Source organism: Nyctereutes procyonoides, unplaced genomic scaffold (assembly GCF_905146905.1).
Source record: "Nyctereutes procyonoides isolate TBG_1078 unplaced genomic scaffold, NYPRO_anot_genome, whole genome shotgun sequence".
NCBI lineage: Eukaryota > Metazoa > Chordata > Mammalia > Carnivora > Canidae > Nyctereutes > Nyctereutes procyonoides.
This window is the reverse complement of record NW_026575159.1, coordinates 20,001,483-20,145,661: the sequence shown is the minus strand read 5'-3', so window position 1 is coordinate 20,145,661 and position 144,179 is coordinate 20,001,483.

Below are 144,179 nucleotides of genomic sequence, written 5' to 3'. Positions count from 1 at the left end.
TGGCTTGAAGTCACAAACCTATCAAGCCAGCCTTGGACCACCCAGCTCCAAGCATCTTGCTAAATACATAATCTCTTTCCATTAGGCTTAAATCATTGGTCTAATTTCTCTTACTGCCAGCATTTTCTTCCTCAGAAGCATCCTTATCTTCCATGTGAGGCTTACATAGAACAGCTTTGAACCTGCATGTTTCTGCTGGAAACTGGCACAGGTTAAGGCTTAGAAGCTCTCCAGATTGTGAAAACCGAGTGGCCAGGAATCAACTTCCCAAAAGCCAAAGATAGGAAAGCACTGTGAATTTCCCTTCCTTCTCAGACCCAAGCTCAAACAAGGTTAGGGAGCATTGCAATTGGCCACCTGCTGGGCTTAATAAAATCTGCCAGACTGTGAAAATATTTGTGGGCAGGGACTGTGCTTTAATCATCTGTATACCCATAGGCCCCAGAGCATTATTATGCACTCAGTACATACTTGCTAAGAGGCACTGGGCTGGGTACTGGAAGTCTTGAGTTCTAGTCTTAACTTTATCATTAACTTAGTCTTTGACCTTGGGCAAGACACTTGACTCTTCTGGGCTTTACTTAGCTTCAGAGTAAAAGGAGAGCTTTGGGTTAGTTGATCCCTGTAATTTCATGTCTACTACTAATGGGGAATGGGGGTAGGATTCAGAGCTTCAGCTCTAGAGGCAGATAGCCATCTACTTTAGACAAGTCACCATACTTTATTCTCTAAACCATGTGGAATAGGCAATTAGAGATCAAATTCAGCAAAAGATGAGCCAATACATTATAAGACATAAAAATGAGGAGCTGAGTGTATAGTGAATCTTCTTGAGATTGTGACTTTTGCTCAAGAGACTTACAGGGTAAAATGAGACAAATGACAAATTTGGCAAATGAGGAAATTGAGGCATGATGAATTAACTTGCCCAGAGTCACATAGCTAGCAAGTAGAAGAGCCAAGTTTCAACTGCGGGCAATTTGACTTGGGTGCCCACACACTTCGCTGCAATTAAAACGGCATGGCCTGGCTTATTCCTATTTTCTTTGGTTCAGAAGTTGCTGGAAATTTCTTCAACTATTTGTTTTGGCCAAAGTCCTGTGTGTGCTTGTGTGCATGTATGTGTGCACATGTGGTGTGCATGTATAATGGGTATGTGCTGGGTATGCATATGTGTGTGTGGTAGTTATGTTGGGTGGACTGCTTAAACTTCATGTAAGCAGAAAAAGAAAAGAGTCCTGATAGCTCTTTTAAAGTATTAGCAATGAAAACAAACTTGTTATCAATTTTTTGATAAGTTCTAGCTTTTATGACAATAAGCACAGTGGAATTACCAATGAAATTACCAAATTGGTAATTTGGTAATTACCAATTACCAAATCAAACATATGGTACAGAATGCATAGGCCATCAGAGGTCAGTTTGAATAGCATTCTGTCTCCTGTTAGGCAGGAAAGACTCATGGAAGGAGACCCGAACTCAGTTGGTGGGACTTGGGAGAGAGGATTTTTGTCTAAGAATACGTAAGAGGTTTATAATCATTGAGGAAGGGTATGGACTGTCTCCCCAGAAGAGAAGCACTCATACATATGTCCTATTTGTATGCAATTTCAAGGGGGCTTATAGACTTCTTTTGGGAGGGATCACTGAGTAAAAGCTCAGGTGGGAATATGCAAATATGTGTCCAACAGTAAGTGAAGACTTTCTTGAATGAGATACTAAATGGCCACAGGGGTGCAGAGGTGGGGTGGGTTTGGGGGTAGATCGATCTATCTATATCTATATATCTATATCTATATCTATCTATCTATCTATCTATCTATCTATCTATCTATATATATATATTCCTGAGATTCCAAAAGGTTTTAATACCTTGCTGAAATCCTAGCCAGGGAATTTCATCAGGGTATACTATGGATTTCTTACTCCATGCTAGGTCTTGTCTGAAACAAGGCAAGGATTCAATAAAGGTTAAGACATCACATCTTCCAGACCAGCAGATGACAGACATGCAATAGGGGAAAATAAAGAAATCAAAGTCAAGGACAAAAAGAGTGGTAGAAGCAATGAGTGACAAAGAGATTTCCCTCTTCGTTGCCATTTGCACCACCTTTAAGCTGTTTGCCATCCTGTAAGCCTGTCCCTGGCACTTCTTTCTTAAACTCTTCAGTGGCTACCTCCTTAGCTTATAGGATAGATGCTAAGCTCTGTGGGATGGATGGTTTGAAAGCCATCCGTGCTTGGGACCTGCTGATACCTCTGACCCCGTCTCTGGCCATCCTCTGCTTCTGCCTTTCCTGGTGGCACTCAAGTGTCATGCTGTCCCAGCCCTCTGCCTTTGCTCATGGCATTTGTTATGCCTGATTATCCCTCCGAACTTCTCTGGCTGTTTTTATCTTTCAAGTGTTAGCTTGGTGCCAGCTCCTGTAGAAAGCTCTTCTGAGTCCACACTCTGGGTTTACCCTCTCTTCCTCTGTTCCCAGAATGCCTGTGGGCTTTCTCTCAGTGTGATAATCTGTTCGTATATCTATTTCTCCTTGCAGCCTAGGACTCTTTGAGGGCAGGGCCCATGTTTCCTTTCTACAGGCACTCATCAAATACCTGCTGGCAAGAACTATTACTGGAAGAGCCCTTTGTAAGTCATGGACTGGGGTTGTGGTGAGTTGGCCACCACTCTTGCAGTATACCTTGCCCAGCTGCCGCCCCTTCTGCAAGTTGCCACAGCTGCAAACCTGGGAGTCACAGACCATGCCATACCCATCAGCGGATCCCAAAAGCCCCATTTAAAAATGTGCCCTTGATCTGACCACGTTCACTACCTCCGGTTCTCCTTCTGAAGCCCAGGCTGTCATTTCTTATCTCCCAGTTGGTCTCTCTGTTTCTACTCCTGACAACTCTCACCTCTCAAAAGCTTATTCTGCACACACCTGACAAAGTGATCCTTACAGTAAAACAAACGCCCCCAGCCCTGCCCCAACAGATCACAACTCTCCTCTGCTTGCTCCCCTCCCCTCACAGTTTTATTACTCTTATAACACAATTCACACTCTCCATGTCCTGTTCTCCAGGGTCTATAAACCACAAAACCACCCTGGCTCTGGCAACACTGTTGGCTACATTTCCACCTTATGCAGCATCTTCACTGCAGCCCTACAGGCTTATGCTATCCTTCTAAGTTTCCCCAAACCATCCTGATCTCAAGGCCATTACACTGGTTGATCTTCATACTTGGAATATTGTTCTTCTATGCCTCACCTGATAATCCTTCTCATCATCCAAGGCCTTCTCTGACCAAATCTCTAAAGCAGCATGCCCCTGTCCCATCTAGGACACTTTCCTATACCACCTGAATTTGATTCCTTTTCACCAGTTACTGCTATTAATAATTATCCTGTTTTTGTTTGATAATGCATGCATTGTCTCTCTATCCTTGGTGCAATCCTGGAGGGCAGGGATAGGGACTTCTTCAGTACTGTGGCACAGTAGATTACACGTAGTGAATGTTGAGATCAATAGAATTATAATTATAGTAGTGCCATAGTGTTTGAAATTCTGTTTCCCATCATATACTTGTTTCATCTGGGCAATACATAATGAGAGAGAAGGCCATGGAGATGATCAGCAAGCTGAGAGCTCACAATTTTTTACTTGCTGAGGCAGGATTCAAATCCATTGTTTTTAAATCTCAAAAAAACATTTATCAATGTATTTTAACAAGAGTCCCCCAAATTATTCACTTAGGGAAAAGTTACCTTTATGAGACATATTCTATTTCCAAATTCCTGGATCACTGGAAATGCCTACAAGGTGGAAAAAAGATGAAGTCAACAGGTCAATACTTACTGAGTAGTGAATCTGCAGATTTACATAGTGATGTGAAAAGTTCCACTGTCTGTATTCCCAGAGGGTGTGTACTAACACTATAAAACTCACAGGTGTCAGAGAGAAATTCACAGAGGTGTGAGTGGGGACAGAGATCTACAGTCTGGGTAGAGTGGAGATTCAGGACATGTGGGGAATGGTTTTAAATTCAGAGGATAAGGCAAAGAGGGTATGTAATCAAAATTACCCTTGAGCTTTCTAAAAGGGACTGTAAGTCATAGAATGTATATTTTTGTTTATATAATCCTGTTACAGTAATATTTATGAGGAAATGTAGGTATATGTGTGTACATGCATGTAACAAATAGATACTGAGGGATAGGAAAATGTATGTCCTTAAGTGCTAAAATCACAGAATCATGTGCAATGAAGTGCTTATATTATGGGCAATAAATTGATGTAAGAGTAGCTCATGTTTCCCACCTTATATTCTTTCCAGAGCAGATACACTATTGGTGGGGTCATGGGCTGAGCCTACTAATTTACTCAAATTGTTCTTACTCTCTCTTTTGCCCCTTGAACTCACATAGTTGAATCTTGTTATTTGATACACACATTAAATACACGATATAGCTCATGAACTAGAAGTCTGGGGTAGTAAATGGGACAGCTCTGAATTTGAGCCTGTGCTTTCACACCCACTCCTTGAGGTAGCCACTGACCAGTTCTTCCCCCAACCCTTTCCTTCATCCTTCTAGACACATCCTCTCTGAGTCTCTCACAACTGACAGCCATGTACCAAGCTTTGGCCAATGGATAATGAGTGGTAGAGATGCTTGGCATTTCCAGGCCTTGAACACAACCTTCTGTGTCTGAAGCGCTGTACTCTTTCCTTCTTCCAGTTTGATGCCGATGATCAGGGGGGACCTTGGAAATCACTTGTTGGATAGAGTGGAGCCGGGGGTGGGGGCGGGATTTGAAGGAGCCATATTTCTGAATCACCATTTGGAGGAGAGCCACCTGTCACTCAGGAACTTTTATGCTGGACTTGGGTTAGTGAGAAATTTATATATCTTGATTGAAGTCACTGAGACTTAGGAGTTTATATCTTATAGAAACTAGCATTGCTTTAACTAACACCCGATTTGTGTGACTTTGTGCCAACCCCTTAACTCTTCTGTGTTGGATTTTGTATCAGTCTGGGTCCCTCCCAAAATAACCAGTCTGTACACTTAAAAGCCACTATTGAGGAGGTTCAAAGACAAGACTATTTACAAAGATGCAGACAGAGCTAAGGGACACTCACAAGGAATGGTGACAGCAAAGAGCCATTTATACTCTGAGCCTGGGATTAAGGGCAAGGAGAGGAAGCATTACCAGAGTCTGGCAAGTAGTTATAGCTGTAGGAAAGAGCTGCGTGGAGAGAGCTATACCTTCCAATGGAAGATTGCTGCCAATCCAAGTTCCAGCAGGAAAGGAGTTGGAGCAATGAAGAGCCAGATGTCATTCTCCTACTTTCCAATCTTTCCACTGATGTCTCCCATTGACTAAACCCAACTGGAAGCCAGAAGGCAAGGAGCTCATTGATGTAGTCCATAAATGTCAGTCTCCTAGAGTGTGGGCCAGGTGTAAAAGGATAGAGAAAAGATCTGGAGGTGCAAATGAAGAATTTTCAGTAGTTTTCCTATCCACAAGTTAGGAATCCTTACCACGTATAGAATCTGTACTAGAGTTAAATAATAAGTTCTGAATAAAATGTGACTCTTATTTCTCTGTCCCATCTGCTGCTGAATTATCCACTAATCTTTTTTTGTTAAAATTTTTTTGGTCATTATTATTGTTTAGTTTACTTCTTTTTTCAAATTTTAATTCCAGTGTTAACATACAGTGTTATATTAGTTGCACGTGTACTATATAGTGATTCAACAATTCCATACATCACCCAGTGTTCATCGTGACAAGTGCACTCCTTAATCCCCATCACCTATTTCCCCCGTTCTCCCACCCTGCCCTCTGATAAATGTCAGTTTGTTGTCTGTAATAAAGAGTCTGTTTCTTTTTTTTTCTTTTGTCTTTTCCCCTCTTGTTCATTTGTTTTGTTTCTTAAATTTCATATATGAGTGAAATCACATGGTATTTGTATTTGATTTATTTCACCTAGTGCTGTACTCTCTAGCTCCATCCATGTTGTTACAAATGGTAGGATTTCACTCTTTTATTATGGCTGAATAATATTCCACTGTGTGTGTGTGTGTGTGTATTGTGTAGTTGTATATATATATATATCTCACAACTTCTTCTATATATATGTGTGTGTGTGTTATGTATATATTATATCTCACAACTTCTTTATCCATTCATCTATTGATGGATACTTGGGCTACTTCCATTATTTGGATATTGTAAATAGTGCTGCTATAAACATAGGGATTCATGTATCCCTTTGAATTGTTTGGTTTGTCTTAATCACCCAGAAATGGTGACATTCTCCCTAATGCCAGGAGATTTTTCAGCATGAATTTAACTCTGGTATTTCCTGGAGTGTGGTGTCTTCACTTCTTTTTGAGTATTTTTTATTGTAAGTGGAGCAAGGAGAGGAAGTTTCAGTTTCAGAGAAGATTCTTCTTTCCAGTTTCAGAGTTCATTCAGCTATTCATTGTTATTTTCAGGCTCACGTTGCTAGGAACTTACCTGCTTCCCACTCCAGATGACATCCATGTCTAAAGTACTCTGCTTATTTCCTGCTTGGGTTTTGTCCCTTCCTGTTTCATGTCTGTTTCTGGGTTTGTTGAATAGAGCTGCCTGTTCATGAATGAGAGAGGACTAGCCCTTTCCAAATAATAGGAGATTAGCATGTTCATGAGACAGGCCCGATTTGATGTGGAAATCTAGGAGTCTCAGGTCCAATCTTTCACTGCTTCTTACTTGCAGTATGACCTTGAGAAATGTCTTCCCTTTTTCTGAGACTTATTTTCCTCATCAGCAAAATGGGGTTCACTGTACCTGATTCACTAGTGAGATGTGGGGAGATAATGAAACATGCATATAGAGAAGCACAGATATGACTTGGCACACAGCAGGCATTCAGCAATTTCTGTAGAAAAAAATAAAATCTCTAAGGTCCAATGAGGATCCTCACCTTCTGGTTATCATGAAGCTAAACATGGAGATGACAGGTTGCTCTGGACCCCAAAATATGCAGAATCTTTCCAGGCTAAATATGTCCTATTTATTCAAATTGGAACTCTTTTGAATTTAATCATTACTAAAATTTTCAAATTGGAATCCACAGATATCAAGCCTCTTCCCTGGGATTCCTCAATGATAAATAGATGAAAAAATCATAATAAAATATACCTTTGATTGAATATTGTTACCTTTTGTTTCTCCATGTGTGATATATGACACCAGCCATTTTTTTTTTTTTTTTTTTTTAGTATTTCTGGAATAACTTGTCCTTTTGACCAATCTGGGATCCAGTATCACTTAGATTAGAGCAAAACAGAGCTGAGTCCAAACTCCAACCCTGCCTTTTACTTTAGGAAGGTTACTCAACAAACCTTTTGCACCTAAAAAGTGAGCATCATAAAGCCACTTATCTCCAAGTTTGTTTAAAGATTAGAAAAACAATGTAAAAAAAGCCCAAGCGGTGTGTAAGGGAGAATGCTCAACAGTGGTAGCAATCATTGTTGAAAAGGGGCAATTGTCATATTACTTTAGATTCAGGACAAAGGCTTGTGGAATCCATTGCTTTTAGTTTATGTCTGAAATTGAAACTCCAAAAAGGAGACATGACTCACCAAAGACTACCCCATTATTTCATAGATTCCAGATTTCCTGACATCCACTGTGACCTGGCCATGGCATCACCATTTCCTATGAAAGTGTCACCAATGGCCAAACAGTAGAAAGCCAAGCCATCAGGAGATGAATGATGGTCTCTGACTTATGAATCATCTGCAGAGCCCTGCAATTTCAAGCAAGTCCCCTGATATCCACCAGTACTGCCACTCACTAATCTCCATTGGGCTTCAAAATAGCCTGAGGATTTTATTGCCATTTGAGTTATCAGTTGGAAAATGAGTGCAGTTTTGGTGTGCTTTCAGAGCAAATTCAGAAAGAATTGTTTTTCAGTCTCCCTTCCATGTCCTTCCAGGAAAGTCTAGAGTGACTATGGGTATCTTCTTGGATCGAGGACTGTGGATAGGCCCATTATTATGGGGAGGACCTAAGTTCTTAATATTCCTTATGAATAATGACTCTAATGTCAAATATCATTAGTGAATAGGAAGATAAATATTGTATTCTTTTAAAAATAAAGTATATGGACCATGGAGAATAGTTAATTATCTGATTTTTGTGGAATACACCAGGAAATGGAAAGAAACTGTGACTTTGCTTTTAGTGTTCAAAGAGGTATTGTCTCATTGATAAATGAGATACCTTGAAGGAAACCTATTATCACCACCACCACTAAGTGGGACTCTAGTAGAAGGTCAAAGTGAGGAAAAAAATAAAATATTTATTGAGTACCAGATATGTGCCATACAACGTGCCATACTTCAAAAATATAACTACTTGATGATGTTTATTTTCCTCTGAAAGCTCTGTTAGGGTATGGCTTTATGTGTCTTATCCTCAGCTGTAATGGGCAGTAACAGTGCCCAAAGCATCTTCAAGTGTTTGTTGAATGAATAAAACTTTCTATAAATGATCTTTTAAAATCATTATGATCACCTTGTGAATTTGGAATTATTATCTCCACTTTGTAGATGAGAATGCCAAGATTTATAGGAGTTAAGTAATGTATCCATTGTGCAGTGGTAGATCTGGAACTTCATGATTTCTGAATCCACTCTGTTTCCACTGTGACACACTGCCAGACTCTTCATGAGAGACATCTCTACTTGTGTTTTTATGCTATAGAATGGTGAGTGTTTCTCTCCAATCATGGTTTCTTGCAGATTGAGGGGCAATGTTTCTACCATTTGACAATCACAAGGCAGAGTAGTTTAAGACAGAAGGAACTCCCTGGCTTGATTTTTGATTCTTTATAGTTCTGGGAAAAGCTACAGTTCTTTGCACATTGTTGGTTGAAAGCCTCAATTTCTCACCATGTGGACATCTCCATGAAGCTGCTTATGTGTCCTCACACTATGTCAGCTGCCTTCACCCAGTATAATCTAAGAAAGAGAGGGCAGGGAAGAAACCACAGTGTTCTTGATGATCTAGTCTCAGAAGTTACATACTTTCATTTTTGCCTTTTTCTAAAAGTAAGTCACTGATACACAATACTCAAGGGGAAGGGGATTGGTCTTCACCAGTTGAAGGTAGGAGTATCATAGTATTGGTGGACATATTTTAAAACCACCATAATGGGTTATGTAGGCCATGTTTTATAATCTGCTACTCAAATATTGTATTTCAATTCTCCATATATATTGTCCAAAAAAGGGGGGCTTTGATGTCATACAGACCAGTGTTTGAACCCTGTGTATATATTAATGTCTCTAAGGCTTGTTTCTCAACCATAAAATGAAGATCGTATAAAACCAACCTCACAGGTTTGCTCACAGGTTTGCAGGTTATAAAGATAAAACTGTTACTACAATGTCTGGCACAAAATAAGTGTTCAAAAAACGGATTCATTTCTGTTCCATTATAAGACAACACTCCCTCTCCCCACTTCTCAAATATAAGTCTGAGTCAAGAGATGAAAATCACAGACACACAGACACACAGACACATACATACACAGTGGTTCTCAAGTCCACTCTGTTTCTACCATGCCACACTGCCAGAAGCTGCATGGGAGCCACCTTCACCTCTACGCTATGGAAAACAGTTCCTTGTGACAAAAACTAGATTTTTGAATTAGAATTGGAATACCAGTTGGAAATGGAACTTAAATGTTCTCCAATCTTGCTGAAATTCTCATACTTATTGACCACTCTTGAATGTTTCTCATAAGATAAACATGGGATTAATTCTAGACTCTTTCACTTGTGACCTTAATGACCCTGAGCTCCCCTTCTGCAGAGTGATATGCTCCTTTCAACTTTGTTGTGAAGTGTAAGTCAGATAATGTGTGTAACTCACTCAATAAACAGTAGTTATTACTCTCATCATGTAGATGGTTAGCTTCGGTTCATTTAATGTCTAAAATATTTTAATACCATCTGGAAAAAGTGCGTGTATTTGGAGGGGTAACGGTAGATGCACTACTTTTCCCTAGAACCATAAAATGTGCTTGCCAATTTACATAGATTACATAGGAATTGAGATAATTTCCCAAGAAAAAAATAGAGTGAGGCCCATATTATTATTCCCACTTAGCAGATAAGGAAATAGGAGGTGAATTGGTTGCCCTGAGCCTCACAGGTACCTAGACTTGACCTTGGGAAATTGAGATAGTGTTCTTCTTTATTGAATATATTAGGACAAGGGCAGTGTGGACTCACAGAGTGATGGGTGGAATTCTGTGACCTGCTGATTGCTCATTTGACTACACAGTGTAAGTACACGTACAAGTATAAGTAATTTGACTACACAGTACAAGTACATGTTTAGTTTAGTGCAATAATAATTTCTGGGGATACTACAGGCCAGGCATAGGCAGATCTAGATAGAGGGGTAAAGAGAGGTAAGGGGGTTCTATGGGAATGAAGAGGTAGAGGAGAAACGCAAAACTCATTATAATGTTTCTTTTATTTCCAGATAATGACAGATAGACAGCCCTTGTGAACTAGATGATGGATGGAAAGACAGTTTATGTTACTCAGACACACACTGGTAGTAAACACTGAAGACTGGCAACCCAGAGGCTTCGACATTGATGAAATTCCTGATGAAACTGTGTTGGATGATTATAGAGTCAATCTGCTTGAAATCAAGATATAACAGCTGAACAATTTCCTTGGTTTTCTTGTGTCATTTATCACCATTGTTTGTCTTGGTTGTTGGTATTAACATCAATTATTTATCATAATGCACATTTCCCTTCCTAGCCCTTTTTCCGGTCTGACATGTGGAGTCTCTTGCTATTAAACTGAGGGGCAGGTAGAAACATTAGTCCTTCTTACATCATTGTTCTCTCTGAATTAAGTTTTTTTTCCCCCGTGGGAGGTGGGGGGAGCAGGTAAATTGGAAAAAGCCAGTCTAAGTTGGATAAAGATTATTTTTCTTGCTCTGTGCAAATATTTCCAGTTGTCATTTAAGTTACTATTCCTCTGGGGTTGAGCCTCAACTAGAATAATGGCAGTGTGATGTAGAGAAGCAGGCAGGTATGTTAAATCTAAAGAGTAGAAGGAAGCAGTGACACTTGGGATGGCAAAAACAGCTATTTGTCCCCTGGTCTGCTCCCCTTTTCTTCCTTAATAGCATGACCTCATTGTTACGGGACAGCAGGCACCCAGCTAAAAGACTATATTTACTACTCTTTCAGTAGGCAAGGAGCATCAATAGTAGTGTAATGTGAAATTTGGAGGAAGGCTGATTAAAAGTAGTTAAATTTATCACAAGTCCCTCCTCTTAACTCCACCCTATGGCTCTTTCCTTCTGTTGTCCTATACCGTGAACATGATGGTGGTGCTCTAGGAGCCCTGTTGAGCTGTGAGGTGACATTAGGATAGGAGTTCCAACCTATGTGGTGAGTAGAATGAGGGGTTTTGGATTCCCTGATGGCCATTATGTCACCATATGGAGCTCAGATTTCCTATCTCTGGACTTCTTTTATGGGAGAGATAGTTAAACAGCTGAGTTATTTAAATAATTATTCTTATTTGTTTTCTGTTTAGGTTTTCTGTTACAGACAGCTGATCTTAATCCGAACAGATAAATTCAGGGGTGACTAGATGGATGGGAGGGAGGATTGGAACAGGCTACTCCCAAGTTCTTGGTTTGGGTGACCATGTGGGTGGTGGTCTTATTCAGTAAGAAAGGATACACAAGAGGAAAAACAAGATGGTGAGGAGAGGGGATATGGATGGTCTTGGGCATAGTCCAAAAGTGCCATGGGACAGTAAGGCACAGGAATCCCATAGGCAGTTGGATATAGGCATTAGGTGCTATGAAGTGATAAAAAGGAAAGAGAAATAGACTTGGCCATGGCTAGCATGTATGGGATAAGTAAAGCCACTGGTGTGGATTAGATTGCTCAGGGAGACCTGGATGTGTCGAGAATTAACATAGAGAGTATGAGTGAGCTTCCTGTGGGTCAACTGAGGGGGTATACAGATATGCAGCCATAATTATGATTCCAGGCAGCATGTGGTAGATGTACCACCAAGGACCTATCTTATTACTCTTCCCCTGGGTAGTCTTATTTTGATAAAGTGCCAAATAAATGAAAAATGTAAAGCAGTTAGTTTCAGTTTCTCATGAATCTAAGGCAGATACTGCTGCCAACAAGAGGTTCTAATCAGCACAAGACACTAGTGTTGCCACAGTAAGTTGATATAATTTTATCCACATCAAAGCTCTGTGATGTATGAATGTATGTGTCCTAATTACAAGCAAATAAGTGATTTCCAGTAGGGTTGTAAAATGTTGAAACTGACTAATGGATTTCCCTTAACATTGTCAAAGAATCATCAAGTAGTGGACAGAGCATGTATCTAAGACTTAGACCAGACTGGGTGGGTATGTTGTTCTAATAGTTTTTACCTACACTGTCTTAATGTCTCAGCTCCATTTTCTCAGAAGAAAAATACAGCAATGCTTTCTTTCTCATGGTACTGCTGTCAGAAACACAAGATGTCACATTTAAAGCATCTGAACAGTATCCAGCATATGGAAGACCTGTAATTCTTCATCCCACTTGGTTTATCAAGAAACGGAAGCTGCAGGGATTGGGGCTCATTTTCTAGATGTCTCCTGTCTGAAGTTCTCATTCTCAGGGGATTTTCTTCAAGAAGTAAAAGAACTTGAATAGAAAAAAAAATAGAAATGAGACAGAGTAAGTACATCATCCAACTTTATGGGATGCCACTTACATTGTATTTGTGCAAAGAGTGCTCCTGGAGTTGGGCAGTGTACAACCTCTATACCTGTATGCAGTGGTCCTGTTTGGGAGTCACTTCTCAAAACAAACAACCCCCCCAAAATACAAAAAAACCCCAACCTTCTCAATAATAATGCCTGTTATGCTTTGAAATAAGAGGATGCATAGTCATGGTTGTGTTTTGTCCTTTGTTGAGGTTATGCATCCCTAGGCTTCTTAGAATCTCATTTTCTCTGCTCTCTGCCACACATTTAGTGCTCTTCATCTTCTCAATTTTTCCACCTTTCTTTGGAACATGCTGTTCTCTTTTCCTGGAAATTGTTCCTGATTTGGCTTCCTGGTGAACCTCTGTTCATCCTTATAGATACAGCTCAAACGTTACCTCCACTGATTACCTTCCCTGCTAACTTTGCGTGATATCAAAGATTCCCCCTTATGGGATGCCATGAAAGCTTGGCCATATTTTTGTCTCTGCCCTTGAGCCAAAGCCCAAACTTCTCAGTTGGCCTTAGGAATACAATTGTACTGGCCCAGTACAATGATCACCTCTTTAGCTGGATCTCTTGACACTTCCATTCCAATACACCTAGAATCAACACATTCTACTTATATTGATTTAGACCTTGGGCTTAATGTGAGCCAGGAGAACATTTGCCATGAATTGGGATCTATTTCTGGATGGGGGTACACCTGATCCTGCCCATGGGTATACGGTACAAACATCCTTTCTTAACCTGTTATATGTTTCATTCTTTAAAACCTCTAGTTTCATAGCACCAACTAGATACATGTGGCTATTTAAATCTAATTAAAATTAAATAAAATTAAAAATTGTGTTCCTCAGTTGCACTAGCCACATTTCAAGTGCTCAATAGTCACGTGTGGCTACTATACCGCTGGACATCACAGATAGAGATATTTCCTTTATTAAAGAAAATTATACGGATAGTGCTGCTGTAGATTTTTCAAATGTTTGGGAGAAAAAATACCTTAGAGTCTTATTACTCAATATATTGTCCCAAGACTAGCTACAACTGCACACCTGTTGCTCATTAAAAATGCAGAGTTTCAGTTGTATTAAGTCACAGCAACTGAGTCAGAAACTGTGTTGGAACAAGATTCCAGGTGGCCTGCATGCACACACAAGGTTGGGAATCACTGCCTTAAAGATTATTGATGTCAGCCACCTCACTTTGAATGTCCTTAAGGTTTTCACCTGTGCATCAGAAGCCTGGAGAGCCTTAAAAATTTGGGATATCTGGGTCTCTTCCCTGGAGTTTATGATACACTTGTTTTGGAGTGGTCTTGGCACTAGGAGTTTTCAAAGCTCACCAGTGACCAGTATGTAGCCAGGATTGAGAACCAAGGCAAGAAGGATCAGAGAAGGACACTGATGGACATTGATGGTCTCTAGTTATAGGCTAGCTTATTTTCCTGACTCCAACTCCAGTGCTCATTCTGCTACACTGTCTGAGTCTCACCCTTGTCAGAATTCTAGAGGAGCAATGTGTACTGATCATGTTTTTCCCCCTTGTTTTTTCCTTTCTTTCTCCTCTTGAAACAATCACCCTGATATCCCCTAGTAGAGGTGACACAGGGACTGCATTATAATTGCTTGCTAATGTCAAATTGATGGCTGATAGATTTGCCATCTGCAGAGGCCTTGCTCTTAACAGCCAGTGCCTGGCACGAGGTTTGCCACCCTCCTGGTGGAGATCAATATTCTATTATGGAAGCAGCTGGCTGGCAGACACATGGGAGCTTCACCTCTTGCCTTTAGGCACACTGACTCTGTGAAGAAGTCGGATCGGGGTTGTGAGGGCTGTGGGAAAGGGAGCCACTAATCAGCCCACTAGAGCCCCACACTTCCACTGATACAGGTGCATGAGGGGGCGCAGTGGTTCAGCCATTACCCTGCATATTGTGAGGGCCTCCAGGCCAGGCAGGTAGGCAGGCTGCCCATCACCCCATTATGTCCAATCAGCTAAGTCTTGCACTGCAGCCAGCCTCAGCCTTGCCTATAACAGACTGATGGAAGGAAAAAAAAAGAGAGAGAGAGAAAGAGAGAGAGAGAGACTTCATTCACATTACTCATTCCCTCTGCCCACCCTCTTCTCTCTCTTATGGCCTTTCTCTCTCTCCAGGTGAACTGGAGTGAAGGGCAGATGAATGACAATAGTGACAGTGATAGTGACCTATATATATGGAGCATTAACAATGTATTAGGAAATTTGCACTGTAAGATGGAGATTGACTTTACAGATGAGAAAGTTCAGTATCAGAAAGGTTATGTGACTTGGTCAAAGTCACACGTCAGGCAGTGGTAGAGCTAGCACGTGAACCTAGATCTGCCACTCAGCACAGCTCATGCTCTTTGCAACCATGTAGTTTGGTTTGCCAAAACACGTGTGTGAAAGTCCTCAGGTATGTGTATGGAGAAAAAACTGCTGGGCGGGCAGCATCGTAATGACTATGCACATTGCACTATAACAGTCCCTATTTGATATTTAAGTGGTGGTTACCATTTAAAAACATTTGTTGCACTCACCTTAAGGATACCACCTGATGAATTTTTTTGCAGGTGTATACACCTGTGTAACCATACATTGTGTCAAGAAATGGAGTGTGTCCATCTCCCCAGATGTTTCTTCAACGCTCCTTCTTAGAACCCCCAAAAGAAAGAACTGATATTCTATTTCTACCCATATGGATTAGTTTGCCTCATCTTAGACTTCATGTAATCACACAGTATGGGGATCCCTGGGTGGCTTAGTGGTTTAGGGACTGCCTTCGGCCCAGGGTGTGATCCCGGAGTCCCAGGATTGAGTCCCACGTCGGGCTCCCTGTATGGAGCCTGCTTCTCCCTCTGCCTGTCTCTCTCTCTCTCTCTCTCTCTGTGTGTGTCTCTCACGAATAAATAAATAAAATATTTTTAAAAAATCACACAGTATGTTCTCTTTGTGTCTGGTTTCTTCCACTTGATTTGTTTTCAAGGCTCGCCCATGTTGTAGCGTGTATCAGCAATTTCTCCCCTTTTATTACTGTACAGTATCCCATTTTATGGATACATCACAATCTGTTTTTCCATTATTCTGTTGATGAACTTCCAGAGTAGTTCCCCACTAGACTAGAAATGCCTACAGGGTAGGACAAGAGTTCCCCTGATACTGTGTTTACTTCAACCCCAACTCTATCATTCTTATCACCACCTTACTTCATGGGATTGCTAGCACAGTATCTCACAAAGGGAAGGGTTTTGAAAATGTTCATGGGTAGGCTTGCTTAGGGAGTGTCTGGAGTACTACTGAAGTATCTGAGACTAAAGCTGATGAGCTTTCTATAAGCAGTTCTTCAGAGAGACTAGCTTAGCCCTTGGGGCTGCTATAACAGAATATCACAGATGAGGTGGCTTATAAACAACAGAAATTTATTTCTCACAGTGTCTGGTGAGGACCACTTCATGGTTCATAGATGGTTGTCTTCTCACTGTGTCCTCACAAGGCAGAAGGGGCAAGGGAGCTGGGGTCTCCTTTATAAAGGCACTAATTCCATTTATGAGGCCTCTACTCTCATGACCTCATCACCTCCCAAAGGCTTCACCTCCTAATACCATCACATTGGGGATTAGGTTTCAGCATGGGGACACAGCCATTTACTCTCTAGCAGAGATCATCCTATTTTCAATTCAATTCCTCCCAAGGAAAATTAAGTGGTGGATCTAGACCACTGGCATTCATGACATGACAGTCCAGAAATACTTGTCCAGGGACAAGTTTTTTTAATGGAGTCCAGGGACAAAGTCCAGAATGAGAAGAGAGATTTTTCTGTTTCTTCAACTGGAAAATGAGGATAATATAACCATCTCTGCCTCAAACCACATATATTTATAGGATAGAGGAATTACAGCAAAATTCTTCACAAGTCACAGTGGACCTTTGCCAGTCATTAGTATGATAAACTAAATCCCCAGATCTGCTGTCGTCTAACAATTCTTCAAAGTACTTTCTATGACATGCTCAGTAAATGCACCTGCCATTGTATCAGTTTGGGAACTGCTATAGCAGAGGTAGCTCTGGGAGCAACCTAATGCCCTAACTAGTATGTTAAAGAATGTGAGGCCACTTAGAAAGCAGGTGAGCTGTGAATCTTCCATTCACCTTTCCAGATGCCATCTCCATACCCCCCACACCTCCCCCCAAGCGTGCTGAGTTACTTCCCATGAAACTGACTTAAGTAGACAAAACCTATAGGTTCCTGTATTCCTGGTGTCTGGAGGGAGTTAGGAGAATGGAATTGGCATGATTATTCCTCTGGGTCTCTCTCTGCAGGCTCATCTTCATTAAAGTCCTTAGCTCCTGGCTCCATCCAGCCCTCTCTAGCTCCAGGTTCCAGTGACTATTCCATGCCCTTGCCCCTTCTGACCTTGGGGTGTTAAGTCTATAACTAACCCTGGAGTACTTTGATATTCCTTAGGGCTTCTTGATACCCTGTTCACATCTTTACGAATAGTGTCTTTTAAAATTTCTCTTCAAATTACCCTAATCTGAGTGTGTCCTCTGTTTCCTGCTGGGACTCTGACTGATACATTAATCTGTACAACTTTACAAAGACTTGTTTCCCAAAACATCTGATGATGACTTCCTTCCCTTTATTTTTCTTTATTACTTAAGAGAACCCTGTTGCATTCATGGATAATTCTGAGGAATACATTCTCTCTTTTTTTTCTATCCACCAACTCTCAGCCTTCCAAACCCAGTTTTCACAGAATTCTGGAGCTTTTCTAACATAGGACAACTCTTCCCAATTACTAAAAAGTGGCATAGAGGATGGTCATGGACCTGCCATAAGTCTGAATTTGGAGATGGCTCACATGGGTCAGGAGTGGAGTCTCCATAAAGTATCTGTCCTGGATGGTTTGGAATTTCAAAACGTGGCTTCAGGATACAACCTTGGCGAGCAAGGATAGACTAGGTCTCTCCGCAGTGGAGTGCTACCATTTCAACCATGTAAGGTGACCAAAACTCTTATGTCATGAGTCATAGAAATAAGTCTGAAGGCCTGGCATGGTTAATCTAGTCCTTTTATTTAGTGACCAAATCACTCACTACTTAATTCAGTTTTTTGGAGGTGATTTAAATGATGGAACCAAATATCTTATATTCAGTTTCTTTTGTTGTCCCTGTTGTCAGTGACCTAAATTGAGACTCTACTATGTCTCATTCACTTCAGTACAAAAGCTTTTTAATGACTCTCTCTGTCACCAATGTCCTCTTCTCTAATGCATCCTCTGTAATGTCATCAAGTATCCTTCTAATCAGAACCAATCATTCCACACATCCTTTTAATAATTGATGTTCTAGAGCCTATAACAGTTTCTTGTATTTCACACCATGACCTTTGAGGCCCCTTTCCTTGGAATGTGGCCGTCCCAGAAACAATTTCAGCATTAGTCAGTCACCATAAAGGTAGGTGCATCTCTATTCTGTAACATCCTTAACTCAGGATAGTGAACAGAATGTAAGCGGCACCATTGTAGGTTAAGAAGTGATAACACAGATACAGACACTGTCCTGTTCCTGGGGCTATCCAGGGCACAATGCTGACCCATCTGCCTAATGCTACTCATGAAATATTCTCAGTTTTTCTGCAAGTAAAGCAGATGTCACTCAAGGGGAGTCTGCACAGAGGAAAACTGATCCATTTCATAGTGTGAAGATATTTCCAAAAAATATCCTTATTTTGTGGAAGCATTATTCTTCCATTTAATTGATGAGAAAACTGATGTGAAGAGAGTGTAGATAATCTGTGACTTTCTAGCCATTCAACCTAAAAGTACCTCAAATAAATGCAGATTTTCACAAAATGGAGACAAAGAGAAGAGGGAGACCAAGAATAGTATCTTTGTTTCTTGCTTCCCTTAGACCTTTGGGCTTGATTTCTGCTCCATCTGACTAGCTCTTCTTTTCAGTTCAGTTTTATAATGTGTGGGCTCCTGGCCAAGATGAAGAACTGTTTAGCCATATGTGTGCTGGGTTGCCAGGTGCAGGAGAGATGGACTCTACTCAGATGTTTACCTTTCAACTGTGTGTGAGGAATGTAGAAGGGGATTTCTTGGTGGAGATACCCATGCTAGCTTGAAATATCCAGTTCAGAACTAGCATTTTAAGTCATCTGAGGTTCAGAAAATTCAGATAAGACTGGTTTAAAGAGGTGGGGACATCAAAGATAATGTACTTTTTTTCCTAGGCGAAGAAAGGAAAATATTTTCTTTATAACTTCCTGCTCTTATAGGGCTCCTTCCTTCACTGTGTATTGAATGCCTAATGTATACCTGCCTGAGTGCTAGGGCACAGAGGTCAAAATGGCCATTCCTGTCCCTGAGGAGCTTCCCAGTTGTCCAGTGAGAAAGATACAAATTATTGTTATACAGTGCACTATAATTGATGGGCACCTATGATTCTCTGGAATACAGGGGAAGCAGGAGGGAGGGAAAAGGAGTAATATTTCTGGAATGTCTACTGGGTAGCAAATACTGTGCTTTTTGCATTATATATGTCTTGTGTAATCTTCACAGCATTGCTGGAGGAACAATATAATTTTCCCCTGATTCTCAGAGAAGTAAAGCAGAGAGGTAAAGATAGGAGTTAAGAGTTCTTATTCATGCTACGTTTGTCTGGTTCAAAAGCTTTGGCTTTTCCCCCTGACCTTTGCCAAAGGATCTGGGACTACATTCATTCACTTGTACACTGTTTGCTGATGGCTAAGGTGGGAGGGCTGATAGGCATTATAGGCCAAGCAGGTCCAGGCTGTGAGAAGTCAAAGGGTCCAAGAAGCATAGAATCTTTGGAAAATGACTACTCCTTCTCTGTGATCAAAGTCCACTGGAGGAGAACAGGGGGATAGGGGAGAGTAGGAAAGAAGAGGTGAGAGAAAGAACTAACAATGTGGACAGTGTCTGTTTGCAAAGGACTTTGTATCTGCAATGGCATCTTTCTTGTACTAGGAAGACTACAGTCTTGTGATTTGTTTTCTTTGTTAATTTACTATATGTTCCCCTTAACTTTTAGCAACCAAAGGGCATCACGAATGTCCATAGGCCAATGAGACAAGAGCTGTGGTGCCAGAGATGAGAAAACACCCCAGATTTGGATTTGTAGTCTGTGCCCCTGTTTCTTGACCCCCCATTGAGACCTCTGTGAACTTTGGACTATTATTTAACCCCTTTGAGCTTCAGTTTCCTTGTTTGTGAAGTGGGGATCCTTTTCAGGTCTACTGACAGAGCCAGGGTTTCAAATAGCATCACAGATCTGGATATGCCTGGAAAACTAAACAGTGTTGGGCAAACATTTGCTTCCCTGATTTTGGCATAATAGTAGTTTATGGAGTCAAAGACAATGGTCTTGTCCTTGACTGGATTTCTACTAGGAAAAGAATGAAAATGGTTTTTGAATTTCATCTTTTTTTTTTTTTTGCAATTGTTTTGCAGAAGTTTTCTTTTGCTCCTTTGGCCAGTAGTAGACAGCCTTTGAAAGAAGGCCAGCCTAGGAGCGATTCTGGTCCTTGTGTGACTGAGTCACTTGAGATGGAGAGAAAGTGTGAACTTGCATGAGCGGGCTGTGTGAGAAAGCTCACTTGATACCCTGGGTCACAGGTAAGGAGACTGAGACTCAGATGAAGAAATGTATTCCAGATTATCCGGCCAGTCAATCCCAGAAACGGATGCCAGCCCGGCTCTGTGTGTTCAAGTGCCCGTTCTTTTGCCACTTTATGTCACCTTCTGTAAAAGCACCTCTGAGTAAATGGGTAGGGCTGTCAGTTAGGTTCAAGCCAGAGTTAAGGTGGAAGTATACACATGGGACATGTGTGCCCTATCGGAAACTTTACTGTGGCTTTTACCAGCCAGCCCTGAAAATAAAACCCACCCAGAGCCAGTTAAAATCAGCCTGGGCTGTAACGAGCCAACAGCTTCCAGGGTGAGAACACCTCTCTTGTTGGCTCCAGTTGACAGCAGGAGAGCAAGTCAGGAATGAGGAACCAGGAAGCCACTGGGAAAAGATTTTGCTACCTGGACCGTTTCCTGGAATACTTTAGTTAAATAAGGCAAACCCTGATAATTTTTTTCAGCTATATGTGTGTGCAGTTTTAAAGGAAACCTATTCAGGGACATGAGATTTAAGACTTATGTATGAAACCCTCAGTTTGGTGAGACCCTCCTTGAGGAAAGTGACTGCTTCCTCTGTTGGAGGCATCTGCAGGTAGCGCACCTGTACAGCAAGAATGCTCTGTCAGGATGCATTAGTGTCATCTGGGCTGATGTTGCCCACGGCTCCCTTCCCAGATTAGAAAGAGGAAAGCCGAACACCTCCAGGATATCTTGGGAATGACATTTAAAAAGCCACAGCTGTCCCAGCTGAGCCTGAAGCCTGGCAAGGGCTTGGAGCCCATATTATTTATGTCAGCAATCTTTGTCAGAGCCACATCTGGGGACAAAGGATCAAACTCTGACAAATTTAATTGAGGCTCATCCCATAGATGAAATTGAGACACTAGACAAGGCAATTTGTAATGTTTAGAAAATGCGTTTCTAAGATACCATCGAATGCACTGGTTTCTTGGCATTTCCAGAGAACACTCTCACCAGATACACCCCAGAGAGACAACACCTTTTAGAGGTTCAGGGACCACATAAAGGCCGGTGATGGATGTTTTCCTTGGGGGCGATTATGGCTTTTTCTTGTCTAATAGCTCCCCTATTCATACCATATTAAGGGCTTAATAAGAACTGAAAAGGTGCCGTAGCTTTAAAAGCTGACGCAAACTCCAGGGCTCTGTACAAAACATAATATCCCTGGGAAAATAGACGGCATAAAACCATAAACAAAACACACCTTACCAATGCATTGATAAAAGCCAAACTGGTATTACAGCCTGCTGGGAAAAGAAGGCTCATTCTTGGTAGTGACACTTGCACATTCTGGGGGTAGGTCGGAACCCAGGAAAGAGAGAATGCCTTCTTGTTGAGACTTGCGGATAGAACTTCTGTAGGGCATGCCAAACCCTTCCCTCATTAACTATTTGACTCTTCCTACAGGCTCAAACCTATTACCTGGGCAGTTGCGAAATGAGAACAGTTGTGAGACAAAGAACACATTGTTAAATTGCAGAGTTGCACAGTTATTGCCTGGAGCACCAGGTTAAAGGAAACTGAACTGGAGGATTGGCTGGGACCGTGAGTGTACACGGCTCGGTCTGAGGCCCTAATCCTGAGAAACTTGCTGGGTTCCTGCCCTTTGATTCAGAGAAAGCAGCTTTCCAGCTGGGGCAGACTCCCTCCCCCACAGAAAATAAAATAAAGTCAATAGCACATAAAAATTCTTTGTACTTTTTTCAGTGCCTTTCATCTGCTGAGCTCAAAGGACGATGAGGGTATTAACTCTGGCTACACCCCATAGTGGTAGGTGGAGAGTTTGCTCGTCCCTCTGTTTTATGGATGGGGACCTGAGATAGGGAGATGTTAAGCAATTTGACCGGGGTCACACGATTGGCAGGGGTGGAGCTGGGAAGAGAAAGGAAGTGTTCCAATTCCTAGTCCAGTGCCCCCTGCAGGCTATGTTGAGAGATTCAGTAGGGTTAAAACTGAAGGACTGATGCGGAAATGGAATCACACGTTAAGATCAAGAAAAGATTGGGGTGACTGGGTGACGGAGCGCTGAGGGGGGCACTTGATGGGATGAGCACTGGGTGATATGCTATATGTTGGCAAATTGAACTCCAATAAAAAAAAAAGATCAAGAAAGGAAATCTGCAATCATCTTGTCAATGTCTTCAGTTCCCAGTTGAGGAGATGAGGCTTGGGAAGTTGATGTGATTTTTTCAAGGTCAAATGCGTAGTTGATTACAGAGCAGAGGCTAGAATCTTGTCTCTTAACTTCCAATCCAAGGTGGTTTCCACTTCACTGTGCTCAAGTTATCTCCGTCTACACCAGCTTTGCAAACTTTAGAGTACCTAACAATTTCTTTGGGGTTCAAGAAATGTTTGATGATAATTTGATAGTCTCACACCAGCTTTCCTTCTCTATGCCTTTGCATTCATTTTTCAGCATTCAGTTCAAGACCTAGAGTACCTAGGAAACTCCTTGATCACCTCTAAATAGCTCTAGTCTCTACCAGTTGAATCACACATTTGGTCTCAGGCATCATTTCCTACCCTAAGGTGTCTCTGTCCTTCCCCTTGACTCTCCAACTGCCACAGACTAGGTTTCCACAACACTTTGTATCTAAATCTGTCACAGTGTGTGAAAGACTTGGTCATAATCCATGATGTACTTGTGTCTCTGCTCCACAAGACCTTTTATGTGCATGGATTCATATAACCTCACAGCAGTTTTGAGTTGCAAATTTAAACCGTTTGGTAGCAAATGAAGAAAGGCAGAGGTGAAATAATTTTGCCAAGGTCTCACTGCTGGTGAGTCACTTGCAAGCCAAGTCTTTTTATACCATAATTCTGTGCTCTTTCTATTTCACTTAGCTGTGCTTTTCAAGAGCACCAACCACGTGTTTTACATCTCTGTCTCCTCCATAGGGACTGGTGTGATAATGATCGCTGATGAAATTCTGATTGCTCTGAAAAGAAATGGATCATAACACATCACCTGATACTACTGATGATGAGCCATGATTTTTGTTGTGTCTGTCTCCTATGTCCACATATGTGGGTGAACGTGTGAGTTCTTTACATCCACAAAGCCTCTCATCTAGTCAAATATATCTCTAAATCCAAGCTTTCTTAGAAAACCTTGGGAAGTGTGTAGGACAATGATTATAATGCGGGGCCATGGAAGTGGGAGTGTCTTAGTCATTTGGGGAGGTTTGTCCAACTATCACTTCTCCCACAAAATTATAACATGGGCTCCAAAGTTTTCTTTAGTTGAGAATCACTGGGAAGAGGTGTAGTAGTTCAAGGTAACGCTAACTGTTGTAACAGACTCCATGCATAAAGGCTCACACTTACTCAGAGGTTGTTTGGTGTTTGATAAAATGGTTCTGGAAATAATGCATGTGTGGTCAGGCTGGCTTTACTTCATGTTATTGTGAGATAGTTTTACAGAGCTCTGCTATCCACCACTTGCTTCCAAGTTTGCTATGATGAGCTCTATCCCAGCCAGCCATAGGGGAAACGCTTAGAAATTTTTATAGGTTTGACCTGGAAGTTATGTTTCACTGGCCCAAAAGTCACATGACCACATCTTACCTACAAGGAAGGCTGGGAAATATAATTCAGCAGTGTGTCCAGGAATAGAGGAATACATTTATTCTGAGCTCAGATTACTGATATCATCTCATTATAATGCCTCTGTTGCAGGCACCTTTTTTATCTCATTCATTGATTCATTTACTCATAAACTTACAACTATTCATTGAGGGTCAGTCATATGTTAGGCATGATAGTGACTGGGAAGAGGCAAAAGCAGAGAAAAGATGTACTTTCAGGGAGCTTACAGATGAATACAGACAACAGACATAGTTTAAATAGTCACACAAACCAATGTACATTTTTGATAAGTGCTTATTTTGAAAGAAAGGAATACAATGTTAATGAGAACTTAAAACAGAGGCTCATCATGACTTAGATTGGTTGGTCAGGTATGACATCCCGAAAGATGTGTTTTCAGAACTGAGAATAGGAGTTAACTAATGAGCTGATGGATAAGTGCCAGGAAAGTTTTCCTAGCCAGTCCCAAATAAAATAGTATCTGATACATAAGACAGTTTATATCCTGGGGTAGGGGGAGAGAGATGCCGCAAACACATGGTATAATTTAGTCAAGCAACTGGTAAGTCTTGAATTAAACCAACTGCCTGTCTTTCAACTAGTGGCTTTGGCAGTGACCAATGGTGAGGCTTTCCAAGTATGGACAATCAGCTTAGCCAGGAGTGGATGAATAATCTACCTGACACTCCACCTGAGCATACTGTCAAGGGACCCCCTTTAGGAACACAATGGCTCCTGTTCCCTCTCCAGGGATAATGCTCAGCTTTATCCCTTGAGATGGTCAGGAGTCTTTGGTGTGCTGATAGTTAATTAAATACATCACTGCTTGGCCTCAGGCTGTTCTGCTACCTGAATCCATGTTGAGAGTCTTCAGTTTGCTCTTCTTATGCATATGTTTTTGCCATGATTATGGTACTTGGGTTGTGTCAATATTGCTGAACTGTCCTATGTTGTGTCATAGCATGTCAGGACAATATCCTACAATAACAGGGTACAGAAAGTCTGGCACAATACAAGGGAAAATAAGCCTGAGAAAAAGAGAGAGAACAAAGTCATTTATTTGTAAGATAACAAGCAGGTTGAACATTTTTCTTTTTGGAAGCTGCTGGTTTCCCAGGGCAAACACCCCACAGGTAGCAGAGCCCCAGGTACTGTTTGAAATGACATGTGATCCCATCACAACTATAACTTGGTGTATATATTTTAAAGGTATGTCCTGCCAAGAAAGATATTAATGAGGTATTGCACCATTTCTCCTTCTATTGCTTATGTGGAAATGCTGAGTCCAAATGAGATTCCTTGGGGGTTTGAAATTTAGGCTGGGGAAGAATTACCCACATAAGCTATTTTGTGACATGAGTTCTGTGGTGGGATGGCAAAGTTTATTTAACAAGTGCCATTGGTCAGGCTACCTTTCCTGCAGTCAGGTGTAGTTTTAACCAGTGAAATACTAATGACTCATTTCACCCCTCTGGGCCTCAATCTATTCATCTAGGAACTGGGAGATGTTTATAGGTGAGACTTTAGAAGTCTGTGCAGCAAAAGCAATAAACAGGCCTTTAACCCTGCTGAGTGTGGGGTAGATGTATTGGATGGTACTGGTCAGTTAGGCTGAGTGGCAGGTGTGCCTTTGGGTTCTGCAATCTTGGATTTTAGCTACTTCCTTGGTGGTGTCACTAGGCATTCCTTCCTCAGAATCTCCTTTAGGTGAGTCCTGATATCTGGGCCTCTCAATTTCACTCAGATGTAATTTGTTTAAACTCACTCTAAACAAAGCAATGATATCTGTGAAATGAAAGGTTTGACAGGTTAGAGATTTAGTACTAACACATGTTAAAATTGTAGTTGTTTGAATATAAAATAGTCTTCCACATACTGTGGAAAGTTGCCTCCCATCGTATGCTGGCCACTTTTTGGGAAACATTCTGTTGAAAGCATCAGCAATAAAGTTTTTTTCCAATAAAGTTTCTTCTCTCCTTTTTGCTTTCTTCACCAATTTCTTAATAGCTGCTAAGGACTCTTCAAGGGGCAAGAGCTCCTGCAAAGTGACCACATATGACTGCATTTATCCCTTCCACAGATCTTAAGATTATTTTCTTGTCTGTGTCTTCAGGGCAGGGATTGTGTTTGAGCTCTGTGGGACCCTTAGAGTTGCCACGGTCCCTGGCACATGGAAGTGCCTCAGTGAATCTGTTGCATGCATGGACACTGTCTTTGGGGTCATGGCGCTCTGGATTTAATAGGGGGACTGTGTAGCAAGTCAGAACTGGTAAACCTCCCATCAAAGCATGCAAATGCTTCAATGCGAGAGAAATGAAAAGGAGTCGAGTTTGTCTGGGTGAGGAGTGGTCAGGGTGGCTTCATGGACAAGACTTGAACTCCATCTTGAAGAACATATAGACGAAAGAGAAGGAAATTCAGGGCAGAGGAATGGTAGGGAGACCTGGATGGGAAGGATGAGCTTGAAGGCTATGAAAACCTTGGTATGGAAAGTGACCTACAGCTGAGTAGAAAACAGTAACAACCACACAGCCTTTCCTGTGTGCCAGTAACTTTTTCAAACACTCCTCATGTATTGCCTTCCTTAATCCTCTTGCCTGCTTTGTGAGGTAAGGATTATTCGAATCCCTGTTTTATGAAGGAAGAATGGAAACAGGTTCCCAAGTACAGCAGTGAAGCTGAAGAGAGTGAAGACAGGCACCCTGGTTCAGAGTCTATGCTCATGATGCATTATACTGGATGAGAAAATAAATGGGGCTAGAGGAGACTGAAAAGGTGGTGTGTGCTAACAATTAAGCATGTAATGAGGATCCCCAGATCCCAGGGCAGAGTGTGCTGCTTGGAGTAAAGTTTTGTCATGGTTGTCATGTCATTGTTGTGTTGGTCGCCACTCAAATTGCCCACTCCTCACAACAGCTGGGAATGACAAAGTGGCTTCCTTGAAGAGATAACGTAGGTAGGTGTCAGTCAGCAAACATTTATAGGCATTTCCTGTGTATCCAGAATGATGGCAGTTTTAAATGAATAAGTGAAAGGATAAATGAATGGCATCAGTGTAGAGGAGGTCTGTGAAGGTTCTGGTGTGTGTGACCAAGGATAATGGTTTTTATTTAGCGGATAATGGGAGTCTACTGTATGTTTTAAACAAGAACAAAATATAATCAGATGTATGGATTAGAAACCACTAGAAACATATTCTTGTAGCTGTAGAGAGTACAAGGTGGAGAGTAGAGTAAAGGTGGTCAACTCTGCAACGGTCTAGGCAAATGAAGCAGTGGATATTATGAGGAGGGAAAAGGTTTGAGAGATACTTATAGGGAAGAAGTCAAAGGAGAGGAGTGAATACAGAAGATAAAGGTGAGGTGGAAGTCATAAGCAGTGCTTGATCTCAGTAATCAGTGGTTTGTAAAATATGATCCAGACCCAGTGCCTTACATATGGACCCATGGGAAAAAAAGATTTAGACCAGCTTATACCCTGTCATGTGTCACTACTTATCTATCAAACAGGAAGCTTTAATAGGAGTTCTAGAAAAGGGGCAAATTCAGTATTTCAAAAAGACCGAGAGAGAGAGAGAGAGAGAGTGTGTGTGTGTGTGTTTAAGGTTAAAACACTTAGGAAATGTATTTTGGCATAAGTGGAGGTACAGGAGTCTAGGGAAATAAAGCTCTTTTTACCAGAACATGCTCAGTGCTGGAATTCAGTCATAGGAAAGTGGAGTTCCTATGAAGAGAAACAGGAGCCTTTTTCTCACAGTCTTACTTCCTCCAGCTTGTCTGGGTTTGGCAGTGGGTGGGGAAAGGCTGATATGGGGGTAGAGGCAATGTGTGGGATCAGAGGCATCACCATCTATCAACCACGGTCCATTGATTTTGTATTTTTACTATCCCCATGATTTCTTCTTTTCAAATTGGCAGCTACAAGCAGCAGAAGGAAATTGGAGCCTGTGTGATTTTTGCCTCAGTGGTTTAAGCTTTGACTTTATTTATGCCTTTAATTTTCTATTTAGCAAATAATTGTTGCCTTACACTCTATTGCATGAAATGTCCTGGAATTGAAATTAGATTCTGCCCTTGGATATGCATCTCTGATTCCTGTTGACAGTCCCTATGATGTCATACTTTGAGCTGAGTCTCTTCCAAAGCAGGTCAGACTTCCAGGCATGGATATCTCCACCTCTTCCCTGTGCTTCTGTAATGCCCTCTCTCAGAACTGTCTGGTATGGCTCACTAGCCCTTCCCATCATTGCTCCTTTAACACCTGGACTAAATCTTCAAGCAGTCAAACACCAGGGAAGGCTACATTATAGCAGAAAAAAAATCTGGGCTTTGTGTTAGCATCCTTGTTCTATCACTTAGGAGCAAGATGATGTTGAGCGATTATTTAAACATGATGGCCCTGGTAAAATGGGAATAAAAATCAACTTTCTCAGAACATTGTTATGGTGATTCAAAATGTGGTACCTAAATAATGAAAACATGGGAAAGGTTTAACACAAGGCCATGGTGGCTATTGACAGTTTCTAATTATAAGGGTTTCAGACATGACAGAGCACTGTTGGTGGTGGAGGGGTAGGGGCATCTTCATAAAAAACTTCTTGGAGAAAGAGAAATTTCACTTAAGTCTTGAAGGATGAGAAGATTTAGCTGGCAGCAAGGACTCCTTGGCTGAGACTCACTCGGAGGACTCAGGGGAGTGGATGCTCACAGGCATCAGATGTAGGTCTGTCCTCTGCTGGGAGATGATTTCCACTGTCACTGACATGCAGCTCAGGGTGCTGGGCTCTCCTCAGCAAGGCTTGGGAGGTTGGGGCTGCTGTTCGGTCTTCATTCCCACCAACTCTTTATTTCCACCACATCTTCTCCCACATGGTTCCTCCCCATCTCCTCCCAGTGGGTCCCAACACTAAACTCTTGGGTCTTAAAATGTGGCTGTGAATTGTGGACTTTGTTTTTGCCATGCCTTAGAGTTTCCTAGATTATTGTTTCCTCTCTCCTTTCCTCCTTCCTTCACGTTCTATTTCCTTTCCTTCCTTTCTCTCTTTCATCCTTCCTAGTAGAGTTAACTTTTGAATATAGTGAGCCACATTGGCTTTGAATTCCAACTCTGCCACTGTGGGTTTTCATGCCTCCAAATAGTAGTTTTATCCTCTGTAAAATGCTAAAAGTAATTATACTTACATTCTAGAAATTGTAGGAAGATTAAATGTGCTAATACATTTTAGAGCATCCATCAGCATTTCTGGACTTGAATAAAAGCTCAATAAATATCTTATTTAGTTCTTAATAGATACTTGTTTTCTGAAAAAAATGCATGCATGTATGTATGTGCATATTTGTATATAAATGTAATTAGAAGGACATAGAGGAGTTGTATGTTCTGGGACCACTGAGACCCTCAAATAAGAAGCTCCACAGAACAGAACCTTCCAGTTTGCTAATTCTGCACCCTCCTCATAGAATGCCATACCTATTGATGCTGCACCTTCTCAAAACACGATTGATGCTGTATGACCACAATTGACCCTTGAAGTATCAACCTGGATCTCCCACTTGCACCTCCCCTCCAGCACAGTGCCCCACATAGTACCTGTGTAAAGAAACCTAAAACAGATTTCCACAACTGAATGGACTGAGACAAAAATAAGTAGGTGTCAAATTCTACAAGATTTTGTTTGGTAACCTCAGATAAAGATGCCAAGATCAGATCACTGCCTTCAAATCCTCTTGCATTTACTAGTAGAACTCAATCAAAGCTACCACAGACAGCACAATGACTATGGTGGTCCTGCTGAGAGAACAGTCACAGATCTTTTAGCCGTGTAAATGGTGAGATCAAACCAAAATCAACAATGGAATATGACCAGGCTTGGTGTAAATTAATTTACAGTAAGAAAAAAAAATTTACAGTAAGAAATAAGATACATTCCATATGTAGGAAATGACCTTGTCTATCTTGTTCATTGCTGTATCCTTTCTAGACAGCACTGTCGTTGACATTCAATTGGCCATCAAAAAATACTTGTGAATAGATAAATGATTCAGTGGTGCCATAGGAGAAGGAGCTGGCTTTTCAAGAACTGCTAAGGTTTATTGAGTATTCAGTTGTGTGCCACCAACTTTAACATACATTATCTTATTTAATCCAAACAACAAAGCATTATGGTAGGCTTTATTATTATTTCAATTTTTGAGATGAAACTAAAGCTTAGGGAAGTTAAATCGCTAGGCCAACACCATACAACTGGTTGGTCTGGTGCTTTTCATCATCCTAATACACAGTCTTAAATGCCTTTGTTTTGCTCTCACCTAATGGTAACAGAAAAATCCCAGTTCAACATTTTAATTTAACATAAAACTCATTAAGTACTCCAGAGGTTCTACTCTCAGGTGGACTATGGCTTTGTGTTCCATTGGGCTCTGCCTCAGTTTCTCCATTTGTAAGGTGGAAATGATGAAGCTTGCCTCTTCTTTGGGAGGTTATGAGATTTAATTAGAGCAACACTTATTAAAATGCTTTGAAGTTAGAAAGTGCTTATTAATATCAGGACTCATGATTATGTTTCCAAATAGGATTTCCTTGTCTTTAAAGCCAATTGCCTGGGATGAGCCCCAAGGCCCCCCAGAGGGAATGGTAGGGAGCATTCATGTTGGATGCCTAATTCAGCCCATATGGTTTTACAGTGATTCCATAAGTGAGGAATAATCCCATCTCTTTAACTTTCAAGTGTGGGAACATTAGAGTTTGCTCCTTAATGATTATAACATTCAGGAATGTTGGCACCTTTTCTTCCTGACTTCACGTTATGAAACCCAGAGAGTGTTGAGTAACAGGATGTACATTCATGCCATTTTCGGTTTCTTTGGGGGTTCATTTGGGAAACCTTCCTTCAAGCAAGAGCTACAGTGGTTAGACACGGAGCAGCCCTTTAACCTCAGGGCTGTTGCCTCCAATGTGGTGTAAAGGTCCTGGTGTGTGGAGTAAGAGTTGGATCCTGTTCCTCATCAGTTAGGAGCCATTGTTTGCAAATGTGCTCCCCGATGGAAAAGGATTAGGTCCCGGACAGTAGGGAACATTATGTTCATATTGCAAAATCTTGGTATGATCTAGTCTTGGGCTGATGGGGATTTGATAAAACATTCTTCTTGGCTGAAAATGTCATCATAGGGCTCAGCATATTGCTGAATCCCACCCCACTAGCCCCCTCCCTCTTCATGCTGCAAGGCCAGATTTACAGAAGTCCCTTTGGCTCTGTTGGAGTTGCCTCAGGACTGTGGGAAGACCACAGGAGTCCAGTCAGAAAACTGACTTTGCTTCCCTAAGCAAAGGGAACCTGGGAGCAGGTTGTTTTAACTGTACAGCTTAAGTGTTCTCATTGCAAAGTGAAGACCATAATACTTGATTCTGTTTATCACCCATGTTTTGTGATTATCGGATGAACCTATCTCTATCTCTATTTCTCTCTACTAACCTATCTATTAAACAGTAGAGTGATAGATAGATTGACAAGAAATAAAGGGACATACGGACATGGGAGGCTGTCTAGCATGATGACCATGATGTGGATTCAAATTCTGTGTGACCCTGGGAAAGTTAGGTAATGTTCATAAGTCTTAGTTTCTTCCTTTGGTAGAGAGGGATGAAAGTGACAATATTCACCACAGAAAGTTATGAAAATTAAATGAGATGATGTATATTGAAGCACTTAGCACAAAACCCAGCACATTGTAAGCTCTTCACAAATACTAGCTATAGTTATCATCGTCATTGTTAGGAGAATAATTAGAAAATTATAGGAAGTTATATACATGCAGAAAGCATTACTATCTTTTAAATTTGCTGTTTATTTTGGCAAAGCAATTCTGAGGCTTACAAATTGTTCTTTGGGAAAATGAATTATTCACCAGGTTATTGGCCTCAGCACATTTCATCCTCAGCAGGAACAAGAGAAGTGCAAAATCTGCTGGCTGCAGCTGTGGCCCACTTACAGGATGCACTTGAGGAAATTCAGCACAGTGAGAACCTGGCTGTAACTGTTTCTTGTGAGGTCAATGTCTTTTGCAGAAGAGGATCAATGTTGAAAAGATGCCTGGAAAGTGAATCTATGCATATTGAAAGCTATCTTCTTATTAAGTTTCCTTACAAATATACAAACATCTTCAGCCAGAAATTGGAACATAAAAATCACACTGGGAAACTTAGCTGATATTTCCAGTCTATTCTTTAATAGAAAAATAATAACTGCGTATTAATAAGATAAACTATAATTATAAAAGAGCTAGGTTTTACTTTCAGTGTGGTGTCTTGAAACCCAAGAGAGGTAAGTCCTATTGATAGATTATCAGAGTCATCTGTAGATTTAAAAAAAATACAGATGTCCAGCCTTACATCTTATGCTGCTGATTCATAAGTCTGGGTAAAGCCCAGGATTTTTATTTTCTTCTTGGTTTGCTTTAACTCCACATGTGATTTTTATGTACAACCAGCAAGAACCATTGAAAACATGGTGGAACTGAATAGAGCTCAATTGTTGAATTAGTAATTCAACTCTTAATTCTGTGCCTTGATTTATAACTGCATTTGGTTGTTCAGATCCTGTTTTCTAGCTCTTATTTTAGAAATGACTTTTTCTTCCTGTATAAGCCTATCTGAGGTAATGAGGAGATGTGGTGGCGGGAAGGGGAACAGGTGACAGGAACATAGAGATGGAAAAAACAGAGAACCCTGGTTAGAATTCACAGAGTAATTTAAAGAGAGTGAAACAAGATTGTATTTTTGGAACAATATATAAAAATTTTTGGAACAAAGAAAAGGCAATGAATTCTGGAGAGTTTTCAGATAATGAATATGCAACTAATGAGTTACAAAGTCTTGACTTATAAAAGTTTTCTTTTCCACTCATTCATGCCTAGAAGATCTAATTGACCTGAAATAACACACATAGATGCAAATACTGGAAGAAGTTTTCATAGAGACTAGAGAAGGACCAGGATCTAGTAACTGTAATTTCCCTAACGAATCCAGTGGGCTGCCTGTTTATGTGTATAGTAGATAGTCTACAAGATGGCTGCCCTCAATTCTGCTCCTCACTTCAGAGGTCAAAGCTTAAATCTAGGCTGATGTTAGTGATTGCTTAACTAATAGAATGTGGCAGAAATTATGTGATGGGACTTGCAAGTCTAGGTCAGAAAAAGCCTTAGAGCTTCTCTTAGTACACTTACTCCTAGGATGCCTCCAAACTAGCTGCCATGCTGGGAGAAACCCAAGTGACACAGAGATGACAAACATAAGTGCTCTGGTTGACAGTCCCTGTTGAACTCTCAGTCAAAAACCAGCATCAGACACTAGCCAGATAAACGGGTCATCATGGATGTTCCTGACCAATTTAGTCCTCAGATGATGCAGCCACCCTAGGATCCTAGCCAACATCAGGTGGATCAGAAAAGCCACCCAAATAACTTTCCAAATTGTGAGAGATAATAAAATATTGTTTTAAGCCACCAAGTGTTGGGCAGGTTTGTTATACAGCAAAAGATAACTGAAAAAAAAAAAGAAATTAGTTGCTACTCTGTATTTGCCAGTAATAGGGAGATTTTGAATTTGTTGATGCTATGTATCTATCTGTTTATCCATTCTTCCATCCCTTCATCCACCCATTCTTCCTTCTATCATTCCATTCAACTGACACTTATTGAACATCTATTATGAAAAGGACAGGGGAAGGAACATTTATTTTTCTCATTCAACAAGTATTTATTTATAATTTATTACTACCAGGTATTGATCAAGGAATTGATAAAGGCAAATAAATGAGTTTAAATCAAGACAGAAATGGTATTGGCTCATATTCCAGTGGGAAAAGATGGAAAAGAAAGATACCTAAATAAACAAATGGTGTAATTCAGATGAGTACCATAAACGAAATAAAACACTACTATGGGACAAAGATTTTTCTGAGGTACTAATAAGTGTGACTATTGTATGTAAATGGTTAGAGAAGATGTTTCCTAAAAAAAAGTGACATTAGAATGGAGACTTAAATGACAAAGAGATAGCTATGTGAAGAACTGGGGTGGGAGGAGCATTTCTCAAAAATGAAAACATGGTAAAAGCCCTGGAAAGAAAATCATATTGGTCTGGAGGAGGGATAGCAAAAAGATCAGTGTGATTGGAACACTGGAATAAGGGAGAGAAGAGAAGATGGAGAAGAAGGAAGAAGCAAGATCACACGGGCCATGGTAGGGATTTGGAATTGAATTTAAAATATACTGGGAAGCTCTTGCAGGATTTTAAGCAGGGAAGAAGTATAATCTGAATGTATTTTCTGTAGATCATTCTTGTGTTATATGGACAATGAGTGTTGAGGAGGAAGAGTGGAAGTAGGGAAACCATTAGGAGGCTCTCGCAGTGGTCCAAGTGGAATTCGATGGTAATGTGAACTAGGTTGGTAGCAGTGGGGGTGATGAGAGAATATTCTATTCAGAGTGTGTCTTGGAGGCAGAACCAACAGAACTTGCTGATGGGTTGGATGTGAAGTGTTAGGAAAAAAGAAGAATAAAGGATAATTCCTATAATTACAGACTGAGCAACTGGGTGAATAGTGGCATCATTAAACAAGATGGGGTAGATTGGAGAGGAGTGTGAAGTGGGGGTGGGCAAGTTCTGTTTTGGCCCTAGTAAGTTCAAAATTATTATGCATGTTAATGAAGGCATTGAACACGCCATTGAAAATGCAAGGAGGGAGATCAAGGGAGTTCTGAACTAGACTAGTCAGCATATAGATTTTATTTAAAGCCACAGTTGCATTTCCCCAGAGTGTAGAGTGACAATAAAGTCAAGCACATTGGTTTTTTAACAAAGTTATGAGCAAGAGGAAGACCCAGCAAAGGAGATTCAGAAAGAGCAGCCAGGTAGGTAAGAGTAAACCCAATAAAATGTGCTGTAACGAAGTCAAGTGAAAAAAGCATTTAGTAGAGAAGGTACACACAAGTAAATGTCAAATTATGCTCATAAATTAGTAACATAAAGACAATTATCTATTGGATTGGGCAAGACGGAGGATGTTGGGAACTTGACAAGAGTAGTTTTAGTGGGGTGGTGGAGACAAAATCCTGACAAAAGTAAGGTAAAGAGAAAAGGGGAGGTGAAGAATTAGAGACAGAAAACAGAGTTTACTCTTAATAAGTTTATCTATTAGGAGAAAATAATGGGGCAGTCATTGGTGGGGGACATGGGGTTAAGGGAAATTTTTTTTTAAGATGTAAGAAAGTATGGTATATTTATATGTTAATTGCAATGATCTAAGAAGAGAGAGAAATGCTTGATATAAGAGAGAGGTGAGATCATTTCAAATGCAAAATCTTGAGTAGATTAGAGAGGATGGGGTCTAAAGCGTAAGTCATGAGGCTGGCTTAGATAGGAGCAGTACCCATTTATATATGTTAATAGGCAGGAACACAAAGTACTCAGGAACAGAAACAGCAAGCTAAAATTTGGTGATGAGAAGAATTAGCTGTTCTTATCTGATCTGATCTCCAGGTAGGCATGGCTTTTTAGGAAAGCTCAAATAAGTTGGCAAGGAGATAAAGAGTCTAAAGGGGTTACAGATGAAATGATACAGAAATCAAAAGGAAAGAACAGAAGTTGCTTCCAAAAGGGGGTTTAGAAAATAGATATTTATTTCTCAAGTTTCAAAAGTTTCACTTAGATTCAGAGGACTTTAAATTGAGCATATCTGTAGTAACAGACACCGATTTTTTTTCTCTGCCTTCCAGACACTTGGACATGCACATGTGTGTGCGGGTGCAAACATGTGCCTATATACACACACAAAGCAACATTCTGATATTGGAGAGGGACACCTGATCAAGCCTGGGCCAATTATAATGTCCCCTGCTCTGGACCTTTGTGACTGGGCCAGGAATGAACACATGGCCTAAACCAGACCAATCAGTATCCTTCCCTGTGGTTATTTTTAAATAGGAAGCAGAGGGAAATCTGCCCTCTCTTTACCCAAGAATGCAGTTCTGAGTAAGCGTCTGGCCCTGTTCTCTACTGCGTAAAAGAAGCAGGTCTCAGTGGAAGTGGATGAGGTTACCACTTTGATAGAAGCAGCAGCATGGAGAGGTGAGAGGAGAGAAAGTCCTGACAGAATTTCGTGCTGGCTGAAACTCATCGTATGGCTGAAGCCCATCTCCCTACATTCTGTATTTTGTAGGAACCAATAACTTCTTATCTTTGTACTTAAACAAATTCAAGTTCAGTTTCTGTTGTCTGAAACTCAAAGAATCTTGACTAACAACCCATCTCTGGGCACATGCAGAGAGAGTCACCCCTCCTGTTCCTGTGGCAGTCATCACTGCTCTTATCACTTTCTTTCTAGGGAGACTTTACCCTGTCCCAGAATTCTTATCAATACAATGCCCCAGCCAATTTTGGGTGAAGAGAGTTGGAACATGGATGAAAGGTAACTGGCATTCCTGGCCTCACATTTGGATGTAAATTTAAATAAACATGCCTCTTAGATTTTAAAGATTTTTTTTGCTTTTACAGTCTCTCCCTGGCCCATGTATCTGAGTTGGTATTTGTTCAACCAGAGGAATAAACTCTTGGAGGCAGCACTTATCCCCAGTCTTCCTTCTGTGGTGGTTTGCTTTCATCAGACATGCATGGTGTGAACCTTGAATATGTGAGGATCACTGTTCTTCCCCAGAAGCCTATTGGGGTAACCCAACCCGACCTTATTTTAGGCTCTCTTTAAGGCTTTGTTACCAGTATCTGACATTTGGATTTGGGTTAGGAGATCCTGTATGAAAGCCATCATCCACCAAGAGGCTGTGGCTAAGAGAAGATAATAGCGCTGACACCAGACAACTGTCAGAGGGGATGATCAGAGCTCTCCCCTTGATTCTTTCCTCATGTTCAGGCCTGGAAGGAGAGGGTGGTAGAACTAGCTAGTCGGGGAATATCTGGGAGAGCAGATATTCCCCGACTTGGTCTGTGTGTATGAGTGTGTGTGTGTGTGTGTGTGTGTGTGTGTGTGTGTGTCTGTGTCTCCAGGCCAGGATCAGCATGGGTTCTACAATGACAACCAAGGTCCTTTAAGAGGAGTGCCAAGGGAACAAGCTCTCTGGGACACAGGGAGGTGCTGGCCAGCCCTCCACCTTGGTTCTGATTGTAAGCTTTCATTCACGCTGGCCTAACGTATGCAAGGAAGAGTTTTTCCTCCTCCTACCCCTTATAGTTGGGAAAATAAAGGATAACTTTGTGATAGAAAACTAAAGTTGGTGCCCCTTTTTAAAGGGAACTATGGCTGGTATGTCTGAGGAGCTACCAGCTATGGAGGGGCCACAGCAGAGCAGCCCAGTCACAAGCCTTGGGACTGTCTTCTAGAATCAAATCATCAGATCCAGGTTCTTTCTCTTCTCCTTACGTCAGAATTTGACGTGGTCCAATTCTGATATCGTACCACTATCTGCCTTGCTCTGTACACCCTTGAAAATCTGTTTTGTGTCCTTCTTAATACATATGGCTGCTCTCCACCATGGTGTATTTTTGCTTTGGGAATCGGTTTCTGCTTCTCCTTGGGCCCCATCCCCCATAAACTTTATCTAGTTAACTTTTGGTCACCTTTCATGATACTCCTAGTGCTTCATTCACATCTACCACGAATGCCTCCTTCACCACCACAGCCTGGGCCACATGCTCCTTGTAGGTTTGCAGGACACCTTGTCACGTTGAATTTGGATCACTGACTTAGGGAGTTGCCTCCCAGTGTTTCAGTTTAATCTTGGTGAGGAGAAACTGAGGAAAAATGGACTTGATCTTGACGGTTGATGTCTGCTGTGCCCAGAGTTGAGAGAGATTCTGATGTCAGCTTGGTAAGTGATTATTTTTCTGAGGATGCAACATCAGATTGCACTCCATGATGAGAGCAGAGATTTGCGTGTGTTCCCACTGTCAGCCATCCTGGGAATGGTGGTTCCTGAAGAGGTGAGTGAGGACTTGGGAAGTGAGTGTCCGTCTGGACTTAGATAAAATTGCTTGCTTTGTGAGCCTTGGGTGCAAGGAGGGAGACAGTTGGTCATGTTTCAATGAAGTGAACTCAGAGAGAGTGATTCCAAGAGGCAGAGCATGCTGGCTCAGGTCTCACGAAGAGATATTAAGAGAGAGAACGAGCACAAGGCCAGCACTGGCCAGGGAGGGTCAAAGCAGGGCTTGTGGGTTATCTTGTTATTGTGGTTCCCTGCTAGTGTCACTGAGCTTCAGTAATATCTAGTGAACAGTTATATTTGCTTCTGTGATCTGCTGGGCAGAGTTTACGAGGAGGGCTTGGTGCCTGCTTGGGATGAAGCAGGTGGGAGAGAGCAGTGGCATGCTCTGAGGCCAGGGTGGAGGTAGCCAAGGTGGCCACCAGTGGAAGGCCTGGCTAAGCAGCTTGTTTCTCACGGGTCATCACCAGCAACCTGGAGGCAAGAGCAAATAAATAAGAGCATTCTGCTCTTTCACAGAATGAGGCAGCCTGGAAATTCTAGTTTCGGGCAATTAAGTGGTTAGAAGCTTTTGCTCCTAACACTAATTTGAGTTACACTATTATGGATTTAATTTATTGATTTAAACCAGTGGTTCTCAACTGGGGGCGATTTTGTCCCCTAGGGGACCTCTGGCCGCGTCTGGAGACATTTTTGGTTGTCATGATGGGGTGGGTGGAGACCAGAGTTGTGGCTGACCATCCTATGATGCACAGAACAGTGTCCCACAACAAAGAACGATCTAGTCCAAATGTCAGCAGTGCCCACTTAAGTCGTGCCTGCTTTAAGAGCAATTGAACAAAGCAAACCCTGGGATCAAAGTCATTTCCAACTCCCAGGGATCCATCCACTGGTTTGGTGAAGCCCCCCCTGCAGCCCCTCACAGGCTGTGGGAGAGCCAGCTTTCTCAGGGAATTCAGCTTCCTGACGGCAGAGCTGAATATAGAACCTGCCAAGCGGAGATTCAACCTTGTTTACATTCTTGCTGGCAGCTAATGAAGAAGCTGCTGTGTACTGGAGCCATTATCTGAACCAAAAATAACACGAGAAAATGATTAATTTCATCTAAAAATAGGCAGGCGCTTTGCTATGTCAGCCATGATAATCAGCTCTAAGCTGATTGTACTGCAGCACCGGAGTGGAACCTGGGAACCCGAGCGAGGAGCAACTCTGGGCCCAAAGCAATCATTTCCCCCTCCTCTGGCTTTTGCTTTTTTAACTTCTCTTTCTCCCTCTCTCTCTTCCTACCTTGTTCCTATTTTTCCTCCTCTACTTTTTATTCCTCTAATTCTTCCTTGTTCTCGATGGTTCTTCCTCTTCTTTTCCTTATCCTTCTTTAACCAACACCTCCAGCCCCAGTTTTAGCCCCAGCCCCGCCCCCAGCCCAGTCTCTGCCCCAGCCCCGCCCCCAGCCCCAGTCTCCGGCCCAGCTCCAATCTCTGTCCCAGCCCCGCCCCCAACCCCAGCCCCGCCCCCAGCCCCAGTCTCCGCCCCTATCTCCAATCTCTGTCCCAGCCCCGCCCCCAGCCCAGTCTCTGCCCCAGCCCCGCCCCCAACCCCAGCCCCACCCCAGCCCCAGTCTCCGGCCCAGCTCCAATCTCTATCCCAGCCCCGCCCCCAGCCCCAGTCCCCGCCCCCAGCCCCAGTCCCCACCCCAGCCCCGCCCCAGCCACAGCCTCCACCTCTAGCTCCAATCTGTCCCAGCTCCGCCCCCCAGCCCCAGCCCCGCCCCCAGCCCTGTCTCTGCCCCCAGCCTCAGTCCCAGTCTCCGCCCCCAGCCCCAGCCCCAGTCTCCGCCGTAGCCCCACCCCCATCCCCGCCCCAGCCCCAGTCTCCGCCCTAGCCCCGCCCCATCCCCGCCCCAGCCCCAGTCTCCGCCCTAGCCCCGCCCCCAGCCCCGCCCCCAGCCCCAGGCTCCGCCCTAGCCACGCCCCCGCCCCCACCCTGCCCCCAGCCCCAGGCTCCGCCCCTAGCCCCAGTCTCCACCCCCAGCCTTAGTCTCCGCCCCCAGCCCCAGCCCCAGTCTCCTCCCCCAGCCCCAGTCTCCGCCCTAGCCCCGCCCCCAGCCCCAGTCTCCGCCCTAGCCCCGCCCCCGCCCTGCCCCCCGCCCCAGCCTCCGCCCCTAGCCCCAGTCTCCATCCACACAGCCCCAGCCTCCGCCCCAGCCCCAGTCTCCACCCCCAGCCTTAGTCTCCGCCCCCAGCCCCAGTCCCCGCCCCCGCCCCAGTCTAGTCTCTGCCCCCGCTCCCAGACTGGAGAAGGCATCCCATTTCCTAGCGTAGTTTCCAACAGCAGAGTCTGTCTACTTGTGGCACAGGACATAATCTTACGTAGTACATGGATGACTGTTGGTTGTTAAGAATCACAACTATTTTAATGTTTTCTAAAGGAAAAAGTACATATAGCCCGTTATTTCATGAATATTTGTGTTTAAGATGAGACAAAATTAGGTATTTAAGCTAAAAAAATATTTCAATTTAAACAGGAAGTTAAGTAAATAAATAATGCTGTCTTCTATTAGGAAGAACTATATGAAATTGCTGATAACTGATTATTTTTGACTTACAAAATGGCAATTTCATATTTTTTTCACCTAATACAATAAAATCCATGTTCCTCAGCATATGTGAAGTCCCTTATGGCCTGGCCCAAATTTATTTTTCAATTCTGAGTTTCCAGTTTTTCCCTAGATGAACTTCCTGCTTTAATTAGATCAGCAAATATTTATCAAGGGCCAATTGCAAGCTAGGTACTGGGCAAGGTCTTTCCATTGCAGATATGATTTGAAATCAGCAGTCCCTATCCCAAAGGAGCTTACTACCAAGAGGAGGAGAGACACACATGGTTTCAGGCAAAATGTAAATATCATGAGGTAGGTTTTAACTGGGAGCAGTAGTACCCATTTAGAGATGTCTGGAAAAATGCTGTGGAGACTTTTGGCTGTCAGAGTGATTGGGGAGTACATTTAGGATATTTAGGGAGTGGGAGTTAGGGATACTAATTTTCCTGCGATGCATGGGAGGTTCCTGATAGAGCCTTTATTGAATGCTCAATAAAAAACTGATCCACCCCAATTGCCAATAGCAGCCACATGAGAGAACGATGGGGGCTATTAGAGGTAAAAAGGAACAAGGAGAAGGAGCATCTTTGCAAATATGGGAGTTCAGAGAAGTCCCAGAGGAGGTGGAATCTGAGCTGAGTCCTCAAGGAGGAAGATCTGGTTTGTCAATCAAAGTGGGAAAGGCCTTCTATCATAAATAAATAAAAATTAAAAAAAAATATTAAAAAAAAAAAGGGATCCCTGGGTGGCGCAGTGGTTTGGCGCCTGCCTTTGGCCCAGGGCGCGATCCTGGAGACCCGGGATCGAATCCCATATCGGGCTCCCGGTGCATGGAGCCTGCTTCTCCCTCTGCCTGTGTCTCTGCCTCTCTCTCTCTCTCTCACTGTGTGCCTATCATAAATAAATAAAAATTAAAAAAAATATTTAAAGTGGGAAAGGCCTAGATGGACAGAAAAACACATTAATTCTGGAGACCCAAATCAGCTTAGCTTCTGTCTTTCCTCACCTGGCTTCAACTGTGTACTGAGTTTGTATAAATCCATTTCCATGCAGGACATTCCATCCCCCCCTCCAATAAGTGTTTCATATGCCATCTCCTTTATGAAGTCTCCTTAGCAATTCAACTGGCGGTGATTTTTTTTCTAGGCTTTTGAACCCCAGAAATGCCCCTTGTCTTTGCACCTTCTCCCTCCCTCTATTGGGCTGTGACTTCTTTGAAGGCAAGACCTGTTTTGTGATTTTTTTTGCAATTGGCAAGCAATCACTAATAAATAATATTAAATTTGTCATATACTACCTTATATTGACAAATACATTGTTTCTTTTTAAAGATTAAAAACCATACTTACCAAATTTGCTCCCAGGATGGCTCAATAAAACAGTTTCACAAGTACTTGAATCCTCTCTTGTAAGTCAATAATTCTCAACTGGGGACAATATTGCTTCCCAGGGATCATTTGGTAATGTCTGGGGACATTTGTGGTTATCCTGACTGGCTAGGGGGTGCTACTGGTGTCTAGTGTGTAGAGGCCAGGAATGCTACTAAGTATTCCACAGCACACAGGACAACTTCCCACATAAACAATTATCTGGCCTGAAATGTCAGTAGTGCTGAAGTTGAGAAACCCTGGTGTAGATTAAGAAATGCAAACAACTTCCTGAAGGTTGTGCAGCAAATTTCTGACAGATCAACTGTCCAGAACCTAGGGCTCCAGCACCATGGAAGAGTGGAGAAAGAGCAGGCTGTGGAGGCAGGTGACCAAGCTCATGGTGGGACTTACTAGAAAATCTCTGACTCACATCTCACATTCCTGCACTGTCCTCCATTGCTTCCTCTTTCCTCAGTCAGATCTCCAATTGCCACACTGTTTTATTTTGTCTATGACTTTGGCTATGTTAACTTCTCAAGCCTCCATTTATTCTTAAACTTAACAAAATCTCCATCATATAGTAGTTGGGAGATTAAATGTGATAGTATACATGGAAGTATGCAAGGGTTGTTTATGACATACCTACGGTGTGCTGGGTACAATTCTAAATACTTTGCGGGTATGAAGTCCCTTATTCCAACCAATAACTGTATGGGGTAGGAAATACTATTAGTTCCATTTTATCAATAAGGCAACGAGGCTCAGGGAGATTAAGTAAATTATCATAGTATCACAGTTAGTTAAGTGATGTAGCTGGATGTGTGTGTGTGAGTGTCTGGACCTCATATTTTTCTGCCTTTTGCCATCCTGTCATTTCATCCTTCTCTGTCTGCTGATAAATGCTTACATCCTGCTCTGGGGAGAGGGTGCCTGGCTCATAGCCCACATTTCTGCTCTGTTTACCCCACTTTGGGCCTAAACTGCATCTCTAATTGCCAAGTTATTTCCATTTGGTTTCTGCATCAATAAGACCCAAGCTATGACCAGTTGTGGCAATCCAAAAGATTGGCTCATATCTGCTCAGCTGGCCGTGGGAGTTTTCAGGGTGTGTAAGTTTCCAAGGTAGGTTGCTGTAACAAAATTCCACAAACTAGGTAGCTAAAAACAGCAGAAATGCTCTTCCTCAAGGTTCTGGAAGCTAGAAGTCCTGAATCAAGGTGTCAGCAGGGCCATGATCCTTTTGAAACCCATAGGAGAATCCGTTCTTAATTCTTCCTAGCTCCTGGTGATGGTCAGCAATCTTTGGCCTTCCATGGTTTGCATTTGCATCTCTCCAATCTCTGCCATTTTTGTCAGAGGGCATTCTCTCTTTGTGTGTCTATGTGGGCTCTCCTCTTCTTAGAAAGACACCAGTCATACTGATGTAGGGCCCACTCTACTCTTCATATGGCCTCGCCTCAATATAACCCATTATATCTACAATGACTCTGTTTCCAAATAAGGTCACATTCAGAGATCCTAGGGCTTAGGAGTTCATTATATCTTTTTTTTTTTTTTGGTGGGGGGACACAAATCAACCCATAACAAAGGACACAAACTTATTTTTTAAATATATTTTTATTGGAGTTCGATTTGCCAACATATAATATAGCACCCAGTGCTCATCCTATCAAGTGCCCCCCTCAGTGCCCATCACCCAGTCACCCCAATCCCCCTACCCACCTCCCCTTCCACCACCCCTTGTTATTTTCCCAGAGTTAGGAGTCTTTCATCGTTTGTCATCCTCTCTGATACTTCCCACTCATTTTCTTTCCTTTCCCCTTTAATCCCTTTCACTATTTTTTATTCCCCAAATGAATGAGACCATATAATGTTAAAGGACAAACTTCTATCTGTCTCTGTCATCCCATGGAAACTGGGCTCTGTTCAGGGTTTGGCCACCTCTGAGCCTCACTCTGCCTTCCCCAGCTCTTTGGAGGATAGATAGTGTGTTTGCAGCTTCTTATCTTCAAGGAAATGAGGTATCACATGTCCTTGTCAGAGTCCCTGCTATTTCATATGTTAGTTGATCCAAATAAATGAACTCTTGAATAAATACCATCTGGACCTGCTGAGTCACTTTCTCAAGTGGCCCCCATTGCTACTTCCCATCAGGGGCATCCATCTCTGCTGATGCCATGATTTCCAGAGCTCATGGGAAGAACTCAGCTTGTTTCCCACCCTGATCCCGTTTCTGCATCATAGACTTTTGAGGTACCCCCGGGAGGCTGTGAGCTGGCCCTCCTCAAATAAAATGCTCCTGCTCAGTATTCCTAAAAGTAATTATAAAGATTAGCCCTTTTCCTTCTTTTTTCTTGTCTTCTTTTATGAAAATGTGAGCTTAAAAATAAAACAAAGGACTTTATTACAGTAACTTTCATGGAAATTAAAACAAATATTCACCCACATTCTCTTCATGCCTAACCAAAAAGAACTGTTAGAAACCTCATTTTCCAATTTTTAGTCAGAAGCATGCATATTTTTACATTAATTGCAACATAAATAAAATGCTCTGTTCTATTTTTTTCTTCTTTAACATTACTCTTGGAGGAATTTCTTCGTGTTGCAACATGGTCATTTTGATGACTGCAAGATACTTCCATTGGGTTGTACTGATTTGGTCTCTAAAATGATTTATCCAGTGTATTTGTGTCCCTTTTCCTTATAATTCTGTATGCATTGGGCTTTGTAATTTTTAATTTTCTTTAAAATTATTTTAGTGGGTATAAAAGAGACATCTAATGCAGTCTTACTTTGCACATCTTTGATTAGCAGTGTGAACAAACACCTTTAAAATATATCTTATTATCTAATACTCCTGACAGCATATAAAAGCTATTTACTTATGCATCAGTCCAGGTTACCTGTAGCAATGAATGCTTCCTACAATTCACACTTGCACCAAGGAGGAAAAACAATAGCCTCCTCTTCCTTTTCCTGAGCATCTAGGGAGCTACTTAGGAGCTTAAGCAACTTGAGTGGTGGAGCTGTCTATGTACTTTAGCTCAGCTCTTTCAGACTTTCATGGCCCAAAGTGACAGGACAAGAGCAACTTCTATCACTTGGCATGTGTTTCCATTGGGAGTGGTAGGGTATTCATTCAAGTTTCTTTTGCTACACTGACCATAGGAAGTTACTAGAAAAGTGGATAGGGGAATGGGCGGTTTGGATTGGGAAACTGACACCAAAGAATTAATAGTATTCCCAAGTCACAATCAAAATACAAAATACACTAGCATCAAAATGCAGACCTATGGTTCCAGTTAACTGTATTTTGAATATAAATCTCTAATAAAGTTTTGTTGGGATGAAGACAAAGAGGAAGAGGGAAGGTGTGTAGGAAGGATGAAGGCATATATGGGACACTTGGCTCTATCAGAGGTCAGCAGACACTTCTGTAAAGGGCCAGATTGTAAATATTTTCGGCTTGTGGACATATGGTCTGTCACAGCCACTGAACTCTGCCATTGTAGCACAAAAGAAATTATAGACAATTCTTAAATGAACGGGTGTGACTGTGTTCTAACTTTATTTATGGGCACTGAGATTTGGATTTCATCTAATTTTTATGTGTGACAAAATATTATTTTTCTTTTGATTTTTTTTTTACTTTCACCATCTGAAAATGCAAAAGCCACTTTTGGCTCACAGGCAGTGGGTTGGATTTGGCCCAAGGGATGGAGTTTGCTGATCTCTGAGTTATAGTCAAGAAAGGAAGGATGGTGTTGTGAAGTGGTTTTCAAGTTTTTTTTAGCAAGAGACTTATTTATGAAATCCTATATATATAGTAGATTAAAGTATCACTGCTCTGGTTGGGAGAGGAGAACATGGAGGCTGAGAAGCAGTTCTCTTTTTCTGCTCCTTCCCACACATAAGACAACCTCTGCATCACCTCTGGCTATGGAAATCAGGCTGACCCAGAAATCCTGAGACTAGCTTTTAGTCATTCCTCTGCTACTCTGAACACCTTGTATGTGATGGGTGCTCATTTAGTTCATTAATCCAATTAGTGGATTGAGGACTGCTGAACAAGCTGTGAGCCCTTGGGCTGGTTTCTATAGCTCACTGGTTTCAGTTTCTTCTTTAAAAATCAAGCAGAGTTGAAGAGAAAAGGATGGAATGATGTCTGTGGTCTCTTCCAGCTTTGTCTTAATTCTAGGTTGTATACTTTCCAATATTGGAAAGGTTGTGGCTCATTAAATTTGATGAATGTAAAGCATGGCCTTAGCTTCACTCAATTAATCGGTACTTTTTTCCTCCAACCCTTGCTCCTAGGTTGATTGAACATAATTGGAAGTCATACAGGAAGAAATGATGGGTGTGGTAATGGGAATATATTGATACTGAATTATCTAAACTTTCTTTCTTGTTCCACTAATTGAAAAAATGGAGTACTCTTCAGTTGGAAGGCCAGTTCCTTGAAATTCGGAATGACAGGGTTTTTTTTCCTTCTTCATTGCATAAGATCCTGAGTATAATAGGTATTTTAAAAAATATTACTAATATTGATGCTAATAATGATGGCTTCTTCTCTGATCCCTTGCTAGTTCTGCTAGAGCTACACTAGCTTACTATCTCTTCTTCATATACACTAAGCTCATTTTCTTCTGTCTGGAAAAGCAGAGCCATAAGTCTTAACACAGCTGATTGTTTCTCTTCATTTAGGTCTCCGTTTTCATAACATCCCCTCAGAAAGGACTTCCTCAGACACTCTGCCTAAATAGGACAGCCTCCCCTCCAGTAACTATCCTATACAGTAGCCAGCACTTACTGAACTAGGGTTGATTTGTGTGACCCACTGCACACAGCAAAAGTGATGCTATATCTCTTCTAAGGTTAGGTTGTAAATGATCATGGCTTCCATCTTGGGTGTGTGCAGTCTCTTTTGGATCATTTGCTCTGGGGAAGGCCTGTTGTCATGTCTTGAGGACATTAATGCATCCTATGGAAAAGTTCACATGGAGAGGAACTGAAATTTCTGGCAACAACCAGTGAGGAATTGAGACCTGCCAACATCCATGTATGTGAACTCAGAACAGAGTCCTCCCTCAATTGAGCTTTTGGATGAGGCTGCAGCCCCAGCCCACAGCTTGACTGCCACTTCATGAGAGAGATCTTGAGTCAGAATCATCTAGCTAAGCTGTTTCTAGATTCTGGACTTGCAGAAACTATGAGATAATAAATGTTTGTTGTCTTAAGCTAAGTTTTGGGGTAATTTGTTACACAACAATAGATAACTAATATACTATGATTTATTTTCTTTGTAATGCTTTTCATGATCTGATTTAGCCTTATTGACTGATTAAGTGAGTAAGGGATATGGAATTACAAACAAGTAATTTACAACACATGCTATAAGTACAATGAAAAAATTATGTTAGAGGTAAGTGTAGGCCAGCAGTTCTCAAAGTGTGATCCCTGGGCCATCAGCAACAGTATTACTAGGAATATAACAGAATGCAAAGTCTTGGGTCCCATACCAGACCTACTAAACCAGTAACTTTTGGGATGGGAACCAAAAAACTGAATTTTAACAAGTCTTTCAGATTGTTCTGATGCACAGCAATATTTGAGAGTTACTGAGCTACCATTATAGAAGCATGTAGGAAGGCTCCTGTACTGGCCTTGGGCTCAGGATAAAAAGGCAGGACACCGCAAAGTCATCCTGGAAGAGGAGACACTAGATATAGGTATGTAAAGGTCATTTAATCTTAAGCTCCTGAGGTGAATGCAATAGCAGTATAAGTGTAAAAGTGAAATAGAGAATTCTTCTTGTAAAATAAAAAAAAGTGACTCTGCTTTTCAGTATAATGGGAAGTCTTCCTAGCAGAGACGACAACTGCGTAGGAGTTTTCCAAGAGAAGGAAGTGATAAGAGGATTCCAGGTAGAGGAGACTGAACGAGAGAAAGCCCAGAAGTAAGGGGCATGCTGTGAATACATGGAAGGATCCTTAGCTGCAGGTAGTAGCAAGTGGTGAAGCTGAAAATGTAGGCTGGAACCAAACTGCTCCAAGCTGAGCAGAGGATCTGGTAGATGGACAGCAAGATGAACATAGACAGGATTTCTGAATTCTAACATTGTGAGGCCAGATGGTGGGATGGCATGCATCTCTGAAATGAAAGTGGTAGGGATGCACCTGTAGCAGGAGGCCATCAAGGTGAGGGGAAGAAAAGGTGGTTGTTCTCTTCCTCTTCATTGACTGCCCTGCCTTAGGCACTAGAGCCTCCCTCTGTCTGTTCAGACGACAGGCTCCTCCAGTCTTCAGGCAGGAACTGCTGGCCGTTTTGATCATAAAGGGCAAGTTGTTTTAGGAACTGAGCAAGGCAAAGACATTCCTTTCCTTGTGCCTAGGAGACAAATCTTGCTTCTCAGACCAGTATAGCTTTTGCCCTTCTGTCTCTCCAAGGCACTCCTTCATCAGGAAACCCTACCTGCCCCTCCACTCCCAGTCATTGAACTAGAGTGGTACCAAGTGCAGTTGCATGTAGCCTGCCTTTTGGGTGAGAGCATCATTTATGTGGCTTGCCCTTCTGTGGAGTCACAGGGACTGGATAGTTTCCAGAACAAGGAGGTTTGAATAATCAACCACTGTATTTGCAGCCTGAGGTACTGGAGATGGTTTATGGCTAGTTTATTTCACACTGGCTTGTCCCTCATGCATATAGGTCCACATGGTTGTGTTCCCAGAGACATCCATCGATATTTTGTGTGTTGCAAGAGCTAAGCCACATACTTTCTCGGAACATTTATTGAAAGAATAATAGACCAAGTGACAATAAATGAATGAATGAATACATGAATGCTGTGGTAAAAAGAAATCTGGACTTTAGAGTCAGACAAAAATGGGTTTGAATTCCAGCTCCATCACTTATTATCTAGGTCACATTGGCAAGTTATTTTGTTTTTCAGAATGTTTATTTCCTTATCTGTAAAATGGGGCTCTGATTTATTTTGAAAGACTTAAAGATTTTTCTGAAGACCAAAGGAAATCAGATATATATGTGTATACCTAGCATGATGCTTAGTACTTAGTAGTCACCTCCAAAATGGTGATTTCCCTATAGAGCAAAGGTTTTCAACCTTGGCTGCACATTGGAATCAAAAGAAAGCTTTTAAATTTACTGACACATGAATCTCACCCTAGACCAATTGAATTGGAATGTCTGATGGTAGAACCCCAGCATTTGTACTTTTTATAAGCTTCCAAGGTGATTTGGATATACAGGAGGACTGAGCATCACTCCTATGGAGAAGTGATTGGTAACCCTCACTGCACACCAGAATTATTTCTGGATCTTCTAAAACATACCAATTCTGGGACCTGCCTCCCAGAGAGTCTATTTTAATAGGAGTGGGGTCTCAGCATCAGATTTATTTAAAAGCCCCCAAATGATTCTAATATATAGTCAGCATAGGAAAAAACCCGCCTTTTTATCCATTTACTCATTTACCGTCCTGACACATTTTATAACTATAAATTAGGAAGAATATTTGCACATCAGAAGCAATCCCTTCTTCACTTAAGCTCTTACCACACTATTTTTCCTGAATAGTTTATTCACATGTATCATAGTTAGTCGTTTATAAATCTAACCTTGGGATCCCTGGGTGGCGCAGCGGTTTGGCGCCAGCCTTTGGCCCAGGGCGCGATCCTGGAGACCCGGGATCGAATCCCATATCGGGCTCCCGGTGCATGGAGCCTGCTTCTCCCTCTGCCTGTGTCTCTGCCTCTCTCTCTCTCTGTGACTATCATAAATAAATAATAAATAAATTAAAAAAATAAAAAAAAATATAAATCTAACCTTTATTAAACGTTTGAGCTCCTTGAGAAAACAGATATGGTATTTGTCTCTCAGAGGTATGGTACAATGCTTGGATGAGTAGGTGCACATTATTGTTTGTGGAAGATGAGTCTATGCACAGCCTTCTCAAAATATTATAGTCTTATCCATATATGTAACTGGGGTTATAAAAATCTGATAAGATCAATGAAGCCATTAGGACCAGTGAATCATTTATATATGAATATACACACATTTTCCCCCCTTAAACTAAGTGGGCAGATGACTTTTTCTATACTTGAAAAAATTGTGTATATAGTCTGGGAGTAGAGTTGACTTATAATACAGTTTTATTCAAAGACTCAAAAAATCATGATCTGGTCATTCTCTTTCTTACATGGTTCAAGTTAAAATCATACTTAGACAAATATTGCCTCCTCATCATAGCCAGATGGCTGCTGAGCAACCAGACTTTATATTCTTTCAGGTTCAAGTTAAACCAGATGAATTAGAGTCTCCTAGAAGTTTAAGCAAAAATCTGGTGATAACTCATTGGCTCTGATTGCATCAGATATCCAAACTTGAATCTTTCTGTATAGGACCAGGAAAAGGAAACATTGTGATTGGCTCAACTGATGTAGTACTTCACCTAAGTCATACAAGACTGATGGGGGCATGGTTTCTTTGAGAACAATCAAAGTATGGTTATCTGAAGGACAACTGGATGATTGGCAGCAAAAACAAAACAAAAGTAGATACTCAATCTAAGAATCTATTCAGTCAGTTCAATTAAATACAATTTTTTAAATTTTTATTTATTTATGATAGTCACACACACAGAGAGAGAGAGAGAGAGAGAGAGAGAGAGAGAGAGAGAGAGAGGCAGAGACACAGGCAGAGGGAGAAGCAGGCTCCATGTACTGGGAGCCCGACGTGGGATTCGATCCCGGGTCTCCAGGATCGCGCCCTGGGCCAAAGGCAGGCGCTAAACCGCTGCGCCACCCAGGGATCCCCAATTAAATACAATTTTTTAAATTTTTATTTATTTATGATAGGCACACAGTGAGAGAGAGAGAGAGAGGCAGAGACACAGGCAGAGGGAGAAGCAGGCTCCATGTACTGGGAGCCCGACGTGGGATTCGATCCCGGGTCTCCAGGATCGCGCCCTGGGCCAAAGGCAGGCGCTAAACCGCTGCGCCACCCAGGGATCCCCAATTAAATACAATTTTTAAATTGAAAATTTAATTTCGTTTGTCAAAAAGTTAAAAAAAACACTTTATCATATAGATATTCTCATATATAGTCTGCGTCCTAATCTTAAAAGGGATTCAATATAAAAATTACTCATCTGAACACATACACATTTCAAAATATTATGCCATTGTGAGATATTGTTGCAGCTGTTGGCGAAGAACAGCATTATTTCCAGATCCTTCATGATCACTACCTGGCTTTGAGCACAGACAGAGACACTATGTGATTCTAATTTCCACACTGTAAATAAATCCATCCGTCCAGCCACACATTCATCCATCCTTCCATCCATTCATCGTTTCAACCATGTAACAAATATTAACATCTACCCATTTAACAAAAACTATGTGTTTTAAGTACTCAGCTTTCTGAGATAAGTAAGATAAAGTTCCTTCCCCAAAGGAGCTCTGAGTCTTGAGGGGACAGACATTCGTGAATTATCCATAACAGAGCATGATAAATGCTTTGCTTGAGGGATGAGCAAAATGCTGTAAGAGCACAGATCAAGTGGAGGACTCAGTGAATAGTGCAATAAAGTAATTTCATTCTCAGGAGAAGAGAAGCTGCATTCACAGGTGTAGATGCTACTTTCTGGGGCTTCTTAAAAATCTCTCCAGTCTGTGGTTGACTTTCATAGGAAGAGCCTTCCCTTATCCCACTTGCTTTGACTTGCTTCCTCGAAGCCCAACAACCTATTTGAAGTAGCACAAAGGAGGCACTCTTAGAAAATAAGAAAAAATAACCAGTAACAAGAAATCTGTTTCTTGTTGGATCTCTGAAGGATCTCTGGCCAGGTCATGTAATTTATATTGTATTCTAGGGGTGTATCTGGATGTACCTGGACCGCATGTGCAATAAAATGTAACAGAGGTAGGGGATTCTCCTTTGATGGTATACCACATGGTGTGACTTTAGAGGAAAAGAAAAGCTAACTCCTCAAGTTTCAGTATCAACTCTATACTTTTTCTTTAATGCCTTCATATATTCATAGATATGCCTAGAAAAATAGACTGTGTTAAGCTGCTATCAGGCATCAGTCATTTCTCCCTCAATGTGGTTGAAAGGACTGGTCAGAAGTGGGATTAGAAAGGGAAAAAATATTTGTATTCCATTCAATTAATCTTTATATGGTGCCTTCTGAGTGATGAATCTTTGCTAGTATTTGGAGATGTAGAGATAGATGAATAAGATACAGGCGTGTTCTCAGGAATCCTTAGTCTAACAGGGAAATGGCAGTAAGCAGTCACTGCAGGATGGTAAATGACACGCTAGAGGTGACAGAGCATCATGTCACATGCTGTGGGGCCGGCCTTCTGGAAATAACAGAGTGACTTGGTTGCCTGCAGGTGTTGGCATCTCTCTAGAATTTTGCTGAAATTGAGCCCATGCTTGGACTCTGAGCTAGTTGCAGTACTTGGTATGAACTGATATTTGTCTAAAAGAGTGATTTTTAGACTTTACATGCTTTATTCTGGGAAATGCTTCTCTCAGAAATCATCTTAAAAATAACATGATGACATTGGACACAGCTGAAGACTTGGAAGTTTAGACTGATGAGGTTAAGATTTAGCTGTTATCAAACATCGACACAAAGGAATTTCAAAGAGAATATTTGAGAACCAATTTTCTTGAAAAGCTCCTCTCTCCTTAGTGGAATTTAGAATGACCAGGAGCAAATGGAGAGGGGACTATATGAGGGAGATTTTTCCAGAGATTCATTGAAAGTCTGTGAGTTCCTCTTCAAGGTGGCGGGAGTGTGTTCCTCACTTCAAGCCAAGGGCTATGAGGCTTCCCTGAGACCATTCAGGGAATTTGATGTGTGTATCTAGCAGCTGTGGACTGATGACTGACTCCCTCCATAGGACTCCAGCATGAAGGAGAAGTGACTCCACTTCCTTGCACAGAGCCAATTTGAGAGGGGCAAAAGATGCCAACAAGCACATGAGAAAATGCTCCATGTCACTTGCCATCAGGGAAATACAAATCAAAACCACAATGAGATACCACCTCACCCCAGTGAGAATGGGGGAAATTAACAAGGCAGGAAACAACAAATGTTGGAGAAGATGTGGAGAAAGGGGAACCCTCTTGCACTGTTGGTGGGAATGTGAACTGGTGCAGCCACTCTGGAAAACTGTGTGGAGGTTCCTCAAAGAGTTAAAAATAGACCTGCCCTATGACCCAGCAATTGCACTGTTAGGGATTTACCCCAAAGATACAGATGCAGTGAAATGTTGGGATACCTGCATCCCGATGTTTCTAGCAGCAATGTCCACAATAGCCAAACTGTGAAAGGAGCCTTGGTGTCCATCGAAAGACGAATGGATAAAGAGGATGTGGTCTATGTATACAATGGAATATTATTCAGCCATTAGAAACGACAAATACCCACCATTTGCTTCGAAGTGGATGGAACTGGAGGGTATTATGCTGAGTGAAGTAAGTCAATCAGAGAAGGACAAACTTTATATGGTCTCATTCGTTTGGGGAATATAAAAAATAGTGAAAAGGAATAAAGAGGAAAGGAGAAAAAATGAGTGGGAAATATCAGAAAGGGAGACAGAACATGAGAGACTCCTAACTCTGGGAAACAAACAAGGGGTGGTAGAAAGGGAGGTGGGCGGGGGTGGGGTGGGGGTGACTGGGTGACAGGCACTGAGGGAGGCACTTGATGGGATGAGCACTGGGTGTTATTCTATATGTTGGCAAATTGAACACCAATAAAAACAACAAAAAAACAATTAAAAATTAAAAAAAAGAAATGGGCACATGGGAGAAAGCTAGCTTCAAGCACTTTGCTACCTACCCACAGGGCTACCTCAGCATAAGTTCATGGAATGGGAGGAGCACTGTCCATGTGCTCGAATGAATCTAGGTCCCATAGAACTGAGGGTGCAGTTGATGATCTCCGTCCGCTAGGGCATCTAGCTCATTTTGGAACTGGCCTTGTGAAAAGTATAGAATTCATAGGATTTGTCTGTTGGGCCCAGAGACAGCAGAGCTATTTTACAATAGTACTAACTAAGTAAGGACCTTTTGACTCCTCTTACCTCTCTTTCTTCCGTCTTCCACCCTCATCTGAAAGGGAGCAAGGATCAGAAATAACTGCAGCTGGCAAACAAGAAAGCAAGAAGTGATCCTTCTCCAGGGAAGGTTACCTGACTACCATAGGCTCTGACTGTTGGGGTGGGCCAGGTGGAAGAGGAGTCTTATTCTTGAATATAGATAAAAATTTTGATTAATGTATTGGACTGCATTTTAAAATTTCTGAATGAAGACTGTCCATTTGAGATTTATAATAATGATCTAACCATGGGATGACCTGAATTTTCCCTCAGTGGCAGGGGAAGACTTATTAGCCTCACTGAGTGAGCTTAAGAGGGCAGTCAGGGACAAAAAAAGAAAAAAACCCAAAAAACCAATTTTATGACTAAACCCTATGAGTTCTGCATGTTCAGTGTTCTCATTACACATGTGTCCTCATCCATTAAAAGAGGACCCGTAAGAGAGGAACTAAAGCTGCACTGGGAACCCACTAAAACACTCATGTGTAATGAACAGTGGGTGGGAATCCATCTGGACTAAATTAGCTGAAGTGTGGGTTTGGGCATTGGAGCAGGAAGTGATTCTGAGAGCTGTCTCATGAGGCAGCTGTCCAGAGGAGGAACTCTTTGGGTTACCCAGTTTATCTCAACTCCATTAAAAGCCAGAGCAGGTCTTTTTTGCCTGAAGGGTTTTCTCTGACAAGAGGAGATTCATAATTCATGCCACTGGCTCTTATCTGGCCTGTCACGCATTGTGTTGGACACAGATTCACTGCCTTTTTCAGAATTTGTGTGTGCTATAATGTGCAGAAAGAAGAGGCTGCTATCCCTAGAGTAGCAATTCTTAAATTTGGGGGTTCATCAAAATCATCTGGGGATCTTGTTACAGAAAAGAGTCTGACACTTTTCCGTCAACATCAAATGCTGTTTTAGGAAGTCTGGGGTGAGGCCTTGGAATCTGCATTAATAATGAAGCCCAGGCATTTCTGAACCAGATGTCTTGATGATCATACTTTTAAAACACTGTCCTGGAGTTTATATTCTGAAGTTAGGGCACTGGTGGCATCACACCAGACCTGATAGACCCACATGCACATATGCATCTATACTACAAACTATTCCCTGTCTTGTGATTACTATCCCCATGAAATCTTCACAAAACTCTGTGAGATGAGTCTTACATTCTTCCCATTTTACAGATGAAGATAACGAGGCATAACAAAGTTAAGCACTTGTTCAATGTCATGCAACTAGTAAGTCATGGAAAAATGATTGAAACTCAGTAGTCATCTGCTAGGGTTAACCATGGTGCAACATTGCCTCTCATTTTTTTTCAACCCATCTCTTGGTGCAATTTTGTAGGAGAGTTTCAAACAAGTTATAGTTCTTAACTCTATCAAATGTCTCTGACTCTGGTGGCCTAAGGAGTAAGTCATTCCAGGAAAAGATGGGGATGGGGACAAGCTTTGTTCAAGGTCTTACACACTCCACAGCCCCATTGTAGGAGAAGTTTCCTCCAATGAAAGATAAAGCAGCTCCACCATGCAGAATGCTTAGTAATGCATCTCAGCACACAAGGAATCTGTTGAAAAGTGAGGGTCATACTAATGACTCATAGGCTTTGCAAATACTGAAAGGTTTTCTCAAGACAGAGGAAATCATGTTCAATAATAATGTGTATTATTATTATTATCATTATCATTATTATTATAGCTAATTTCTATAGAGAGCAGAGGTTTGCAAAATTTTTTCTTAAGGGGTAGCTCATAAATATTTTAGGCCTTATAGACTACATGATCTCTGTTCTAGCCACTCAGCTCTGCTGTCATAATGTGAAAACAACCAGAGACAATACATAAAGGAATGCATGAGGCTGTAAACTTTATGTACAAAAACAGGTTGTCATAGTTTACTGCTCCCAGTATAGAGCATTAGAGTTTATGGCACACTTTCCAGTCGCTTACCCTGTTGCATCTAGAAGAATAGGATTCCTAGGGAAGTGAATGACCCACTTGAGGCCACTGGCAGTCTGGTGACACAACTGTAAACCATGCCCATGCATGCTGCTTTCATATCTAGACCTGCAACTACAACCCCAGGCACCACAGGAGATGGTATTGCAAAGATTTTGAAAATGGCTTCTTACATATGGTAGCCATCATGACAGATATGGGATGGCTTTACTGTGAAGAATCTTTAATAAACCAGAATGCCTAATTTTCCTCTTTGCTAGAAATTTAGTATTTACTGTAGTAAGTAAATTACTTACTATTGTAAGTAATTTAAGGCCAGGGACCAGAATCATATTTTTTTTTCACTTTTGTATCTTCAGAATCTAAACCAAGGATCTCAAACTGGGAATCCTACAAGGACCCAGACTGCTAACACTAATAGATATATAATCATGGAGTGGTAGGAAAATGGACAAACTTAGGGCATATAGCCATTTCCAAGATGCAGTGGCTACCTAAGTTGAGACAAATGTTGCCTTGCAGAAATATAGGCCCAGTGCTGCCAAATACTGGTTTTTCCAAGAGATTCCAGAAACTTATATATTTAATGTGAAATATCCTGATTTTACATATCGGACATCTGTTTCCAACTATAACAAAAGGATGGTGCAGATCAACTAAGCAGGACACAGACCAAGTATGAGGATCATATTCTACTTATAAATCACCAGCTTTGACCTCTGATCTAGCACATAGTAGGTACTCCACAAATGTTGGCCAGATGAATGGAATTTCCATTTTATAGATGGGGATAGTGATTAGAACATGGTTCAGTGCTCCTTCTGTTAAGTGAAATCCAGCTCCTAGGAGCTCCAGCAATCTTTCCTCCTCACCTCTCTCCTTCATTAGAAAGCTATTGACAAATGTTTTCTCAATCAATTACTGTAATCAGTCAGCTGCAACATTTACAGGTCAGGAGAACACATCAACACCTGTCAGGAGGCCAGACAATCATGATTCCCATTTGTCAAATGTACTGTTTCCCTCATTCCATATGCGACTCCATCAGCAAGTGCAGAGCCTCACAAATAAAGGGCTGTCACAGGGCCCTTTAAAGAAACAGCCAGGAGAAAGGAGATCATGGTAGAAGTGGACCCAATCAAAAACTTCATGGATACCTCGCCAACTTAAAACACCGACCTGTAATGGAATAATTAAAACAGGCATCAGTATATGACAGGAGCAACCAAGCTATCTTTGACACAGAAGGGTAATAGCCAGTATGGGGGCGGGGCTTCATTTGTTCATAATCCTAAATCTGCCATTCTCCTAACACCTCCCAGGCTGGTGTGCACCGTTTCCCTGTTTCATGGCGCACCCACAGCAGGGGAAGGGAGCGGAGAATGGAGGTCTGCCTTCTATTTCACAAACAAGGAACCTTCAGTCTGGATTTGTCAATGAGTGACAGAATTTCTGGGGAAACCATATGGTGATTATTAAACATTTATATAATGCCATCTGTATACTCCATGCCTCATGAATCATGAATGAGACAAGCGCCCTTCTCAGCAAGCTGAGGATTTCTGTAAAAGTGAAGCAGAGAAAAACAGAAGGCGAGCTAGTGAACAAGGGCCTGTCAAGTGGGTGTGTTGAATAGAAGGGATGGGACTCCAGAGGAAATCTGAAGACACAGGGAAGGGAATGGCTTTGGGTTTAGTGGGGCCAGGAAACAGTGCCAGAAAAGCCATAATGGTAATCATCAGAGTAACAGTAGCAACTTTGATTCTTTGAACACTTACTATGGGCTGGATAGGATGTGAAGTACTTTCCAGCCACAGTTTTACTTATGCTCATGACTACCGTATAAGGTAGGGATTACCACTCACCCCATGGCTGTGAAAACTGAGCTCAAAATGTTTAATGACTTACCCAGTTCCAAGACCTAGTAAGTGGCAGAGATGGAATTCAGGTCCAGGTCTGTGAGGCCTTAGGCAGCCTCTGGCAAGTCCCATGGGTCATGAAGACTCAGTATACTTTTTTATTCCATTTACCACAAGCTGGCTTTGGTGTTAGGCCTCTGAAACAAACATGAGAGATGGCTCTTGCTTTGGTGTTGCGTCCTCCCTGAAGCTTGTTCATTCCCCACTCCCCCTGTCCTTAATGGCAGGTGATTGATGGCAGTATAATGAAAATATTGGTAATGATTATTATAAAAATAATGATGAGTACTTTTGAACGTTGGTTAACTATGTGCCAAGAATTGTGGTACTTTGTGTGCGTATGTTTTCTCCTCTAGTCTTCCTGCAAATTCTGGGTGGTAAGGATAATTATTTCTGTTTTATGCTTGGGAAAATTGGGAGGCAGAGAGAATAAGCAGCTTGTCAAAGGATTTGAAGCTACCTTTGCTCCAGTCCAAGTGTTATGCTATAATTGTCAGTGAAAGAAGTGGATTTAGGCATGAAATATACCATCCTTTCAATATAAAGATCTCAGAGTGGGCAAGGAATTAACACCAAATCACAAGGAAGGGAGAGAGATAGAGGCCACACTGGACCCAAGGTCAATGGACTCCTCTCCAAGCGCTTTCCCCCCTTTTCTTAGCTTCTGTAAGCTGCCTCAATGCAGAAGCCAAGAGCAGACATGTCATTTAAGCAAACAAACAAAAAGGCACAAAGAAACCAGGATGATGCTTGTATTAAGACTTTGGAGACCACCTGATTCATAATAGTTGATATGGGCTTAAAAACCAATAAGGTCACCCTTACAACTAACCTGATATAGGTTGGCTCTGACAGTGGTCATTAGATGGTCAAATAAATGGACAGAAATGAACAATAACTGTTGATTCAGTGTTACCAGATGCAGTCTGGCTCACACAGTACAATTTTTTCAAGGAAGAAAGCCATCAGTCCTGGAGATTTCCCCACCCAACATGAGGATCTCTAATTTATTACACGCATATCTTAGGCTAGATTTTTAGAGCAATATGATTTTTTATTTATAGGGGGATTTAAATACGGCATTTTTCAAAGTGTAAACTTCAGATCTAGCCTATCAGCTAGAGTCATAAATCACAGCTGTTTCATTTCCAAATCATTAGGGAGACTGAAAGCTTAAAGTATTTAATTTATCCAAACCACATGGGGTAGTTTATCATTGTGCATGATGTACCATTTTTTTATTTCAATGCTGACTAGTAAAATTTTGAACAAATCATGCTGAGTTTTGAGGGTGAATGAAGGCAATGCAAATCTTCTAAATCTCCAAGTGGTAGGTAACATGAGAATCCCTATGAAAATTTGCAGAAATGGAAGTTTATATAATACTTATGATATCTACCTGATATGACAAGGTAGCGCATATTAGAACCCATTTTGCATGGAATAAGTTGAAGTTTTCTTAAGAGAGAAAAATGTGGTGGGCTGATAGATATGGATGACATGACTGAATAATATGGAAAGAAAATGTCCTAGTCTCTTCTTGGTTGGAAAGGACATTTTCATCCCAGTTATAATTCTCTCTATATAGATAACACGAATCCTACTGCACCTGCCTTGAAACTTATCTTGGCATGGACAAGTGAAGATCTTTGATTCTTTGATGAGTACTTTTTTAAAACATTGATTTATAATTCCATGCAGCTTACACTCAAGGACTGGAGCAGTTGGGTTGCTTATCTCTTTTTAAGCTTAAGTGGTATGTATTCATTAAGATAACAAAGATTTAATATGTTAACAATGCTAAAACCTGGGACTTGAGCCCAGATCTATTTTGACTCCAAACAAGGTGAAGCAATTTCAGTGGTACTCAGTGCTTTTCTTTTCAGAGAAAAACAGATAGCTCTAGGCAGGAGTAAGCTGATGTGAATGTAATTTTCTTCTTAACCTAAAATGAGTTAGTGTGTCTCCCAAGTGTGACTCCACATTTACATTGTTTTTACTTCTGCATTGAAGTTTTCATTTATATCTGTACTCCCATGTTCATTGCAGCATTATTCATAATAATCAAGATATGAAAACAACCCAAGTATCCCTGACAGATGGGTAGATAAAAGAAATATGGTGTCTACATAAAATGGGATATTATTCAGCTTTAAGGTAGAAGGAAATCCTGCCTTTTGGGATGATATGGATGAACCTGGAAGACATTACGCTACATGTAATAAGCCAGCCACAGGAAGACAAATACTGCATAATTTTACTTATAGGAGGTAGCTATACCAGTCAAATTCATGGAAGCAGAAAATGTAATAGTGGTTGCTATAGCCTGAAGCAAGGGAAAGATGGAGAGGTTGTTATTCAATGAGTATAAAGTTTCAGTTCTGCTGGATGGACAAGGTCCAGAGGTCTGCTGTCCAATGTAGTGTTTATAGCTAACAAGCCATCTTGTGTATGTTAAAATTTGTTGAGAGTAGATCTCATGTTTAGTAATCTCACCCCAAGAAAACAAAACACAGACACATAAACAACAACAACAACAACAACAACAATAAAGGGACATTAGGATATGGGAGGTTGGATATGTTTATTACCTTGATCTTGGTGATAGATCATGGGTGTCTGCATATATTTGAACTCATTGAATTGTACACACTAAATATGTACAGTTTTTGTGTATCATTTATTCCTTAATAAAGAATTGGTGTTACGCTAGGCAATGGGCATTCTGTATTAGACCAATATGTGTGAAATTCCAAATTGGTGTGCACTGGACCTGAAGTTATTTCCCAAGTTTGTCCTATAACTTTAGGTGACTCTAAATTTATATGCAAAATTTCTCTACCAATCTCTATCACCTTTAGTTTTAATTTTTTTTAAAAACATTAACCTTCATCTGCTTTTTCAAAATTAGATTTATTTACTATTTAACAGAGAGTGCATGTGTGAAGAGAGAGACAGAGAATTTCAAGCAGACTCCTCACTGAGCACAGAGCCCGATGCAGGGCTCTATCCCAGGACCCTGAGATCACAACTTGAGCCAAAGGCAGACACTCAACCACTGAGCCATCCAGGCGGCCCACTCCAACAACTTTTAAATTGTGGAAGTCATGCAACATTTCTGAGCCTCAATTTTCTTAGCTGCAAGATGTAGAAAATAATGCCTTCCTTTCTAAATTGGGAAGATTAGAGGAGGTAGGGTAATGTAAAATACTGGCAATAACAATAGTACTAATTATTGAGTTTAAAGTTAATAGCTAACCTTAATTGACCACTTAGCATGATCTAAGCAAACCATGTTTTTCATTTTACATAATCTTCAGTAGAACTAAACAGAGAGGTGGTATTATTATTTTTAAGGCAAGTAAACAGAGACTTAAGAGAGATTAAGAACTTGCCCAAGATCATGGCCTGTTATACATTAACATCACGTAAAGCTTTATGACTTTGCAGTGTAGCCTTCGACAGTCTTGAAAATAGAAGAGTGGAATTGTCACACCCAGCTTTGGGACAGGTTGGGGGATGCTCATGCATCTGTGAGATTTTTTAAACTTGGCTACATGTTCCCATGCCTCAGATCTGTCACATCTTATTGAAAATGTTTTAAATGGGCCACATACATCAGCCAACTTTTTGCCTTCTCAAGGGAAGGAGAGCACTAATATTTAATAGGCATCTTTCATGTTCAAGGCTATGCTAAAAACTTTATTTCATTCCGTCTTCATAACAATGCTATGTAGTAGGTGCTTATAACCACATTTATAGGTTTGAAAATTAAAGTGTAGAGAGATTTTTATTTATTTATAGTCTGCTTGATTTGCAAAGATTGAATAAAACACATTTATATGCTTATTTAATAAGAGGGGAAATTATGAATATAAGCATAAAAACCAGAATCATGGAAAATATGGTAGGGGAGAAGATGAAAACCAAAAGGTAAATTACCATTAACATAGATATCATTGGGTCCTATATTGTTATTTAAATTGAGTTCCAGACAAGTCTATGAGCTTCCTGGTAGCCAGGGCACAGAGTAAAATGCAATTAGTTACATGACTTTTCTTGTCCCTAAGGAAAAGAAAAAGTATAATTTAGTATCTCAGGAGCAGCAAAGTTCAAGATCACAGAGTTAAGAAGAAATGGAAATACTGGCATTGGAACCAGGGTCTGCCTGTCTTTCAATTCCACATACTTTTGCTCCACCAAAAGCTGTCTCCTACTATGTTGAGCTTGGGAAAAGGGTGCTTTTACTCTGGTTTCTATCAGTACAGCTTTGCCTTCAGCACTCACCTTGTTTCAGTATAATTAAAGTATTTCATCATAGGCAAAAGGGAAAGATGTTAAATTTTAATTCCTGTGTGACGTTAATAATGTGGGCAGGTTTATTAATTTCCCCCTCCAGTTAATACAGGCATGTGAAAGGATGGGGCTTAAGGACCAAAAGGAAGAAAGGGAGAGGCACCTCAGGTTGGCAGGTACCTTTATAAATGAAATGATCAGATGTGTAAGGATAACGAGGACAGTGAAGGAGGCAATGTGCATTAGGGAGAAAAAAGAAAGGAAATAAAGAACTGCAAATAAGGTGGTGGCATCTGCTGTGGCCCAGGCACTACTTCAAGGATATAGGAAGTCTGCAATCAGGGAGGCCTTGAGATATAGGTCCCAAATGGGAATAACCACTCACCTTGGGATTGGGGAGGGGCTTGATACTCTTCCCTCTTGTCCTCTGTTAGCTTGAGGCACATCTCCAACAGAGAATCCTGGCTATCTTACTGCCACTTGATGGCTCAGGAGATGTGGGGCTACATAGTTGGACACATCTGACTCCAGTTGCAGCTTTATTATCCTAGTCTCATGAAAGTCCTTGAATCACTTTCCCTCCTGGATCTTAGTTTCCTCTCCTGTGGTGTGGGCATAACCATCCCTTGGCTTCCAAGAAGGGTTAGTCCACTCCTATAAGTGAAAAGCCTTGGGGAAATGCACACAGTGATGCCAGCATAGTGTAAGGAATTCATGACTGAGTTTTCTCCAGGATTTCTGCTTTCCATGAGAACTCTACAGAGAGGAATTCAGCCTTGTGACATTCACACAAGGAGTAAGCAAAAAATAAGACAAAACAAGACAGGCAAGTATTAATTTGAATGAGATAGCTATTTAATAAATGTGGAGTTGGTGAGAACAGCAGACTGGTTTCCTCTCTCAGGGACCTAGCATTCAAGTGGTCTGAGCTCCATACCAGGTGTCTTATAGACTTCATTCCTTTATCCTAGTAAATCACTAACTGTGAGGTAAATATTAGGATTCCCATTCCATGAATTAGCAAAATGAAGCTTGGAGGACTGGTGTGATTTTCTGAGGCCAATAAGCGACAGAACCAAGTTGCACCCCAGTCCGTGCTGTGTCCTTCAGCATCTATCTCTGTATCCTTCAAGACCCAAGAAGTCATTTCTAAATTCAACAAAGCACTGGCCAATTGCATACCCTAAACAGGGTGTACGCTCTGGAAGGAGTTCATGTTTAAGTGAACAATGATTTAAGAAAAGAGACCAAACAAGATATGTTTTGAAGAGCCTCTGGTAGGAATGTCCCCAGCATTCTAGGGGGAGTAGAGAGGAGTAGGCAAGACCAAGAATATGAAGTTGATTAAACTGCTTACCTACTTGGCACAAGGCTACTGTTAGGCAGATGGAGGGAAAATACAAATAACACTTTGATTTTCTATTGGGATTGCTTCAAAACAGTTTTGCATATCCATCCTATTCAGATCCACCCTTCTTCCACATACCCCTCCACTACCCTACTGCAACCTTCATTATCTATCATTGGGTTTCATTCACAGCTCAGTTTCTGCCCTCCTTTGGGAGTGAGAGCGAATGATCTTTGGGAAGGCAGATCTGACCATGTCACTCTCTGGCCAAATTCTTTTGATAACTTCTGATTAACTTTCAAAGAACAAGTGTCCAAGTGCCCCTTTCCCCTTCCTGCCTCAAGCTCGGACTGTCCCATCATCACACACCTGGTGCAGTCCCTACTTTGCTGAGCTATTGGCTTTTCTCTGTCATTCTAAGCATTCCCCCTCTTTCCGGCTCTTGCTGTTGCCTTTGCCTCTACCTACCCTTGCCTTATTTTTCCCATTAAATCCCATTCCTCTTTCAAGGAGGAACCCTGTTGTCAGCTGGCAAGATTCTTCCTATTAGAATCAGTTCCTGTCCCCTGTATTTCCATTACATTTTGTTGACAGTCCTTGCATTTTAACTTGTCATATGGCTTGACTGGTTTACAGGGACTGAGTGTGGCATGTGTTTTTCTAGCTCCTTGGCATCACTGAGGTCAGGGTCTCTGTCGTTTTTATGTGTATGTCTTCAGTGCTTAGCACAGTACCTGCTCCTTGGGAGAGGCACAACACATTGGTGGAAGTAAACATGGAATCACTCTCTTGGTAGAAAAATAGAAATCACTCTAGTTATTTTAACAGATGGAATTTAATATAGTGAATTGGTTAAATAAATGTGAGAGTACTACAAAGACAAGAAGAAAAAAATACCATTGAATAATTGCAGGAAGCAATTATGGAGTAACAAAAAGGAAAGGTTGAGGTAATTAGATTTAGGAAGTTTGGAAGGGTTGGGGGGAAAGGGTGCTGCCCAGCTGGCACTGGTGCTTCTGCAGGGCATAGGCCTCAGTTTCCTCATTTCAAAATGCAGATGGATAATCCTTTCCCAGTGGGGTTGTTTTGAGGATTAAATGGGAAATCGATGCAAGAGGATTTAGCACTGTGCCAGGCACATCCTTTAAGAAAGTAAACTATATTTGCCCAAGGTTATGGAGCTGCTACTGAGTGTACATGTAGAGCTTTAGGACGGGCAGGATCTTGTTTCTGCCCTTGGTTCTGCCACCTTGCCTGTAGGGTTGAGTTGACACGAAGATTATAGATCATTTGTATAAAGAATCAAGAACAACAACAAAAAAGAATCAAGAACAATAATTTCTTAGAATAAATGGAAACTTCATTCTTTCAGTTGTTCGGTCACTCTGCCTCCCCCTGCCCCCAAAAAAACAAAACAAAAACAAAAGCAAAAACAAAAAACAAAAAAAAACCCTTGGAATAATCCCAACTTCTCTTTCTTTGTCTTATACTTCACAGATGATATTAGCAAATGCTGTGGCTCTGTCTATAGAACACATCCACAACTGGACCATTTCTCACTACCACTGCTGTTGTGTCTGTACTCTCACCTGGATTACTGCAGGTGCCTCCTACCTGGTCCCCTGTCTCCATCCTTGACCCACTGTTAGCCTAGTCTCTACCCAGCAGATAGAGGCATCTTGGAGAATGTGAATTTGATCAAGGAGCTTCTCTGCATCCTCCTGTGCCTTTGGAATCTCCTCAGAGTAGAAGCTGGGGTTCTTATAGAAGTTTACAAAGGTTATGGGAGCTGCATACCACGCCTTGCTGGAGCTGCATGTGTTCCCACCTCCAACTCTTCTTTATCACCCTTCTTTTTGTTCATGGAACACTCCCAGAACATCTCAGAACCTTTGCATTTGCTGCCCCCTCTGCCTGCAATGCTTATTCTTCTGACATCTGCAAAACTAAGTCCTCATATCATTTGAGTCTCTGTTCAAGGATTGCCTTGTTGATGAGGCCTTTCTTGATCATTTCACGTAGAATTGTACATACTTTTCTTCACCACTGCCACGGCCACTATATTGAGCTAGCTGCCCCTGCTTTGCTCTGTGTTGCCCTTACCATGACCTAACCCATTGAAGAGATGAATAATGACTTGGTGGTAGCTCTACTCATTCTCCAAAATCCTGGGATCTAATCTTGTATTGTTGTTTTGCTAGCTGTGGGAATGACTAGCTGTGAATATTATGCTTAACCTTTCCCTGGCAGTGGAATGTGGATAGTAATACATGCTTATAATGTTTTGAATATTTTTGTTTAGTTGCTTGTTTTGTGAGAAGTGAATGAAATATTGTTTCCAAACAGTCTAAACAGGGTGCCTGGCATACATAAGGAACTGATTAATATTAATTGTCTTCCACTTGATTGAATGAATTCCATTCAATTCAGTTTGACAAGCATTTATTACGTTGTATTTTTAAGTTAAAAAATTCATTTAGAGGTTCCCTTCTAGAAAGCATACATCATTGTGAATATGGAATTAGTTGTGAAAATGAGCATTCACTTAGAATAGGAAAAGAAATCACAACAAATTTGACAAACATAATTAATGTTAGAAAAGTCTAAGAGAAATATTTTAATTAATTTTGAAATACAACTTTATGATACTTTTTCTTACTTTTTGGGGGCCTTTTGATCTCCTTTCCTAAAGACAATAATTTCCCCATAACATTTTCATTAGAGGTCATTGAGAACTAACTTAATCTTTCCTCGAGCATGGTTGATGGGGATTTGTTGTTTATTTTTGATAGTTGGGATGCATAAGACATATGACCTCACCCACAAGGAGACATACAATTTGTAGTACTAAAGATTGTACCCTACGATCATTAGAATGCTGATATATCCTATTTTGTGTGATTCCAAGCAGAGAAGAAAAAAATGCATAGTGAATCTATAATTGTATTGGCTGCATTGTCTGTATCCTGTCAGGAGACTCACTCTGTTTTGACTGTGCATCTGGATGATTCTTAGAGATCACCTTGACTTTCTCTGTTGAACCATTTCCACTTTCCCAAATAATCACTTGCCTCTCACTGCCCAGAATTATATTATGAAAGATTGTCCTAAAGTGTGGAATATTGTTTGGAAAAGTTTAAGATAATCAAGACACTGTAATTTGCTCTTTCTCCATCCTCATCCATAACAAAAAAAATCTTTCCAATAAAATTTTACTCTTTAATTTAAAAATATTTATGAAATATATAACATTTTAGCTCGATTGCTTATTTATATTAATAGCATTAACAATTCAACATAGAGGAAAAATTTTAAATCATAAAACATAGTGATCCCAGGGAATGGTACACGCACACATATGTACATATCCACTTATCTGTCTATATAATTTTGTTATAGACATGTATGTTGGGATTATCAATGGAAGACCTTAAAGCATGAAAATATATTGTGTTAATAGAATATTCTCTGACTCTCGGGAAGAAAATAAGAACATACTTTTAAGGAAAATAGAAATGATAAACAATTTCAACTCTCAGGAAGAAAGTTAAACATATATTGAAAAAAATTAAATGGATGATTGGCTGTACCAAATCACCATAACATCTAAATTCACTTAAGTAATTTTAAGAGTGATATAAATATTGAGATTTACAAAGTGCAAGTAACTACTTCCTTTGCAACTCCAATGAAAAATGAAGGATGTGAACTTAAAAATATGCAGAGGGTAAATAACTTTAAAAATTCTTTCATTAAGATATGCCAGTAGCTCATTATCTTATAACATGATAGGCTCCCAAAGATATTCATGTCCCGATCCCCAGAACCTATGAATATGTTAGGTTCAGTGTCAAAGGGGAATTAACATTGTCAATGGAATTAATGTTGCTAATCAGTTGAATGTGTGATGGGGAAATTATTTTAGATTATCCAGGTGGGCCCAATGTAATCACAAGGGCACTTTAAAGAGGAAGAGGAAGGCTGAATAAGGAGCTGCATAGAGATGTGACTTGACAAAGACTGGACTTACTGTTTTTGGCTTTGAAGATATGGGGCCATAAGCCAAGGAATGTGCATGGTCTCTAGAAGCTGGAAGGACAAGGAAACAGATTCCCTTAGACTATCCATGAAGGGCACAGACCTGCTGGCACTTTGATTTTAGACTAGTGAGGCTACGTGGTATCTCTTTCTTTTTTTTCTTTTTCTTTTTTAATTTAAGCTTCTTTTCTTTCTTTTCTTTTCTTTCTTTCTTTTTAAAATTTTTTTTTACTTATTTATTCATGAGACACACACACACACACACACACACACACACAGAGGCAGATACACAGGCAGAGGGAGAAGCAGCTTCCACACAGGGAGCCCGATGTGAGGCTCCATGCACGGAGCCCGATGAGGGACTCCAACCCGGGTCTCCAGGATCACGTCCTGGGCTGAAGGCAGGGGCTAAACCGCTGAGTCACCCAGGTGACCCATCTTTTTTTTTTTTTAAGTCCATTTAGCCAACATATAGTACATATTTAGTTTCAGATGTAGTGTTCACTAATTTATCAGTTGTGTATAGCATCCAGTGCTCATCACATCACGTGCCCTCCTTAATGTTCATCACCCAGTTACCCCATTTCTCCACCCACCTCTCCTCCAGCAACCCTCAGTTTGTTTCCTAGAGTTAAGAGTTTCTCATGGTTTTTCTCCTTCTCTGATGACTACCCACTTGATACTTCTGACTTCCAGAATTGTAAGAAAATAAATTTGCAATATCAACAAGGCAACAGTGGCTTTGAATGACACACTGGAGCACATGAATTTAACAGACATATTCAGAATATTCCATGCTAAAACAACAAAATACACATTTTTTTCAAGTGCACCCAGAAAACTTTCCAGATAGACCACATATTAGGCCATAAAGTATGTATCAACAAATTAAAAAAAAATCGAAGTCATACCATGCATCTTTTTTGACTATACCACTATGAAACTAGAAATTAACCACAAGAAAAATTCTGGAAAGAGCACAAATACATGGAGGTTAAATAACATGCTATTAAAAATTGAATAGGCCAACAAGAAATCAAAAATCATGCAGACAAATGAAAATAGAAACACAATGGTCCAAAATTTCTGGGATGCAGGGAAAGTGGTTCTCAGAGGGAAGTTTATAGCGACAGACACCTATTTCAAGAAGCAAGAAAAGTCTCAATAAACAAGCCTTACACCTAAAGGAGCTAGAAAAAGAAGAACAATTAAAAAAAAAAAAACCCTAAACCCAGCAAAAGGAAGGAAATAATAAGATTAGAACAGAAGTAAATGAAATAGAAACTAAAAAAGCCAGTGAACAGATCAGTGAAACCAGGAGCTGATTCTTTGAAAAGAACAACAAAATTGATAAACCTCCAGCAAGACTCATGAAAAACATAAGAGAGAGGACCCAAATAAACAAAATTACTAAGAAAGAGGAGAAATAGCAACCAACATTACAGAAATACAAATAACTGTAACAGAATATTTTGAAAACCTATATGCCAGCAAATTAAACAACCTAGGAAAGATGGACAAATTCTTAGAAACATATAACCTACCAAAACTAAAGCAGGAAGAAATAAAACATTTGAACAGACCAATCACCAGCAATGAAATTGATCGGTAAAACAAACAAAACAAAACACAACTCCCATTATTCAGTCATCAGAGAGAATGAATACCTACCATTTACATCAACATGGATGAAATTAGAGATTTATGCCAAATGATTTATGCCATAGAGATTATGCCACTAACAAGTATTATGTTAAGTGAAATAAATCAAACAGAGAATGAAATTATCAGATGGTTTCACTCATATGCCGAATATAGGAAATAGTGCAAAGGACCATAAGGGAAGGAGGAGAAACTGAGTGGGGAAAAATCAGAGAGGAAGACAAACCATAAGAGACCCTTAACTCTGGGAAACAAACTGAGGGTCGCTGGACGTGAGTTGGGTGGGGGGATGGGGTAACTGGGCAATGAGCATTAAAGAGGGCACATGATGTGATGAACACTGGGTGTTATACACAACTGATGAATTATTGAACATTACATATGAAATTAATGATGTACTGTATGTTGGCAAATGGAATTTAAATTAAAAATAAAAAACTCCCAAAAAACAAAACTCCAGGACCAGATGTCTTCACAGGCAAAGTCTACTAAACATTTAAAGAAGAGTTATTACCCATTCTTCTCAAACTATTCCAAAAAATACCAGAGGAAGGAAAACTTCCAAATTCATTCTATGAGGCCAGTATCACCCTGATACCAAACCCAGATAAAGAGACACACAGAAAATAAAACTAGAGGCGCATATCTCTCATGAATATAGATGCAAAAATCCTCAACAAAATATTAGCAAACCAAATCCAGTAATGTATTTTAAAAAGTCATTCAACATGATGAATTCTTGGGATACAAGGGTAGTTTAATACTCACAAAAAATCAACCTGATCCATGACATCAACAAGGGAAAGGATAAAACCATATGGTCATTTCAATAGGTGCAGAAAAAATATTTGACAAAGTACAACATCCACTCATGATAAAAAACCCTTTGCAAAGTAGGTCTAGAGGGAACATAATTCAACATAATAAAGGCCTCATACGAAAAGCCCACAACTAAGATTATACTCAATGGTGGAAGAACTGACAGCTTTTCCTCCTAAGGTCAGGAATAAGAAAAGGATATCCATTCTCAATACTATTATTTAACACAACTGGAAGTCCTAGCCACAGCAATTAAACAAAAAGAAATAAAAGGCATCCAAATTGGAAAGGAAGAAGTAAAACTCCTTATTTGCAGATGACACGACACTATATATAGAAAAAGCTCCACCAAAAGAATTGCTAGAACTGATAAATGAATTCAGCAAAGTAGCAGGACATAAAATTAATGTACAGAAACCTGTTGCATTTGCATACACTCATAAGAAAGCAGCAGAAAGTGAAATTAAGAAAATAATCCCATTGCACCAAAAACAGTAAGATATCTAAGAACAAACCTAAACAAAAAGATGAAAAACCTGTACCTTGAAGACAAACACTGATGAAAGAAATTCAAGATGATGAAAAGAAATAGAAAGACATTCCATGCTCATGGGTTGGAAGACAAATATTGCTAAAATATTTGTACTACCCAAAGTAATCTACAAATTTAATGCAATCCCTATCAAAATACCAACATCATTTTTCACAGAACTAAACAAATGATCCTAAAATTTGTATGGAAACACAAAAAACCTCAAACAGCCAAAGCAACCTTGAAAAAGCAAAACAAAATTGGAGGTATCACAATTCCAGAAATAAACCCACAATTATATGGTCAATTAATCTTTGACAAAGGAAGAATAAGTATACAATGTGAAAAAGACAGTCTCTTCAACAAATGGTGTTTGGAAAACTGGACAGCCACATGCAAAAGAATGAAACTGGACCACTTTCTTTCCCCATACAGAAAAATAAACTCAAGATGGATTAAAGACCCCCATCTGAGACCTGAAACCATGAAAATCCTTGAAGGGAGCACTGGCAGTAATCTCTCTGACGTGGCTTTAGCAACATTTTTCTAGATATGTCTCCTAAAACAAGGGAAATAAAACAAAAATAAACCATTGGGACTACATCAAAATAAGTTTCTTCACAGAAAAGGAAACAATCAACAAAACTAAAAGGTAACCTACTGAGAGGAAGAAGATATTTGCAAATGACATATCTGATGAAGGGTTAGTATCCAAAATATATAAAGAACAGATAAAACTCAAAATTCCCAAAATAAGTACTCTAATTAAAAAATGGGCAGAAGACATGAACAGATATTTCTCCAAAGAAGACAAACAGATGGCAAAAAGACACATGAAAAGATGTTCAACATCACATATCATCAGGGAAATGCAAATCAAAACTATAAGGAGATATCACCTCACACCTGTCAGAATGACTAAAATCAACAGCACAAGAGACTACAAGTGTTGGCAAGGATATGGAGAAAAAGGAATCTTTTTTGCACTGTTGGTAGAATGCAAATTGGTGCAGCCATTGTGGAAAACTGTATGGAGATTCCTCAAAAAATTAAACATAGAACTACCCTACAATTCAGGAATTTTCACTACTGCATATATGCCTAAAAAATACAAAAACACCAATTCAAAGGGATATATGCACCCCTATATTTATTGCAGCATGATTTATAATAGCTAAACTGTGGAAAAAGCCCAAGTTGTCCTTGGATAGATGAATGGATAAAGAAGATGTGGCATATATATATACAGTGGAATATAATTCAGCCGTAAAAAAGAATGCAATCTTGCCATTTTCAAGGACACGGATAGAGCTAGAGAGTATAAAGTAAGTGAAATAAGTCAGTCAGAGAGAGACAAATACCGTATGTCACTCATATGTGGAATTTAAGAAACAATACAAATGAGCAAAGGGAAAAAGAGAGAGAGAGAGAGAGAGAAAATTAACTATCTCTCTATATAGTTAAGAACAAACAAATCCATGGTTTCCAGAAAGGAAGTGTGCCAGAGGAGGTGGTTACCAGAAGGGAAATACAAGGAAATAGGGGATGGGGATTAAAGAGTTCATTTATGATGGAAAAAACATAAAATAGAATCAAAGAGTTAAAAAATAAATTTGTGTTGTGTGTCTAAATTTACAGTAATTTGTAACAGTAACAATAGGAAGCTAATATGTATATTAACCAACACAACTTTTAACACCAAGTTTTAGAGAAAAAAAATAATGCTCTTTAATACTTCTGCAAGCAATTAGAATACTGAATTTAAAAAGAGTAAAAGAGTACTTATTCATGTCAAATCCATGTATATAGCAGTCTGATTTTTCTAGAATAATGATTTTCAAACGTTAGCAGGCACCAGAATCACCCAGAGGACTTGTTAAAACATAGATTGCTGGACTCATCTCCAGAGTTTCTGATTCAGTAGGTCTGGGATGGGGAAAAGACATTGCCTTTCTAATAATTCCCCAGGTGATGCTGGTGCTACTGGCCTGAGGACCACATTTTGGGAACCAGTGATCCAGAAAGTGGCTGAAAGAGAGAAGTGAAAGTCATCTTAGGAAATCAAACCTGTGTTAGAAATTTCATACCTTAATACCCAGGTGATTTGCTCACAAAATGTCTCTTTAACCCTTACTCAGAGCTCTAAGGAACAGAGCCCTGTTTTAGATAGGGTTATCTTATTATCAATTGTAGGAAAATTGATTATATCAGTTTATAAGAATAAATAAATAATAGGAGACACTGGCCTTTGCAAAGATAGCACATTTATATCAAAAAAGAAGGAAAACAAGCTGACTGCTGAGTGGTGGGGGGGGGGTCAGAAACTAGGACAAGCAGGCATATGGAGTTCAAATATTTAAATGCCTACTTACATTTAATGAAGGGGCAATTAATCATTCATTCTTTATTACCTCGAGAATTTTGATGTCTGGTACAGAAGCCACTAGCCACATGTAGTTATTAAGCATCTGAAATGTGGCTAGTCTGAATTGAGACATGCTATATATATAAAAAACCCATGGAACTTTGAAGATTATGAAAAAGAATATAAAATACATCATTAATAATTTTTTAATATTTAATATAATTGAAACGATAACTTCAGGATATATTAGGTTAAGATATATTCTTAAAATTAATTTCGCCTGTTTCCCTTTGCTTTTTTTTAAACATGACTTTGGGTAAATTTAAAATCACCTAAACAGCTCATGCTGGATTTCTATGAGAAAAGCACTGTTCCAGAAGGTCATTGTATTATTCCATATTTACAATATATTTATCCTGTTCTAAGTAATAATGGCAGGATGGGAGGCTAGGGGTTCAAGACTGTTGAGTTCCTTGAGGGCAGAATGACTTACTTGCTTGATGTACTCCAGAGCCAGAACCTTTCACCATGCGTGGCCTGTGTGAGATGTTCATTTTGTATTTGTTGAAAGAATGAATGAATAAGTGAATGGATAAAAGAGTAAAATGTTGGCATTCTGTTTAAGAAAGAGTAGAGTGTTTCAGAAATACTGAATTTCAGGAATTCAGAAACTTCCAGCAAAAGTGGATAGGATTTTAGAAACTATAGAGTCCTTAAAGGTTACAATAAGCTTGTTTTCTGAAAAATACATGAAGGAGAGGTGCCTCATTCTAACAATTCAGGATGGATGATGTGTGATTGTCTTAGATTTAAAATGCCTCTTTCCCTCCAAACAACACATAAATATTTAAGTAACAATTGTACTGTAACTTAGTAGCTCCTGAATCATTTATTGAATATACTTGGATTTGACATACTTATCATACTTGAATTAAGAAGTGGTAAGATATGAAGTAAAAAGTTGTGGAATTAAAACTCTGAAGGTTTGAGGTAGAATCTTCCAAATCTGTTATTTATTAGGAACAGATGCCTCCAAATTATGCATCTCACCTTATACAAATGGTATCTTAAGGTACCTTGGGGAACAAGGCATGTACTATAATTTTTAGGCATGCAAGATTTTTTTGCTCCATGCATGGAAGCACAAAATGGTCTTGTGTCCAAGTGCAAAGTTGAAATCAAGAAACAAGATAGGGAGAGGGGAAGGGAGAAGCTGTCCTTTGTTCTGTTCCTGTGAAGATTCTGGTTGCTTCAGCTCACATTAGTTATTCAGTGCTATTTCTGAGTGAGTCCTTCCTTTATACATCACAGTTAAGATAGGAAAATAGGGGCCCGTAGGTGGCCCGGTGGTTGATCAAGTCCCGCATCGAGCTCCTTGTAGGAAGCCTGCTTTTCCCTCTGCCTGTGTCTCTGCCTCTCTTAAAAAAAACAAAACAAACAAAACAAACAAACAAAAAAAGATGGGAAAACAACCAGGTGATAGCAAGAATACATGTGAAATAATTTAGCACTAAATATCTAAACAAAAATGAAATATGAGGAAAGTCAACACATTTCCTTCATTGAACTTCCAGTGAAAAATATTTTGAATACAATATAAAAAAGACATATTATATAGTGTCTGTTACCACTTTGTCAATATAGTTGCACTATCCATGTGTGGCCATTGAAATTGAAATTAGATAAAATGAAATAAAATTTAAAATTCAGTTTTTTAGTCCGATGAACCGTATTTCACATGTTCTTTGGCTACATGTGGCTAATGGCTACTGTACCGAACAATGTGTACAACACTCCCATCATTGAGTTCCATTGAATGGTGCTTCCTTAGACAGTTGATTCTCTTAACATATCTAAGTTTGGTTCACTTATCTGAGAAAAGGGAGGAGTACTGATTCACTCTTTAGTTGTAACGCAAGATTTCTGACAGAGCCAATGTTCATAAAAGTGCCATGCAAGTGCTACACAAACGTGAATTATTGCCAGAGTCTGCATCAGGAGAGGGAGGTTAGAGGTGAGAATTGGTTATACTAGACAAATGGCTGGACATTCATTGTGTATAAAGCCTAGACCTTTCCTCAGTGCACTTTGCTATATTTTAGCTGAACGTTAAGTCCATGACTGGCTTGACATCTCTTTTGCTCCACCTGATATCTTCTTGGTCTGTCTTTTCTATTCCACCTACTGCTGTAGTAACCAGCTACCATGCAGGTTGAACCCAACAGCATCTGGCCTCAGCTGCATCCTCTAACTCTTGAGTTTTCCCTGGAGGTTTTAATGACTTTGCCAATGTATTGAATCTAAAGGAAACTGTTCAGACATTCTGAAGTATATGCAGCCCTGAGAGTATGAGAGGTAGCCTCTCCTGAGATGGAACCAACAGGGGATGGGAACAGGCAGTTAAATATATCCTCATTTATCCCTCAGACAGCCATTATTTGGTGTGTTCTCTAAGGTTCTCAGAAAGGATCTAAGGGGTTTGAGCTTCAGTTATCCATGTGGGTGATCACCTGGACAGTGCACCCTGACCAGGCTTTTCTTCATTCCCTATTTCATGCTTCACAATCCTCTTTCTGTTCCTTGGGATCACTTTTTCAAAATAAACTCCCTACAAGACCTTGTCCAGGCTCCACTTTTCTTGGGGGCACCAAGGTTAAGACAAGGCTTTTGGATGATTTCCTGCTTTTCATCCACAAATTTTCTCGAGGTTGTTTGAGATTTGAAATTTGAACAAGTTGCTTTAATATTGTCCATGACCTTGAGCCTAAAGACAAAATTAGTCATGTCAATTAGCCTGCCAATTCTTACTACATCTGCAGAGAGAAAATTTGTAGAGATTGGAAAAGGCAAGGATATGCAAGAGTCTCCATGAGGACCCAAATCCCCTAATGTAAGATAAAAGTCAATATGTTTCAGTAAAGTGATTAATGTGTGCCCAGAACTGTACCTGGCAATAAGATTTAACAGTAATAAAGACTTGTAGTTTTTTTTTTTACCCCAAAGTAGCTTATAAACAACATTAAAACTTTAGCTTTGATGTCAAAAGAGCTGATATCCTGTTTGTTCCTTATCTCAAAACCACATCTGTTCCTTTAATATTGCTTTGTAACTACTTACCCAGAAAGTAAATTGTAAGCTCAGTGAGGGTAAGAACTATGTCCTTTTACTCACCCCCTTTACCCTGGCACTCAGGAAGGTACTCAGCAAATATTTGTTTGCTTAATGAGCAACTAATAAATAGTACTTATTGATATCTTACTTTGTGTTAGGCCAGGGGCTAGCAAACTATAGTCAGTGAGCCAAATCCATCTCAAGATCTGTTTTTGTAAATCAAGTTTTATTAGAACACAGCCATGCCCATGCATTTCCATGTTGTTTGAAGTTGTTCTCAAGCTACAGCGCCAGAGTTAAGGAGCTGTAACAGAGACCAGATGGCCCACACAGCCAAACATATTTACTACCTAGTCTTTTACAGAAAATGTTGCCAACCCCTATGTTGGGCTATAGGGTGCTAAAAGGCTGCATTTGGGGTGTGTGCCATGGCATGGAAAAGGTTGGGAAGGTCTTTGATAACTTCTACTGAGTAGAAGCCAGTGTTCTAGAATACTGCATATTAAGGTATAGAGAGAATTGTCTGTACATAGAACTTTAAAGTATGGAGCAGGGGAAGCTAAAAGCCTTCTTAGCAGGCCCAAAAACCCAGACCTAGACAAGCCTCCTACCCTTCTTGGTGTAGTGTCTTCATAGCCTTAGCTGTGGATAGGAGAAATTGCTTTGTATCTCCCCTAAATCCCCTGCTTTGAATACCTGAGTTCTAAGGTAATAAGATAATCATAGCTACCAATTTATGGAGAGAGGGTGAAATCCACGTGTCTATTTTGTGTTGTATCTGTACTAAACCCCCAGATCCCAGTATAGCACTTATACATGATAAATGTCTATGGAGATTATGGAATTTCCACCAGATTAAAGATGAGGACTATTTCAGTAAGGAAATATAGTCTTGTTTATTGTAGATACAGAAGCTGGTGGAAAAAAAAAAAAGAAGCTGGTGACTGTCACACAGCTAGCACATAGTGGAGGTGGACCCAAACTCAGGTTCACCTGACTAAGCGCATGGGGTTCCCTGCCCTCTACTTGTCACTAGCTAGCTGTACTCCTAAGCTAGCTTGCTCATCATTCCAGGACTTTGCTCAGATCTGGGAACTGAATGATTTCTAAACTCATTTCTTAGTTTTGGAAGGTACTAAAACAATACAAACTCTTGTTTATAACCATGAACTGAAAAGACTAGTTCAGTTTAACTGAGGTGGGAAAAAATGTTATGAGTAGGGGAAAAGTGAAGGAATTTCATAGTGGCTAAGCAATAAAATCAAATGAATTTCATTTTAGAGAGCTGAGGCTTCCATACCACAAGTAGGTCAGAAATCACTAGAGTAAGACTCAAAGGTCAGGTTGACCAGAAAATAAAAAATCAAATGCACCCAATGGAAAGACAAAGCCCCCTTTGCTTTCAAATTACTTACCCTCTATTCTGAGCTGGAAAGGGCTTATCTCAATTGCTTCATCCCATGACAACACTTTGCATGGGTTCCCTTTGGTTTTCCCAATGCAGTAAATCTTATCTTTCTCTAACCCAATGCTGAGTTTTTTGAGTTTCTTTTTTTTTTAGTATTATTTTTTTTCTTTTAATTCTAAGAATCTGTTTCTTCCTCTGTTCATTTTGAAGTTCAAAGGCACGCTCTTTAAAATCTTCTGCAGTCGGGTCACCTTATCTATGACCTGCCATCTCATCAGTTTTATTGTCAAAGCCTCACTGTGGCTTCAGAGCACATGGTTTATTTTTACTTTATGTCCTGACGTGCCCTGGGCCACACGAGCCATTCAGAAAAAGGTGGCCCAGGGACATGCAGGCCATACTCTTCCCTTAATTCCCATAATTAATTGCTTTTTAATCAGTGGCAATGACTCTGGCAAATAAGCCTGCCAAATATTTGCTTACTCCCCTTATGAGCCATTCAGCTTCAGCCACTGAACCCACACACTTAGTTGCAGATGGAGCATGATGAGCTAGCTTGGGGATACTGAGCCAAATCTTGATCTTGCTGGGCTTTAGAGGGCTTTATGAATTATGAGTGCTTTTCTGATACAACTTTATATTCATATTGTGAAAGTGTTTTAACGAATTTTTAAGTCATTTTTTTCAATGAATATTTACTTAAGTGCTAGGGCATAAAGACAGGGCAGACAGATTTTGCTTCTGCCTTCATGGGCATTCTAGTGCAAAGAGAAAGAATTTATAAAAAAAATAAGCAATATGTACATTAATAAACAAATAAGCAATTATTGATATATGCTATGAAGGGAATAAAGTAGGAGGATGGGATTGAGACTGGGGTGAGATATTAGGGTGAGAGTCAAGTGAGGTGTCAATGAAGAGATGACATCTGAACAGAAACTGAGTGACAAGAAAGAGGCAGGCATGTGGGAAACTGGTTGGTGGTGGGGTGAGGGGATTCAGGCAGATGTGAGATAGTAAATATGTAAATTCTGAGGTGGAAAGGAGCTTGCCGTGTTTGAAGAATACAATGGAGCCCAGCATGGTGAGAGTTGGACAGACATGGAGGATAGTAGTTCAAGATGAAGTAAGAATGTAGGTAGGGTCAGATAATGTTAGACCTTGTCTTCCCTTATAAGGAATATAGGTACAAGCTCTGTTCTGTAAACCATGATAGGTGCCAGATGCTGGGGCTATACAGACCAATAAGACACATTTGTGGACCAGATCAGTTGCCCTGACGGTCTTGCCTCCTTGTATATATAAAGCTCCTCCTCCACCTAGGATTTCTATCATTCCCAGATGCTCCCTGACTTTCAGGACTTGCCCCTTACATTTCCCATCCTTTCCTCCTTAAGCAGCATCAGAGGCCAAAGCTCCCAACCAATCCTTTATCAATGGACATGCCTCTAGGCTTCCCAAATCTGATTCTATCCCTACCTCTTCTTGCCCTCTGAAACCCCTGTGCTTTCCTGGAACTCACAGTGAGCAATTAACAAATCCCCTAAGTTCTAAACTTTCTTTCTGAAAGGTCCTATCACTTTCTTGATCTAAGCAAAGTCTTTTGTCCCCTGGTGATGCAGCTTCGCCTTCAAGGCTTCCATTGGTGACTGATTTATCTCCATACCTTAGATAACTTAGGGCCTGAGGGTGAGGGGGTTATTCCCTTTCTCCATGGTGTGTTTTCTACTTCAAAAATCCTAGCTGCTTTGAAGCATATCAAAAGTACCCAAAAGTACCAGTTTACAGAGTACAGAGGTACAGAAGTACAGAGGAAGTGCTTCCAAAGTGTTAGCTTTAATTATATATTTTAGCATTTTATTTTTGCTCTTTAGAACAAGAGGGGAAATTTGTGGTTAAAGACAGACTTTGGAATCAGATTGCCTGGGTAGGACCCAAGCTCTGCCATTTTTTTGCGTGGGAGTTTTAGAGTAGGTTAGTTAATGTCCTTGGGACTTGCTTTCTTATCTTTAAAATGGAGATAGGTAGATGAGGAGTATTCTGAATGGTGCTGGCATATTATAAGTGCCATATAAATGTCTGTTATTTTTTGTTGTTGTTATTAACTGATTGATGACTTCAATATCTGGCTTACTTCCTCTCCTCCTTTCTGCTTGATAACATTCTTGGCAAATTCAGCATCCATGAAGTTGGGTCATCTTTGTGATCCTTCAGCCTTTGGCTTCCTTAGCTCTAACCATTTCTTCCTCCACCCTACCTCAGCCACCTACTCACATGTCCATGCTCTGGTCTTTATCATCTCCAGCAATTGCATCTCTCTCAAATCTTGATTTCATATAACCCACTTGCTAATTATCATCTCCCCTCTCGTTAGCTCATTTACTCCAGCATTTACCCTCCAGAGACTGACATCACTGACCTTAAATCCATTTACCTTTCCACAACTTTGGGGTTTCTGGTACCTGGAAGGACTTTATTATGGATTGGCAGGATATTAGTACTCCTAATTCAAGTCAGTTCCCCGGAGGAATGGGGGTTTGTGAAAAGTTACACTTACTGAAAATCCCCCAATCTGGTAAGTCCTGGTAGCTTTTGTCAAATATGTAATCATCACACAAATCAAGTGTGTGTTAGTCATACAGGAGACAGACACCAAACTTACCCTAGATAAGTCATGGAGAGTTTTGTAAAGTGACGCTGTGCAAAGGTTTGGAGAAATGAACAGGAAAGATCGCAGTATCCCAAGGGCTGGCAATATCAGTGAGCTGCTGAGACCCCCGGTCTGAAGAGAAAGAGAAGAAGCAATTACCTGAACCCAGAAAGAAGATCTAAGTATAGAAGCTTGCTTCAGCAAAGGAATAGAGCCAATGGAGCGGAGAAAAGTGGATGTATGTGGGATGGAGGCTGGGAATCAACAGCCAAACATACTTCCTCTGTCCCCTGACCTCTTGCATCTCACAACCGGAAGCCAGATGGTGAAGAGCTTGCATCCGTATTGGCCAGGTTAGCAGGATAAAAAAATGTGTGGAGAATAGATCTCAAAGGGAAGGCAGAAATTATCTAACACATGAATTAAACTCTGATTTTTATAAGATACATGCTTTAGAAAGCTAGTTTGTGCCAAAGCTCCCACCTGGTGTCTTTATGACTTCTGCAGACAACAAGAGAGCTCCAGGATGTCATATTTGTCAGCCTGTGACACAGTACTGCACATAGTGGACTAGGAATGTCCTAGTGTCCTTTTCCCTTGGAGGATGTTTCTGGGAAATGTTGCAGGCCTGTTTATCATATTCCTGAGAGGTGAAATTGTGTTTCATTTTTCTTTTTAGATAGTTTTGAATTGTTTATATATATTTCCACCTGCCCACTCTTTTTTGGCATTGTCCCATTCCAGGTATCTAGAAAATAACTTCTTGGAAATTTGAAATTCTAGGGGGTGGGGAGCGATTGAAGACAAATTGGTAGGACATAATATATGAATTACAATGCTCATTAAAATTAAGTGTTAAGTAAGAGAATTACAATTATCTTTGACTCTTGTGCTTGGTCCATAAGTGAGTGAATTAAGATCTCATCAGAATCAAGTTTATTTTCTGCACTTATTGACTCAGTTAACCCCACATTAACAATTGAATATTGTGTTTTTCATTCATTTGTTCTTTTGTTCATTTATTCCATGACTACGTTTTGATTATCTATTTGTACTAGCTCACTACTATATTGGAGTGGGGTAGGGAATAGTGGTAAAGCATAAAAGAGGAGAAACATGGTCTCTGTTTTCTCACAGTTTACAAAAAGCCTGGTAAATACTAGATTCTGGATTATTAATTTGCCTGACAATGCCCAGCTAATTCTGGGACTTATCTCCTGAAAAATATTAACAACAATAAAAACAGTTAATATTTAGATGTTATTTTCTCTATGCAGAAACTCTATTAGGCTATTTTTTGTTTTCTTTAAAAAATTCAAACAATGCATGTATAGAATTTAAAAATTCATGTAATACTATAAGGTTTATTGTAAAACCCAGAGGCCACAATTTTTAAATCATCTGACCAGTTCTTCTATTTATCTCATTTCCTTATAACATGTTCATATTATAATTGCTTGATTTACATTTTTGGATATGTGTCTTTGGCTTCCTATTTGGAAGATAAGGAATTAGATCTCTTCCATACCAACCCTAAACACTTCTCCTCTCCCTGGTTCTGCTCTATCAATATTCAGTGTTTAAATTTGTATATATGATATATTCCTTGTGGCTGAGCCACATAGTATGTTATTATGGTATTTTTTTCTTTCGTTTTATTTTTCCCATTTTGGTACATATTTTGGGAGATAAAAATTGCCCTACTTTTTCATTTATTCCATGTAACTATCACAAATGCATCTACAAACTTTCTTCCAGGTGGCAAAACTCTGCATATTATTGTGAAATGTATGAAGTAATCTGTCAGTTGTCTTTTTTGTTTGTTTGTTTTGTTTATTTTTTTTCTCCCTTGGAAACATTCTCCTAGAGTCCTCTTTCTCCTGCTTCGGTTTCATCTTGTTGCTCTCCATACTGGCTGCACCATGGTGACCTTGGAGCTTGTCTTTAGCAGCATCTTGGAATTACCTCCTTTTCTCTGCTAAGTTGGATCTCATGTTTCCTGGATCTTTTCCCTGTCTGACTCCCTTACTTTGATGGAGTATAGCTTCCAACAGCTCTCTGAGTCAAGCTGTCTGGTAGGCAACATTTTTGGGATCTTGAATGTTTAAAAATATCTTTATCTCCTCATGCACTTGACTGATAATTTAGAGAGTTGTGATATTCTAGGTTGGAAACCATATTTGTTCTGGTTTTTGAGGGTATTATTGCATTGCCTTGCAGTCTTGAATGTTGTTCTTAAGCCTGAGGTCATTCTAATTCTTTATCCTTTTTAGGTGATTGTTTTATTCCTTTATTGCAGCTTAGTGGACTTTTTCTGTGCTAATATTCTTAGGAGAATTATCTCATCCCTTTCTCACACCAGCTCTAGGAGACAGGTACTGTACTTGCCACCTTCTTAAAGGTGAAGAAAGGAGAGAGATGTTAGACATTGCTAATATACCCAACAAATAGGTGAGAGGGCTGAGATTTAAACCTGAGTCAGTTCTGCCTACCTCACCTGTACTCTTCACCATCATACTTGAAGAAATTCCAAAAGTTCAGGTTTAGCACCATGCTTTTGTCTAAGGCCATTTCTGTTCAAGCCCACTTTCCCCTGGGTCCAAATCCACTGCTGAAATAAGTGCTTAAAGCCCAGTCAATGCCTGATTCACCCCTTTCCCCTCTCCCCATCACCCTGCCATCTCAGTATGTATTGGAGCCTGGTGTGTGTGATGTTCTTAGAACATAGTGATGGTCCTGTCCATGATGTTCCTGGAAACTGACTCCATTCACAATCTGCATTACCCATGTTTTGGCAACTTCTCTTTTCGAACATCTGATATTTGAAAATGCAAGAGCCTTATATCATTTTCCTTGAGTTATATTTGTGTTCCATATTTCTGCCACTTTCTGTAAGGGAACCTTATTTATATTCCAGTGATTTGTTGTCTTTTCCTTGGCTATAGATCATACTTTTTCTTAATTTGACATGCATTCAAAGTACCTGAGATAAATTTTTAAAAATTCCTCTTCATTTTACTCCTGGCAAGTACCCTTTCCTAAGGTCTCCATTGTGTATTTTGAATTAAGAAGGATTCATATTTAAGCGTATATGCAAGGGAAGAGTGTCACTGTCAGGAAGTGCAAACAGCAGGGGATCTGAAGTCAGTGGGCTCTCATATTAGTCCTTGGTCTACCAGCTACTTGTTGTTGACCTTGAGTAATTCATTCAACTGTCCTCAGTCTTTGCTTCCTTGTCTCAACAGTGGGTTAATTTCTCGTATCCTCTCTGCTGTTACTGGATGTCACAAGGACAAATGAAAAAAAATATGTGGGAAAATATCCTGTAAATTCTACTGTAGCCTTTGTCAAGCTGTCATTCATTTATAATCATCAAAATTTGGGACTTCTCTATATTATTGTGCACTATTATTTAGTATTTAGTAGATATTTTTTCTTTAAACCAACTTACTTTTAAAATATAAATAAATTTATTTATAAAGTGAAATTAAAGGAAAGGAAATAAAATCAAGGGAAATCTAGGAAGAATCTTAGCTCAGAGAGTGAGAGTTGCTCAACGTATATGCTAGGGAGGAACAGACAGGAGTGAGTCTCAGGCTTGAACATGAGTTTGCAGGGTGGTGGATCAAAAAATAGACAGAATGAGTGAAAGAGACGAAGACCCAAGGCAATGGATTCACCCATTGGAAGAGAAATCTAACTTGAAAGGAGGACTGAGGTAGGAAGAAATGGAGACTGAGAAGTGTGGTGTCAGTGACTTATGATGAGTGGTAGGATGAGGCACCATTGGTAGGTTGAGCCTGGGAGTGAGAAAGAAGAACTAGGGGTTTAGAGAAAGGTTTGGTTTAAGGAGGTCATATAATGGTTGGGGCTGAGGGATTGGGGGGAACTTGTGGAGACATAAAGCTGGTTTGGGAACACAGAAGTGTTGAAAAAGTTAAGGGAAGGGATGCTGACCATAAGTGATGAGGGATGTTGGTTAGGACTGAGGGATGGGAATTGCCATGGTGATGCTGCTGCCAGGTAAGGTAGGAGACGCATTTGGAAGTGGGCAGATCATTGAGGTGATGGAACATATGTCCTCATCACATTAAATTTCACAGACTCTCTTCTTGGAACAAGACTCTAAGAACAGAGATGCCCATGAGCAAGTAGTAAGAACAGTCAGTGTATCACACAAATGTTCTACTTTAAATTTTTTTGTATATTATATATTGTATACACCCATATATGTGACCATACTCTGGAAAACACTGATTTAACACATTCTGCAAATAGATGAAATTATTTCTAATTAGCTATTGGAATACACATTATTGTCTTGATAATTCTCTTCCATTCCTCCTTGGTAAATATATCCAAGGTCTAGAAATTCAAAAGGATCCTGTGGGCACAGTTGTCTCTGTATTTATATAGTGGGTGGGGAGCAGATGGAAAATAGGTCTTGGTAAAACTTAAAATTTATTGAAGTTCAAATTCAGAATACCTTTTAACATCTGGTAAATGTAAACTGTTCCCCCTTTTTGATTTTCATTTGGGCCTTTCTCAGAAAACTAAAAGTTCCTGTTCTCACAATTTTGACTTATATAGGAAGGGGTCTGAGGAAAGAAATGCAATGGAAACAGTTACATCATAAACTATTTCAAGACCTGCCCTAAAATGGGGAATCTGGGAGATAGCTCAGTGCTCCATCTTGCTGGATTCTTATACTGGAAAGCAGAGGACAAAAGAAGATTAAGTGTCCTAAGTATTATCTTGGGATTTGGGTTTCATGTCTGGGAGGCCCAAGCCTGCAGATCTGCCTAAGCACAGAAAGATAGCAATGGCTCTAAGCCTGACCTACACATCTTTAGCTAGAGTGGGGTCATTTACAAGGATGTTGGTTATGGATGATTTTGAGCAGTTGTATCAACAGGGGGAAATGATGAAGAAATGGTTTAAGGAGAAAAAATATCAGTTTCTGTAACCCTCCATGTTTTCTTCTTTCTTCTTTCCCTATCCTTCCTTCTCCCAGGCTAGGATTTAAATTTAAATTTGGGTTCCTCTGCAGAATCCTGTAAATGTCTGCTTTTTAACATAAAACTAACCACTGCTTTTGAGAATCCATGATCAATGCTTGGGCTGAGGTGGTAAGATTTTGAAGCTAGAGGGGAGGTCAGAAGTCATCTAATTCTGTCCTCTCACTTTGAAATGAGAAACGTATAGGCCACAGAGGTGAAATGATGTACCCAAGGTCACCCAAATGGTTAGTAGCAGCATCAGGGATGGGTTGCAATTCCCTGCCTCCATCTGTTGTAAATCCTCTTGGACAGGCTTTGTGGCAAGCTACCAGGGAAGCTTATTGGAAAGCATTTAAAAATGTTAGACTGTCTGCAGATGTGATTTTAAAGGTTATTTATTTGTTTTACTGCAGATCATGACTTCCCCTCCATCCGTCTTCTTGTTCCAGGGCCAGATTCTGCCCTTTGATGTTCTTTGTGGCATTCAAGTTGCCTTTGGCCTGAATCAGAAGCAGAGTTTGACCCAAAGCTACTGATGCCTTTGTTTGCTCTCACAGGACTTCCCCTCCCCCCAGGAGGCTCTGAAAAATCAGTTGTCTTAGAGTTACTTTCTACACAAGATGTGTCCTGCTGTGTTTGTGTCATAGAATCTTTGTGCTAGATGAGACCTGTAAGGTCATCAGTCCAACCCCTGATGCAGTTCAGGCACGTCTTCCAAAAATTTCCTCGCATATGGTCACACAATCTTATGGCTGAGCATTGGCTTGGGGACCAAAAAAATATCTTGGGTTTCTTTTCTCAGGTTAAGAAGCTGAGATTCAGAGAGGTGAAGTGATTTATCTCCATCCAGGCAGAAGAGCTAAAACTAATTCTGGCTTCTGACCTGAGTCTGTCTAATGTACCATCTTCTCCTTAATTAAATGCTTGCAAGAAATGTTCAGTGAATCATCCATACATTTATTCATTTGTTAATCATTATTAATTTACTAAGCCCTTATTTTATCTAGAACTAGTAGTTATAGGCAAATTGACAGTTGAGCAAGATGAAAAATCCTCACACTGAAATCTTCATTAAGACAATCAGTTTCTTGGAAGTTGTGTTAGTTTTCTGGTGGTGCTGTGACAAATTATCACAAACTTGGCTTAAGGAAGCACAAATTTATTATGTACAGTTCTGGATATCAGAAATTTGCAATGAGTCTCACTGGGCTAAAATCAAGGTGTTGGCAGAGTGGTGTTCCTTCTGGAGGCTCTAGGGGAGAATGTGTTTCCTTGTATTTTTCTGACTTCTAGAAGCTGCCTACAGTCATTGGCTCCTGGTGTGATCTCTCTTCCATCTTCGTTGCCTCATCCTAACTGACCCCATCATCTCTGACATTCTCTTTCCTTTCTCTTCCGTTACAAATCTTGTGGGATTATATTCAGCCCACCTGGGTAATCCAGGACACCCTCTCCATCTCAAGATTCATCATTTAATCACCCTTGAAACTGTCCTTTAGCATATTAGTTAACATATTCATAGGTTGTTGGGTTTAGGATTTGACTATCTTTGGCGGCTTTTTACTTTCCCTACCACAGAGGTCACAGACAAAGTAGCACAGAGAGGTCAGATGGGACATGACAAATAGAAAGAATAGCATGTTCTAAACTGCCCACATAGGAGGGTGAACACATGGCATTTCTGGGGATGCCTGGTCTCTTAGTATGCCTCTTAAAGATTATTAGCCTATTAAAATATCTTTCTCAAAATCTCAACAATTGGCACACATAAAGCAATTAGGATGAGAGATACAATGAGATATCCCAAGGAACCCCAGGTAATATTGTAAAAGTTGCATTTTTTTTCATAAGGCATGAAGGTAGAAAAATATCATTAAGATATGGAGGTTTGCATTTTAAGCCTGTCGTGGTCCTTCAATAATCAGAAATAGTCAGGTGGTGGGGACTGGCCAAATAGTCTGGAGAACAAGGAGAAGCCTAAAGGATAAGAAATAGTTACTTTAAATGGGTTTGTGTGTTGGGGTGGGGGTGTCTATAGAAAGCACAATCTCTCTCTCTCTCTTTTTTTTTTTTTTGGTTTCAACTATGTGATTTCACAAATGAGACAGACTCATTGTTGCCAACCAAATCCTAGAAATTGCTTGATTCAGATCCATCCAACAGTGATTCTCAAACTCCATCCTTATGGAATACATTCTTTGAAAAGTCACTTTGAGTGGTCCTTGACTATACTTAACCAGTATGATCTTTCTCCAATTCACAGAAAAGAGAATAGACAAAATAGAATTTTTTTTAATTTATAATTTTTCTCTCTTACCTTTTTTTTTTTTTTGAAGTCTCCTTTGACTTTCCTGTTAGCCGGTCCACATCCAAATGAATAGATGGTAATAAGTGTAATAGAAAAATGTAGACATGGTGCTAGGTTTTGAGATATAAAGAACCACAATATGCATCAAAGAGCCCTATTTCTAATTTGCTATGAGTAGATATGCCACAGTTTATTGGGCCTCACAAAGAACATCACAATTCCCATTTGGGCTATTATCACAATTTGTATGACCACTACATTTTTATAGCAAGTAGTTATTGGCACTAACTATATCTCAGGTTGTTATAAAATCAAGGGATATAGAAATATGGAAAATATTCTGAAAGTACACTTTCAGACCTTGAATCCAGAGAGAAATTAGGCAATATTAATTTCTTTGGCATCCATTAATTTGCTACTAAGTGACTTATTTGCATCCTTTAGCTTTATAATCTTTAATCTTCGATATCAATTTTGTACAAAAAGAAGCAGGAAGAATGCTAATACATGGTATTCAATCAATGAAAGTGGGATAAATAATAAAGACAATGAAGTGAGAATCTTGCTGTAAGTTGCCTATGATTACAGAGCTACTAACTGGCAGTTCTAAATGTGAACTACTATAAAGTCAACCTAGGTCCAAAGTCTTTGCTCTATGTAGCCCCAAAAGCTGCTGATGTCTAGGAAAAATAATGGCTAACATTTATCATGTGTTTACTGTGTGTCAGATACTGTTCTAAATGCTTCATATATATCCACTCATTTCTTTGTCACTGAAAAAAAAATCTTTTGTGGTAGATGCTATTAGCATCCCCATTTTACAGATCGAGATACAGAGACTTAGAAAAATTATGGAATTTGCCCTGGGGTGCCTGGATGGCTCAGTTGATAGAGCATGCAACTCTTGATCTCAGGGTTGTGAATTTGAACCCCATGTTGGGTGTACAGATTGCTTAAAAGTAAAAAAAAGAAAAGTTATGGATTTTACCCAAGATTATAAGCTTTTCTTCTTTTCCTTTTTTAATTTGAAATTCAACTAGCCAACATAAAGTACATCATTAGTTTCGATGTAGAATTAAGTAATTCATCAGTTGCATATAATACCCACTACTCATTACATCATGTGCCCATCACTCAGTTACCCATCCCCCCTCTCCCCTCCCCTACAGCAACCCTGTTTCTTTCCCATACTTAAGAGTCTCTCATGGTTTGTCTCCCTCTCTGATTTCTTCCCATTCTATTTTCCCTCCCTTCTACTATGATACTCTGTGCTGTTTCTTATATTCCACATATGAGCTGAACCATATGATAATTATCTTTCTCTAATTAACTTATCTTGCTCAGCATAATACCCTCCAGTTCCATCCACATCAATATAAATGGTAAGACTTCATCCTTATTGATGGCTGAGTAATATTCCATTGTAGCCCAGATGTCCACCCACAGATGAATGGATAAAGAACATTATAAACTTTGTAATTATAGAGAGGGATTTGGACACAGGAAGACTTACTCCAGAGCCCATCCTGCCTTATAAAACAAAACCTACAGAAGTTTTAAGAGTGAGGGCATAGGAGTAATGAATGATAGTTCATAGCCAGAGGAGTAATGAATGATAGTTGCCAATCTATGTTAGAAAGCAAAATCCTAGAGAAGAAGCCAGCCAGCAACCTCTTTCACCTCAGCTGCAGCAACTTCTTGCTAGACACATCTCCAAAGGCAATAGAAACCAAAACAAAAATGAACTACACGGGACTTTAACAAGATAAAAAGCTTTTGCACAGCAAAGGAAACAGTCAACAAAACTAAAAGGAACCTATGGAATGGGAGAAGATATTTACAAATGCCTTATTAGATAATGGGCTAGCATCCAATATCTATAAAGAACTTATCAAACTCAATACCCAAAAAACAAAAAAATCCACTCAAGAAATGGACAGAAAACATGAACAGACACTTCTCCAAAGAAGACCTATAAATGGCAAAGAGACACATGAAAAAATGCTCCACATCACTTGGCATCAGGGAAACAAATCAAAATTACAATGAGATACACCACCCCATACTGGTCAGAATGGCTAAAATTAACAACTCAGTAAACAACAGATGTTGGCGAAGATGCAACAAAAGGGTGATCCTCTTACACTGCTGGTGGGAATGCAAACTGTTGCAGCCACTCTGGAAAATAGTTTGGAGGTTCCTCAAAAAGTAAAAAATAGAGCTACCTTATGACCCAGCAATTGTGCTAATAGGCATTTACCCAAAGGATACAAAGATATAGATTTGAAGTGGCACATGCATCCCAATGTTTATAGCAGCAATATCTGCAATAACCAAACTATGGAAAGAGCCCAGATGTCCATTGACAGTTGAATAGATAAAGAAGAGGTAGCATATATGTACGTGTGTGTGTATACACACACACACACACACACAATGGAATATTACTCAGCCATCAAAAAGAATGAAATCTTGCCATTTACAACAATGTGGATGGAACTAGAAGTGAAATAAGTCAGTCAGAAAAGGACAAATTCCACATGATTTCATTCATATGTGGAATTTAAGAAACAAAACAGAAGAACATAGGGGAAGGGAAGGAAAAAGAAAATAATATAAAAACAGAGAGGGTGGCAAATAGTAATAGACTTAACTCTAAGAAACAAACAGGGTTTCTGGAGGTGAGGTGAGTAGGAGATGGGGTAATTGGGTAATGGGCCTTAAGGAAGGCACTTGAAATAATGAGCATTGGGTATTGTATAAAACTGATGAATCACTAAATTTTACCTCTGAAACTAATAATACAGTATGTGTTAGTTACACTGAATTTAAATTTAAAAAAGAAAGTTTAGCTAGTGGTCACATCCTAGTGAGACCTCATTATCTGTTAGTTCTAAAACATGTGTAGTGGAGTCCTAAACATCTATCTCCTAGTGGTACCTCAGGTCCCCTGTAAAGTCTGAGGATAAATCTAGAGTTTTTGTCCATACTTGCTCTCCTTTTATCTGTTGTACATTTTATGCTTCTCTACATGGCTTAATTTGAATAATGGACCTTTAGCTTTTAAAGTTGGGAGGCTTCTCTCCTACTTACAAAATCTGGGTGTTGTCATCAAGATTGTTGAGGAACCTCCAAGATGTCATCAAGCCATCTTTTAATACTTTGATTTTTTTTCTGCTTCCTTTTCCTAGCTGCAATGGGTTTTCACTACTTGCCCAGGGCCATAATTATTTGTTGCTCCTTACCTATAAGCTTAAAACTTTTGTTGTGTAGGAGAGTGTAGAAGGATCCAGGTAGGGCTCATGACTTTCCCACGGTGGCTGCTGGCCCACTCTCTGAGACCTATGTCAGGAGGGAGAGTCCCTTAGGTTTCACACCTTGCCTCCAGTCATTCCTGTGAGCACCCACTGAGGTCTGTTGTCTATTGTCTGTTGAGAAGAGCCAGTGAGTGGGTGGAAATTCCCATGGTGCCAGGCGTTCTATAATCTCATGTTACCCCAGTGTGGTTTTTAGCAATGTGTTAAAAAATTTTAGCTGAATTCTTACTAACAGCTTTTATGGTTCCTGTAGCATCTACCATAAGTAAGTGCTCAACCCTGGCTCTTCTTGAAGACATGTATCTTTTGATTTAGGGCTAGTTGGTTGTCCTATAAACTCAGTACTCTGATTGGTTCAAAAAATTTTGTGAATTTGCAGATTGCTTGGCACTGTGTTTGTAGTACCCACAGCAGTGCCACTCTCTCCCACATTCTACATCCTAAGAAACCAAAAGTCTTTGACAACATTCTTTTTGATGGAATTAGAGACACTAAATGTGAATTTCACTTTGGACTTTCTTTGTCATCCATGGAGTCTATCGAGAAGCAATTTTAGGCATCTGGGACTCCCAAATATTACCTTCAAACATCTCATTGTCTTGTAGGAACCATAAATGCACCAACAAATAATTTTGAATAGCAAGTAAGTGCTAAGGTAAAAGTAATGTATATTAGTAAATAAAATGGGCAAATGGGGCACAGCCTGGGTAAGAGACAAAGGAGCTACATTAGTTCTTAAAATAAAAATGTTTTCCTAGTGTAGAAATCTGTGTAGGGTCTTTTAAGAAGATGAGCAGAATAATCTGAGTCATGGAATTAGCATAATTTTTGCTTTAACATAATGAGATGGAAAGAATAATATGTCCTACTCACAGACTCTTGTTAACACTGTTTAAGGACATTCAGCCTCCCCCCCCAGCCTATATATTTTTTAATATTTTAGTAAAATGAAATCATATATTCTGAAAGATTGGATAACTGCTTGCTAATATAATAGTGCTAAATATTTCACTTTTCCTATTGTTGAACATTTGGGCTTTCATTTATTTTGCTTTTGCAAATGAGATTGTTATAAATATATTTTACATGTAAAATATCTTCCACATTCTTTTTGGATTATTTCATTGGATATACATTCATATGAGAAGAATTTCTGAATTAAAGATGACTTACAACAATTTGATACATATTTCTGAATTGCTTTTTAAAGTGGTAATTCCAGTACTTATTTTCCCATTAGCTCAAAAAAGTGCTCATCTTATCATATCTTCAGTTGCATAAAAAAAAAAGTTAATTTGATAGGTACAAAAAATGGCATGCCATTCATTCTTAAAAGTTGGCACTCATTAGAATACGATAGGTCTGACAACTTAAAATATTTCTATTAGCCACCTTGCTTCCTCTTTTATGAATTCTCTTTTCATGTCCTTTGCCCATTTATATATTAGAGTGGTTGAGTTTTGGCTGGCCTTTTGGTGTTTTAGATTATGAGATCATATTTATTGGCTTTAAATATTGTGAAATCTGCCAGAGTTTTGGAGCAAGGCTACTCAAATCTGACTATTCAAAACTGCCTTTGAAGCTTTTTTAAAAAATATGCATTCCAGGGACACCTAGGTGGCTCAATGGTTTAGAGTCTTGACTTCAGCTCAGGTCATGATCTCAGAGTCCTGGGTTCTGGCCCCACTTTGGGCTCCTCGCTCAGCAGGGAGTCTGCTTGTCCATCTGTCCCTCTGATCCTCCTCCCTGCTCTCTCTTTCTCAAAATAAATAAATAAATAGATAGATAGATAGATAAATAAATTAAATAAATAAATAAAATTTCTTTAAAAATATGCATTCCTGAGCCCTATCCATGGAAATTTTGTTAGAGTTGCTCTAGGGCAAGGCTCAGGAATTTGCATAAAAAACCCCAGAAGGTTCTGACATACCAGTCCAGTTCAGGAACACCTTCTCTTGTTTTCCATGTTTCAGTTGCCTTCTTTGGTTATCATATTATCCTCTTAGGTTCTGCTCTTCACCTAGTAGTAAGCAGAGTAAAAGCTGCATTCCAGAGGATGAAACTGGTAAATACTAGAGAATACAGAAAACTGGCTTTTTACTTGGCCTGGGTTTAAATCCTCACTTAGTTGCTTTCTAAGCTGAGAGACCTAGGTCATACTTGGATGATTTTCATTTTCTTTATCTTTAAATGGAGAGAATCATATTATCTATGACTACTACTTTACTACTAAGCCAAGGCTACCAGTTAAGAAACTTTTGTCATGGTCTCAGGATAAGATAATTAGGATCTAAAAGAGAAAGAAAGAAAAGATGGATGTAAGAGACATTAGGATGAAAGAACTGCAAGGCCATACTTGAATCATTCTTATGGAATGCTAACTGTGGCAGGTACCCTGAGAAGCATTTACATCATATTATCCCATTTGATCTTCACACTGACTTTGAGATGGGTGCAATGCTCACTTTATAAATGAAGAAACTGAAATTCAGAAAGGTTAAATGATTGCTTCAGTTGACATGACTAGGATGATGGAGTTACCACTTCCTAATAGAAGGAAGATTATAGGAAGAACAGGTTTGAGGAAGAAGATCAGGAGTTCGGTTTTGCATGTGGTAAGCCAGAGATATTCATTAAATGTCAAGGGGACATATAAAGGAGACACTTGCCTTTATGACTGTGGAGTTGGAGGGCTAGAAATAAAAACTTAGAAGTCATCAGCTTGCAGGTTAATGCAGTGGGAAAGAATGATTCCAAATGCATGGTGAGAACAGATAAGAAAGGGAAGGAGTCTAAGGTCTGAGCCCTGGACCAGTGTTAAGAGGTCAGAAAGATTAGGAGCAACTGGCAAAGGAGATCATGACGAAGTGGTGAGTGACAAAGGGGGAAAATCAGGAGAGGATGGTATCTTGGGAGGCAAGAGAGAAAATGAATAAATATTTAAGAAGTATGTGTCAAATGAATGAAATGACACGTCTGGGCAGAATTCAAATCCAGATCTATCTGACCCCAAAGCTTATATATTCTTATCCAATATGTCAGTGGTCAGCAAACTTTGAAAGGGCCAGAATGGTAAATATTTTAGATTCCGTGGCCCAACAGGCAAAATCCAGGCTATTAGGTAGGTGTTCACATAATCATTTAAAATGCAGCCATTTAAAAATACAAAAACTATTCTTAGTTCAAGGGCCATAAACAAAACAAAACAAAACAAAACAAAACAAAACAAACAAACAAAACAAAACCAGGTCTCTGGCCCACATCCATGGTTTGTTGACCTCGGCGCTGCACTAGGTTATTCCCTTTAATTCTAGAACTATCTGTCACCAAAGATATTCATACTCAGGCATCCCCCCCACCCCTTAACTAGCCTTTTCAGTCTCACACAAAATTCTACAATAACTTCAATAGACTCTTTTCAGCAGTGCCATAGTTTCACTTTTTTTTTTCTTTATGTAAAGGTGGCCTATATCTAATCTAGCAACCTTATTTCTCCCAAGACACTATTTCTTGTTCCATTCTGCTTAGCTGCATAGCTGGTGAAGAAACAGAGCACGAAAGCAAGCTCAGAATTTGCATGAGTGTGTTCATCATCGACTGTGGCCTCCAAAGTGGGTTTCTGGCTTGAGAGCATAATGGAGGGGAAGGGTATTTCCCTCTTCCTCTTCTTTACTCTCTGAATGTCAAAAGAGAATCTGTGGAAACCTCAGTGTAGGCAGAGATATTTTCCCAAGGGGTGACACAAGGGGTGTCACTATGATTCATTACTCCTGCATACGAACTCTGCCCACAGAAGCACTGTTTTTAGGAAGATAAAGTTCAAACTTGGTAACATTGATTTCTATTTTTCTCAACTTACTTTCTACCAAAAACAAGCTCCATGACCTAAAAGCATGTATTATGTTTACTCTCCTTCCACAGTGCCTTCCAGCTGTGCTTTCTCCACTTCCCCAAACCCCTCAATCCCAGCACCATGAGGTCCATTCACAGTGGAGCTTCCCACATCACCAGCCACTGGTCTTTCCTCCATGCCCCTCTCTGCCAAACTATTCTATTGGGACAAATGGACTCATCAGGGAGAAAATAGCAACACACATTTCTCATTCACCTCTCAGGACACACGTATTTACAGATATTTCCAATCAATCATGAAATGACTACTAGAGTTCTCCCAGAAGCCAATCTGCTTTCTTGGAACTGCTCCTATTTGGAAAAGCAGTTTAATTATCATAACCAACCATTTTGGTTGAGCAGCCTCTGAATACAGAGGATGATCAAGGGCATTAAAGTCCTGGGCTCAGACAGGGCAGACCTCATCCACTTAGGTTCTGAGCCCTTCTGCAGCTATGCTGTAGCTATCCTCACTCTGGAACTGGGAATAAGATGCTTTTTCTCCCTTTCCTCTCCCACTGTTGGCTGGTGTATGTTACAAGGTCTGGAGCTGATGAAAGTCGCACAAATCTTCTTCATTGATAAGTCAATACTCTTTCAGAAAACCCATCTTTTCTTTCTTCCTGGTTCTGGAATGTTTCTTTTGTCTAGATTCCTTACTGTCAATTCAACTGAGATTTGCTATTTGTCCTCAGTATTTGTGACCTAACCCAAAATGCTCTGTAAACTATGAAATCTATAAATTTTTAATTTTCCTTCCTTAGGACCTAGAGCAGAGCCTGGCAGAAGGGAGATAATCAGGGACACCTGGGTGGCTCAGTGGTTGAGCATCTGCCTTTGGCTCAGGGTGTGATTCCGGGGTTCTGGATTGAGTCCTGCATGGGAGTCCTCATAGGGACCCTGCTTCTCCCTCTGTCTATGTCTCTGCCTCTCTCTCTGCATCTCTCATGAATAAATAAATGAAATCTTAAAAAAAAAACTTTAAAAAATAAAAAAGAAGGGAGATAATCAGTGAATGTGTCTTAAATTAAACTAAGGAAAGGCTTATTAATGTTGTCTGATTGATAGATTGGAAAGGGGCAGGAAGGAGGTGGGAAGGCCAATTTCAAGGCCCTAATAATAGAGTGTGAACTCCCTGGGGGCAGAGGATAAATGCTGGTTGACCCAATGAACAATGAGCTCAGTGGAGCTCAGCCTGGTGTGGTGGCTGAAGGGGTGAAGCAGAGCTATATCTCCAAGAAATATAGTGGAGAAAGAAATGTCCAGCAAGGAGCTGGTCTGAATGGAAGAAGATCACAGGAGTCAAGATGAACTCCAGCTTATTTATCTGGAGACTGGCCACTAAATAGTCTGTTAAAGAGAGAGCCATCTGAGAGTCAAAAGGCATAGGTTCTGGGCTTGCTTCTCTTTCTTTTGTGTTGCTCAGTAAACTAATTTATCCCTTTGACCTCAACTTCTCTATCTACAAAATAGATACAACAACATCATAGAGTTGTGAGAATTATTATTATCATCCTTTTGCATAATAACAACTCCTTTTGATGCATAACTCAAGAGCCTGCAAATAGGGAAATTCCTCACAAGTAAGCAAACTGAGAGGTAGGGTCATTTTGATGGGAGAGGAGAAGAGCCAGTCTCAGAAACTGAATTCCCTGAGTGGTGCAAGGCTTGTCCCAGTGGAACCTAAGGCCTGCGAGCGTGTACAAAAGAGTAGTGTCTTCTCAGAATCTGTTTGTAATCTTTGCACAGGCTCATGTGTCACTTTAAAGGGTTAACAGGAAAGAAGATGTCATCTTGTCAACCTTCCCGATCTCTTCCAGCTGGAAATCATCCTGCTTAGCTCTGAGCACCCACAGCCCTCCATCTGTACTTTTTTTGTAGCACATTTCTCTCTGTACCTCAGACCCTGGATATTAATGCACATGGCTTATCTCCTCCCTAGATGGTAAGCAACTTGGAGGCAGGAGCCATGGCCTGGTTGCTGATAAATTATGCAGAGTTCTGCCAGCTTATCTTGTAAGAGTAGAAATTCATTAGCTGCTTGTTGAGTAGATGGGTGGATAAACGGACTGATGGAGGGATGGATGCACCATCAATCTTGCTCAGTAATGGATTCCACGGCCCTCACACAGAGCCTGGCACATGATGAACAATGAACACATTCCTGCTCACAGACTGGACAGGAAGATGCCCCATTGATCTTGTTCCCACGGACTCTCTAAGGCTAGCAGAGGGTCTAGCGCTTAGCAGACTCTTAAGAAAGAGTTGTTGATGGACTTACTATGTTTCTGAACTGCAAGAAATCAACTAGCATGGAAAGAGATGTACGCAAGTTGATTTTGCTTGATGCATTCCTCTCCAAAATAGAATAGCCCTAGAGTTAATACCTATCACATGCTTCTTACTGAACCTGGGGAGCAGGGGTCAGCAAACTATAGCCCATGGGCCAAATTGAGCCCACTGCCACCTGCTCTTGTCAATAAAGTTTTATCAAAGCACAGTCATGCCTATTTACATATTGTCTATGGCTGTTTTTGTGATGGAAACTATATGGCCTGCAAAGCAGAAAATGTTCACTATCTTGTTCTTCATAGAAAACGTTTTCCAACTGTTGTACAGAAAACTAGTTATCATAATCCAGAAAGTGACATGCTCCATGAATAGTTGCTGGGCCACAAGCTGATAGTCAATGGCTGATATTTTTGAGTCTTTATGATGAGAAGAAATGTTCTAATGCATGCCCTTCTTAGGAACAGTGATAGTTTTCACATGCCCCCCTTTTTTCCCCACAGGCACTCTCAATTCTGCCCCACAGATGTTAACTTTTGAATAACTGTTTTGTACCTCCTATGTAGATTTTACTTCTAGAAAAAAATTAACTTCAATCCAAACCAAGTATAATTCTCAGACGATGCAGAATCCAGAGAAGAGACATATGAGGTTATAAAATGCGACTTGGAATAAAGCTGGCCTCTTAAAAATAATTAACTCAGAGAGAGAAGACATGGTCCCTGACCCTAAGGAACTCACAGTCTCATGGGGAGACAGGCATGATAGACGACAATTACAGTCAGAGGTAGATTGATAGTGCAGCTCATGAAAGCAGATTCAGGGCCCCTCTCACATACAGACCACTTCTACAGTCCTAGTAAGAGGTTCACATGGCCCATATGTGCTTATAAAATTTGCAATAGGAAGATATTTTCACCCAAATAAACTGTGTCTAACTTTGTCATAGGAATTTTCTGTGCTTTTCCTTAAAGAGAACCCCATAAAGCTACATAAGGTTTCATGTCCCATAACACGTGGATCTTCCCCTGATTCCATTACAACATGACATTGCTTTAATCGGGTTTGCCCTCGTCCTGGAAAAGGAGCCTCTAAGGGTGACTAGAGGAATTTGAGGAAGGTGACATCTGACCTAAGGACGAGAGCAGGACTTTTCCAGGCAAAGAGTGATATCAATGGAGGAAAGGAGTGGAATGGGCATGGCAAAGAGCATGTGTAAGTGATTAGGGGTGAGAGAGCTTGCCGTGTTTGGGGAAAAAAAATAATATAGCATGGTAAAAGCAGAAATGCTCCAAGAGAAAAAGGTGGGAAAGTAAGATTTTTTTTTTTTTTTTTTTTTTTTTTTTTTTTTTTAGAAGATGAGAATGGAAAAGAAGTCAGGAGCCAGATCCTAAAAGGCTTGGCTGGGGGTTTGGATAGTGACTTCCTGATGATGAGGTTCTGTTACAGAATATTGAGAGGGAAAATTGTTTGATTGTATCTTATCATTAGAAAGATTCTTTCAGAAATCCAGGACAATCCATGGTAACCTTGTCAACAGAAGAGACCTGAGGTTGCAGAGGGAAGTTGTGAGGGAAGATGACTTATTGCTGATTTATGCCTGTGCAGTTTGTGAGGGCCAGGCACCTAGACTCCATGGATTTTCTCCAGAAGTTTTCAGCTGCCCAGGTACAGGAGGGAATCTGACCATTTGCCTTTCTTTCTGGGCAAGCCTTCGTAACCTGCACTCTTCCTCAAACTGCAGATTCATTTGCTCACAACTACCTCACAATTTAGCTGCAACTCACAGGGAATAGAGGGCCTGGCCACCGTTAGCGGGGCACAGGGGACCTGTAGAAAGGAAAAGTAAAAAAAGAACTTAGTCCATAATAATGCAGGTAAAACACAGGTTCAAGAAATCTCAAAGAGAAAGAGTTTTTTTTTTAATTAATTTATTTTTTTTTATGATAGTCAGAGAGAGAGAGAGAGAGGCAGAGACATAGGCAGAGGGAGAAGCAGGCTCCATGCACCGGGGGCCCGACGTGGGATTCGATCCCAGGTCTCCAGGATCGCGCCCTGGGCCAAAGGCAGGCGCCAAACTGCTGCGCCACCCAGGGATCCCCAAGAAAGAGTTTTTTAAAGCTATGCTTTTAAACCTGGAAAAGTTTGAGATGGTATTTCTTCCATAGCCTCTTTTTTTTTTTTACTTTCATATTTTATTTTTTATTTTTATTTTTTTACATTTTTATGCTTTATTTTATTTAAATTCAATACATTAACATATAATGTATTACTGGTTTCAGAGGTAGAGGTCAGTGATTCATCAGTCTTATATAACTCCCAGTGCTCATCACATCACGTGTCCTTCTTAATGTCCATCACCCATTTACCCCATCTCCCACCTCCCCTCCTCTCCAGGAACCCTCAGTTTGTTTCCTATGATTAAGAGTTTCTTATGGTTCATCTCCCTCTCTGATTTCATCTTATTTTTTCCTCTCTTCCTCTATGATCTTGTTTGTTTCTTAAATTCCACATATGAGTGAGATAATATGATAATTGTCTTTCTCTGATTGACTTATTTTGCTTAGCATAATATCCTCTAGTTCCATCCATGTCGTTGCAAATGACAAGATTTCATTTTTTTTGATGGTTGAGTAGTATTCCATTGTATGTATACCACATTTCCTTTATCCATTCATCTGTTGGTGGGCATCTGGGCTCTTCCATAGCCTTTTAACAGGAGTCTCTGTTTCCAGATTTGCCCCCTGAATACCGACAGGAAATGCCAATCCATCCTTATCCCTCTCCCTGTTAACTCTGCAGTGTACCCCACTCAGTCCACGTCTCCAAGTGGTGGTCCCTCATCTCTGCCCCCACTACCCCAGCAGCAGGTTCTCACCAGGTCAGCCTAGTTCACTTCCTTCCCTTGCTACTTCTCTTCACCTTGGTGATTCTCCCCCTTCAGGTGTGGCTGCTGCAGGAAGCCTTGGGCCTGTTGTCCCTGCTCTGTGTTCCCATCACATGCCTTGTGTGGTTCACTTTGCATTAACTCTGCTGCCTCTAGTATATGGGTAGAGCATGGTGGCAGGGGATGGCCTCCTTTCAGGGCATTCACACTGGCCCTTTCTATTGCCTAGAACATTGTCATCCTGGCTTCTCTTCATTATCCCATTCTTACCTGTGATGTCTCATTTGCAATATCACTTCCTCAGAAAAGTCCCTCTTGAACCTCCAGCTTATGCTGTGAACTAGACTTAGGTCATCACAGTCCTCTTTTCCGAGGCACTTACCTCAATGCAATTGAGGTTACTTACACTGTGAGTATTTATTAACATTTTCCTACCCATTAGACTGACAGCTTTATAAGAACAAGAAAGACATCTGACCTTTTGACCAAGTTACTCTGGAGGTAGTCACACTAGCAAATCAATTTCTGCGGAATTAATGGAGGGGAGCTCATTCCTTAACTTAAAAAAATCAGGCTGGGGATGGGTCAGTTCTCTAAGACAGAAACCAACCTTTCCACCAGCTGGTGACACAAAAGATGGATGTGCGTATTAAGCTTTTCTCTGAGAATAGGACGTTGTCCTGTTCAAGAAAAATGATACACAACACAACAAAGGGAGAATTTTTCCAGGTAAAAGTGAAAGTATGGGTTTGTGAAATCAAGAGAAAGTCACTTGTCCCCACTTTCCCCCCAGATAACAAATAGAACCCAGAATATTTGTGGAATTCCCAGCTTCCAGCTGTAGTCACTGCCTTGGAAGCTTGCCATTCCCCAATTGAAAAAATTAGGTTAGGAGATGGGGGTTGGTCACATGGTTTCAGATAATGGCCCTATATTTAGGAGTTCTGTTCCAAATATAATCAGATTACAAAGGCCTGTGAGGGTTCATTTATTTATGAAAATGAAGACCCAGCACCTTCTGACATCCGTGTGCTAGCGCTGCAGCCTAGGTGTGCTGAAGCAGTGCTACTCTGAGAAATGACAAGGCTCCTCTGATCCAGGAAGGCTACAGCCGGAGATGTTTCTTTTTGAAGCAGCATTTGTTTTCTGCTGGTTTAAAACATGCACCTCTCAGGAATAACCTTCTGGCTGCCCCAGAAATGCTGCCCTGCAGATTATGTGATGGCAGCCCTCCTGTGCACCCCTCTTGCGGTCTCCTTCCTCACATGCCACCTGCCCCTTGCCATTCCTTCTGTCTTGCTCTTTTCTGAACACTAAAAATTCTTCCTAAGAAAGGAGAATGAAATATGCATAGAACACATTCCCAAGAAGGTGAATCTTTTTGTAAAGCAGAGCATGAAGGAAGCCTAATGAAGTCATTTAAACAACAAAAGCAACAACAAACACAGGGGAAAAGAAAAAGAAAGTAAAAGAATTTTTTTTTTTTTACCCATCCCCACTCAAAAATCCTTCCTTCCCAAGTTTATGTTTATTGAGGCTTCTTTTAATCCATCCTACTTCCTGGCTGCTTCAGAAATAGAGAGAAGGGAGCTTAACAAATGTTTCCGTGTTTGCTTTTTAAGCAGGGACAGGTAAGAAGGGGCTCATTCACAAGAGTACTGGTAAACCAGAATTGCAGGTGGTGGCTGGGCAGAAAGAAATGAAACTCTAGAACATTTCAGTCCTCATGATCCTGCTATCTGCCCTTCTAATCAGAACGTGACTCCTGATTGATTTTGAGGAAAGTTCCAATACCTCAGGCTATTTGCATCCTTCCCTTTTCTCACAGAGTTCACTCAAGTGTGTCTGGTCATATGGCTTCTGATTTACACTGACTCCTAGTTCCTCTTTCTCAGGGAAACCTGTGAACTCTTGAAGTGATACATGTGTCTGATGAGTAGTTGGAATAGACCCATTAGCTCTGTCCTGAGGAACTGATATGTGGTAGCCCTGGGGTAGGGGCATTGAAAGAAAAAGGCATGGCTTATCCTTCATCCTATGTGTATATATCTATTTTCAAACAGCACAGGAGAAGTCATAAGGTGTAGGTCCAAGATCTGTGCAACTTGGGCATACTGCTTCACCTACAACTCAGTTTTCCTATCTGTGAAATGGGATAATCGTGTCTCACTTGCCATTTTACAGAGGGTACATTTGACATAGGGACCAAAGGAGATGATGGGCATGGAAGCATTTTGTAAACCTGCATCAATCTGTAATGCAAGGTACCAGGATTAAGTGTCAAGTGTGTGGTGCAAAACAGGCTCTCTCCTTGACCCTTGTTGTATATTGGAATTATGTGGGATGCCATGAAAAATGTGAATGCCCTAGCATCATCCCCATAGCCTGGGGGACTGTTATGGAACATTAAAAAAAAACGCTCCTCAGGTGATTTGAATACACAGTCAGGTCTGGGCACTGAGGTAAGTAAGTGTTGTGGATGTGGAGAGAAAGGGGAATTTGTGGAGCAGGGAGGGCAGAAAGGAAAAATTTTGAAGGAAAGCATAGACATTTGAGTGACAGAAAGGCCCTATTCAGGGGGAATGGTGAAGGGGACAGAATGGATAAATTAATTACTCATAAAGTTGTATAGTCCATGGATTTGGGAAGGGAGCACTTCGTTTTTTTTTAATAAATTAATTTTTATTGGTGTTCAATTTACCAACATACAGAAAAACACCCAGTGCTCATCCCGTCAAGTGTCCCCCTCAGTGCCCGTCTCCCATTCACCCCCACCCCCCGCCCTCCTCCCCCTCCACCACCCCTAGTTCGTTTCCCAGAGTTAGGAGGCTCTCATGTTCTGTCTCCCTTTCTGATATTTCCCACACATTTCTTCAGGGAAGGGAGCACTTCGTGCAGGCTTCCTGAAGGAGGTGGGGAGGGCAAAGTGTCTCTCCATGGTGGCTTTATAATACCTTGTACTCCTCTATATTACTGCACTGCCACACTCTTTATCACTGTCTCCCCAATAGACCATGAGTTCTTTGAGGACACAGATTGTTCTTACTGTCTCTGAATTCTCCGAACTTAGCAAGGTGATGACAGACACAAGCTTAATACATGACAGTTTAATAAATGACAGGAATTGGGCATCTGGTAAGGACTTATTTTAGGTCTGACACTGCCACTAATTTACTGGGATGTCTAAGATTGGCTACTTTGCCTCTGTGGGTTGCAAGGTCCTCCTGTTGTGAGATTTGATGGCTCTAGGAATTCTAGTATTTGAGTAGCCTTGTGTCTAGAATTGAGGTTCGGTGACATACCAAGTTCAAATAATTAGAGCACTCTAATTCAGGTCAGTGGTTCTCAAACTTTAATGTGCATACTAAGTTACCTGGGGATCATGTTAAAATGCAGATACCAATTCAGTAGGTAGGGGGTAAGGGGTGGGCTGAGATGCTGCATTTCTAAAATCTCCCAGGTGATGTCATGAGGCCAGTCAGTGGACCACTCTTGAATAATACTCCCAGGTGAGGCTGATGCTGTTAGACCATGAATCACACTTGGAAGAGTAGGTCATTAGGCTGTGTTGTGTGATGCCAAAAGTGACCTGATGAAAAATCTTCACCCTACACTCTGAAAAAATGGATTAATTTTTTTTTTGATAGGGATACTTTGTAGGCTAAAAAACGGGATTTAGTTCAGTCTACCCAGGGCTCTAATCTTATCTCCATTACTTCCTAAGTAATTTCAAAACTCTTTGCCTCAGTATCTTAATCTATAAAGTGGGATAATAAAATCTATCTCAAGAAGGAAGACTTACAGGACATGAGGATTCAGTGTGATGAGGTAGGTAATGCAACTAATACGTAGTAGGTGCTGAGCATTTGTGAATCGTCTTCTTACTGACTCAGCAATACAGGAAATAAAGAAGTTTCAGGAATTATAGATTTACTTTTTTCTTCACAGCAAGAAAGGAAGGCTGAGCTTTGTAGGAAATGCATGGCCTTTCACTTCCTTTCTTTTGGGGGCACGAAACCACCAGGTGTGTCTTGGTACAGAATGAGTGGGACGAAAGAAGAGTGAAAAAAGCATTCAGAGGAGCTGACTCACAGCTCCTCAGGGAGAAGCAGCCAGCCTGGGATGCTTTGTGGGGAGATGCTGAGGTGGTTTGGGGGAAACATGAAGTAACAGAGAAAGGAAAAGAAAGACACAGGTGCTTCCCCTACTATTTACCACTTCACCACACTGGCCTTCTCCCTTCAGCTCTTTTTTGGTACTGAACCCTGAGTCTTGAGGGACTGATCTTTTAGACACATTTTATTTATATAATGAGGACAAAGGGAACAGGGCAAGTCCATATTCTGGCCTCTTGGGAGATTAGGCGTGAACACAGGTGTTACTATCTGGATGGATCATGGCCACCATCCCTTGTGGTAATGTCCATACTCATTTCTCAGGTTTCTAAATAACAAGCTCCAAAGATAACCCTTGAGGTGATTTTTAGGGACATTCCATCAGAGTAGGGGTACTCAGCACTGTCAATTTCCCACTGCCTTCTCTGTACCCATCATCTCGTTTCTGGGCACCTACTGGACTCAAGCAGACCCTAGACTATTCAAACGGCAGTTTGGGAGGCCTCAATCAACAGCTCCTTGCTCAGGTGTGCATATGCTCCATCTTTAGTTGTATTATACTCTATATTTGCTAATCCTAGCCGGGAGTAAGGAAAACAGTCTGATTAGGAATATAATCCTGTGACCATCTGATCTATCACTCCCAAAAGGAATTCACATTTTAAAATAAGAGCTTCTGAAAGTAAACGAATCTTTGAATTTGTGGGTTACTACAATGATTGCTTATTATACATATTTGGGGAATTGAAAAACATTTAAATGTATAAGTCTAAGGTTTGCATCATGCAGATCTATACCAGGCCTGGGCATCTCTGATAAAGAAAGTTTTCCAGGTGATTCTTGATGGACAGTTGCAAAGTCCTGGTTATTGATAAATTACGGGAGATTGGAAGTTTTCCCTCTGTCTCTTCTTGACATAAACATCCATTTGGTTATCCATTGCTGTGTAATAGAACATCCCCAAACTGCATAAATAAAACAAAAGTGATTTAATATCTCTTAGGATTCTGCAGATTGCCTGGGCTCATCTGGCTGGTTCTTTTGCTCCATATACTATCAACTGGGTCGTTCATTTGGCTGTATTCAGCTGTTGAAGACCTGAGAAGTCTTCATTCAAGTGTGCAGGGTCTTGTTCTCTTCCATGCAGCTTCTCCATATACATAGTTTGAGTTTTCTCAAAGCATAGTAGTCTCAACATAATCTCATTTTTTGTATGGTTCCTGGCTTCAAGAATGAAAGCAGAAGCTGCCAGTCTTCTTAAATATTAGGGCTGGAACTGGTGTTGCACTATTCCTACTAATGTCACACAGGCTTAAGGGGATAGGACATGGATTACACATTTTGATAGGTGAATACTATATATATATATATATATATATATATATATATATATATGAAAGAAAGGAATAGATAATGCCATCTTTGGAGACTGCCTACTACATATCTTCCTACCAGTTAGCTACAAAATAGGAATCTGAAACATAACACCCTACCTCTGAGGATATAAATCCTTATATCAAAAAAAAAAAAAGCACAAAATGTCCATTTGGGCCAAAAGAGCATTCGAGAACACTAACCTTAAAAATAAACTCACCTACATAATTTATAGTTTATTGTGGATCTTGTATCTCTAATGCAGAGAGGAGCCAGTTGCAGAAAGATACAGGTTCTCCCTACATATTTCTATACAGGTCTGCACTCCTTCTGGCATAGCATAATGCAACTAGTTAATTGGAATTAATTGAAATTATTTTTATTCATTTTTGTCAGCCTTGCTGTTAGACAAATTTTTTTCTAGATTACAAAAATTGATTGTGGGTGCTAATTAAAGAATAAAATAAAATAAAAATAAAACTGCAGTTATTTTACCAGCAAAAGGTGGGTTTATTTGGGAATAGCAGAGAATTGCAGTCCCAGAGAAGAAAACTGTGGCAGAACCATATTCGAATCCCCTGAACAAAGGAGAGGAATACTCTTTCATAAAGGAGAGGAAGGAATTGGGAACTGTTATAGAAAGTCCATAGGAGTAAACTGGGAGTTGGAAGCATAGTGGCTACTCGGTGGCTGAGTTGTGACTGTCCCTCATTGGCTGGGCTGTTGCCCAGGTGAGGAGGTAAAGTATTTTCCTCCTGCTGGGATAGCTCAGTACTTTCCACATGGAAGCTCCATCCTCTTCTTCCTGGATTTGCAATTGGCCACAAGTGGTAGGGCATGAGAGCTCCCCACTGCCAAACCTCCCAGCTCTGTTCTAGTGAGGCTTCCCTTCATTAATTTTCCCAAGACCATCAGTGGCCTTCTTAAAGGGGTTAGGGGACATAGGGGATTCCCTCCACTTTACTATTGCTGGAGAAGTGGCTCCCTGACCAACTCTAACTAGGGGAAACTTAGGCAAAGCTCCATGTTTGTTTTGTGCCCCACTAAAGCCCAAGGGAGCTTTGTAGGAGGGTAGCACAGGCCAATGGAAAAAGTATGGGTTTGAGCCTAACAGAAAGGAGCTAGATTCCTAGATCTGCCAGATGAGACCTCTAGTGGGTTAATTTTCTGAAGCTCAGTTGCATCTTCAGAAAAGTGCCCACGGTAATCCCCTCTCAGGCTTTTTGTGAAAATGAGGGTGGTGCTATACACAGGTGCTGATTGAACTATTTAGCAAATGTTGTGCCCATTGTACTAAGCAATGTGTTTTTTCTTGAAAGACTTCACTTTGTAGAGGTATTTGAAGTTGCAGGGAAAAGAAAACATTTTGTCAAATACTTATGGAGAAGGAAAGGAGAGAGAGCAATAGCTATGAGTGTATTTAATAAGCAAGGACATCTAATTTAAAACGTAGAGGTTCATGCGTTGGGTAAGTTACTCAAAAGAATTTCTTGGATATTGATAAGCATTGTGTGTGGTTTTAGTTCATTTTCTAGAACAGTGAGTCTACCTCCCTGGGTACAGTCAGAGCTGCTGGGAAGTTTAGAGGGAGGCCTTGGGAAAGCATCAGTACTCTAAGCCAGGTGGGCTGGAGAGGTGGAATCTGAAGAAACCAGTGGAGAGAAGAAAGGAAGCATGGATTGCAAAAGATTGGCAAGAGGCCTGGAATTTCATATCTACGTCATCTCTTTTGTGGTAAAGGGGAAATCCCATGATCCATAGCTACCCCAGATACAGCAGTGCATCCTTGACCTATTAGAACAAGACCGTAGAGAACAATGACTATATTATTTCACAGAAAACCTTCCGATTTGGCTCAGAACACCAGTTTTCCATACTTCTGTCTAGAATGATATTGTACTCCTCTTTCAAACCCATAGCCCAGGGGTTACCAAGAAACAAGAATCCCAATGACCTGGTCTCTAAGGGCTCTTAAATGGAAATCAAGTGATCTTTTTCCATTTCCAAGATTTTATTCTTCGAATCGTGTGACAGAGAACTTACAGGGTGGGAAGAAAGAGAACTAAAATGGGTTAAGTGTACTACATGGTGGCCACTCTCCTGGGCACTTCACAGTGTTTTTCTCATTGTATATTTTTACAACGCTGCAACGTAGGCATAATTAGTCCTATTTTACAGATGAATAAAGTGAGCCTCAGAGAGAGGGTCAATCAGGTAAAGATGAATTCAAATCCAATGCATTCAAGCAAAACTTTATTATGAAATAGTGAGATGAGAAATCCAAGATATTATAAATCTTTTTGTTTCAAACAGAAAAATGTCCTAGAAATATAAGCAGGTAAACCGCCTGTCTCAGAATGTGACAGAAAAATTTGACAAAAATACTAGAAATATAGAGACAATTTGAGTGATTCAAATGGGTTTAATACATGAAAGGATTCTACAAATAGAGGATATTATTCTCTTATATTGAAGTATCAATTGTAAAAATCTAACCTGTAGTGTATCACAATTAATACCTTAAAAATTCCTCCAAATAGAGATTTTTCAAAGTTGCCACTCTCTGACCATAATTTAGTACACCAAGGAATCAGTGACCAAAGGTTCATATGCACAACAAGGAGAAAAACAAAGCAACTCAATTTTTTATTAAAGTTTAACCACTAGGGATGCCTGGGTGGCTCAGTGGTTGTGTCTGCCTTGGGTCCAGGTTGTGATCCTGGAGTCCCAGGATTGAGTCCCACATCAGGCCCCTGCATGGAGCCTGCTTCTCCCTCTGCCTGTGTCTCTGCCTCTCTCTCTGTGTCTGTCATAAATAAATAAATAAATAAATAAATAAATAAATAAATAAATAAAATCTTTAAAAAAAATAAAGTTTAACCACTAGGAAAATATAGAATCCTTTGCAATATAAGCATAGGAGCAAAGAAGAAATAAAAATAGAAATTAAGTCTTATCTAGGAATCATGAAACGATGATACCTTGTTACCAAACCTACTGGATGTAAACCTATAATTAGACATGTATAACCCAAACTACTATAATTATTTTCTTATTGAAAATAGATGAATGATTCCAATGAAGAATCTAGAAAAAGAATCGTAAAGTGAATCATGAGGGAGAACATGAGAACTGACACATACAATACATGAAACTCATGATGTAGGAAAACAATACAGCAAAAACATAGAGGAACAAACACAGTTTCTATGAAAGGATCAACGATTGGCAGATTGACATTCTTTGTGGCAAGCCCGCTGAAGAGAAAAAGTGGGTTTGCTTCATTTCCTCCAGGGCACATAGTGGAAAATATGTAATTAAAAGCCAGCCTGCCCAGGTATCTGGGTGGCTCAGTCAGCTGAGCATCTGACTCTTGGTTTCAGCTCAGCTCATGATCTCAGGGTTGGGAGATCGAGCCCCTTGTTGGGCTCTGTGATCATCCAGGAGTCTGCTTGAAGATTGTCCCTCCCTGCTCTGTCTAAAATAAATGAATTAATCTTAAAAACAAACAAAAAACCTTGCTGCCTGTCTGCAGCTAGAGCCCTGTCTGATACATCATCCACTATGAAATGGTTCAAGAAAAATTGCACAGTAATAAACTGACTCAAAGATGGTAAATAAAATTAATTCCCCCCCCAATATTTCCAACATGTACAGGCTATAAGAAGTTCAAAGGACTTTTATTTGTATTCCTTTTCCTTGTAAGGTCACAAAGCAAGTAATGCCTCCATAACACTGAGGATTCATGTCTGAACTATGGCTGGTGCCCAGTGACTTCCCATTTCAGAACATTTCTGTGTTTAGTCCATCCAGGTTGAATATATGAGATCCAGAGAAAGGTGAGGAGATCGAAACTAGAAGTACAATGACAGTCCAAGAGGAGAAGCCCAAATTGGACTTCAGGGGGCTTTCCTGAACTCAGGTTTACACATCAGACAGTTTCACATAGATTATATAGAAGGTAGGTTTTTAAACCTCTTTGCTCAGAGACACATAGCCTTGGCAGTCAGGAACCCTGCACAGGGATCCACACAAAAGGGGGCAGGGTTTGGCCCCCAGGCTGCCTGACTCTGGAGTCCAGGCTTGCAAACTCCACTGAACCATTTCCTACTCCTGCTGACCCCGACTTCAGCTCTCTTGCTGCTTTCCGAGTCCACCTCACTGCCTCCCTTGAGGGCCCTCACCTCTCCTTGCTGGCCTGGGATCTGTGATAGGGCCTTAGGAACTGATTAGGTTGGGAGGGGTGCAGCCGTGTGAAAAGAAAACACACACGTTCCCCTTCCTCAGCTGCACGTTCTTTCCTTCAGCTGATAGCTCTCTGGTTATATAAATGGAATGTTATACAAATGTTTCCGCCATGAGTTTCCTTTCAAAGGATGAATAAGAGAATGAGGCGTTTTGTTTTCCTTTGTTCCCCGGTAGCACCTATGTTAAGAATTTGTGCTCAAAACATGACTCACTAATTCTTGGAGCAAAGCACAAGGAAGTGAATGGATCTAATACTTCGGTGAGATGTAGGCTTGAGCTTGTGTGGGAAAGAATCAACTGGAACCGCTTAGGCGAGGTTTCATTCAAAAAAAAACAAAAATCCTCCCTCTCCTACCCCTTCTCCAGCGGCTCCCAACATGACTGTTGTGTTCATGTAGCCCCATTCGCTTTTCTGTATGATTGTCAAATATTTCAGGCAAGTGATATCTAGTTCCTTTGTATGTGGGTGTGTGCTGAATTGTTCGGGTTTATAATTATTAACTGAATCATTGGTTTGTTGTTTGATAGGCAGTCTGGATTTGGGAATAGTTATTTACAGAACAAAGGCGGGAGGGAGGTGGTTTAAATACTGTGCAGAGTAAATAAGCTTGATGAGTACCTAATTTTTGTGGACTTAGTAACAATAAGCTTCCAACTAAACCCAGTGCATTTTAATTCCCTCAGCCTATGTATGCTATGGGCAGAACATATCCTGTTGGAAGAGTGAGATCTCATTCTTAGCACACAAAAAACCATTCTCAGAACCTGCTTTCTAGAAAGTGACCTTTGTGGGCAACCTCCACATCCCCACCCCCTCTGGCCCCAGCAACTTGCTGCCTGGAATGTTCTTATTAGAATTCATTGGCTTCAGAGAGCTGTACAAATGTCAGTGAGTCAGCTTGCTGGCTACTGGAGATCTAGGAGCCGGCTGCCTGGGTGCCAGGATGTTTTCTTTGGAAGGAACCCTCTTCCTTGAATTTCTTTTCTTTGCATGAGACAATGAGGAGCTGGAAGTCACTTTGGGTGTGACTGTTTATCTCTCTTTAATATTGGTTGCTCAATTCCTTCAAAAACATAAGTCCTGGGGCAAAAAGGCATTTGGGGAATCAGCTAGAAGGACTCTCCAGAGGCCATCTTTCCTGTGGTTGACAACATTTCTTCTAATAGCCTCTGCTGTCTAATTCATCAGGTCTGTGCCCTCTATTGGATAAAGAAAATTGACCGTTTCCTCCTCCAAACTGTGCCATTGACTGAAAATCAGGTTTGTCACCAAGTTTTCCCTCATTATCAAGATGATATCACTCCTGGATAATTTAGCACCTCTCCCTCCGATCCCGGCTCAACAGCACTACCACAGTTGCTAGCATGGCTACCACCACTATTAACCAAACCCGTCGTCTCCTGACCCCCACCAACAAAATCACCACCCCTACTGTCAGAAATGCTGCCACCAAAATCTATCTTTGTGGCTGCACCAGCACCGCATCTACCACCACCACTAACAGTGGTGCCATTACTACTACCTTCATTTAATTCAGTTATTTACCAAGCAGTTACTTAGTTATATACTGAATACTGCCTGGCACTTGACGAGGCCCTGGAGGATTCCTGCCCTTGGAGGACAATAGCTTATTAGAGGAACTTAGAAAATTATATAACTGGCAATATACAAATACGGAGAAACATACTGTAGAACAGATATAATAAGATGCTGGGTTTGCTTAAAGCATAGGGTAGATATTTTAGTAATTCAGAAGCATCAGTTTACTATCACTTTTTTTCTGGAAGCTGGAAGCTAGGAATGGTTTCAGCTCCAAGTAATACAATAGCCAATCTAGAATAATTAAGACATAATTATTGCACACGGCAAGATGTCCATTGCTGGCTCAGTGGCTCAAAAATATCAGGGCTCTGGGCCACAACTGATGTAATTCTCCTTCCTTTTTGTTCATAGCTGCAAAATGGTGATCTCCTACAGCAATTGAATTCAAAGTCAGCAAACAAGGGGAGGCCAGAGTAGAGGGAGCCCTCCCCTCTTGTGCCTATCTACTATAACAAAGTAGAGAAAATAGTTCCCATAGGACTCTAGCAAAGGCCCCTTAACAACTTTTTTGGCTGGAATTGAGTCATATAGCCATCTCTAGCTGCACAGGAGGCCCGGACTGAAGATCTAACATTTGTAATCTCTCTAGTGAAGGCAAAAGGGGAAAAAGAAGAAATGAATTGAAATTGCTGGCTGTTAGGAAGACAGAGTACATGCTACAAAGAGAAATCTGTAATTCTGCCCAAGGAAGCCTTCCTTGATCATCTAGTTCTGGTGCTCTTCTTATAATATCCTATGCTATATTGGATGCTATATATATATATATATATATATATATATATATATATGCTATATATATAAATTTGGTTGAGAAATTTTTTTTATGAATCACACCCAAATAACTACAAAATTTATGACCAAAATTGCTTAATTATTTGTTTAATTTCTATTTACACATTAGATTTTAAGATCTAAAATTGGGTCAACTTCCGTCTTGTTCATCATGGTATTCTCAGCATTTAGCACAGGGCTTGGCATGTAGCAGACAATCAGGATTTGTTAAATGAACAAGTACAAGAATGAATGAATGAATGAGTGAATGAAGACTTTGAGATCAGTCGAAAGGATTTCAACAATGATCAATATTGACATGGATATGTGTGTGCACATGTACATTTTAGATACTGCTATCTTATTTCTACAATAGTATTCATGGCATGTTTAGAGTTTTTGTATAGTACTCAATCTTTATGCTAGAAATTGCTTTTGTGCCTTGTGGTTTACTTCTGTGGTGTTGCACTGAAAATGGTAGGGAATGATAAAGCTAAAGTGGTTCAGGGTTTACTTTCTCAACAAAGGTTTGAAAAAATGCAGATAATTATGCAATATTATTCGTGAGCAAGTATTTCCACTTTGAATGACCTTCCTCTTCCTTCTCTACTTCTTCCTCCTTCTTTTTCTTCTTTTGGTTGATTGTTTATAATGGTAAAGGGAAATAGATAATGCAACCTTGGCCCCCTTTCAAATATGACAAAATTATTCTCTATTTTAACATGTAAAACTCTGTAATCAATTGCAAATTATAAGCAGCAGGCAGAGTTTGGTTAAGGAGAGAAACTTAGAATAAACTTTTCCTTCTTCTTAGAAGCACTGAAAGAGAAAAATAATCTTTTTTTATAAAAAGTAATGTTAAAATGTTTATCATGGGGAATAAACAATAATGACTCTCTTTTACATTTTGTGAAAGAGTCTGTAAGGTGTGGGGTCATTTGGAGGCAGATGGTTTCTCTTTTCAGGGCGTTATCATTCACAGTCATTCCTGGACTTCTAACACTGTAATACTGTGTCCTCATTTTACCACCTAATAATGTTCTATTGCCAGCTCCATACATTCATTGATCACAAGATAAATAAGATCACATGCTTGAAATATTCCTTAAACCTGTCTAGTACCATTTAGTTTCAATGAAAACTTCTTGTCCATAAACTTTTTTAACTCTCAGGTGGGATTTTTTCCACCTGGGTTACTTATTTGGTGAAACTGGTCCTACTCTGGGCTTATTGCTATGTTCAAATTACCCCCAAAACTCACTGGCTTAAAATGTAGCCATTTGATGATACCTCTTTGATGCACCTGGAATTTAAGGGCATTCAGCTGTACAATCCTGCTCTAAGCAGCACCAGCTGAAATTGCTCAGTGATATCAGTTTGTGAATGGGCTAATCTAGCAGGTCCAATATGGCTTCACTCACACATCTGGTATCTTGGCAGGGATGGCTGGAACAGCTGAAGGCTGGCTGGGCATTTATTTCTATTTGCATCTCTTCTGCAGGGCTGGCCCAGGCTTTCTGACAGCATGGTGTCTGGGATTTGAAGAATAGCATTCTAAGAAAAAGCACCCTGAAAGCATATATCTAAGTCCAGGCACAAGCTGCAAAGCTCCTTATCACCTTATCTTGGAAATACTAAACATTTCTTACCCAGAAATGCACTTCTGGTGCATTTTATTGGTTAATCAAGTCACCATGACCAGCTATGTTCAAGGCAGACTTCCTCTCTTAATGGGAAGAGTATCAAAGAATTGATGGCCATCTACATTGTGGAAGGAATGGTAAGAGCAAAGTCAAGAAATAAGGAAAAATGGAGATCCCTGGGTGGCTCAACAGTTTAGCGCCTGCCTTCGGCCCAGGGCGTGATCCTGGAGTCCTGGGATTGAGTCCTACATCGGACTCCCTGCCTGGAGTCTGCTTCTCCTTCTGCCTCTCTTTCTCTCTCTCTTTGTCTGTCATGAATGAATAAATAAAATCTTAAAAAAAAAAGAGAGAAAGAAAGAAAAAGAGGAGGATTTTTTTTTTCCCAGAGAATGAGTCATACAGTCTGAATGAATTATAAGGTACAAGGGATTTAAGTTGGGAAGGTAGAATGGAAGACCGAGAAGGCAAGAGTAAGACTTTTATATTTAACAGAGTGGAAAACAGGGAATTAATAAAAGGATGTAAGAACAGGAGTGACCAGGTCAGAAAAGATGTGGGTGTTGGTTAGGGAAGATGCTGAGTGGGAGAGATGAGAAATGCCCTGGATGTGGGAGTCACTGGGATAAGCTCACTAAAGGGGAGGCAACTGGAGAAGCCTGGGAGAAAAATTGCCCAGACCTCAATCAGGTGTTACTGGAGTACCTGGAAAGCAGGGCCCAGGTAGAAGAGAATTTCCAAGACAGAATTTATATATTATTATCAAGTCCCAACTCAGTGTCTTATAAATAACAGGGAATTTATTGGGGCGTGCAAAGTAAAAGTCCTAGGGTAGAACCAGCTTTAGGTATGGTTTGATTCAGTTGAATAACACTGGTAGGATCATCTTTGCCTCTGATTCTTCTGTGTGCGGGCTTTATTTCTTGGTTATTTCTTCTAATGCTGATAGAATAGCATAGAATCTGACACTGCTATAGGCCTCACATGCTCACACTACAAGTCCCACAAAAGAGAGTATTCTTCTCTGTCTTAGAAAATATGGCAAAGATTTCCTTGTGTTTCATTGGGTCAGACTGAGTTATAAGATCAGCACCCCCTTCCTCTCTAGTCAGTCTCTCCATTCCCTAACTTCTACAGGGGCAGCATCTGTGGTGGATTGAGCAAAAGAACTTCTTGTACTTCTTTGTATTCTCTTGAAACCCAGCCCTAGGCTATAAGGAAGTTCCGTAGGGAGAGGACCCAACACTCCTAGCTGACTGCCTCAGCTGAGCTCTCAGTCAATACCTAGGACCAACCTGACAGTTGTGTGAGTGAGCCATCAAGATAATAGATCCTCTATCTCTAGAAGAGCCACCTCAGCTGATGCCACATGGAGCAGAGACAAGTTGACTCCACTAAGCCCTACCCAGGTTGGAGGTTCATGAGTAAACTAAATGATTTTTGTTCTCTTAAATTGCCGGTTTTGGGGGTGGGTGTTATGAAGCAGTAGATAACTGGAACAAAGCTCATTGTCATGATATATCTATGTCACATCCTCCAGTAAAGCTTTTTTAGTAATAATATTTTGATTTTTAGGCTCACTTTTGCATTTTTGTCATAATCAGTCAATTGTTCCTGAATTCAAGCTGAGAAATTCAGCTTGTACATGTACCACAGATGATTGAAATAGTGATTGAAGACACAATTGTGTATAGTCTTTGTAAAAACAGAGTAGTGCTTGGGTCCTGGGATAATGACAATTTACTTTTCAGAGGAGAAATCTTCATAGAGAAAATAAAAGAACTTAACAAATACTCAGCTAGTGAAAATGGCCATAAAACTTTGAAAGTGTTTTCAAATTCATTATTCTTTTTTCTGTCTGTCCTGTGCATCTGTTCATCCATCCACCCATCTATTTCTAGTTCCTCTCTTAACAGGAAATATAATAATAAGCCTGACCAGTGAGACTTTCATGGGGCAGATGATGAGGAGAAAAATTCTCTTATTTGTAGAGTTCTAGGAATTAGTAAATGGTGGATTCACATTGGTTAAGATTGATAAGAAAGACCAAAGTCTTTTCTAAAATGCAGCGACAGACCTGAAGAAAATATTGCAGACAATAGAATAAAGCCAGATGATCCAATAGCCAGAACATTTTAAAAAGGACAATTAAGTTAGACTGGCACTTGGAAGGGTGGTCTAGGCTAATTCATTTGTTCATCCAACATCATAATCCAATCATTATGTGCTACTGTCTACTATATTATGAATGGAGGGTTCAATAGTGAATAAGAAACACCAATTCACTACCTTATGGGAACTTACATTCAAGGGGCAAAACAGATAATGTACATGTAAATCAACATAGATCTATAAGAACTTTAGAGTGCCAAGATCTCTGAAGATAATAAAGCAGGGTACCTGATAAAACAGGACTGAGCCGACAATATTAAGGGTAAATCAGAAAATATCCTTCTGAGAATACATTTGAACTGAAATCCAAATGGCAAGTAGAAACAAGGAAGGCAAATAATTGGTAGACAAGCAACCCAGGCAGTAGTTACAGCAAGTGCAAAGGCCCTGGGCAAATACCATCAATGGGCTAGTACCCACAACTAGCTTCATGTGATGGGAAGGTTATACAAATTCATTGAAAGGGCACTAATGGCAGAGGAAGCCAGTTCAATTAGTCATTTATTTGTCTATCAATCCATCCATCCATCTATCTATCCATTCTTCATGCAAACATCCATCAGCATACATGTTGAGTGCCTTCCACACACAAAGAAACTGTGCTAAGCCTGGGGGGCCGTTGAAACGAAAAGATCAACAATCTATTTACTGGAGGGATGCATTATCAATCCCCACGATCACTCCCTGAGATGAATTGGCATGTGATTGAACACTCACTTTATTGGTAAGGAAACTGAAACACAGAATCTAATGACTTAACCTGACATCACCCAAGTGGTTATTGGCAGGGCTTAAGCGTTTTATCTTCCTTTCTTAATCAGGGAAAGTATTATGTATGACCTATTTTTTTCAAACTCTCTTCCTCAGTGGGGTAACAATTAGGGTTTATCTATTGCTAATGCTTACTTACCATTTTAAGTTTCTTTAATTAGAGTATTTTAAATTAGTGTTATTTTAATTTTACTTGTCTCCTGAGACATTCCAGAGGAATGAAATAGTGCAATAATGTACATGAAAGCACTTTGTAACCTATAAACCATAATATAGATGTGAGTTATATGTATTTTTATATTTGAGGACATTGTATATTAGTATTGCTTCCTCTTCAGGGATCGATCCCTTCAGAGAAATTCAGATAAAATAGACTTCTGGATGGATGCTTTAAAGACATTTTATAATTTCTTTAAAAATGAGACTGTGAATTCTGAAAATGACCCAAAATAGGTGCTTAGTAAATATTTGTTGAATGAATCATTAAGATGAAATATGCAAGAAACATGGGTACTGTGTGATGAGTTTCATTCAGTGTGGCTACTTGTGGAAGAAGGGCCAATTCGATACCACATTGCCACCCTAAGGAAACAGTATGATTAATTTACACATCTGTAGAGGGCTGCTATTAGCTACCTTGGGAATGAGAAGCATATGGCTCAGGGAGAGAAGATCATTCTTTTGAGAGAAGGAAATAAAATTATCTGAGGGTAGATTACCCAGTGCTTTCAAAGTATTATTAATCATTTTGTTTTATTTTTTTTAACAGTTGGGTTTAAAGCCTTAGGTTGACATCATGTTTACTTTTGTTCCTCCAGCTGAGCAGGTGATTCTTTAAGTTGAAAGCCACAATCACCTGCCTCGAAGTAGTGGCTACTTAGTGGTTAACACATTAAGCTTTGGAGCCAAGCTGACTGGGTTCAAAACTAGGCTCCATCTCTTAGACCAGTGTGGCCTTGGAATAGTTTCTTAACTGTTCTGCACCTAAATTTTCTTTCTTTCTTTCTTTCTTTCTTTCTTTCTTTTCTTTCTTTCTTTCTTTCTTTCTTTCTTTCTTTCTTCTTTCTTTTTCTTCTTCTTCTTCTTTTTTTTATCTACCTTCTGGGATTGTTGGAAGGATTAAATGAATTAATACATGTAAAGTAATTAGAACAACAATTTAAAAATGCTCAGGAAGTGTTAGCTAGTATGTGTCTCCTTGCTTGAGTTTCCTATTGGATAATAAAGGCTGAGAAAGAAAGGCTCCATCCGGTTTAATTTATGTATCCCTTAGTGTTAGGATTAGGGTAAATCGACTGTGTCACTAGCCTGATTGCAAAATTTAGTGGAAGAGGGGACAAATTAATATTAAAAAAATTTAAAAGATAAAAAAGATAAGTAATATTTTAATGCACTAGTTAAGAACTCAAAATTAATGCAAACATTCCATGGTGAACATAATACCAAAATTGTAAATAAAGACAGCCAATACAATGGAATATTACTCAGCCATTAGAAATGACAAATACCTACCATTTGCTTCGACGTGGTTGGAACTGGAGAGTATTATACTGAGTGAAATAAGTCAATCGGAGAAGGACAAACATTATATGGTCTCATTCATTTGGGGAATATAAAAATTAGTAAAAGAGAAAAAAGGGAAAGGAGAGAAAATGAGTGAAAATATCAGTGAGGGTGACAAAACATGAGAGACCCCTAACTCTGGGAAACGAACTAGGGAGGTGGGCAGGGGGTTGGGGTGACTGGGTGACAGGCACTGAAGGGGGCACTTGGCGGGATGAGCACTGGGTGTTATGCTATATGTTGGCAAATTGAGCTCCAATTAAAAAAAAACTAAAAAAAAAAATAAAGACAGCCAGTAACTTGAAGCTAATTAAAAATTATGTAGGATCGTCGCTTGGTTAAGGGAAATTGTTAAACATGGAAATTCCCCAAATTGAAAATGAGATAAGTAAGAAATTGATTTTGAAATGTTATTGATGAGTTTTTTTCCAATAAAATGAGGGAAGAAAAAAAATAAAACAAGGGAAGTAAAATTATAATAAATTCAGCTTGGGGTATAAATGAAATACTTAAAATAATTTTGAGAGTTTTAATACCCCTGTGTTTTGATTTTTCAACCATTCTAATGTTCTAGAAAAAATTAGCTATTGAAAACTTATATTAAAATTCATTTTTCCTTAGGCTCCAACATAGCTTGGCCTGGCTCTGATCTACCTACCTCCTGGCTCAGGTCCTAGTACATAGAAGAGGTTCAGCTCATGGTTGTGGAAGGGATTTTGAGCTCTACAAGGGTAAGGCAATAGTGTATCTGTGGAACTTCCCCCCATTTCAGTGCCTAATGCACTGACTGGTACCCTGAGGGGTTCAAATCATGTTAGTTGAATGCTGAATAAAAATAATTATATTTACACCAACTTGATTCAAAATTCAATTCATGTCTTGCTATTGGATTCAGTTGAACTGTTTACAGTGAATTTCAGAAGTCCCATCTATGAGGTCCTAGCCTATGATCCATTATGATCCCTCCCTTGCTTTGGAGTACCAGGAAGGGCACCACACAGTCCCCAAGAGACTAATGAGAAGAGTTAACAAGCAGGAAATTGTATCACATAAACCTCTGTGTCTGCTTCTTGCATGTGTACTAGATTGATGGCCTTCAAACACTTGTGATGATCTTTATAAGATATATTTTGTACATCATGATCCAGTATGCATGTATATGTTTCTACACATGCTTACAACAACCGTATCATTAAATACCTAGTTGAATTATGTAAGATGTACTCTTTATTTTAATTTTGTTCAATATCCTTAAAAATGCATTTGTGATGACCTCAAAGTGGTTTCATGAACCACTGAAGGCCTCAACTCATAGTTTGAAAAACACTGCAGGAGAGTTTTTGGGTGGTGGATATTTCCTGTCTCTCTGGTATTACACCTAGTATGGCCCATGATGCAGGGAAGGTGGCTAATAAGCAATACTGTCTGTAGGCCTTGATGCCAGGTGCATATGCTTTGGAGGTAGACAATTGGGTTTGAGTCCTAGCTTTGTCACTAACAACCCTGGTGACCCTGGGCAAGTGACTTCACTGCCATGAGCCTCATTCTTTTTATTTGTAATAAGGATAATGATGACAACAATAATAACTAACACTTATTGAAGGTCAACAATGCACCAGGCTATGTATGATAGAGCAATGATTGGAACTTGGCAGACATGTTATGAGGACCAAATGGGGTAAAGGGGTAAAATACTTGACACATAGGGGGGAAATTAATTATTGCTGGGCCCCTTTTCTTCTTTGTGGTCCCTCTGAGCCAGCACTTCCTACTGGGAATTAGAAGTATGTTGCTTGCTCCTTGGGGTATTTGGCAAACATGGAGCAGGAATGAGTCCAGCACTTTGAAGGGCACTGTGGGAGCACACTGCCAGTCACATTCTCAACAACCCATCTTCCAGCCTTCCTCCTGGCCCATTTGCAACCCTTTGGTCTGCTTCGTGGCAGTTGGGTCCAGCTGGCCCTTGTCCACTTTCCAACCTTCCTGGGAAGGACAGTGGCAGTGTTGTTGAGGTCTGAGGCTCACAGAACACAGAGCTCATGTCCTCAGGCTACCTGTGGCATTTCTCCCAGGACATTTCATGTTCTCCCCATTGGTGTCACTGGCACATGGGACCACAGAGAGAGGGCTGGGCAAAATGCCATTACAAATGCAAACCACTGGGAGTGAACAAATTGTGTGATTCAGTCTGTTCTGATCCAGTTTTCTATAGGAAGCAGCATTTATGTTTGCTTGAAATGAGGGTCTCAATTTCTCAGGTGTGCTGGTCCACCTTGCTTGCAACTCAAGAATGTCTCTGTCTTAGCACCTGGGAAGTCACATTTTGCTTTAGGAAAGAACTTGACAGCAATATCAATTCTAAAAGCAACACTTTCTAGATATGTCTATCACCCTATATGTACACGTAATAATTACCATTCATTGAAAATATTTGTTTGATATAGGCTATTTCAAAATCTTCGTAAGAATATTTTGAGCAGTGAATTACCATGCCTGGTGTGCAAATTTTAAAAATCAATATTTAAGAAGAATTAAGTGATTTCCATCAAATCATCTAGCTCATAATGGTGGAGTTTGAACCAGAGCTTAAGTTGGTCTGATGCTGAAGCTAAGTTTTCTGTGCTTCCCACATCACCTGTTCACAAACCAAATTCTCATTAATAATCATAGCTCACATTACATTTATTCAGTATTTACTACACGGCCAGGCTTTATTGCAAGCACTTCAGATGTATTGCTGGCAACACTTAATCCTCAAAGCAACTCTATCAGAAAGGCATTTTATTATTCCATTTTCCAGATGAAGACGCTGAAAAGAGCTATACTTGCTAAATTCGTATTCTGCTATAAGTGCGGGATCTGGGATTTGAATCCAGGCAGTCTGTGTCCTTGACCACAAACTTATGTTACTTCCTATTTATTTCCTTTGGGTCTCATATGACCTATGAGAGAGAGAGAGAGAGAGAGAAAGAGAGAGAGAGAGAGAGCGAGCAAACATCACCCCTTTACAAGTGAGGGCACTGAGGGAATTTATTTGCCTAATATTATAGAACTGTTAAGTAGAAGGGGGGCTGGATGCTAGGTCTTCTAGTATCCAGAAGGTCTTCTGGCTTCTGGTTCAGTGCTTGCTCCACTAGATCAGGATATTGTTGTCATGTCATTGAGGCATGCGTGGTGCTTCTTACCTATCCTGTGCTTGGCAAACAGGTGTATGGTAGCATCTTTGAGCTTTAGGACTTGAGTGGGTCCTGGAGCTTGGGTTCAGAAGGAAGATTCCTCGCCTGTTACTATACGTTTCTGGTTCCTCTCCTCTGACTGGCCTGGCTCCAGCATGTACCTCGTCTTTCCTCCTGTCTCCCTGCTGCCCATCATTGTTCCTTGGGGACTTCCTGCATTCAGGGCACCTCTCCAGTGTAGCAATGACCTGGATTCTGAATTTTCTGGCTCATTCAAGATCTTGTCTCTAATTCTTGCTGGTCACAGTCTAGCAGCATAAATCGTGGGTAAACCTCACCAGTTCTTTTCAAAATCTTCACCCTCCACTTTATAAAGCACAGAAGTGAATGCTTTGCTAAACCCTCTCATTTAAAGTTTTCTAATCTATTTGTTAATAATTTGGTTCCCCCATGGGATGCCTGGGTGGCTCAGCAGTTGAGCATCTGCCTTCTGCTCAGAGTGTGATCCCGGGATCCAGGATCGAGTCCCACATTGGGGTCCTTGCAGGGAGCCTGCTTCTCCCTCTGCCTGTGTTTCTGCCTCTCTCTCTGCGTGTCTCTCATGAATAAATAAATAAAATATTTTTTTTAAAAAAAGGAAATATATATCTTAAAAAATAAATTTATTCCCCAACAAAATTGTCTTTGAGAGCAGGTATGATTTTGTCTACTTCTTATGGCTCCTCCAAAGAGAATAGCGTAAGGTTAGTTTCATGAGAAGTAGGAATAGAGGCAAGATAAAAGAGCAAATGACCTTTATTTCATGTTCCCCCTGAACTAGACATTTTCATATATGCCATATCATTTAATTCTGACATCTCTTTGAGATAGGAGCAGTTATGATTATCCCTATGTTTAGAGAAAAAAAAACCTGAGGCTTAGAGAGATAAGCAATGTAGTCATAAAGGCTTTCATCTTGAAATCACTATTTCTAGGAGTTCAACATACATGTATGCATGTGTGTGTGTGTGTACATACGTGGATGTGTGTCACACACATACTTCTTAAGTTTTCACTGGTATAAAGTTTTTGATCCTATGAATCTACATAAAGCTCAGACAGTTGCTTTCCCTCGTTATATTATACATACTTGTTTACGGAATGAACATTTTTTAAATAAATTTATTTTTTATTGGTGTTCAATTTGCCAACATATAGAATATCACCCAGTGCTTATCCTGTCAAGTGCCCACCTCAGTGCCCATCACCCAGTCACCCCTACCCCCCGCCCACCTCCCCTTCCACCATCCCTAGTTCGTTTCCCAGAGTTAGGAGTCTTTCATGCTCTGTTTCCCTTTCTGATATTTCCCACTCATTTTTTTCTCCTTTCCCCTTCATTCCCTTTCACTAAGAATGAACATATTTCCCATATCAGCAACAGTCCAAATTTCAGATAATTTTGTTCTTTTTAAATACGTATACCTAAATGTGACAAACTCGCACTATAACACATTAAAGAAATTCATAAATTGATAAAATTGTCTGTTGGAACCATTTATCTCAGTATTGGACTTGAAAAACAAGGTCTGCATATCTATACAGACTTAGATGCATATATTAAATGCTATGATTCTATCACGTTTGCATGTAATTAATCAATACTTGCCAAATCTGTTTCAGTGTCATCAAATAAATGCACTAGTTGAGTGCATTAATCGTTGAGAAGTGACAATATGTGAAATGTGCTTTGTGTTTCTAAAGAAAGCGAGGGTTGCTTAAATAACCCCTTTTAGCTTAATATATGATTCATTCACCACTTCTTCCTCTAACTTGTGATAATATAAAAGAGAAAACCTATCATATAAAGACTTGGCCCCACACACTCCCTTTCCCACATTCTGTTATTCCATGCCAGTCCTGCCTACTCTATCCAGAACCTCCCTCTACAAATATTTCTCCAGTTGGACCTCAGATAACCTCATTGCTGACTCAGATTTTTAGATACATAATGTTTTGAAAATGAATCTCTTGTTCTAAGAACTCTAAGCCTTATATTAAAATGAATAAGTAAATGAGTAGCTGTTCATAATCAAAGAATCTTAAATATTAAATATTCATTGATTTTCTATTTTTCATTATCTAAATTGAAAGAGACATCCATTGTATTATCCATCACCTTGTGAAAATTCTATCTACCAAAGGGAATACTCACTGAGCATCTATTATGTGCCAGGCACCATGTTCTAAGTGGTACAGTTAAAATTTATCTACCAAAGCAACAAAGACTGTATGTCTTCCATATGCATTGTATCATATCAGATGCAGTGGGGTATTAGAAAAGTGTAGGAAAAACATTCCTTAATCTCAAGAAAAATTTCAGTTTTTTATTTTGGGTACACAGGATTCAGTATAAACTGAGAAGTGAGCATGATCATTACCCATTGAAATTGGAAAATTCTTAAGAGAACTGACTTTTCAGAAGGCAGGAGAGGATGACATCCAAAGATGAGATGAACATTGCTGGTGTGGAGGAGAACGACCAACTGAAACCCAGGGTCACTGGGAAGTGTGGAGAGATGAATTTATACAGAATTTGTGACACCAAGACCTTTGAGCAGGATGGGAAGGTGAAATTGTACAGGCTATGGCAACAAACCAATTTAAATACTGGCTCTGCTGCTCAATACTTAACCACACTGAGCATCAGGAAATTAGCTGACCCTGTGAAGCTTTACACCTGTAAAATGGAGGTAATACGCACACTACGATATTACTGGAAAAGATTAAATGAGACAATCTGTTATAAACTGACACATCAGGTTATTTTGGTAAACATCAGTTTATGAGAACTAGAGTGGGTGGGCGTCCTGCATCTTCCCCCTGACAATCTTCCTCCTGGAAGAAATATTTTGACAAAAGCCAGTCTCTGCCACTTGTATAAATCTTCATCATCAAATAGGCCATACGGCCTCTTGAGCTGGATAGGTCCCTTCAAATATGAAAGAATCATCTCATGATATGGTTTCCTAGTCTCTGTTTTCCCCACTAGAATATCAATTCCACAAAGGCAGATGTTTTTGTGTATTTTATTTACTACTGTATCCCCAGTACTGAGAACAATGCCAGACACGTAATAACTGCTCAATAAATACTGGGTAAAATGAGTGAACCAACTAGTAAATGAGTGAACTTATCACCCTCAGGGTACAGAATAAAGTTAACATAATACATTTAGTGCATGTATATACTGATATATATTAAAGTAAATTACAGACAGAACCAAATGTAAAGCACCTGGAATGTTTGTGTGCTTGTCTTCTGCATCCTTCTAATGCAAACCCACTGAGTGTCTCATTCTCTACAATTACTAGCGCAGAGCTTGAACAAATTAGATGCCAGTTATATTAAATTAGGTTGAATAGACATTCTTATGTATTTCTTTTCTTCATCTGTAAATTGGAGATAATAATTCCTATCCTATTTACTTTCTTGGGCTGCTCTGACATTCAAAGCACAATGAATGTGACAAAAATGCATGAAGTAGTTTACCATAAGATTGTGTTTGTAAAATGTGAGCCATGAAATGCCTGCATCAGAATCTTCCAGATTATTTTGAAAATGTTGAGTCCTGGGACCTGTTTCAAGATTTTCTAATTCATAGTATGGCAAATATACCTGGAAGTCTGCATGTTAATGAAATTATTGGTTGATTTTTTTCCCCCACTCTTTTATTTTTTTAAGATTTTATTTTATTTTGTTGTTAATTTTTGTTTATTCCCACATGCTTCATAAGCACAATTAGATTTCCAGCATTTCCGTAAGAGATGAGAAGAGGGGTGGCAGTGATGCTGAGTGTGACAAATTGAAACACACAGTGATCAGGAGCTCTATGAAGGAAAGGAAGGATATTGACTTCTTGTTCATCTGTTGTAACCCTGACGTCCAGTGTAGTGAATGTCCTGTAGTCAGTGTTCCATAAATGGCTGTTGAATGACTGCCATGAATGGTGGCAATGCTGGCTTGTGAACTATCTCAGGTGACGCCCAACACAGAGGAGGTGACACTTGCTCTTTGAGATGAAAGATGTAGGTCGAACATGTGAAGTTCTGTCTTGCCAAAAGGAAGAGGATTTCCTTCTTGCACTTTCTTCCCTTCCCATTTAAACAATGTCCACAAGCTAGGAAAGGTATATAAACATATAGACTGTGTTTGCACCTCCAGCTCTGGGTTGGTAATGACCACATTTCCTGCCTTAGGAAAACTGTCAGACTGTTGTCAAAGTTGTCTTTATTCCCAGAATGCAATTCCTTAATCTTCCCCTGGGCTTAGGAGCTTACCCAGGGACCTCGCCCTACATTGCTGGTCTTTGCCTATCTCCTTCTATTCTTTTCCTACAGCAGTTCAGAAGAGGCAATGAGGAGTTCCTTGAAAATTGTGCATAAAGCTGATTACTTGAAGAGGTAGTTTATTGCCTAAAGTTAGGCTTGATTTCTTTTCATCACCCCATAAAGGAATCAAGTGATCCAAGAAACTGTTATGGTTTACAAAAAGAAGGGCAGCAGGAGGAAACAGCTATGGATGTGTTGATTATTATGAAGATGTTCCAGCCTCTCTCTCAACACACACACACACACACACACACACACACACACACACACACACACGTTGCTGTCTGTCAACTTCCAGTGTGTAGCAGCTGGAAGCATCCTTGGGCTTGGCTTTGGGTAAATGTTCTAACTCATTACCTAAATGAGAGACCTGTGAAGCCACCTGCTCTTTTGCACTAAGTCTTCCCTAGCAGACAGCACTGGCCCAGGGGACAGAGAGGAGATTGAGAAGAAAGGGGATAAATCCTGGCCCTGGAGGGGCAATGGAACTCTTGATTGCTACTACCACCTGCCAACCCCACTGTTTTCCTGTTAGTTCAGATCAGCTGTTCCCTGTGTCTCTATGTAAACAAACTGGGAAATCATTCCTTTCAAATGGGAGGAGAAATTGTGCAGAACACCCCAGCACTGAAATCCTTTTTTGTTTGTGTGTCTGTACCTTGTCAGGCACTCCTATCCTGGGTTGTGAGAATGCTGGGTAGGCTCTGATCAGTTCTCAATAGATGGTCCATGGACATCCAAAGTTCTTGATTTTTTGCTTATTCCCAGGAACTTACTCTCTCATGGTCACCCTCCACCTGAGACTTCTCTTTTTGCCCTAAGTCAGAGTGATTCCAGAAATCAGCCTTTATGAATTTCCATAAAAAATATGCTAGAAATTTTTTCTGAAGGTTTGGAAGTTCTAGGTAAGTTCACATCACTGAACTTGCTGCTTTCTGCCATTCTCCGACCTTTCCTGTCCCAGCCAATCTTTTCTCTTCCTTTCTTCCTTCCATGATTGGGCCTGATGGCACCAAGCCTTCTCCCTCTGTAACGTGGAGAAGGGATGTAACTATCTGCACCTCCTGCCATCACATAATCTCATGGATGTCTAGAGCAGAAACACTCTAGTGTTGAATACTTCACCTACCACCTTGGAAGGCTGCCTTGCTTGCCACCAGTTACATTACTTTTTTGTTGTTATTTCTTTGTTTGATGTCTAACCCTTGTAACAATGCTGAAAATGAGACGAAGAAATAGAATCAGAGGCATGGAGTTACTTGTCCTAATGCATGCTGCTGAGAAGTACTAGGACCAAATTCATGTTTCTCTGCTCCTAAAGCCCATTCTGCTTCTACTTAACCGTATCACATTCAGCACAAAATTGAGAAGGAGGCCAGGGAGATGATGGGGAAAGCTTTAACACAGATAAAAATCATGGTTCCTATCCTTGGCAGGACCTAACACCACTGACTAATAGACAGCAAGCAATGCAAGCAGATTTTTATTAAGAGGAGATTTGTAAGATGGTTCTCTCCCTATGCATTCATTTCTTAGTTTCTTTCTGCCACTGTAAGAAATTACCACCAATTTTGTGGCTTAAAACAACAAAAAAAAATTATTATCTGCTAATTCTGAGGGTCAGACTTCCAAAATGGGTTTCACTGGGCTGAAATCAATGTGTCAGAATAATTGCATTTCTTCTGGAGGATCTACAGTAGAATCTGCTTCCTTGCCTTTTCCAGATTTTAGCAGATACCTGAAATCCTTGGCTCCACAAAACTTCCCTTTTCAAAGCCAGCAGTTCCATGCCTCCAAACTCTGATTCTGTTGCCACATCTCCTCTGACTCTGACCTTTCTAGCTCCCTATTGAAAAGGTTTTAATTGTTACTTCAATGAGTACTTTTGGATAATCCAGAATCATCTCATCTCAAAGTCAAACCATATCTGTAAAGTCTTTTTGCTATGTAAAGTCACATATCACAGGTCCTGAGATTTAAGATGTGGACATCTTTGGGAGAGGACATTGTTCTGCCTACAGTACCTTCACTAAGATTTGTTTATTTTTTAGTTCAAACTACATTTCTTAAGGAACCAATTGTGTAACAGGCAATATGATAGGAACTAGGTATATGGAAATAAAACACTCTCTCAAGGAGCTTACTCAAGAAGGGAGACACACATAAAAACTAGTCATTAGAGAGCAGTATTCTAAGTGCTGTGAAAGAAGTAAGTGCAGGGGGCTCTGGGAGCCCAGAGGAAGAGACTAATACTCCATCTTCTGGGTTGCAGTTCATCTACAGTTTTCCTGGAAAATGGGATGCCTGGAAAGTCTTTAAGAAAAATAGGTGAAGAGTAGGAGAGACTCAAGCCTGGCGGGTAGTGAGTATTATGTGCAGGTTTGTCTACATACAGAGGGACAGAGAGTTCACCTAAAGGAGAAGTGTAGTGTTGAGGAGATGGGGAAGGATAGCTATAGCTGGGTGCAGTTATCTGTAGGGGCATCATCAACCAGGATGGAACTGCTGTAGGAGACACTCTGTGGTCAGAACCAGCTCATAGCATGGAAGAGCACCTGTTGTAAAATCACACATGATGGATAGGATGAAGCTGTTGAAATGCCATGTCCTGTTATGAGAGCTGATCTGTACTCTTGGCTGGTTGAGCTTATATGGAAAGATCATTTAGCCAAGTTTTGGAGGAACTAACTCCATGTGGGAGTTAATGTGGGAAAGGGGGTGAATACTGGAAAAAGACTTTTGTAAAAGCCTCAGGAGTTAGGAAAAAAGTGGAAAATTGCTATAGTTCATAAAATAAGAATTACAGTTATTCAAATCAATATATATGTATCTATATATCCATACCTAAATTTGTGTGGCCGTACTGGGGATAATTTGATTTTCATAGCTTACTTATCAGCTCCACGATATTCCACATTTATTAAACCTCAACCATGCACTAGCCACTATATTTAGCACTAAGAACACGCAGATAAAAAAAATACAGCCTCTGTCTTCCAGGATCTCATAAAACAGCATCAAAAATACTATAACAAGAATATGAACAAAGTGCTACAGAAACCTTTTAATAAAATTATGTAGGAATGCCTGGCATACGAATATGTAATAGTGCTATGTGTTTGCTCTTGTGGCACTGACTGAATTTGTAATACTTTCATGTCGCAGACATTCCTTAGGTGCTGGCCATTTATTTGTCCGGGCTCTGGAGATATTAACAGTGAGCAAGACAGAGAAGGTCCTGTTTTCATGTTGCTTACTTTCTAATCTTTGAGTACAATAATAGACCAGGAAGAGAGCAAACAAGATAATCATAGATGTATGTTATGAAGGAAGTAAGTGGTAATGTCAGGGGCATCTCTGGGAAGTCAAAGTTAGATTAGGTGATTAGAAAAAGTTTTTTTTTTTTTTGCTTGTTTTTTTGTTTTGTTTTGTTTTTACATTTCCATTATGTAGAAGCCTAAAGGAGATGATGTTGCAGAGTAAGGATCTTCTGAGGACTGTACTGAGAGAACTAGAAGCATTTGGGGGATGACAGTAACCCACATGCCAGAGCCATCCTCTGGTGCTACAGGACTCCTGAGTTTTGCTTCTTTTACAAGGGCAGGTGAGAAGCAACGTGGTGACTATATACTCTTACTGTCTAACCTCCCAGCCTTTATAAGCCAAGCAAATGAGGTACAGATTCAAATCATTTGCAGTGTATTACCTTGCTATTGCTATGTAACAATTTACCACAAATGTAGTAGCTTAAAATGACATCAATTTATTATATCACAGTTCTGTAGCTAAGAATTCAGACCAGAGCTCAGCCACATTCTCTGCTTGGTGTATCACAAAAATGAATCAAGGTACCAGCCAGGGCCGTGATTTCCTCTGGAGCAAGGGGGACCCTCTCAAACTCATATGGTTATTACCAGAATTTATTTTCCTATGCTATAGGACCAAGACCCTCATTCTTCTGCTGTATGTGCTCCAGGGACTGCTTTCAGTTCTTAGAGACCACTTCAATTCCTTGCCATGTGGACTCTTCCACAGATCTTTCAACACTCAACCCTTTTAAGCTTCTGGAAGAACCCAGTCCTTTGTAAGGGCTTTCTGATTAGGTCACACCCTCCTGGATAACCGTCCTTTTGGTTAACTCAGAGTCAACTGATTAATCACAAGTGTGGTACTCCGTTATATACATGGTTCTACTTGCATTCAGGGGAAGGAGATTATAAAGGGCTTGCACATAACAGGGCAGAAATCTTGGGAGAATCTTAGGATTCCACCTATCACAGCCAGTGAATATCCAAGCTGACCTGAAATACTAACCTCCCAATTACCTGGCTGATGAGATCAAGTTTTTCTATCTCAATCTTTCTCAAGGTGAAGCCACTTATGGCACAAGCTGCCTACTTATATCAGTTGTGCTAGCCAAATATGCTAATAAAGTCTAACACCGAGTGCTTACCATATGCCAGGAATCATCTTAAGAGACTTACATATATATTAACCATCTAATCTCTACAACAACCCTATTAAATAAGTACTACATGTATCTTTATTTTACAGATTAGAAACCCAAGAAAGTCATTTGAAGAAAGATGAGTCATTTGTCCAAGTTCACATAATTAGTAAGTGACAGAAGCAGGTTAGAATTCAGGCAAATAACCCTGTAGCGTACTGTTGTGGTATGTTAGATCCTACAATGTCTCTCTTGGTTTCACAGAAACTGCATAATCTCAAATTTTACTAAAACCTACTCAACTGACATTTCTAATAACTCCTTGACTCTAATAACTAGTTATTGATTATTTCACTGACCAAACAAGATGAAGAGGTTTGAGTAGCAAAATTACTCTTTTGGTAAATGAGGACAAGATAATTTCCTTGGATTTTCATGAATGAATCAATTACCAACTCCCAGCCCTTGGAGTATTGCTCAAATACTTCAGCAACTTTCACTAATAGCAAATGTAGTTTTTAAAAAACTCTCCTTTACCCAAATATATTAGATGAGAAAACAAGAAATAAAAAATAATACAATAGGGCTCATACAGATGACCAAAAATAAATTTTTCTCTCCTTTTAATCAGAATGTATAAGCTATTTCTAGCTAGCACTACCTCCATTTCAGCAAACAGAAGGATAAAAAGATTTTCCTACTGAGTAGAGTTCCAAGTTCTGAATCATATACCATTTCTATAAAATGGTTCTTAAACTTCACAAAGGGGTCATATAATGATTCATCTTTAGATAAGAGACAAAAGGAAATGATCTTCTTTCAAGTTTTGGTCTAGAATATGTTTATCTAACCACTAGATTGTTTTTTTCACTCACTGAAAAGAGAAAGGCAGGGTGGCTTGTGGAATTAGCTCCTCTATGTAGGTAACTTTATTTAAACTAAAGAAGCAATGAGTCATTAACTATAAATTTATGGCCAGATTCTCTTCTCTTTGACTTGTGAACTTTGCCAGGTCTTCTGACCTTTATAGATTGTGATGTTTTACCAGTCTACTATGGCACAATGGTCTACCATGTGCCTTTCATATTGTGCTACCAAATTTTGATCTGCATGTTGCATTTCTTTTATTTCATCAAAAGGATATATCTTGCAATTGATGATCTTCAAGAGAAAGTTGTGAAGCTGCATACCACCTGCTCAAGAGGAAAGATGAATGGCATAATATAAAGCTAGCTCCCAAAGGAAAACTGCATTTTTTTTATCAGAACATACTAGAAATTTCTCTGACAAGCTTATAAAAAGCATGATTAGGGTAGCAAACATTCTTTCTATGGACTTTATGAAACGTTATTATGAGTTATTGTGGTGTAATTTTTGATGCCTTGCGTAGTGTCATTTTGTATACTGTATTATTGTGATTTCCCTAAAAAAATATTTTGTAGTATTTAAGCAGTAGCTAAAACTTGTTTTTTAAAACAATCTTGTACTCATGTTTTAATTTCTTTGAGTGTATTGTCAATGTTTTTAGTATTCTTCTTTGAACTTGGTTTGTCCTCCTGCAAAAAGAATTGCACTAGAGAATAGAGTCATTGATAGAGCTTTCTGAAAATTGTGGGAGTACATTGTGAGTGGGACTCCAGGTTTCCCATCCTTACTTCAGCCAGAGGAGTGAGGCTTTATCTACTCTATCTTGTTGAGTTTGGGTCTCTCTTGCCTTGTTTTCACTTTCAAGTAACAGAAAATCCTACTCAAACTAGTTTAAACATAAAAGATAATCTATTTATTTACATAACTAAGAAGTCCAGGGACAATTGGCTTCAGGTACACCTTGTTCCACAGGTTAATTATATTTACCTTAGGGGCTCATTTCTTCATATTTCTTGAATATGCTTCCTGTGCCAGCATTGGCCTCAGGTTGCAAATGTTAAGGGCAGCAGCAATGATTGGATCGGGGTCAATCCCCCACAATAGAAATTTTCTCAAAGAAAATCTAGGTATATTTTATCAAGAAAGACGCATAACAGGAGCAATAGACTCCTACCTCAGGGTCCATTTAAGCTGCTGTCTGAAAAAAGGGTTTCTGCTGTTAAAAACAAGTTTGAAAACTTTAGAAAATGCCATTCCTAAGACCTTCCCAGCTCTACAAGTTCTCTGATTCTACTTTTCTCTCATTTGACTCAGTGTCAAACTCTCCAGAATGTCCCAGATTCACAGCTGATCTCATTAAAGCTCAGAATGGATTAATAGCTTAAAGCAGGGAGTACTGAGTATTACAAATAATGTCTCACGTGTTCTTAGCAAAAGTCCTGGTAGTGTATCCCATAATTTGCATTAACCCAGAGACTAATGTGTAATTATTTAAATTAGATTTTTCTTTTTAAAAGAGGGTTGATACTCATAGCTGATTGCCATTTGGTGAGTGGAGATAGTGGAGACAATTTTACCTTTGTCAAAATTTATTACAGGTACCACTGAAGGAAAAGAAAATCTTCCACTTACAAAAGGGTCTGGAAGTTCTGTGCATTCTGTGCACCCAAGCCTGTCTCTTGAAATAAACTCCGTCCCTGCCTGCTTGAGGATTCGATGATGCCATCCCTGTCACTATGACATCAAGTGGGGCATAAGAGCAAATCCCACACTTGAGAGCTTGGAGACCCATCTCCTGTGTCAAGTACTGTGAAGTCAATCATCTGAGCCACAGATAAGGCACTCAGTATACATACACCAGACTTAAAGGTAGAACAAAGAGAGCCTGGTCAGGGGCACTACCTGTGCAAAGTATCACAAATTCACCCTCTTCTTACAAAGCCCCAGCCCTTTTGTCTGGAATGTCTTCCTCTTTGTTCATGCTCAAGGCCCATTTCAGAAGTCCTTCCTTCCAATATGTACCTCTACACCAGCTGGAATTACTGTTTTTAGAGATTCCTAAAGTAATTCCTAGAGCAGCACTTACTACTCACTAATGGCTATTTTGGTCTTCTGCTTCCCTGAGACAGATTTTTTACCCTCAATTTTCTCATCTACAAAAGGGACATAGTAATCCTTCATCAGAGTGACTGGAGGGATAAATGAACAAAGTTTTGAAAGGGCTTCGTCAGTGTTAGTCATACAGTAGATATTCAGTATATCAAGGTTGTAAATATAAACTCGATATAAAGGTTAAAATTGAATATAAAGATGGGTGAAATCTTGACTCAGCTTCTGAAGCAGCCGCAGACATAACTGTTACTGAAGTACTTAGTACTTCAATAAACCATCAGTTTCGCCTTCAGTAAAACACCTGGGATTAACATGGTTTGCAGATATATTCCAGCATTCTTCAGGCCTCCTCAATGCCTGTGGGTATCTCCGATTGCTCATGTGGGATCTTTGCTTTGAAATATGGGATCCCACTGAGAGGAAACACATCATCTCTTCTTTGGTTGTAGTGAAGTGGGATTCGAATGGTCATCACCCGGGAATGCTAGAGATAATCCCTGTGTTGGTGGCAGTGTTATGGTAATGTCACATTGGATGTGACATGTAATAAGGTCTCTTTGAGATTTATGATTCTAGGCCCCTGAATCAGTTGTTTTTTCTTTTTCTTAATGCATCTTATTTTTCTATACTTAGATGAGTTACTTAATTCTAGTTCCTCAGATTTCCCCCTTGTATAGGTGGGAAAATAAATTGTAGTCTCCAGTTTATTTCTCCATTAAGAGATGGTAACACATAAGGCAATAATAGAAGATTTGTGTCATAAAATCCTTGGAAGCAATGTTGAATATAAATCTCAGATTTGACTCGAGGATATAAATGATTCATATGCCTAAGCAGTGCATATATTCCAAATATATCTACAGTTTCTCCAGAAAATGCCAAATTCTTATAGGGACTATATTGAATCACTTCAGCTTTTTCTGAGTAGGATCACAGTATGACACAGTCAAAAATGAGCACTAAGAACAGAATTCTGTTCCTTTTCTTTTTTCATGTGTTTGTGTGTCTTTTTACAACCAGGATGGAAGCTGGTGATTGAAAGGAAATTTATGTAAAATTTGGAATACTGTCTCTGATATTCAGCCTGTGCTACATTCCCCTCCACTACAGAACATTCAACAGCATCTGTTCTCTGATGATGCAAGTTCCCACTTGTAGACGGGGCGGACTTACTTCTACCTGTTTCAACATCTTTGCTCCTTCCCATCTCCAACCATGGTACATAAGCAAAAACAAAGGCTAATGACTGTGCTTGTTTTTTTGGCAGTTTTATGGATCAGATTTAAAGTTAATGTACTATCCTTTCCTGCCTGGTGTCAGAAGCCTGAATCCTAAGTTTGCAATGCTTTAGCTCCTTAGGAGTGAAGCCTATTTGGGCTCTGCTTAAACAAGGAAGGAGTAGAACAGGTGGCAAAGAGGTGAGAGTTTAAGTCATTGCTCTGTGTTTCTTGACTGTTTACTATGCATGACTGTGTCTTAGTTTTCTCATCTGTAGGAAGACGATAATCATACAGACCTCCTGGGGTGTTTGTAAGATTCAAATACAATCATTATTTAAAAGCCTTTGTTGTATGGTAGGCACTCAATAACCATTAGCTTCCTTTCTTCTTTGCTTCCTCATTCCAAATTTAATCTACTGATTGGAGGAGGAATAATCAGTCACAAATACGTGAATAGTAGCCTCACTGTAATACAGTGTCATAGGTCCAGAGCCAACCCAGGACAAAATTGGGGAGCCACTGACATTTGTCTTCAGGTTGGTCACTCCCATTCCTGGACCCTCTGAATCCCTGATGGTGTCTCCCCTCGTCTTTCTCTAGGGCACCTGGATACCTTCATATGTTTTTCTCCTTCCTCTTGTCAATCCTTGTCTCTAGAAAACATCCAGTAAACTCAATAAACTCTTGTCATTCCTTGTTTCTAGAAAATATCCAATAAACTCATACAAAGGACTGGTAAGGTTAAATTTATTTTGGGGGATACAGATTTAATCCAAACTAAGGAACTGCTTGTTGTGGGATATTGGGTAACAGCCAGGTCAATAGCTGATTTCCACATCTGCATTTCTTATTTATTCAGCAAATATGCACAGAACTCCTTCTCAGTGCCAAGTTATAGAGGTTTGACAAGGTCACTGCCCTCAATGGTCTCCCAGTCTTGTCAGATGCAGCTATATAAATATAAATAATAATAGCAAACATTCATAGAACAGTGACTATGTTCCAAGCAGTGTTCTGTGTGCTTTGAATATATTAATTCATTTATTCTTTGTGACAACTCTATTAGTAAGTTGCTATTATCAGCTACAGTTTGATGTAGGAAAGCTGAAGCTCAGTGAAGTTAACTATCCTACCCGAGGTCACATAGCTAGTCAATGTGGTCCAGCTCCAGAGCTTTTGTTTTTTATTACCTACTGCCTGACTATACACAAGACAGTGTGAAGACCGCTTCTAGGATCCTGTTGTTTGGAAGCAGTTGGTTATGAAAAGACTATGGATATTTATTGAAGAAAAACTATAAATATCCATCAATAGTAGAATGCTTAAGTTCATTATAATATGTCTACATATGTCTATATGATGAAGTACTTACAACCACTAAAAAGTTAAGGAAATAATTATAAACTTCAAGAGAAAAAAAAGGAGGATACCAAACAGTTTCTATCGTATTATTCTAATTTTTAAAAAAGTGTGCTCATGTATATAAATATCTCTGTATGTCAGTGCATAAGGCACTTAGTATCAACACAAATACAGCACAGTCTTAACACTGGAAGAGTTGCCAGTTCAGGAAGAGAGAGACATTTCAATAATGGATTTTTAGGCAGCATTAGAAGGCCATGCATGGGACAGTAGTGCACAAGGGATCTGGGCTTTGTTCAGACAGTGAGAGGGATTAGGGAAACAGTCCCAGAGAACACCAGGCTTGCCTTTTTCCCTCTGGAACTTCATCTTCAGAGGACAGACTGATTTACGATGTTTATATTTGTCTCTCTAAGAAAGAATGATGGAAAGTTAGAGCATATCTAACTTCTTCAAAACCTCCAACAGCTTCCCAGCAAGTTCATATTTGGCTTCTACTTCCAGGTTTTTAGCCCAGAGGTCCCGTCCTTCTCTATCCACTCCCAGGGTCCCAAGTAATGTATTATTTTAATACAAGACATACTCTGGTTTCTGGAATGGTCATTGAGTTGAAGTTCAAACCCTGGTTTCGGGCTCCAAACTTTCTTTATCTGGAACTCTCTCCAGACTTGCAGCTGGGTGGTTGGGCCTCAGATAAATGGCTGTCACTCTCCAGGACACCTGGCAATCAGCCTTTCCCAAAGAGTGAACAGAAATGATCATTTCTATTGGCTGCATGCTAACCATGAGCCAGGCATGGTCCCTGCTCATGAGGAGCACGGTCTCTGCTCCTTATAACAATTAGATCAATTTATCACACTCATTTTCAAGGAGAAGATCTAGCTCTAAGCAGATGAGACTTTTGCTGAGGTCTTAGTTGCAACTGTAGTGCTTAATGTACTTCTTGGTGCATAGACTCCATTAGCAGTTGCGTTTTTGTCTCTCACAGCTACTAAGTGGCAAGTTTGAGACCAAAATCTATGTCTATATGATCCCAAAGCCTTGTCTCATTCTCCCATGCTAAGTACTCCTCAGTCTGGGCTCTTTCTTGCCACTGTGTTCTTTTCATGGACATTCTTCTTCCCTGGCTGCTATTACTTTTTGGGAGGAGGGAAGTACATTCGCTGGGACCACCTCTTTATCAGTAATTTGTGATGGCTTCCAGATCAAAGGGCTAGGGAGCATGCCCAAGTGGAGGGTGGGAGCCCTCTGCATGTTTGCAGGAACACTATTTCACATTATGTACCTGAGAGGGTAATCTTTTATCCTTTCGCTGGCTTCCTTAGAAGCATATCAAACGACTCTGGGCCTTTTCCTTCTCCTTTTTATCACTCTCTGGAACAGAGTTGGAACTTGTGTAACTGCAGGTTCTTTTCTGTGGGAAAAATAATCTCATTTCAATATGTGTGGGTGGGTAGATTATAAGTAATAGGCTTGGAGCTCAGTTGTAGGACTAGGGAGGGTCTGGGTTAAATAGTTGTATGATTAACAAGCTGCCGCATTTTTATGGTTGAGGAAGAAAAGGTTGCTATAAGGATTATCGGTTCAGATTGGAAATGATTCACCCAAAAGTATCCAATAGTTTTGGTGGTAGAAGTGGGGAGAGGAAAAGAAGTGACCCCCCTACTTCCTGGAAAAGAACAGCATGAAATGTACTCAGAGGAGTTTAATCCTTTCTTTTTTAAGTCTTCCTGCTTTTTGTGGGAGAGGTCTCTAAAATTATGGAGAGAAGGTACCATGTAAGAGACATGGCTTTACATTCTATCTGTGTTTGATATTAGCAGGATGTTAGATGAATGAGATCAGCTATTGAGATAGGTGACTGAGTAGTCAGGTCACCTCTCTTGGTTTTTGCTAAGCGCAGGTTGGTCTAAATAACTTCCCAGGTGTCCTCCAGTTTCATTTGTTCCTTGAGTTCATTAGGACTAAGTGAGCCTGCACTGGGCTGCAGGATTCTTCAAGACCCCTCTTACTTCCTGCCTGAGTTCAGAACCAATTGAGAGGAAGATGCTAAAGTTAGATGGATTGGAGATTCACATATCACCACTATTATAAACAAATACTACAGAGAGTAGAAGCCTAAAGAGAACAGAGTAATAGCTTTTCTACCCCCAAACATCAGAAGGAAACTAATTTGTTCACCATTCTCAAGCACCGCTGGGCTGTCACAGGGCTCCCCATTTCTGTGGGTATTGGTGGGTATCCTTCTTCAGCAAAATCACAGCACGGAGGAACAGTGTGAAATACATGTTCTCTGCTATCAGATACATCCTCCAGAGAGTGAAAGAAGGGGATGGACTGTTCCAGTAAGCTTAGCTTTCTCCCAAATGCACCCAGCATCAAAGTCACCTCCTTTTCTAGTGGAGGGTAAAAAGAATAGAGAGAGGACTTAGGGCTTAGGGTAAATTCCTCCTCATGGAAACCTCCTCATCTAGTGTCACCTATATGTCCCAAACTCCCGTACTGTTAGATTGGGGCCATGTGAGTTTGGCCAATAGACTTGAGCAGAAATAATGTGTCACTTTTGAGTTTAATCAGTTAAAATGTTCCTCTGTCCCTCTCATTCTCTGCCTTGATGACCCTGGAAGCCATTTGTTCTAAATGGCATGGCTACAAGATGAAGAAAATCTGTCAAAACTGAAATAGATTATGCATGAATTAGAAATAACCTTTATTTTTTTAGGTCACTGGGATTTGGAGATTTTTCTGTTACTACATCAGATACTGTCCTACCCTAACTAAAATAATGCTCCTCCCTGAACCTCAGGAACCAGATATATTGTGCAAACAAAACAGACATACTCTTTGTTCATGGTACATTCATGGGACATTTAGTCTAGTGAAGAAGATAGACAACAAACAGGTGAAAAAAAAAGAAGTATATCTTGCGGTAAAGGCTGTGAAGGAATCATTGTGAAGAATAGTTGGCAGGATATGAACTTAAATTTGATGGTCAGAGTAGGCATCGCTGAAAAAGGTGACATTTTAGCAAATCCGAAATGTTATATCTCAATAAAAAGTGAGAGTCCTTTTATATAGTAATTTCATGCTATTGAAATTCCAGTATATTCCTCTCATGGCACATACTCCTCTTATGGCATATCTGCACTAGCCAGTATTTTATCAAGAAGAGCTTCTCTTATTGATAGTATACTACTGGCTAGTGCATATATGCCAAGTATTTCTTTAGCCCATTGCCATTGGCTAAGATAATGTTATCTTCCTTTCCCTAAGTGGTTTCTATTATAACAATAAGGCTTTGATTTTTATATGGTAGGTATGTGCTTGTCATTAAGTAATTAAGTGTATTTTTTCAAACTACTTCAAAATCCTTTGTCAACAATATTCAGTTGCCTTCTCCCTTCTCCCCACCCTGTGTGATGTGATAATCTCCCTTCTCCCCACCCTTTGTGATGTGTCTGTCCTTCCTGGTTGAAAATCACTGATCCAGAGTGTGACTTTGAAATCTCAGGATTCTAACCCCAGTCACCAGTGTGTGGTTAGAGACCTAACAAGCACATACTTCAATAGGAACACCATGTGCATTAATTTTAGTAGAAAGACCTGCAGGTTTTCCACTGATGGTCCAAATGTAATCTGGAGATGACCACAGTGGATGATCACTTTTACTGGGTTGTGCAGGATCCTTTCTCTCTTATTTTGGTAACAATTCCCTAATTTTCCACTAGGGCATTACCCCCTCCTCATGCTCCATCCACATGCTCTGGGTAAACTTGTGACTCGACTTTGACTCTCAAAACAAGGCATTGTCCTAGTTCCAGTGATTAGTCCAAATACAACTATGTGATGTGATGTCCATTGACAGGCCTTAGCCTTTTGTGGGAATTTTGAGAGAAGAGAAGCTTTACCTTCTCTGTGGGATATAAACCTAGGAGAACATAGAGTTGTAGCTACTAGCTTCCATCTTGTCTTAGAATGGAACTAACATTAATGAGAGTAGGCCACTTCAAGCTATGAATAAATCTATCACTCATGCCCTCCTGGTCCCTAAGCCAAGCTGAGTTGGGTTTTCCATGGCTTGCAGTGAAAACAAATATAACTGACACAGAGGATAAAATTTACATGAAGAAAAGAAAGATGGAACAAGAGTCAATTACACTGTTGATCTAAAGTCTCTTTACTGTTTTCTCTAAAATTCTAGATACTTCAGAGTGGTAATGATAATAACCTGAGGAATTTTTTTTTCTAAAAACAATATTTATTTATTTATTCATGAGACACACACACACAGAGAGAGAGAGAGAGAGAGAGAGAGAGGCAGAGACAGGCAGAGGGAGAAGCAGGATCCCTGCAGGGAGCTTATGCAGGACTTGATCCCAGGACCCCAGGTCACACCCTAAACAAAGGCAGATGCTCAACCACTGAACCACCCAGATGCCCCTTGCCTGAGGAATTTCATGTTCCAACAGCTTTACCTTCCTTATTTGGGAACATATTCATTGAGAATAAAGAAAAATAGCTCCTATGTATAAAATGGAAAAAAAAACAAACTATGAACATTGAAAAAAAAAGGCACATGAATGAAATGCATTTAAAAGCTAGGCAATAAAAACAAAAAATAAAAAGGGAAGACAACAACAACAAAAATCATGCTGAATGTTCTTTGCCCAGTGGGAGCTTGAATGTTAGCTGCTTGACTCCTTAAAACAGACTTAAACTACTCAACTAACATAGTTATTTATCTTCCTCTAAGTCCCTGTCTCTCCCTGGGTAATGCATTATTTTGGGGGTGTGGTTGTAATTCTAGATGGCTCAAAGGAGAGGAAGCAGTTCAAAATTGATAATAGGTCAATTATTAATAAGTTGATAACTGCCTCAGAAGGTCTTTCGGTTTTGGTCAAGAGGCATTTCTTCTCCTCTCCATTCTGGAAGGGAGGGAAAAAAGGAAAGAATGAAGGAGGAAAGGAAAGAAGGGAGGAAGGAAAGCAAGAAGGACGGACGGAATAGAAGGGAGGCAGGAAGGCAGGGAGGAAAGAAGAAGGAGGAAACCAAATAAGCCAAGATTTATCAAATGCATCATTAAAAACCTAATTGTTATATGTTCCTTCAATTTTCTAAAAGAGAAAATGGGGTCTTAGAGGGGTGATAATTATAATTAATTCATATTCAGTGCTTCATATATCACAGGTGCTTTTCTAAGTACCTACTATAAATTAGCCAGTTAATTGTCACAACAGCCCTATGAGAAAAGCAACATTATTTTCAGTCCATAGAAGAGGAAACAAACACAAAAAGGTGAAGTAACTTTTCCAAGCTCATGTAACTGGTGTCAGAGCCAGGAATCAAACCCAGGAGGTCTTGCTCCAGAACCTGTACCTTAACCATTAGGCTGTTTTGCTCCTGTAGGGCCAAGGTATCTGTTCCCACTGATTTGTTCAAAGTTTCCAAGTGAATTGGTAGTCATACTGGTCATGCTCCTTAACTGCAGACAACATAATTAAATCTAGCTGTTTTAAAAAGAGAGCCATTAAAAGATGTGCTAGGTTCCACAACTGATGAAAAGCCTGAAATAACAGACTGTGGATTAAACCTCCAAGAAAGATTCTCAGAGCCACACCATGAAATCAGCCCACCCAGAAAGAGGCCACCCTTGTTGTGATTGGGCCACTGTGAACCTGGAGTTGCCACCTCAGCTGAGGATTCCAGAACTGGGCTGCTTCTGTATCCGTCTGTGCCAACAGAATGGACTCCCTGAATCCTGCCTCCTTCTCCATGAATCTGTCTCACTGTCCCCAAAATGACCTCTAGGGCTTATTTGATTAATGGAGTCTATGCTGCATGTCGGTCCAACATCAAGAAATATGAATTTCATGTTGGAAAGGAGACATACTGTTGAGAACCACCAAAATATGGAGACGATGTTCACACAGACTAAATGGACAGATGCCTACCACAATCATAAAACTGAGATTAGAGGCCAGGTCCGGCCAACTCCAGAGTCCATATTCTTAACCATATCATTCCATGCTGCCCATTAATACCCTTGTCCCAGAGGATCCAGGTATCACCAGTGTTAGGGGCCTCTTGATCTTTGACACCTCTCATGCTCTGTTCAAAGTCCCTAAAGTAGCTGCTGCCAGATTCACTTCCATTATCCAGGATAGCACGTCTGTCTTGAATGCCACGCACCATTTCATCCTGAAGAACTGAAGAGGATACTTGAGGTAGAAACCTGATGTTGCAATTTACACTCTCCGTGGAGTCTGGAGCTCATGCAAGACCCAGTGACCTGCGTTCTTTGTGCTCAGGCTCTCAGACCATGAGGGAAGTGCTCCATGAGGGAAGAACCTGTGTATTCTTCATACGGTTTGTACGTACTACTCCTAGGACTAGACCAGGCACATGGTAGGTCCTCAAATAATACAAGCTGCCTAAGAGGAGGAATGGAAGGTTGTATTGGTGGTAGGAAAGTTCTCTTGATTCTAAGCTGTCTTCCATGGGGGGACACATCTAGTCAGGTTGAGAAGATAGTTTGTGGAGAGACAGATGCAAAAGAGCAGGCCAGAGATAATACAGAAGACCACATCCTACACCAGAGTAAGCCATCATCCTCCCCCTAACATAATCACTTCACATCCCACCATAAACTCCCCACCCCCATCACTTCACACTACATAGTAGATGGCAATCTTCGCCATTGCAACCAATTCACACTTCACATTAAGCAAAAGCTTGTCCCTCCTTGTGGCCACGCCATGCTCTGCAGCAAACCCTGATTCTTACGTTCCCCCAACCTCTTCAAAGTCCACGGGAAGCCCAGTCCTCCCTGCCTGCAACCACTTCTCATCCATGCTAAGTACCAAATCTCTGCCACAATCACTTCACACTTCAGAGTAATCCCCAGTCATCCTTCCCACACCACTTGACATTCCAAGAAAAGGCAGTCCTCCTTCCAACCACCACTTCACACATTTCAGTGAACCCCAATCCACTCTCCCCACAAGCCCTTGAAGGCCACCACAAAAACCACTTAATGCTCCATGGTAAGCATCCACCCTCCCACTTTGGCAACTGCTTCACACTCCATGTGAAGCACCGTTCCTCCCTCCCCACGTGTATTTCACACTAAAGAGTAAGCCTCTGCTTTCTCCACAGTGCTTTTGCACCTGCTACCGCTCCGTGGAAAGGTTGTTCCTTCTCCCAACACCACTTCTACCCACCCCATTCTCACAATAAGCCCAATTCCCACTCCACAAAATCAGTTTACATTCAACATTAAGTACCCTTCATCTCTCCCTATATCCACATCACTTTCTACACAATCCCCAGCCTTCCCTCCCCCAAATACCTCACCCCCCACCATAAACCCCTTCCTATCTCAAATACTTGACACTTCCCAGTGAACCCCAAGGCTCACCCACCACAAACCCCTTAACACTCTATAGTAACAATCCTCAAAGACTTCAGTTTCCAAATCCTCACTTCCACAGCCCTTTGACACTCACAGGAATCCCCAATCTTTCCTCTGCACACTTCATGTTTTAAGTGAATCCCAATCACAGCTTCTTTACACCCCACAGGAGACTACAACCCACCTATCCTCAGATTCCCTCCGTTCTTCACAGTAAGACCCAAACCTTCATTCAATCACTCTTCACTCACACTGCACAGTGAGCAAACAGCAAAGGTAACATGGAGCTGGGAAGGAGAGGCCATGCAAACTTCTCAATATTTTAAAAAAGCCTAAAGGATATTCTACATTGGTTTGTAGTAAAAACTTATAAATGGTCTAAAATATTAAACAACTTCTGGTGGAATGACTGGTTCTTATTGATCAGAAGTTTTGATGAGTAATTTGTAGATCTCCAATCCATAAAAAATGGGAAATGAGTTAAGTACTAATTGAAAACTACCATCATTTATTTTTGGATCAAATCTTTTGAAACACTGGATCCCTGGAGCAAAAGCAACAAGAGAGATAATTCTTTGTGATGAAAAGGCATGTGGACACCACCCCTGCAGCCCAGCTCTGTGTTTTAGAAGCCAGTCTAGAGCAGAGAGAGAGTCTCCAGAGCTCCAGGCTGGGTGGGTTCAGAGCCTGCAGTGTGCACTGGGAAGACAGGAACCTTGTATCTTCACTGGTTTTATTCCCTATGCACCTGTTTATTAGTGAATTACCATCTTCTGACTTAGTCTGTAGTTCTAGGTATTTTTTAAAAGATTTTTTAAAGTTTTATTTATTTCTAAAGAGTTATTTATTTTAGAGAGAGAGTACATAGGTGGGGGGAGGGGTAGAGGGAGAGAGAGAGGGGAAGAAGACTTCCCACTGAACATGGAGCCCTTTCAATGGACCAACCAACTGAGGGGCTCAATTCAGGACCTTG